Raw genomic sequence first — 144,179 nt, forward strand, 5'->3', positions numbered from 1 at the left:
TTCTGGGCTCTGCTGGGCTGAATTTCCCCTTCACTCACAGCACAGTATTAATTTGAAATTAATTATTAAAAAAAACCCTGGAGAGATCTGAAATCAGTTTTAAAAACATCTTTGAATTACCAAGTGCAAATGGGACTAACCCTGACGGAGTCTGAGATTACAGCAATCCACCCATCAGCACAAAGTTTAAAATAATAACCTGTTTCACTAATAACCTCCATTGGAATTTAACTTCTGTTGTGCAATTGCCCAATATTAGCTCAATGCAGCAGGCTCTTGAGAAGTCAGCAAAAGACTGAGAGTCAGGATTGTCTCCACTGGATTGTCAGCTTGAGCTATAAATTGAGTTTTGCCCTTAATTCAGCTCCTGCCCATACACTGATTTAAATGGTACTTTAAGCCCTTGCTAGCTGGCCTGTAAGGGAGAGAGTGGGCATGAGTGCTAATGAAACCAGAGTTAGCACTTCAGCTGTGTACACCTCATTAGCTGATAATCAAATCTCCATGGGTATCTCACACTGCTGCTTCCCAAGGTGTTCACCTTGGATATGGCTACATTGCAGTGTAAATCCAGGGTTCAAACACAGACTCAAGCCAGCCCCCTCCTAGCTACATGCAAATCCAGAGCTTGGATCTAGGGTCTCAGGAGGTGGAGGGTTTGAGTCTGAGTCAAGCTGGGACCCAGGATTCAAGCCTTATTGCTTGTATTGTAGATGCAGCCCCACTGGATTCATGCTCTAGGAGTCCACCAAAATGATCTCACAAATCCCCCAAGCCAATGTTCATAGTCTTCTAGACAGTCAAGTTTCCCCACATTGTATATTTTGGGAAGGCCCTAGGAAGTCTGGGATATGGGTTGTTGAACTTGAGCCTGATAAATTCAATGTAACCTAGGTTAGTGAGTGGGCTGCATGAGTGGCCCTTCGGCTCAGGAGGCTGCAAGATCACCGTAACCTGCGACAGGGCAGTTTTCCTAACTGTGCTTGTATATCTAGAATTTGCAGGGTGTCCTCATTGAACCACAGCAGCCTAAGTTCTGGGACTCTCTTCAGAAGCAGGGTAAAATCAACTCAAATTCAAAACCATTTTGGTGTCACCAAAGTTGTGTTTTTCTCAACAAAAAAAAATCCCAAAACCCCAACCCCAAAAAACAGTTTGGGCAGAAAAAGTTTGCCCAGCTCTAATTGTGACACGTCATTTATCAATGTCTGCACATTGCGCTGTGTTATTAATAACAATGTTTTCCTTCCTTAGCTCTGGCCAGCCCGTGTTCTCCCAGTGTTTGACAAACATGCATTATCTTGTGAGCTTGCCATTTGTTTTTGTTTTGGGACTTGTTTTTAAGATCTATTCTATATCTCTAACTAAGGGGACAAAACTGAGCAAAAGAAAATTTAAAATGACAGTCCATCAGGAAAACCATCCTAACATCAAGATCTTTGAAATCTTGGAATCATTTCCTAAAGGGAAGTGGTAAGGGAGCCCCATCAGTTGAATCATATTAATATGGACAGGATGCACAGCAAAGAATGTATGTCAGGAAGCCATTTTACACTGCACTGAGATGACTTTTGCCATCTCTATTATATCGACTTTTTGTCTAGGGCTGAATGAAGTGGCTCAAATGATATTGAACCACTCCTTTCCCCCACGTCAAACTGGAATAAATCAGGATCTTTCATGAATGAATAAAACATTTTGATGAATATTTTTCTTTTTAATTTTCATTCCTTTAATAGGTGTAGGCTTGGGTGAAACTTGTTAACCAGTCCTTGTTCTGCAAAGCTTCTCTGGGCTTCAGTGATAATTTTGCCTGAATGAAGGCTACAGATCAGTACACAATAAATAATTAGGAATAGTGGGGGAAGGAAGAATCTTCTAGGTGGGGGGCATTGCATGTGTGTGTGTGATCTCCAGTTCTATTTCCCACACTGGCCTCCTCTGTTCCCTACGTGGCTGGTGATGGATGGCTGATAATTTTTTACTGACGGTCCTAAGACAGAGAGACATAGAAAAAGAGAGATTTTAAATGTGCTACTAGAAACCAAACCAGTTGTTGGCTGCACTACATACCACAAAGAAGGTTAAAGTAAGGTTAGTGGTGATATGTTACCCCTAGGTTATTTGTCTCCAATTTGGTCATCCCAGAATAGCAGCTTTGCTTAGTTTCCAATACAAAAGCTGTCTCTGTTGCTCACATGTACGAAGCAGGAAACCAGCAGGAAAGGGGTGGGGGGAAGAGAGATTCCACAGAAATTCCGCCTCTTCCTGTATTGCTAGCAGCATAGAAACTTGCTCTGCTTAGCTCTTGTTTGGTTCCTAGGCACCAGTCCAGACTCACCCTCTGGCAAGAGACAAAATGTGCAGTTCATGGGCTGGAAATTGGGGCGCCATTCCTGAGAGACCATTTGCCTGACAGATGTGTTGGCTCCCGTGTCTTCATCATTATTTTTTTCCTTATGTTAATTTCTATCTTAGGAAGCTGCGTGACAACAATGAGAAGAAGAAAAAAACCTCACTCTGCAAGGGGAATTATTATTAAAATACTAGGGAGCTGGCTGTGCCCCCAAAAGACGCATCAGACCCTCTGGGTCTGGGAATCTGTGTGTAACAGGCCCGCTGACGAGGGAAAGGGGAGGAAAGGGAGCAGATGCCCCAGGACCCAGTGATTCAAAGGGGCCTGAGGTTTCCAGCCACCGCTACAGCTGCTAATATAGCAGTGGTGGTAGCTGAAGCCTCGGGCCCTTTAAATCGCCGCTGGAGCCCTGAAGCGGGACAAACTGCACCTTCCATGCGGTGCAGAAGGCAAGCTGCCTAAGGGCCCACCCACTCCACCTGGAGCCCCACTCCTTCCAGGAGCATAGAGCCACCCCTCCCTTCCCTTGACTGTGGGTCCGTGCAGACTGTCAGCTCTCTTTGTTTGCAATGAAAGACAAACATTCCTCAATGTCCCTTGACTCCCATATTGGTGGGAAAAGGAGGGTCAGCAGCTCAATGGCTCAAAGTATCTTCATGGCGCAAAACTGGCAAACTTGGGGCTCCACCTTGTGTGAACGAACCCTGCCACAGTTCATTGCAGGCATCCAGGCTTTAATTCCAGGACTAGCATTCACATACTATGGCAGGCCTGGGCAACAGCCTGTCAGTGGGCTGGATCTGGCCCACCTAGCTCTTTTATCTGGCCTGCACTGCAGTTCCCAGCCCTGCCCCTAACACATTTCCTCCAAGCCAGGGACACGGGAGCCCTTTTAACTGCTTCTATTTAAAGGGCTCCCGCCTCCCCGGCGGTTCCCAGCAACGTGTTAGGGTGGCTAGGAGCTGGGAGCCTTTTCAACAGCTTCCACTTATAGGGCTTGTGCCTTTCTGGGAGCTGCTAATAGAAGCAATTGAAAGGGCTCGCAGCTCCTGGTTCCGCCATGTTGCCTGAGTGCCACAGGGGAGGTGTGAGCCCTTTCACTTGTTTCTATTTAAAGGCTCCGCCCTTTTTCCAGAGGCCCCGCCTCTTCTGCCAGAGACCCTGCTCCTTCTACCTGAGGCCCTGCCCCTTCCAGGGCAGCCCGCAACCACTTCAAAAATTTTTGAAGTGGCCCCCCCTTCAAAAATTGTTGCCCACCCCTGTACTATGGTGATAAGCATGTCAGAAATACATAGAGAGATCAATGAAATATATCAAGTGAGGCATTTTGTTTCTTCAGTGGTGGAAATATCTTGAAAAGATGTGATCTCGTGTTATTTTGCCCACTTAAATGGCTCCATGAGGTAATAAACTACTAGTGCTAAAGAGGCACAAACAGAAATGCTGAGATTTTATTTCCGGAAAATCACCTTCACTCCTTCTTATAAAGCCACCCTGAGCCTCGGCAGCTCTCTATGAACTTTAAAAAACGACCATTGTCTGACATTAAACTCACAGCTTTAGGCAGGAAGGAGGCTCTCAGCCAGGAAGTTCTCAACCTCACCAAATTTTTGCCTTTTCTTTCCTCAGAATTCATATGCGCTGTATCAGTGACATGGAAGAAATGGCTCATGGGGAACATGCAATAACTCTTGAAGCTCTATTTATAAAAGAAATAAGGACTTACAGTTGTGCATTTCTTTAGAAAATAAGGCTATTCCAAGCTCCCTATTCTCCGCTTGCCAGACGGCGGGGAAAGAGCTCTGGACTTCTTCCCTGTGCAGGGTTGATGAGGCTAGGGCATTTTGCTAGATACAAATGGTGCCTGCTGAGAGCAGGGGACACAGCTGAAAGGTTCAGCCCTCACAACAGCCTGAGACAAGCCCTCTCAGACACATCTCCCCTCTTACCCTCAGTAACACCTCCCTGCAGCTCCTAGCTGTTAGCTCCATGTCCAGTGGCTGCTTTAGCTCTGTGGGGAGAGACAGCAGGAAAGCTCCCTGCAGCTCCCAGCTGTTTGCTGCTGCCTCTCCCCACAGCAGCAGCTCCCAGATTGCGGGCTCCAGAAGCTGCCCTGCATGATCATGGCCTGGTGGCACCATGTGACCGAGTAGGGTCAGCAAACCCTGGCAAAAATCTGGGGACAGACGACCCTACATGTCTCCCACACATACATTGCCTTTGGCAATGAAGAGGGACTTTTGGGGGCTCTTGAACGTCTGAAGAGTGTCGTATGTAGCATGGAGGGTCAGTAAATTTGCCACCCCACCCCCCAACCTGATAAATTGCTTGTACAGAACCCAGGAACTATGCAAAGTATTCCTGAGCAACTTCTGCTGGCACTCACTAACTCCTTAGGTATGTGCAAGCATCCCATTCATAGACGTCTCCTGTGATACAGGTCACTGTTGTGGCCTATTGGTTGGAGCCATGGGGGGAAGCTCACGTTGCCTGTTCTGTGGCTAAACTGAGGACAACACGATCCTCCCTGGTTGTCAACCCCACACTTTTTATCAGTGCTATAAATGCACTCCACTAAAGCAAGGCTAACCCTGCTACCTTTACTCTGCACAATCACAATGAAAACAGTCCCTGCAGGATATCACTAAGCTTTAGAAATGGTTACATCAAGTTTTTAGGCTTGTGGTACATATTGAGCAAGAGATAATGGCTCGGGAAACAAAGGGTGTACTTCTTCGAGATATGTTGGAGGATAGCCTGATAAGATACACAGCTCCTGAGCTGTTGTGATGATATTGAGTAAGTTCAGTACCAGGTTAAGCAAGTGCAGTTGCTCATCACTGCAAACAATGGAAACTATTTCATTGTTTAGAATAAAAAATAATCCAGGAACGTCATATCATAGCTTCTGTGAAATTGACCCTACTTTGCCTGCTTCTGTATGACTGGCTTCCCCAAGCAAGGCAGATCGACTGTGAGCCCTGCTCTGTGTAAGACAGATCGTTAAGATATTTTGAATAAAACAGCACAACCTCTTTAAGGTAAGGTCAGGTTTTTAGGTGAGATTTGTAACAGTGTTTAGGCATCACTGTACTCTGTGTTGCAACACCTAATATATTTAGGACACGTAAGAGCCTAAATCCCATCTACTGTTAGGGGGATTTGAGCCAAACACCTAAATCCCTCTTGACAATGAGATTTAAAATTCTATACCTGTTAGATTTTGTAATGCTGAGTGCAGCAGTGCCTACTGTTAAACATCTAGGCTGCTAAACTTGACTCAGGGCTAGAGTCTGTGATTTGGCTCTGGTATCTTCCCATTGAACTGAATACCTAGCATCATATGTGGTGACTTGTTTCTTAGAAGTGCAGAGCACTGGGTGCTCCCATTCCCTTTGCTGCGTGTTGTTGGTGCTCAGATTTCAGAGAGAACAAATCTTTTGAGATGGGAACTGAAATCTATCAGTCAGCAGACCATTATGAATGACCTTGGATAGGAAGTATTACAAGAGTGCTCACTGTCTGCATATATGTATAATGTGCCCTGCAAATGGTTCTCTCTGTGCAGCTGTTTACACGGAGCACATGAGTGACAGCGCTCCTAAACCTAGAGGCCAGGTGAGAAGCACCTCTCCATGGCTGCTACCATGGAAACTATTCCAGCAGACACAACTGGGGGAGGGGTATCTGTCCCCTGCCTGGGGCAGGTCTAGTTTCACTGCTTCCTGTGCTCCCCAGCCAGAGTGAGGAATGCAACAAACTGTGCACTTTCCCCTTGCTCCCTGATGAAGGGGTACACCCAGCAATGTTCCCATATGAATGGGGGAGGGGGAGCTGCAGCCCCCCAACTGCTTGAAGGGCAGCTGAAGTGTGGGAGGCTTGGGGCCTGGGCAGTCCCAGATTGGGGGAGTGTCCCCAGCCAGCCCTTTTCACCTGCGTATTGACCCTGTCTCTTTTCTGATTGGTTTTATGAGAAGCAATCCCATTCCAGGCATATCCCATTTTCCTGGCACCACCAAACCCTTACCTTGCTTTAAGTTATGGCAAGAGGAAGCTGCATACCAAATTAGCCATCCTAGCTCTTACCATTTAGGAGGCCTTCTTGAGCACACTCACAATCACACACACACACAAATTCTTGCCTTAAGTGAACATAGCACTTCATTGAAAATTACACACTCCAGCCACTGTCCCAGGGGGACTTTTAGGTTAAAAGTACTGTAGAAAGGACAATGCTTTCTCTAAGCCTTCTCTGAAGAGACACTGGTTTTAAGAAGGAATTCACCATGCCAAAGACTTAGCAATGAATTGAAAATTGTATCAGAAGGCCAGGAGACACCTGGGCACCATGCTGTATGCTCTAATCATCTCAGAGACAATGAGTGTCAATGTCTATACTACAGCAGCACAGCAATGGAGCTGTGCTGCTGTAGCCCTGAAGAGTAGATGCCTCCTACATGTCTGGAATGGGTAGGTATCCCACCTCTCCTAGAGGTTGTACTTATGATTCTATGTGGTTGGTTTCACATCCCTACCAGATTGCCTAGCAAACAGTAAGAGGCTGAGCTGAAGCCACTGCTGGTCAAAGTGAGAGACATGAGAGGCAAAGCTCCCTACATTCCCTGTCTCTCAGCAGGTCAGAACGACACTGCCAGCTTCCTGTAGACATTGTGGAGCAATGAAAGAAAACTCAGTGAGGCAGAGCTGTAAGAGCTGCCATAGAAATCATTGTCCGGCTGAGCTCGTTAAGGCCCCTTTTGCACAAGACTTGCTGTTGGGTAGAATAAAATGCAGTTGGCAAGGGAGGAAAATGGGTGGACAATCTGAGAATCGTACCCCGCCTCCACCAAGCCAAGAGTCAGACTGTTGTGTTACTCGGTTCAGAACCAAGCTTGCCAAAGCAGGAAGGAGATAGGTGATGGAAAGTGGAAAACTCCACTGGTCTCAAGCAGCGTCTGGTCTGGAACAGGGAAGTTGCTCTATTTATGACCCATCATTTAATTTTATTTTTAACAACAGCTCTTATATAGACACTGTTGTTTCTTGATTTTACAAAGGAGGGAGGAGGGGTTTCCTTGGGGCAAGGAGTCTTTGAGTCACTGAGCACAAGAACAGCCTTGGACAGGCTTTAATTCCAGGAATGCAACTTATTATAGGTTCTGATCCAGGAAATAAAGTCACATGGCTGGATTTATGCACCGAGATACACTCTGTACAACTCTGCTGACTGTAGTGGCATTAACCCTGCTACATTAGGGAGGGATATAGCTCAAGCGGCACACAGTGCTGGCATAAAGCTGGTGTAAGCATCAAATATGAAGGACGAGAGGAAATTATTTATGGCAGTTGAAGTGTTATAGCTGGGAGTAATGGGAGAATGTGCAGAGGAAAGTTTAGAATGTATATCAGGTACAATCCCCTTCCCTGGTAGTAAGACGTGTAAGTTGCAGTCTCCCAAACGAGGTGGCAAACACCCCATTTATCTATCTAATGAATTTCTATTGACTTCTCATGATATCTAAGCTGTTCCAAAGTCAATGACTGTTAACACTGACCTGGAGAACAGACTTGGGATTTCTAATTGTACGGTAATATTCCATTAACCCTTCTTAAACACCAGCTGAAGCAAAAAGCTGAAAATAGTTGGGCTTTTTTAATACGCACGAACTTGCCTGAAATGTACAATTTCCCCATGGCTGGAAGTGGTTTGCCCTGAAGAGCCAGCAACCCTGCATCCTCAGCAGGTCAGATTTGGAGGGGACAGGGAGGGAGAGAGAGCTCTGAGCTAGCAGCATGGGGCTTTGGAGAGGTTTAGCAGGTGCTAGTGATCTGCATGTTCTCTGGGAAGCTCATCTCTTCTCTTGTGACATTTTTGGGCATGTCCTCAGTGTTTACCCTGTTCAGGAGTTTGGGAAATCAGCTCCCATGAATGGCACACTTGGGCCCTATAGCCAGGTGGGCAGACTCAGGAGCTAACTCGGCACCGTGTCACTCTGATATGCACCAGTATATATTAATTGGGACCTAGTTGAACATCAGGTAGATGGTAGAGGGTATCAATTAACTGAGTAGAGCATCAGCTAAGGGGCTGCTGGAGGAAGCAGCAACTCCAGCAACTGGGGTTATATAAGCAAATGGGAAGGAAGTGCTGGGGGAGAGGGCTGGGAGTCTGAAGAAAAGCAAACGTAAGCAGGACTAGCTGTACCGTTTCCTGACCCTGCACATAGGGAAGCTGGAGACTCTCTGTAAATATAAACACAGTAGTGGTGAAGGAGACCTGGAGTGGATGTGGTCTGTGATTAAGGCCTGAAAGGACTCTCAGGGGACCAGCGCTGACAGGCCCCCTTTAGTGAATAGTGAATCGGCCAGCATGGGACTCTGATTTCCTTGCAATGTATTTGATATTTAAAATTTTTAGGCTCTGGTTTGTTTACAAGTGTGTTCAGGAATACCCTGCAGCCAGGCCCACCAATGGAGGTGAGGGGAAGAATTATGGGGAGCAGCTGCCCCAGGACATGGAGATTCAAAAGGGCTGGAGTTCCTGGCCACTGCTACTGTGGTGATTGGAGTCCTAGGCCCTTTAAATCACCACTGGAGCCCTGTGCAGAGTGCTTTGGGCAGCAGTGAGGGTTGCCTGGGGGAAGGATGTGTGTTCCAGATGGCACTCCTGGCTGTCTGGACAAGGGTAGCCCCAGCCTCAACCCTTCTGCCTGAGACCCCACCCCTCCCAGGGGCATGGAGCCGGGTTCCCCCACCCCACTTTGCTCAGGAGCCCAACGAGTCTGTAGGCCCCTCTGTCCCGCAGCCAAGTGAATGCTCCTGAATTATAAACAATAGCATGCACCCTGCCAATGAAAGCGAGCCTAACCCAGTGTATTCATCCATGACATTTCTGGGAATCCAGGTATTTATTTATTTATCTATTTGTTTATTTGTTCATTTTACTCTTTGACCAGCCCTAGTTGCATCCACTTGGGGTAGTCAGAGAGCAAGACTATTCACTGGGGTTCTGTGAGGGTTTTTGTCACTATGGGAGGATCCACCTTAGTGGAAAATAATTGGGGAGCCAAATGTTTTTCATTGCTATGCTAAATCTATGCTGCTTCTGGGAGCCAAACCTGACAGCATGAAACCTGGTGGACTTTGTAGTGAGGGCTCTTTCAAACCTTTTCCCTGTTTATGGATTAGGAATTTACATAGGTTTGCCTGTGGTTTGAAATGTCTAAGACATTCCACAGATGGATGACAGAAGTTAGTGGTGAAAAACGACTTAGTAGTACATCTAGTCCATCTCACTGGGGCTAATTCAGTATTATTCCCTATTGGATGTTACTATTGTTTGCTTAAGACAAGTTTTAAATTTCTCAGCTGTGGAGCTTATAACATTTCTTTCAAGGAGACTATTAACAACCTAATACATTACATTTTCCTGGTATTCTACTTACATTTTCCCTTTCTTAATTTCAAACCATCATTCCTTGTTATATCCTATTGGGCCATTGTAAACAGTTCTCCATTTCTGGTGTTTACACTTTCAAAGACCATTATCAGCTGCTGCTACATACTACAGAAATATGTGTATACACCCCCCCCCCCCCACACACACACAATTTACCCCCCAGCCATTTTGTTGTTCTTTTCTAGACTTCTTCCTGTTTATCATTATCTCTTTGGTAATGTGTTGCTCGGAATAGAATAGAACACAGTGCTTTTGCACCATTAACACTACCTCTATCCTCCTTCCATTGAATAAATGTACTGTGGGTTATTTGTTCTCCAGCCATATTAACTTGAATTTGTCCATATTTTTGTTACTATTTCCAATATTTTTAGCATTTGAAGATATGTCCTACAGTGGGTCTCAAGCTTGTGTTATGACACTGGAGGAAAGGAGATGTGAGCTGACATGGTGTTGCTGTTTTCTTCAGTTCCCTGTACTCTCTGTAGACTATCAATTGGCCTCTGCAGGTTTCTGTGACTCGGCCTTCTCGATGCATCATGCATCCAAATCCCTATTGGGGCACAGCATACTCAAATAGAAAAAGTCCCTTGCTTTTTTAGATTAATTATAACTAAAATGGTTTGTTACTCACCTGTAGGGTTGCACAGAACTAATTGCACAGAAATAAACACCCTTGAGGCTGTCTGGTTGTATTTGTTGGTACACAATGCATCTCTAACATGGTGTAAACTGGTATTTTCTTCAGCTCTGCTCTACTTGTTACTCAATTCCCAGTGGTCTTGCATAAAGTTTTTAGAATTCTGAGCAGTGACATCAGAAAGTGTTGGAGAATTTATAAAGTTTTCATTTCTGCCATGGAAGCACCATGGCTTACCAGCCTTTTCTTAGGATGTCTTGGGAAGCAGCGATACAGTGATAGAACACATTTTACAGAAGTCTGATCTTATTATTTAGTAACGCTAAGGTGTGTGACGATTGATAAACATGTTCAAGATTTATTTTAACCCAAGTGTATGTACATTAAGTCTGTTTAATATACTCAGAACCCACTTTGCCCATTTGTTTAGCCTCACACATTTTTATTATATATTGCCTTCAAAGCTTCTCAGACACAATTTATATCACAAATCTACAGGTTCATAAACATTTTGATAGAACTCTTATATTTAAGGTTGTTTTATATCTAGATAATGAACCTCTCTTGTAGTCCATTTTAAATGGTCAGGATTTATTAACACTCTTTGGCACTTCCAAAGCACTGTATACAATAGCAATTCCTAATCTGGCCAGGTTGCTCTGGGGCCTGGAATGGATTTTCTGTGTCACACAGTGGTATTAAAATTGGGTCAACTCTAATCTCAGAATTTATAGTCTTGACTTGCACCTTAATTTGCTTGGACAAGTCTATTCATGCACAACATACTTCAAAGTTACTGCTGCTGTTTGTGGCATCTATGGCTCTATTACTTATTTCTAATTATATTTTAAGTGAACGGAGTGCTGGAGAAAGTTGATGCTGCTGGAGATTAAATTACCTGGTCCAGAGAATTCATACAAGCCTGGGCATCTGCAATGTAAGCATTCCACACAAGCCAATATGCTTCCCCCTGGAGCAAGAGGGACCCCATCTAGGAGAAATAAAAGAATTTGGTCTTGTTGGTCTCTTCCGTCCTTGGCTTCTTTGCTATGATTGCCAACAACAGTGCTGGATAGGAGAGTGGCTTTAGTGACATGGGCACCTGCCTACTAGGAACTTGGCGCTGGATGAGAACTTGACTGTGATGTAAAAAGCTCCATATCTTGTTCCCTTGACTCATGCTCATTAGAAGTTAAATATGCACAGATCAGCTAATAGGATGGAATTACTTATGTGTTCATGCAAGAGAGAAACCCAAGTGTATTTTTGAATGCCACTTGCTTTCTGCTCTGGGAACAGCTGCCTATATGCTATGGGCATCCCTGAATACCTGCTCTGTGCATTACTGTGTGCTCACCTTCGGCCCTGGAACATTGGTGCTACTTCCTGTCTTTTTAGAGTCCCTTGGGGCTCTTTATCTTCACTCCTAGATGTGCTGCTTTCAGGGAAGTTTTGTGAAGGCAGGTGTCACATCGTCGTGCTTGTAGAACCCCAGAAATATTTATTTGACCATATTCAATCGGCATCATATACTTCAAATCCCTCTTTTGATAGCAGTGGCTCTCAGAGCACCCACCTTTCACCCAGAGCTTTATAATGAATGACTCCAGCAGGCGTTCCCCACGTCTTTTGTGACCTTACTGCTTCATATGTTTCACCACCCCATTATGGACCACCGCCCCAGCAGCCAGTGCATTTTTCATCCATTTCAGCGTGTGCTTGCAGCAAAGCATGGCTCCAGACATTCATCTGACTAACTGGTTTCATAAAAGGGAGGTCAGCATTGGGTCATTCCCATATGTGCAAACTTCCCATGCATCAAGCCTATGAAACACCACAGTGACCCAAGTATTTTTCAGCAGACAGCGTCAGTCAGCTTTATACACCTTGATATCCCAGACACCAGTTTAAGTAACCTCCCCTGTCTTCTCTTCCATTTGATGTAACATTGTCACGCAGGGTACATCTAGACTACAAGCCTCTTTCAAAAGAGATTGCCTAGACTGCCACAAGGGTTTGGAAAAAGCAATCCGCTTTTTTGAAAGCACGCACCCAGGCAATCTGGATGCTCTCTTTCGGAAAAAGCCCTGTTTGCGGTCAAGAATGCCTTTTGTCGAAAGAGCTCTTTTAAAAAAAGGCGATCTTCCTGGTAAAAGTAGGTTTACCAATTTCGAAAAAACCTGCTGCGTTCTTTTGATTTAATTTTGAAAGAACGCGATGGCCGTCTAGATGCAGGTGAAGTTTTTTAGAAAAAACTCAGTAGTCTAGACACACCCACATAGATGTAACATCATAGTACCCACCATAAACTGGACTAGACGTGAAGGCTGGACCTTTGGAAATCCAAGTTTGTCACATATTTTGGGACCCTGCCCTTCTGTCAGAGCAAATGAGCACGCTGCCTACAGAGACAACTCTGGGCCCTTTCAATTCATACTCTCAGAGGGAGGGTTGCCAAGGGACGAGACGTGTGTTGGTATTGTGCTGTTGTGCTCACTCTGATCCAGGCCAGATGACAAGGATAGGTACAGAGGTAAGTTACCCTGGGGCCCAGTGATTCTGAAAGGACCTGGGGCTCCAGACACCACTACCACTGCCATAGCCCTGGGCCCTTTAGAATCACCACTGGAGCGCTAGACAGTGCACTCCAGAGTCCCGTGCAGCTGGCTCCTGCTGGCTCTGAGGGCCAGTGGGGGAGGGGACATAGCACTGACTGGGTAGTGCTGAGGGCTGGCTGCCCCACCCCCACCTCTTCTGCCTGAGGCTCTGCCTCCCCCTGAGCCTGAGCAAACTCTCTGATGTGGGAGACAGAGCATAGCCCTAACTCGTCTCTGCAGCATGGCTAAGAAATGAACAGGCATGCAGAGGGCCAGGCCTGGGAGTGGTTAGCTTTATTTCTCACCCACCCACCCCCACTCCCAACTCTATCTCCCTCATGCCCTCTGCCTTTATTGGTCTCTGCACTCCCCGCCCTCTGGTTTGTGTCATTCCTTTAGTCTGCACATCCTTCCATTGTTCCCCTTAGGCCACGTCTACACTTACCCCGAGATCCAGACTTCAGAGATGGATCTTCCAGTATTCAATGTAGTGGGTCTAGTAAGGACTCGATAAATCAACCACTGATGGTGCCCCCATCAACCCCGGTACTTCACAGGATTGTGAGAAGTAGGGGAAGTCAATGGAAGAGTTTCTCTTGTTGACCTCCTGCAGTGGGGATGCCACAGAAATTTGACTTTAAGGACATCAATTCCAGCTATGCCATTCTTGTAGCTGGAGTTATGTATCTTAGATCAACTTTCTCGCATAGTGTTAATGTGGGGTAGTAATATCTCTGCCACCAGCCTTGTCTGCAGTCCCAGCTTCCCAGTGCACATTGCTGGATGGGTTTTAAGAAAAGTCTAATAGCGCAAATGTCCTCTTTTCCCCATGCGATTATCCCTTTCCCCACTGAAAACAAGTCTCCTTTCTTTAATTCTCACTTGACTAGAGCTGAGAGTGAGGAGGGCAGGATGCCTGAACTGACAGAGTTTCAAAAGGTGCATCTACACTGCACCATAACTCAAAATAAGATATGCAATTTGAGCTATGCAAATTGCATATCTTATTTCAATGCTTTTTCGAAATAGTTTATTTCATCATTTGGTGCTGTCCACACAGCCCCAAATTTTGAAATAAAGCTCTATTCAAAAATGTCCCTTACTTCTTGTGGAATGAGGTTTACAGGGACATCGGAATTGCGAGCCCAAAATAACAGGCTGTGAGGACACAGGATAGCTATTTCAGGATACTCCAGTATCCCAAAATAGCATTGCAGTGTAGACGTACCCAGAGACTCTTTCATCTCACTTCTTGAACAGTGAGATGCCATTAATGCCAGCACAGCTCAGATCAGCTTTGGCTGCCTATGAGATGGCTCCAGTATCCAAAGCTCTAGTATTCAAGATCACAGATAACGTGTGTGTGTGGTAGGGGACATTTCTTGTAACATATTTGCAAAAAGTGATGTTAGATGAGGGTTTGCTGATTGTTGGGAGAAACTCAAGCTTTTCTATAGACCAGGAGTAGGGAACTTAAGGCCCAAGGGCTGGATGTGGCCCTTTGCTTGCCTGGATCTGTCCACCAAGGCTCAGGGCCCTCCCAGTCAGCACTGGGGAGCCCATGCTGGCACTCCAGTCCCCCTGCCAACCACCTCCCCCACGGGGCTTGAGCACACAAAATCTTCTAGCCTGAGCTCCCTAGTGTGCGAGGGGGAGAGTGTGGGGAGTGTCTTTCTCCTTCTCAGTCAGGGGCTGCATTAATGAGGGTTTGGGGGGTTGTTTCGCTTTGGGGGGGTTGTTTTTTTTCTTCTCACTTGTGTGTGGTCCTCCAAATGATTTTTCTGTGGGTCAGTGGCTTCCAACCCCAAAAAGGTTCCCCACCCCTGCTACAAACATTTATAGTTCACATGTAAGGAAATTTTACTGCCTGGGTAAATGATTTTCCCAGGGCAGGAATGGGTCAAGGAAAGCATTCTGATTGCTTCTCAGACTATCCAGTCCTCATGAGGTTTACAAGGGGTTTCAGCAGTTTTGCAGAACACCTCTGCCCTGTTAAAAGCTGCTTTGACTAACTGTCCTGTATGCAACCTACTTTCCCAAAAGTGGCAACCTGAGGTTGCAGGCATTAGCCAGACCTTTCAATGTGAAAACTAAATAGGGCTAAATGATGTCTAATGTAACCAGGGTGAGTTAATGCAGTGTAGGGGGAGGATGGTTAATATCAATGTGATTCTGTGCCTAGGAATTCCAGTGTCACTAAGTAATTATTTGTAATAATTCAGAATAACAGTTTCCATATGGAGAAACCCAAACACAAAAACTACAAATGGGAAGATACCTTCTCAGACTACTAGGTGAAAGCAGGATTACTATCTAAATCTAAATCTGGTCTATTCCTATCCAATCCTATTCCATTCCCCATTTATCCAGCAAAGGCAAGATAATCTGAAGACAGAACTGTCAGGAGGAAGCTTTTTTCCTTACAGGTAGCTAACCCTTTGGGGATGGTGGTGGTTATGTTAGTGACAAAGGGGCTTTGACAGGTTCAGATTTTAACAGCCATTTAGATAAGCACCACAATCATTTCCAAGCCATTTGGGTCTGTTAAATGAGGCTCACAAGCTCATGTCAGCAGCCTCTCTCCAGATGTTTTGGAGCCAGTCCTGAACATGAAAGTCGAAAGGCAGAAGTGAAAAAGAAAAAAGGTTGGGGTTGGGGGCAGAGAGAAGAGGCATGAGCTTTGCCAACTATTTTAAAACTCCTCCACAAGGTTTGTGTTACCTTAATGTGGGGGTTGGTTCTTGTGATGGGATGTATAAACCAACACTGTTGGTGACAGGGCTAAGAGAACTGAAGAGCCTAATTTGGTGGCACCTGGAGGGAAGACAGGGGTTATGAAGGATCAGACCCAACTAGGAAAAGCCAGCTTGGGCGGAGACTGGTTCCTATGAAGGAAGACCAATGGGGAAGGACTAAGAGAGGAGAGGGGCAGCATGGCCCTGATGGGAAAGGCAGCAATGTGAAAGGCTTCCAGGCAGTTGCCAGGGTGGCTGGGTCCTGCCAAGAACAGGCTCCTCAGCAATAGACTGGCAAGTAGCTACACAGGGAGTCAGACTTCCCAACATTGGAGGCAGGAGATATAGCTCTGGGAAAGACACTTGTGGACAGGTGGAGATTGGGAAGCAGCCAAAGGAAGCAGAAAGAGCTTGTCAGGAGCCTGACTTAGATGTCTGAACAAAGGCCCTCGTGCTGGATCTACTTGAGAGGATGGGCCTAGGTACCCCAACTAGGCCAAGGAAGGGGGAATATGAAAGCCTTGCTGAGGAAGACAGGGCAAGGACAACAGAGCCCGCACTGGGACTGATGAGTCAATACTGGATCATGGGATGTTTGGCCAGTTGGCCTCTTGACTACCTCAGAAGGTGTATGATTATTTATGACCTGGCTAGAGGCCATGCATTGTAAGAAGAGACTACGTAAGAGACCTACCTACAAAGAGAGACGTTGTCAGAAGAGATGACGTCTCTGGCAAGGGAAACAGGGGAACTGCTACAATGCCATGCTATGCCATGAGGTGACACACTGGTCCATGAGTTAGCTCCATTATAGTTCTCCTTGAAACCATTGCTAATGAGTGTCCCTTAAGTCATTCCTTTGGCTGGCTGGCTGGAAAATACCAGTATATCAAGGGTTACAACAGACAATATTATGTAGCTAAAAGAAATCCTCTTTACTCCCCACCCAAGTGCTCTCCCCTCCCACTACCCCCCATTCTGAAGTGAGGAATAGACAGAAGTACCCTTCCTCCACAGAAACCCTTCCTCCACCCTCATCCCCCCGGCGGCACCAAGTGCCAAGCCTGTGGGTGCTGGGACACACACAAATACTCATCTGTTCTGTTGCATCCAGTAAGAACCCCCTGGCTCCAGGCCAGCTGTATTTTCTCTTTCTCGATGCCAAAGCAAATTGACTTCTGACACCTTCCCTTACGTTTCATCCTTTAAAGGGTGGAAGGCTGAAAGCTCAGCTATGCAGTATTCACTGGCAAGCTTTCTTGCCCTATCCCCACCTCGAGCCAGTACAGCAATTAGTTAGACTCCTACAGTACCTTGAGTTGCTCTCCTCAGCCAGAGCCATTTGGCTTTCCGCTTCCCCACCCAGCAATAAAAGAGGCTCTTCCAGAAAGAATTAGTGGCATGAATTACTAGCCCTTCAGGGCTTGTGCAGGCAGAAAGGGTTGTATTATTGTGTGTCAGGGATGGAGAACCTTCTTTGGGTCGGGGGCCACTGACCCACAGAAAAATCTGTCGGGGGGGCCACAACAAGTCAGAAGCAAAAAAACAAAACAAAAAAACCCTTCACTGACGTGGCCCGATTGAGAAGGAGAAAGACACTGAGCCTCGGGCCAGATCCAGGCAATCCGGGGGCCAAAGATTCCCCACCTCTGTTGTATGTGGATGTATGCATGCATGTGTATGTTTGCTCACTTGCAGGTTACACTGTGTGTGGGCTGAGAGACAGAGGACTTAATTAGAACTCAGGAGACCTGGAATCTGTTCATCTGTTCCTGGCTCTGCCGCTGGCCTGCTGGATAACTTTGGGCAGGTCAATGCACCTCTCTGTGCCTAAGTTTCCCCAATTTGTAAAAGGAAGCTAATGATTGTGACCTTTTTAAAGCACTTTGAGATCTACCAGTGAAGTCTTTCATTCAGTTTTAATTGCTTATAATTTACTTTGCTGAGAGACCTCAGCCCTCTACAGGAAGACAAAGGAGCTCAGCCAATGTTCCAAAGGAATTCATTACTTACATTGAACTGGGACAAGAATCAAATCATTCTTCCTTTTTGCTTTTAAGTAATTCTGATCCCCTTGTGTCCTCCCCCTGTATGATTCTTTGTTTAACCCTTCTCCTGTAATGTGATTGTTGTTTATCCAGCCTTATTAAATGTCAGGGTGCTTGGATCTGTGTTTTGATGCAGGCACATCCCTGAAGCATTAATTCAGTCATTCTCCCAATCAGGTAGGTAAAGGCTATACGGGGATCACTAGCCACGTGAGCTGTACAGAGATTACTAGCAGCTGTCTCACAGCATACAGCAACACTGTACATCAATGTACTTCTGGAAATGAAGAATTCTGACTTCAGCTGAAGCTGTGGTGGAAATCTTAGGTAGTCCAACTATATCTACCTGCTTTGGTGAGAACTCACTTGCAAAAAGTCATGCAAGATCTGTAATGGCCTCATGGTCTGGGCTCCACATCTCATCCAAATGACAAGAGTGAGTGTGGTGCATTGTAATAAATGCCTGCAGTCAGAAGAGCTTTTTGCCTTTGTGCCATTATGACTAGTTGGCATCTTTTCATGAACAAACTAATGACAGTTACAATTTTGCTCCTTTGCATGGCAGCCTAGGTGCCACTTCATCCTTCTCCTCCATACCACCCTTCTCCTGTAATGTGATTCAGCACCACTCAAAGTTCTAAATAAATCCAAAGGATTATTTTCATTCCTTTTGCAATTTGCCTCTGCTTCACGGGCGGAAATTGTTCTGCACGTGTGAAATAACTTTCTGAGGGGCTCTCATTCCAAGAGGTCTCCAGTCAGGATCAATGACACAGCCTGGAATTGAATTGCAGGCTGTTTAGTGTAAGAGGATCAGGAAACCCAGCCCTGTTCCAAATCTAAAAAAACCCAGCCATCATGTCACATACCTCAAACGTTAAAACATTTCCTGATGCCCCCTGATATTTAACACATTGTCTGAGTGTTTCCTTTGCTGGAGCATGAGTCAGGGGGCAAGGAAGCTTATATGCAAGCAGAAGGAATTTATAGAATCCCACCACTCACTGCCATAGGCATCTCAGGTGAACTTTGACCCTTCTTCAAAAGGGAATGGGAGTTGTGCATTCCCAACAACAGATTGTGTTTTCCAAGTGTTAGTGGAATAGCATTTCCTGATGCTCACTCAATTTGTCTTCTACTTCAGCTGCCTTAGGAATCACTGTGATAAACTAGTCTGACCAACATGTTCACACCACCACACAGAAGTTCTCTCCCACACATCTTTCCAAAAGATAGCTGATCTTGTTTTAAAGATTCCACACATTGAGTCCACCACCAACCCTGCTAAGATGTTCCAATGGTTAATTGGCATCACTGCTAGGAAACTGCACCAATAGTTCAAGGTTTAATTTGTATAACTTCAGCCTCCATCCATTGGATCTAGACAATCTTCATCTGGAAGGCTGTCTCTTTCTTATTGCCCCCCAACTCTCCTCTGTCTCTTCTGTCTGTAAGCACCTACACACAGGGATCACAGCACCTCTCAGTCTTCTCTTTGATAAGATTGAGCTCTTTAAACCTCACATCCAAAGACTTGTTCTCCATCCCTGGACCATTTTGTGAACCACCATCCTTCATCCTTTCTGAACTGTGAACACCAAAACTGGACACAGTATTCTAGTGGTGGCCTTACCATTCTGTGTACAAAAATAAGATCGCCTCTCTACTTCTACTAGACATTCCCCTTTTTACACATCTACAGTTCACATCAGCTCTTTTAGTCACAGCATTGCCCAGAGAGCTCATGCTGAGGCAGTTATCTATCTACTTTCCAAGACAATCTCCCATCCCATAGGTATAACCTTCTATAATGGGCATCTGCTCCACAGTGGCAGAGAAGGGGTTAATAGATCCCTAGGGTTGCTGTGCAAGAAGCAGCCAATAGGAGAGCAACTGTGAGGAACAAACAATCAGGGTCCAACAGGTCCATTTAAAAAAAGACACAGGGCAGAACAGGGTCAGTTGCTGCTGGGAACTCACGGAGTGAAGTCTGTTTAGAAGGCTGAGAGACCAGTGACATCTTAGACAGAGCTACACTGGCAGGGACTCAATGGTAAGAGGACCTTATGGCTCCCTGCTGAGACTGATAGTTGAATGCCCCAAGGAAGGGAGAAGGTGCTAAGGCCATGGACAACTGGGCTAAGGAGACATAGCAGTAGTGAGAGGAATTTGAGGTACAGTAGGAGGCTGTGACCCACAGAGTGTCTGGGCTGTCACCCAGAATAATGGTCAGGTCTGGATACCCCACTCACTCAGCACTGGGGAAGTGGCAGGATAATTGACTGCAGCCATCCATTGTGGAAGTAGCTGGTCTATTGAGGAGCTAACCCTCCTCTGTAAGGGAGGACACAGCCAAGGGGCTGAGCCATAAAGAGGACACTGCAGTTCCTGATGTGATGGGGGAGGGAAGGAATGCAGGTGGACTGCAGAGAAGCAGCGATGGTGTGAAAACCATGGATGCTGGTGTCCACTTTGAGCTAATCCTCAGAGGAACCTGGAGGAAGTGTCGGTCAGGCAGTAAGTGATGTGCTCCATGACACCTGCATTCTTTGTTCCCAGGAGCATAACCTCGCTCATACATTTTGTTGGGCTGTGCCCATTTTAAATGGGCAATTCAGTTCAATCTGTAACAGTAACCTGTCTTCCTCATTATTTATTGCCCCACCAATCTTTGTGTTATCTGTAATGTTTGCCAGCAAAGATTTTACATCATAGTCTAATGGAGCTCCCCAGCTACTTCCTTTAAAACTCTTGGGTGTAAATAATTCTGGCCTATCGATTTGAAAATGTTTAATTTTAGCAGATGCTGCCACCTCATGTCCTCCATTGTTGCCAGTGGCGAACTTTTTATTCCATCTACAGTAGGGGTGGGCAACAAGTGGCCCACAGTCCAGACACAGTTCTCCAGGGTTAGCTGCTGGTGAGCCACTGACACTTTATTTGGGCATAAACCCTCCAAAGATATTTCTGTTCTACATTTGGAATGAAGCAGGAGGACGTCTCCATCTCATATGATTAATGGTGGACAATAAGCCAAAGGTGGATTGCTAGGGTTAGCCTCTGGTGAACTGCTGGCACTTTATTTACCTGCACCTCTGCAGATACGGACTCTTGAAGCTCCAGTTCACCACAGATCATTGTTCTTGGCCAATGGGAGCTGTGGGAGGTGATGCAGACAGGTGTCAGGGTAATGGGATCTGGGTCAGAAGAACTCTACCCAAGTTCAAGGGTGTTCAGATCCAAGCTTCCAGATGAGACCCATTAGGGAGATGCTCTGTAACCATGAACTTCAGAACTAGATCCAGACATCCTCCCCAGGTTCAGGTTATCTCAATCCAGAGTGTCATTTTTAGACATCTCCATCCAAACTCATCTATAAAATCTTCAGAATAGGGACTGCTTTTTACTGTTTGTACAGCACCTAGCACATCAGGAACTGATTATTACCACAGTAGAAAAAAAAATCATTTCTATATTGTGAGTTTCTCTTATTCCTTCCCAACTCCCTCAGTCATTTTTATGCTTCTCCAGATTAGGCTGAATTCTGTGGCACCTCCAATTCAATTCAATTTCGCATTTTTATTCAATTACTTGATTCAGGAAATTAACAAATAATAAATAAACCAGTTCCTTTTTTTTTTTTTTTACCAAGGCTTAGAATGGGTTGTTTTTTTTCTTGAAAGCAAAATGCCCATATTCTGCTGCCACCAATCTGGAGAAGTCATAGAGGCGCCTGTCTCCAGCCCATGGTCACTCCAGCTACTGGCACCGATCAAGTTGTTGTTTGGCTGTCCTGTTTCTGTTTGCTGGAAGTCCTCTTGCCAATTTTGGCCTCATTGCCTTGTATTGTAGCTGCAAGCTGCTGGGTGATATTGCTTGGGGAATGGAAATCAGGAAGCCAGGTACTGCAAGGAAGCCAGGGTCCTCAGCTACACGCCTGAGCCCAGAATGAGGAGGGGGGGAAGAACAGAACTTGCAAAGTGTAGAACTTGCTTGTGTAGTCCAAGCCACTGGAGGGCAGGCAGCAAGGTGAAATCACATCAGGATGTGTCATTGCAATCTGATCTCACAGTGACATGGCACTGTGGGATCCGGAATCACTGAGGCACTGAGATGCCGCTAGAGTAAACAGTCTGTGGGAGGCTGTGTCCCTCGGTATGTACAGGCCCAGTAGTCTAGCTGTTAAATTGGCTGCTCAACAGCTCCTGAGCACGATCTGAGAATACCTGGGCCATGTACCAAACTGGAGCCTAGAAGAGCTGGGATGGAGAGGCTGGCAGCCCTGAGGCACATGGCTCATTCTTTCCCTGCATGCACTCCCTTGGAAGCCTCCCTGAGGAGCCTACAGGGCTTGGAACAGAATTGCCGTTTTAGTCCAGCAGCAGGCATTATCGGGACTTTGGCCTAGTGTGGTGATTACACAGTGATGGCAGCAAGCCTTGGGCGAGGCCCCACATGCCCTCTGGGAAGTTGGATCTGTAGAGTCTGCAGCCAGACCTCCTGGGTTCTCTAGCACTCCAGGCTGAGTTCTGTCGCAGCTCCCAGCAAATGAAAGAAGTGGAGGTTTTCATTGCATTCACAATGAAAATGAGCTATATAACCAGTACCCTCTTCCTTTGAGATGCAATTCAATTTATTCTATGCTGGACCAACAGTTTCAGTGTCCATAGGCATGGTGGAGTACACCCAATCCACACTGAGCCAGCAAAGGTCAATGAGGCCCTAGGGGCCCACCTGACTACACCTGCCCTCACTCTCAGATAATGAAGGGCCAATTAAAAAGGGAAGGGACTAAAGAGTAGTTAGGAAAGAAAATGGGTCTCCTGTTTTGTGAGAAAAGAACAAGCGAGAAATCCTATAGAAGCTGTTGACTGCTAGAAGGCTGGCCTGGAATGGGATAACTGAGTTTGTTTTCCTCATGGAACACTCTCTTTCTTGTATTACTGGGTGGACTGTACCAGCTGGGACAGATAGGCCTGATGGGCCTATTAAGATTGTTGCAGAGATCCTCTGCTTAGGGCAATGGTGGGCAATAAGCGGCCATTGATCTGGACGCAGTTCACCGGGGAGCTGCCAGGCACTCTGTTTACCTGTGTGTCTGTGGGTAGGGCCGCTGGCAGCTCCCACTGGCCACAGTTCACCTTTCCTGGCCAATGGGAGCTGCAGGAAGTGGTGGCCCAGCCCGCGCTACTTCCCACAGCTCCCATTGACTGGGAACAGCGAACAACAGCCACTGGGAGCTGTGAGGAGCCTTTCCTTCAGATGCCCAGATAAACAAAGCATCTTCCCAACATCCACTACCTCGCTCCTATGTTGAGCCTGTGCAGAGTGCTAGCTCAAGGTAGCATCCAGTCATGGGCAACACATTTAATGAGCCAATTCTTCTCTGGTGTAACCAACACCAAGGGTCAGCAGAGGGCCATGTGGCAAGTCTGTGGAGGAACCTGCTGTTTCTCTTTTTCACTTCAGGGAAATGATGGTCGTCTGGGGCAGATTCTGTTGAAGCTGGAAGCCAGCGGAGGAACAGTGGGTCACAATGGCAGTGTCTAGGCTCTGGGGGCAGAGCAGTATTTGGGAGTGCATGCTGGGGGTCTTCTTAGGGGCTAGCAGCTGAAGCATCTACAGTGTAGGTCTCTGCCGTGGTGCACCTGCTTTGCCACTAGTGATTATTCCTAGATGACATTTGGTGTCCCAGCACTCCTGAGCCTCCCAGAAGATCTACAGTGAGAGACAACAGCACTGTCCCAGGGAGGAGTTTAGCCCATCACACCTATCTATTGAGAAGTGAACAGCAACATTCTAAGGAGCTGACTGGATTTTGATGGGGTGCTGAGCCAGTAACATGCTGCTTGGAAAAAATGAAAAACCACTATTAAGTTATTGTCACTTAATACTGAACTTGTTTGGTTTCCACGACAACTTGCTCACAACAGTTTGACTGGCAAACAAGTGTTGTGAATCACAGCGATAAAAAGGGCCTTTGCCAAAACATTTAGATTTTCAACATCTCTAACTGCTTTTTTTTTATGTGGCTGCCTTACTACTTATGCTTTTAAAACAATGTGATTTACTATGGAAAACAAAACATAATCTTTTTTCTCTCACGTTTCACTTGTAGACATATGACAGGCCTGGGCATGACCTTTGATGTTAATGAGGTGGAGACTGGTTCCGTGGCATGCATTTCAGTCTTCAACAACTGGATTCTTCCCTTGTTTTCTTTTAACCTTGATCACTGCATCTGTGCTATTAAGGTCTCTGCACCCTTTTGGACACTAAAAATAAATATATACATAAACCAATTACCCTTGCAAATTGAGCATGCAGCTCACCTGCATTTGGTTGCTTGCAGACTTCAAAGTACCAAGCCAAAGTGAGCTCCACTGAACATGTGTCTTTTGCTTATTATGGTGGTATTACTTGGTACTGTCTACCAAATTGTAACAAATCAGAAGTGTCCCTGGCTATGTAAATTAGGGTTTTAAATCATCTACTTCTGATTAAGCTAGTCCCTTGTGTCAGTACTGTTGCTCTCATGAGCAAGACACAAGAAGTCATTCTTCCGCTCTACTCTGCACTAGTTAGCCCTCAGTTGGAGTATTGTGTCCAGTTTTGGGCACTGCATTTCAAGAAAGATGTGGAGAAATTGGAGAGGGTCCAGAGAAGAGCAACAAGAATGATTAAAGATCTAGAGAACATGACCTATGAAGGAAGGCTGAAAGAATTGGGTTTGTTTAGTTTAGAAAGGAAAAGACTGAGGGGGGACATGATAGCCGTTTTCAGGTATCTAAAAGGGTGTCATAAGGAGGAGGGAGAAAACTTGTTCATCTTGGCCTCTGAGGATAGAACAAGAAGCAATGGGCTTAAACTGCAGCAAGGGATGTTTAGGTTGGACATTAGGAAAAAGTTCCTAACTGTCACAGTAGTTAAACACTGGAATAAATTGCCCAGGGAGGTTGTGGAATCCCCAACTCTGGAGATATTTAAGAGTAGGTTAGATAAATGTCTATCAGGGATGGTCTAGACAGTATTTGATCCTGCCATGGGAGCAGGGGACTGAACTCGATGACCTCTCGAGGTCCCTTCCAGTCCTAGTATTCTATGATTCTATGGGACTAGTTATACTCGATCAGACCAAGGGCCTATCTAGCCCAATAGACCAGGGCAGACACTTTAGAGGGAAGTGCCTGGTTCGGTCTAACATAGCCTGACATGTAATGAGATGCTGCCACAATATGAGAGCTGCTTTCTGTTGCTGTCTCTTTTGGCTGAATCTGTAGGTGCAATAGTGTGTCTCTCAGGTTTCACCGTGGTGAAGGAAATGGCCATTAAAGTCAGAGGAAAGAAACTAGCAGTGGCCAGGCAAAGGGGGGTGGGGGGGTAAAAGGGATATAATCCTCTTTCACTCTGGGCCTCAAATGTCTTGTCTTCTTTAAAACAAAACATATTTAAGAGGACATCTTGGTCATCGAAGATTTGACCTTATGATAACAAGCAAAAGTCAGTGTCACGCGAATACATTTACCCTTCTTGTTAACCTGCTTTAATTGCAATCAATCCCTCTCTCCTTTGCATTGATCAGCCAGAGAAATACTGACTGGTGCATTCAGATTTTATAAAAGCTTTAACTTAAAGAATGGTCTTGCTCCTTAAAACCCTCCTTAAAACCCAATTCTCTTTATATTGATCCACCTGCTGATTGTACCATCTTGCTTGTCAAGGTCATTAAGGCTTTCTGAGTCATTAAATACATTGGACTAAACTAGCTTTATCTGCTCTCCTGTGTATGTCATGTGTCTGAATCAGACTAAACTCTGCAGCAAGGGGATGGAGCTTCTCTTTTTCTGCTCTGGGAAGTTCTGTGTCTCCTCTTCACAGTTGTCATGGTGGTCCCATCTTGCAGCCTTTCATGTGCATCATCCCATGGCTTTCAGTGGAACTACTGAGGTGAGTCTAGGCTGTGGTATCTGGCCATAAGACTAGAAAAAGTCTCCTTGCATGCAAGTTCCAGGCCTAGAGACTGGCTATGCCTTGGCTAGCTTCCACCAGGAGCTGGGAGAATGAGAATGAAGATCACATGAGCTCATGTGTGTAGCATTGTATGGAATTGTCATGTGTTGAACCTAGACAATATGTTGATAACATCAGGATTTTAGTGGTATTTGTTAGTGTTGCTCTTAATCACCTTTTTGATGATGTTGGGTGCACTGCTGCAGTTCTACTTGCTTATGTCCATGCACCCTCACGGAAGTCAGCACAATGACTCACATGAGTAAGGGTTGCCATATAACATCGCTGCTACTGTTCTCAGACATGCAAAATATGCAGCAGCTTTAACTGGATAAGGAGGGGAAAGGGCGAGGAATCAGTACAATGGATATATGGTCTCAAAGCTGGCTGAGAATTTCTGTCAACAGTTTCAGCCAACTTGTGCAGCATCCAGGATCAAGTTGACCCTCCCATCCATCGAGGGCAGCAGTCAACTGACATAACTCTATGCACACTTGACCTAAATTAACAAATCTACTAGCTCTGTCAAGCAGGGGAAACTGATGTGCATATGAGCAGCTCTAATGCCTTCTGACCTGATAGATGGCTGAGGTCCACAGATAGTCACTGTCACAAACTGCTGCAGGGTGAGGAAGAGCACCTCACCTGAGTCGTCTTCTGATTTGATTTACCATACAGTCACTCCTGGTGCCATAGTGACACCTACTTCAATCCTTCCCGCACCCACCTTCATTAGCTCACATCCATGGAAAAACAAATCAAACTTGCCTCTATGGAAGTTATGGGGAACCTAAGTTAATGAGTGGCCCTCCGCCATCTCAGTGGGCCACAAGATGGTCGTAATCAAGATGGTTTCCCAGGGTAGGGTAGATTTGTTAACTGAGCTTGCGTACCTGAGCTAGCAGGTTGTGCTGATGGAGTTCAGCACTTTGATTGGATGCAGAGGAAGTGACGGTTCTCAGTCACATATTCTTGCTTTACGTGTGTGTCACTTTAGTGTGTTCAGTTAAACACTACGCAGATGAAAACCCAGAGGTGAAAGTAAGCGGGTGCGCCATGGTGTGCAGCTCGGGCAAGAGATGGCTGAGCTGCAGCACAAGCCAGCAGGGAGCTATTTACAGAGCTGGCAGGGACCCAGGTTTGCAATAGGACAGGACCTCTAAGAAATTTTAATTTACTTTCACTTCTGTGAAAACCAGTGGAATTTGGCAACCCTGCACATGGGCCATGGTAAACCAAATGTCTCACAAGCCACACATAGAACCTAGATGGGCTGCAGGCTGCCCATCACTGATGTATAGCAAGAAAAACTTGTTCCAATCACAGCAGGTTCAGGGACTAGCAAACTAAGGCAGAGTACCACACAATGTCAGGATTTGCCATCTTCCCTTGGAACTTGGGAATCAAGCTGCTCCCAAATAGACAATGGTCTCATTGTGGTCCTGGAATCATATTCTAAACACATCTGAACTCAAACAAAAGTGGAGAGGAATATTTTCCTCATCTGCTGCATTAAAGACTCTTTTGTTATTGTTGAAGAAGAAAATCCATTGAACAATAAGACCCATGTGTCTGCTGCTGAAGGAAGCCGGGAGACAAACATGCTAGAAAAATAAATTGAGAGCAGTTCATCGTCCTTTTGATAAGATCGGTGGAGTCAGTGGACTAAACAAACATGAATAGTGTGACTTGATACTTCAAACTCTTCCCCTAAAAAATCTCAAAACACTTCGCAAGTATTGTCTGATTCTAAAAATACCCTCCAGTGAGCTAAGGGAAGGTTACTAAAGTGATCCTGTCTTACACTGCAATGGGATTTACAAATTCTCACCAGGCACCACTATGTAAGAGTAAAACATAATTCTGTATCCTCATGAAAGGGGCATGTTTGATGCACTGAATTAGGCCAAGTGGGAATTTGTACAAGACGACACTGGGCTTAACACATGCCTGCACTTGAAAAAAAAAGTACTACGCTATTTGTAGTTATAAGAAATGTTTAATGCCACAGTCTGACATCTACTAGGAAAATGGCATCTCCAGGAACATAGTACACAATAGCACCACTTTAGAACATTGTTTCAAGACTAACTCTGAGGAAATGAGTTAACTACAGAATCGCCATCTTTTCTTATAAATAGTTCTGGGGAAAGCTCCCATCCAAGTACCAGTCTAGCTCAGCTTGGATCCCAATCCAACAAATCAATGAAATCTCTAGTATGTGTAAAACTTACTCATTGTTTGTAAGCTTGAGATTTTGAGATCACATGGTGGTTTGACTATAGCATGCAACAAGGATAAATTGGTGATGGACAGCAATGAACTGAGAGGGGTGTATGTACTGGACACATGCTCTTTTGCTTACTTAGGAAGGAGTGGAAGCATGAAGGATCTTAAATACTAATAAAGTAAAACTGGATCTGAAACTGCATACTCTGAACATGAAGGAAAGTATCAGTTAAATCTGGTGTCAAAATCCTATTTGGTGTTCCCCAAGTATTAATACTAGAGTCAAAGCTCAGCTCAGCATTGTTGTCCTGTCCCACAGCAGGTAAATGCATAAACATTCATTCAGCCCTTTCTCAGCATGCTCTTAGCAGCAATAACAAGCACAGGAAAAGGACTGCACCTGCTAAAATATTGTTCAAAGGTGACCGAATGAGAGGCCCCAAGCCAGAGGCAGAAAGGAACAGCATTCTTAGAAAAACTGAATGCTGCTGGGACATCTGCTTGCCCAGAGCACACCCTGTAAATGAGTTTTTAGTTTGTTTGTCTTTGTTGCCTCAGAGTCCAGATTCTACATGTGGGTTTTTTTTAAAATCAGTACTTTATCCCTTTTTGCTGACTGAGTTATTCTCAAGGTAACACAAGGAACTGCTTTTCAACAGAGGTTTTTAAACTGACTTGAGAAGGCCAGAGAAACTCATGTGGTCACACAAATTGCAGTCACATATAAGATCCCAAAGGGAAAACCTTAATAGGGCCGGATATAGGGTTCAATTCTGATAGTGATCAGAACATTAGAGACACCCCGTGACAAGTATCTGGATTGTGATTTGGATTCCAGTATTTCCAGAATTTAATGGAGTTTGCTTCATATCCATCTCTAAACCAAACCTATGTGAAAGAACTGGAGTCTGAAGAACTGGGGTGAGAATACTATAAGAACCAGATGAGTCAACAGCATGATGCTATTGCAAAAAAAGCAAACATGATTCTGGGATGCATTAACAGGTGTGTTGTTAGCAAGACACGAGAAGTCATTCTTCCACTCTACTCTGCGCTGGTTAAGCCTCAGTTGGAGTATTGTGTCCAGTTTTGGGCACCACATTTCACGAAAGATGTGAAGAAATTGGAGAGGGTCCAGAGAAGAGCAACAAGATTAAAGGTCTAGAGAACATGACCTATGAAGGAAGGCTGAAAGACCTGGGTTTGTTTAGTTTAGAAAAGAGAAGACTGAGGGGGGACATGCTAGCCGTTTTCAGGTATCTAAAAGGGTGTCATAAGGAGGAGGGAGAAAACTTGTTCATCTTGGCCTCTGAGGATAGAACAAGAAGCAATGGGCTTAAACTGCAGCAAGGGAGGTTTAGGTTGGACATTAGGAAAAAGTTCCTAACTGTCAAGGTAGTTAAACACTGGAATAAATTGCCCAGGGAGGTTGTGGAATCCCCAACTCTGGAGATATTTAAGAGTAGGTTAGATAAATATCTATGAGGGATGGTCTAGACAGTACTTAGCCATGAGGGCAGGTGACTGGACTCTATGACCTCTCGAGGTCCCTTCCAGTCCTAGTATTCTATGATTCTATGATCTGTCATGAGTCCTAATATTTACTCCTTTTCACGAGGCAGGAAATCCCATCGGAATACTTTTTGTAGAATTTTCTGTGTACAAGGTGAGAACTTGGAGATAGATAGATAGATAGATAGATAGATAGATAGCTTTAAAATAATGGAAATGTCACAGTAGGATAATTTTCCAGACTAATTCAATTACATTGTGAGGGATGGGGATGCATGGAAGTTATACAATGCTCTCCTAGGAACTTTTACTTAAAATACATTTTTGTATGGGAAAACTGGAAACATCCCAAAATTGGGAAGGGAGGGGACTGACGAAAAAATTATGAGTCTGTAATACTATTGCAGTGCTTCATGGGAGTTGTAGTTCAGAGGCCTCACACCCCCATTTTCTTCTCTGTATAAGGATTGGTATGTGGATTACATATCCTATGATGCAGCTCAGTAAGCACAGTGAAATGGAGCATCATGAGAGTAGTAGTCCAGGTAGGACATCTGACCCATAGAGGACAATGAGGGAACAAGGCCCCTGAACTACAACTCCCATGGGACAAAATGGCACTATTTACAAATCAAACATTTCTTGTAAAAAAGGGTTATTGGATGAAATCTGAGGCATTTTTAGTCTTAAAAAGTTGATTTTCAATATTTCTTCCTCTCCTTCCCCCACTCCAGTTTTATAGATTACACAGGCTCATGTTATTAATTTAATATTGAATTACCAAATGATCTGTGTAGATATCTACAGACCTGCATGCTACAGCAGAATTTCCCTTTGTCCTGTGTCCTCACACAAACTTGGTTGCATCTCAAAGTTTTGCCTTCATTAGGAATTTGGGACTTCAGCTTTATTTTCTGAACAGAGTTATTTCAAAATAATTTTAAAAAACAGGCTTCTTACTCCAACTTCTTTAGCCCACATTTCATGAGGAGTATGGGGAGTTGAAGAAAGAGTGTTCTTCCTTTAGCTTCCTGCAGTGTAGACGGCGCCAAAAGCTGAGTTAAGGTACTTCGACTTCAGCTACACAATTAACATAGCTGAAGTTGCGTATCTTAATTTGACGTTAGCCTGCAGTGTAGATGTACTCTAAGAGCCTGTGTCAAAGCCCCTTGAAATCTGTGGAAAGACTTTAATTTGACAGCTATAGGACTAGCTTAGTTCTTGAGACAGACACACTCCTACGCATTACTTTGTGTATGTATTTCTGCCCATGAGAACAAAATAAAAGATTATCCCTGCAGTTACCCAAATGCTTCCTGCATGGTCGGTCTGTCTTTGTTGATGCACGTGTGCCCCAGCAGGCAGCTAGAGATAGAGATTAATCTGTCCATTTCAGCCTGCAGGGTAATCTGGAGCAACAACAAATATTCTTTTTTTTTTTGTTCCACATGTTTGCATCCATTTACACACACACACCCTTCCATCCTGGTCTCAGTGCAGCTGCTCCAGAAGGTGCACTTGTGAAAGGTATTTGGGGAGAAGAGTATTTAGTTCCTCCTGCCACAGAAGATAATCCCAAATGTCTTCCATAGATTAGAATAGCCAAGGGTGTCCCAGGAATCAGAATCTACAATACTTGGAGGTATACATCTGTCCCCAGCAACACCTTTGCCAGACAGCTATCAAATGGACTAGAATTTCAATCTATTAAGTAGAGGACAGTGAACAATTCCCAGGGAGAGAAGTGTCCTGAGTGTGGGACATAGACCACTTAGTATAAGCAGCCTGTGGAGATTCTCTGTTGGCTCCCATGCCCATGAGAGGGGTATGTGATTTTTAGAGCTGTAGGATGTGAGTCTTATTCTTACTGTGGCTGTCGAGTACTAAGAAGCCCATGGGTGCAGCACAGTGACAGAAATGGAATGGATAAGTCATTGGAGCAAGGTCAACTAATGCCAGCTGGGGATCTGGCCCACGGCATTAAAACACAAATAGTGTCTCTGGTGCAGACACTGTCCCTCCAGGTATTTCAGTGTGTTCAGAGTGTTCCTATTTATCAAGCAGGGCTATAGGGGAGAGTGATTGTTCGTTATGTGTGTAGAGTAGTGCCTAGGAGCCTGTCATGGAGCAGAAGCTGACTGTGCAGAGCGCTGTTCAAAAGCAGTCCAAGTTCCCGTTTGGGATTAAGCCTTTGACATGACAGGATGTCGGCAGTCACGTCAGTGAGTTGCGTCTCTGGGTTTCATGGCTGTTCTTGTGTGCAGTGAGCTGTTGGGCATTTCCAGGGAATAGCTTTGAGAATCTCTGTAGCCTTCAACTCATTACAAATCATTCCTACTTCCTTGTGACCCGGTCCCTGTCTCAGGACATAGACAGCTCAAAAGGGTGTTAATGGGCGGGAAATAATAGGGATGCCACGTTTGTCTGTTAAACCCATCTCTGGGTGAAGCTTTGCTGTATGCATTTTGTATTCATTGGTTTCATACAGTTTCAGCTGTTCCAACTTCAGACCTGATTTTATTCCATTTCTCCTGCCACCTCAAGGCTCAGAAAGGATCTGTAAACAAACAGGAGACTAAGGAAAGAAGATTTCATTCCTTCTTACTTCAGCTGGGCATGAATCCCTTGCAAAATATCAAACAAAACAAAGAGGAGAGGAGGGTGTCTTGCCCTCGAGATTATTCCCCTTCTTCAGTCCATCTTCATTGTTCTACAATATGCTTCAGAGAGGGGCAAAGGGGAGGGGGATTCGGGGTCATGTGCCTTGGGTGGGAGGGACTGGCCAGTAGCCAGCAGGGCGACTAGAGGGAGCAGTCCTGGCACCTACGGCAGGGGTCCAGCTCCCCTGCATTCACCAGTAGCAGCAGGGAAAGCAAAATAAGGAGGCCCCAGCTTGCTCTGATCTTCCAGACATTGCTTTGGGGGAGGGGGCAGGATTGCCCCCACACTCCCCAGAGGGAGCAGAGCAATGTGGCCAAAGGAACAGAGCAAGCTGGAACATGTTGCTCTGTTTCCTCCCCTCCCCCCTCCCGCTGGTGAGCGGGAGGAGCAGTCAGACTGCTGCTGCCGTCATCGGATCCCCAGCCCACTAGACCCCCCAGACCACTCCAGTTGGGGGAAATAAGTGGGGCTGGTGAGGAGCAAGGATGAGGAAGAGGCAGGGAAGGGGCAGAGCAAAGGTGGAGAGAGGCAGGGCTTGAGGCAGAACAGAGTTGTCCCCACCCTTCCCTAGGCTCTCATGGCCGATGGACCTTCAGGTTCCCCCTCGCTAGTTGCCTCTGGCTTCAAGGGAGCAGACATTGTATTAAAAGTCATGAGACGTGGGTTCTATCCAACGTCTGGTCACTGACCTTGTGTGAGACCTTGGGCAAACCACTACAACTGTGCATGTTTCTCTTTCCCTCACCACCCTCCCTTTACCTAGCCAATCTAATCTGTATGCTCTTGGGAACAGGGGTGGTCTCTCACTGTGTTTGTACAGCATCTAGCACAATGGGGCTCCATTCTTGGTTGAGGCCCGTAGCCACTGCTATCATCTAAATAATGACATCTTCTGGATTTGGGACCAATATTAGGGGAAATAACTTAGCTAGCAATAGATCTTCGCTGGTTATAAGGGAAGAGCTGTTTTGACACAGCTGTCCTAGAACTGTTCAAAGAAAGTTATAGGAAACGCCAATGGAAATCTCTTATAGTTACTGGTGTCGGTAGTTATGCTTCCTAACAAAAGTTTAGGTAAAGAGTGTGTATTGTGAGACTTGCTTTTTAGTGCAGAAAGACAATTTACTTAAGAAAATGTGTAGTATCACACGGATCCGAGAGTGTCTGTACCTAGGGATGGTGTGTCCTATTATGATGATCTGAGAGCGTCAGACTATTGGGGTGGGGTGTGTTCCATTGTAATGATCTGAGAACAATTTGCTGCAGAACAGCTTTCATCCCAAAGTATATGCTTTAGAAAGGATATTCTAGGTCAGATCCTCAGTGGTGTAGATTTCTGTAGTGCTGTTGACAATCAGCAAAGGATCCAGCCCTCCACTGCAATTTGGTGGCCTCTGTGAAATGAATTGGTGGACTGGGATCAGTTCAGTCACCACAGTCAGTGCTCACTGCCTCGCTTGGCCTTTATGGTAAGTGACCAGTGTTGGGTGGTCCATGGTGTGAACTCCTCACCTTCGTATATGGTCACGCCTGTCCCATAGAACAGGTAGTTGTCAGGAGGTCCTGGGTGACTGGGAGAAACTTCTCTTGCTGCTGCCTGTACTATGCCTGCCTGGAGATAAAGAGAAGGAATTCTCTAACTTTCAATCTGCAGGCCCCTGGCAAGGTAGCTATACCTTACCAACACCTCAGTTCCATTCTCAGAATGTTTCATTCTCTGGAGGAGCACAGAAGTCTGGTCCCACAGTATGGAAATCAAAAGACTTGTTTGGCGGGTCTATCAATGGAGCACCCCTCTGCAGGATGACATCCACTCAACGTGTTGTTGTAACATGAACATGGGAGATGGGTGGCACTTACCATGACTGTATGGACAGTCCTTAAGGGTACTCGAGAGAAGTCTGGGGAGTATGTCAACACAAATGAAATTTGGAGAAAACTGAATGTTTGTGTTAAGTTTCTCAGCGCTTTATTATTTTTGTACTTTTTACACCTAAAAATTTCATCACCCGCCTAGCTATGTTTAAGTTATTTAAACAAATGTGTTGCAATGGTAGAAAAAAATGTTGTGTGTCTGAAAACTGTAGGTACTAGGAGTACATATAAAAAAATTTTGAAAAAGGAGTACTTTAAAAAAGGTTGAGAAACACTGCTCTAGAGTGGGAGGACTATGTATATGAGTAGGAGATGGGGTGTGTGTGCAAAAGGCAGGAGGGTTGTGTGAGGGAAAACACATGTATTTGTGAAAGGGGAGGATGGGAGAGGGTGAAGGGGAAGAGTGGGAGAGGGTGCTTGCGCCATGCTGACTAATGGGATACCCCACCCCATTCTGTATCGTCTAGCTGAGAGCTTTGGGTTACACTATTATTTAGCAGTTAACAGTGCACATGAACTTGGCTTCATCCTCTTAAACAGAAAAATCATTTTTGCTCCAGGCGAGGGCGGGTGACAAGAGTTCAGCCAGCACTGACTTTCCCTTCAAACAAATAAACACTGCATCTATGGAAAGCTTTAGAGAGGTTGCAGAGCTATAGAGCTGCTGCAGTGTCTGGTGGTCTGAGGAGCATTAAAAGAAAATAAAAATATAAATCTGCCAGCTTGTGTATCTCTTCAATGTAAAAGGATTTATCAAATTCTTTCATGATTTCCTGTTTATCACAGAGAAAACAACATTTCCTGCATCATCATAGCATGACACTGGCCATTCTTTTCCATATCACTTTAACCCTTTGTGGTTCTGTGCTTCTCCTCCCTCTGATTCTAAAGAACATTGAGTTGAATCAGAAATGGGCCCAAGTTGCACAGATCCAAACTTCCCCAAAGCTTTCAGGGTGTTAAAACCTGGGCTTTTGGATTGGATCCATCTCTAATATCAGGTTCTTTCTTGCCAGGCTTGAAGTGAGGCATAAAAATGGTAGTAGACGGAATGCAATTAGAATGAAGAGAGAGAAATCTTAGGCCTGATGTGAGTTATTCATCTTCTGTCATACTTTGTCCTCCTAACAAAGTATTCCATTGATTTCTTCCCCCTGCATAGGGCTCCTCACCAAAATGTAGGTGGGCAGTAGAGTCTTCCATTAATTTCAATAGTGGTAGAAATGTAGCCGTGTTAGTCTGGTGCAGCTGAAACAAAAAACAGGACTGCGTAGCACTTTAAAGACTAACAAGATGGTTTAATAGGTGATGAGCTTTTGTGGGCCAGACCCACTTCCTCGGATGAAATAGTGGAAGAAAATTGTCAATTGACAATTTTCTTCCACTATTTGATCCAAGAAAGTGGGTCTGGCCCACAAAAGCTCATCACCTATTAAACCATCTTGTTAGTCTTTAAAGTGCTACACAGTCCTGTTTTTTATTAATTTCAATGTGTGTTATGGATGCTGAGTCCTGCTACAACTTAAACCCCAGTGATCTGACACTCCATCTTGGAAGACACTGAATCTGATTTGTGTGCCCAGCTGTTACAATTCTGATTACGAAAGATGAGTTTTTCCTTCCTGTGGTGGATTCTAATGATTCTATTTGATTCTCAGGATCAAATAATAGAAAAAAATGTCAAAACAATGTGTTCAAAAGCCTTGACTATTTTGCATCCATTTGTTGCACAGTTCAGGAATGCTGACAAGACGCGGGTTATGTACAACAGCCCATGCTCTCTAAAATAATGTTAACCAGTTGACACATTTTGGCCTGTCAGCCTATAACATGATATTCAATGTAGTGGCCTTGTGCAGAAAACTGTGTGATGTGTGTCACCAGATTCCCCTCACAAGAGTGCAACAGCAGCAGTAGTGCAGTTGAGGCAAGGTAAATGTGAATAAATTGAGTTTACCCTCTTCTGTGGGAACTATGTAGGTTAAGCTTATGCCTCCTTTTTCACCACTACACTGCTGATCACTAGTTTTCACCTCCCTTACTCTGGGTCAAATTCTTCCTGGTGTAAGGAATCACAACTTCTCTAAACTCTGTAGAGTTGCAATTCTGCTCATAACAGCTGAGTTTGTCCCATTTTATTTGTTAGAGCTGCATCATTCCTTTTACACCAATTTTTTGGCATCTCTTCAGAGTAAATCAGTACAATGACTGTTGCTTCAGGACTTTTGTAATAGCAGTAATTGCAGAGTTGTACAGGAGGAGTTCTGGGCAGGTCATTGGAAGAAATCTCATTTTTCATCTCTTCCTCTTACAGGGTATGTCTACACTGCATCCCTAGTTCGAACTAGGGATGCAAATGGAGACAATCGAAGTAGTTAATGAAGCGGGGATTTAAATATCCTGCACTCCATTAACATGATCTCGCCGGCGCGCTAGTTCGAATCACAGCTGATTCGAACCAGGAAGTGCGCGCCGGGACGCGTTAGTTCGGACTAAAGCCCTTAGTCCAAACTAATGTTACTCCTCATTTTTTGTTTAATAAAATATATCTGGTGTAAAAGGATAATGTGCAATCTTGAATGAGAATCCCAGTATGCCAGTTATAGCAGGTTTATGGATGCACTACCTCAGATCTGAAACATGATTCCCATTAAAAATAGAGGCCCATTTAAAACACACATTCTGATAAGGGTTGTTTATGTACATACTGGCCCCAATTCTGACTCAGTCACCCTGGGAAGGTTTGGTGTCCCAGAGCAGTCTTAGCAGCCAGCTATGGGAAACCTGGGTACATGAGTGCAGCTGGAACTTTGACTAATAGTGAAGGATTTCTCATATGTTTCAGCGCAGTCCCAGCAAGAATGTAATTGTGGGATGTTTGTATTGCAAGTCGGTATCCCTGGCAGAGGAATTATGGATCTGAAGCTGTCATAGATTCAGGAGTGAGATTGCTGAGGCTCTCAGGAGGCACCCGGCTTCTCTTTTCCTAGAAGTGGCCAGCCAGTCTGGTTAGTTATTTTAACGTTTGTGTGCATTTGAGTTCTTCGTCTGTGCCAGGGCAGAGACTTATTGCCTCTCTGACCTCTGTAACCTGAAGGACAGCACAGACCTGCACTCACACACACATTCCCTCCCATCCGACCCACCCTTGGTGCAACAATGAGCCTTTCTTGGATTGGGAAATGGTTGTTTTTGTGCCAGCCAGTCCAGCATGCAGATTTCCTTTCCCCAATGGAAGTGGCTAATTCTGCCCACAGTTCCTGAAGTGCTTACTAAGCTGGTCTTGCTAAGCAAAAGTCAAACGTTCACATAGGCAAGTAGCCAGATTAGATTAGACTGGGCAGGAAGACAGGCTAGACCCTGACATACAGATGAGGAAGAGAGAACATCCCAACCAAGGGGACGAGATCCAAAAGGCAAGAAAACATGAGTGTGCGCTAACAAAATAAACAATGCAAGAAAATCACAGCTCCTCTAGAACGCAGGTGAGCTGGGAATACAACTTCCCTCCTTCCCAGAACAAGAGGTGTCAGGAATCAAGGTTGTGCATCATGTATTATTCACTCTGTTTCATTAGAAATATGTCGGAGCCTTCACTGCAGAGTCATGAAAGGAGAAGGAAGCTCTCCTGAGTCACACAGGATCTAGGAAACCATCACTGCCACCAATGAGCTGTCTGCCAAGCCTGTGTCTGTTGCTCTCTCACGCAAATGTTCTTTTAGGCAAAGCCATTCCCGTGCTGTCTGCAGGGAAGGCCCGATATAGCATGAGGAAGGAAAATGTTGGGCTATTTTCAGTTTGTTTCACAACTAGATAAACTTTTTCACATACAATTGTGCTTTTGGGAGGAAGGTGAGGTGGGGCCTGGATCTCAGGCCACCAATACAACTTGAGACATCAGTTCCCCTTTGGGTCATGGCTTCTGCTGCTCTCCCATTCTGCTGCCATTTCATGGTTCTGTCTAAGCCACCCTCACTTTCCTTGGCCCACCCCGTGTGACTCTTACCCTATGTTCCTAGTATTGCATGCTCCACTACAAATTCCTGAAGCTAGACATTTGTGCCGCCAAATGGTGACTAGTCTGGAGTTCTGCCCACAGCAGTATCAGAAACAAATAGATCATGAAATGAAATGGAGTTTTCTCCTTTAAGACATCTCAGATGGAAATGGCCTTTCCTACCAATATTTTTGTATAGTATTAGAGGGGCATCCACAGATCCTAGGGTCTTATTACGCCCTGTTGACATGGTAAGTGGTATACTGTCCTCTCAAGGACACCCGTGAAAGTTGTGGTCCTGACCCTAAATCCCTGATTTCAAACACATCCCCCCTCAACTTTGAAAAGTTGAAATCCAAACCTGGATTCTTATTTCACAGACAATCTCACTCACTGTAATGGCTGATCAAAAGCCAAGTACACCCAACATTGAGGTTTAAAATCCAGCAAAGAGTGCACCCATCTTCAAATGAACACTGGAACAGCTGTAGGGAAGGATGAACCTAGAAAGATTCAGTGCTCAGCAGAACCCAGATGTACAGATAATTAATAGAAACTTATTGAGCCTGCAAATTCAACTGGATATATTGAAAGGCTATCATGGGTTTATTTTTGGCAGTTCTGTCTCCTATCCTGGACAGCATCTGGAACTGTATGAAAATGACCAGCCAGGGGTAGGGGGATGTTCAGAATCACAGGAGAGTGTGATCCTAGAAATTGATAAAGGTTTGAAGGATGAAGGGGATTCGTGATTTTTCTGACCATCCATCATTCCTATGGCAAGTGGGTGATAAAACCTAAGTATTCTGATCTGATGGCATTTTTAGACTCACTCAGAACAGATGTAAATAATGACACAAGATGCAAGAAACCTGAGCCAATTTCTTTCTGTTTAATAATAATACTTAGTTCTTAGATAGCATTTTTTGTCAGGAAATCTCAAAAGAGGTAAGCATTATTATACCATTTTACAGATAGGAAAGCCATTCACGTCTGGAATATAATGAGCGTACAAACTTGATCACATAGCTCCCACATAATGTTTTCTAATTCTGTTTGCCTAGCTAACAGTGTAGCTTAATCTATTCAGGCTTGTCTAAATGGGGAAGTTAATGCACAGTAAGCTCTACTGCTGTGGTTCTCAACTGGTGGTCCATGGTGACTTTTTCGGTGGTCCACAGGAACATTGTCCAAAGTCACACGGCGTGATCAGGCACTGTTAGGCTGTTTTTCGCTGTGTTCGCAAGCACGCGGCGCATCATCCATAGCGTCACCTAGGACGCAACCACGTTGTGTTGCCAGTAACTTCCATCTGAGGCTCTGAGCGTCAGTGTAGCTGCCACCTTAGTGCTGAGCGGTTGCTGTGTCATTCGTCCCGTGCTACATGTGCTGGAGGTGGTCCATGAAAATGTTTTGATTGGCCTGGTGGTCCGTGGACTGAAATGAGTTGAGAACCACTGCTCTACTGTGAATTGAAAGCACACTAGCTCCTCCATGCTACTGAGAGATTTTTCCCCATGTAGACAAGTTTTTAGTGTTTACATCGTGAACAGCACATACCACTAACTGAGATAAGGCAGGGCTGTTATGTTTTGCTTTCTCTGATTTTTATTTGTGGTTGTTGTTTTACATGTATAGTTTGAATGCTGTATTCATTGTGGAGGGGTTGTTTGCAGGAGTGGTTGCATATAATATTGAAAATATACTTTTTCCTCGTATGACAGTGGTACAGGAACATTTTTAAAAGTGGGGGTGCTGAGCTTTCTTACCCTTGTCCATCCCTACCCCCAACTGAGGCTGGGAGCAAAGCTCCCACATGCAGGACTGACAGCTGGGACTCTGGGCATGGGACCAGTAGCAGAGGCCTCCAGCATACAGAGCTCAAACAAGGACCCGAGTACACAGGGCTCGCAGCAGATGACCCTGGTGCACACGGCTTGAACCAGAACCCCACCACGCTGGCTTGGCAGCAGTGCCCCAGCACATAGGGCAGCAGCAAGGAACACAGTGCCTGGGCTGGCAGCAGAGCCTCTGGTGCATGGGAAAGGCAGTTGGGACCCAGGGTGCTAGGTCAGGAGCTTGGGGGTGCTGCAGCAACTCCTGCCCCTCTAGCTTGTGCACCTATGGCCTGTGTTGGCCAGTGACTATCTGTGTAAACCTCTATGGTGTTCTTTGGTATGGTACCAGGGAAGCAGTGAGCAAAAATATTGCTATGTGTGTTTTGATTCTTTTTGTGTTTACCAGCTTGTCTGCAACAAGTCCTGTGTGTGTTTAGCACCCTGCTCACTGGTCTTTGCAGGACAGGTGGGGCCATCTACTCACCTGTCAGTCACAGTATTTTGTCACTCCTTGGGTCTGATACTCATATTATGCCCATATTGTACTGCAGAACCTCAGCTGCATCCCCACTATCTTACATGTGTTAGTTGGATCTGCCGGGATAGATAAGGACATAAGAACGGTCATACTGGATCAGACCAAAGGTCCATTCAGCCCAGTATCCTGTCTGCCAATAGTGGCCAATACAGATGCCCCAGAAGGAGGGAACACAACAGGTAAGCATCTCGTGATCCCTCTCCTGTCATCCATTTCCAGACAAGAGGCCAGGGACACCATTCCTACCCATCCTGGCTAATAGCCATTGATGGACCTAACCTCCGTGAATCTATCTAGCTCTTTTTTGAACCCTCTTAAAGTCCTAGTCTTCACAATATCCTCTGGCAAGGAGTTCCACAGGTTGACTGTGTGCTGAGTGAAGAAAAACTTCCTTTTGTTTGTTTTAAACCCGCTGCCTATTAATTTCATTTGCTGACCCCTAGTTCTTATGTTGTGGGAATAAGTAAATAACTTTTCCTTATTCACTTTTTCCATACCAGTCATGATTTTATAGATCTCTATCATATCCCCCCCTTAGTCTCCTCTTTTCTAAGCTGAAAAGTCCAAGTCTTTTTAATCTCTCTTTATATGGAAACCATTCCAAGCCCCTAGTAATTTTTGTTGCCTTTTCCTGAACTTTTCCAATGCCAATATATCTTTTTTGAGATGAAGTGACCACATCTGCAGGCAGTATTCAAGGGTATGTCTACACTACCTAATCCGAACTATCTAGTTCGTGCCGCGTGTAGCCGCGGGCACGGAGTCCGCACTAGCGGACATTTAAAAATGGCGGCGCCCGGCAACATGCAAATGAAGCACAGGAAATTCAAATCCCGGGCTTCATTTGCAAGTTCGTATGACTACATTAACCACCCTAGTTCGAACTAGGGTGGTAGTGTAGACATACCCCCAGATGTGGGCATACCATGGTTTTATATAAAGGCAATAAGATATTTTCTGTCTTATTCTCTTTCCCTTTTTTAATGATTCCTAACATTCTGCTTGCTTTTTTGACTGTCGCTGCTCACTGAGTGGATGTTTTCAGAGAACTATCCACAATGACTCCAAGATCTCTCTCTTGAGTAGTTGTAGCTAAATTAGTCCTCACCATATTGTATGTATAGTTGGGATTATTTTTTCCAATGTACATTATTTTACATTTATCAACATTACATTTCATTTGCTATTTTGTTGTCCAATCACTTAGTTTGGTGAGATCTTTTGGAAGCTCTTCACAGTTCGCTTTGGTCTTAACTATCTTGAACAGTTTGGAATCATCTGCAAATTTTGTCATCTCACTGTTTACCCCTTTCTCTAGATATTTATAATATAGTGAAGATGTGCTAAATCGAACTTAGATGGCATCCCCCTCCTTCGCATCAGTGCCAGTACTCCTGCTCGCCATGAGGAGTAAGAAAGCCAATGGAAGTTTTTGTTCCCATCGACCTCCCACTGCGTGGACGATTTAAGATACATCAACTCCAATTTATGTAGCTGGAGTTGCGTATCTTAAGGTGACCTTCTACTCCAGTGTAGACCAGGCCACAGGGAGTGAAGCCTTCTGAATGACAACACAAGAACCTGGCTGCATGTGTGTACTGTCACAGACCCACATACATGTGCCTACACACATACCCCCATACACAAGGCAAAATACATGCATACATACATACCTTACAAGTGCACAACAAACCTCTTGTATGGCAGCATGTTCATCTCTGTGACAATATAGTTGGAGGTCAGAGATAAAGGCTAAGAGAAATCAAATACTGAAAACTTCCTGGGAAATATGTAAATGGAGTGATGGTTCAGCGATTACAGATTCTAAAGGAAAAACTGGCACCAAACAGGCGCTTTGGCGGGAGGAAGGAAAGCAAAGCGACTGTTAGCTATATGGAAAGATACTGCCTTGTGATCACTTTAGTGACCTTACAAGATGTTAGACTCAAATAAATCCCTATAGACTTTGGCCCTGAGTACAGCTGCCTCAGACAACAACCAGGCAAACAGGATGCTAGTGTGTTGTCCTGGAGGAAGTGTGATATAAATCAAGTAGATTGTACAATGCATATAGGATGTATTATTTCTGTAGCAGAAACTGACTGGACATTTAGATAGAAAATCAGATTCAGCCCCAGCCATCAGGTCTCTATATTGTATAACAGTTGTCTTCAATCTTTTCAACCACAAGATCACATTTTCTATTTAAGTACAATGTAAGATCTGTCTCAAACCCAAATACCCCTCTTCCTTCCTGCCCTTCTTTGAGGCCCTGCCTTTGCTCCACCCCTTCTCTGAGGCCTCACCCTGCTCACTCCATCCCACTTCCTTTCCATCCTCACTCACTTCACCAGGCTGGGGTAGGGGGTTAGGCTGCAGGCTCGGTCTTGGGCCAAGATTTTTGGAGTGTGGGAGGGGCTCCAGGCTTAGCCCTGGGCAGGGGATTGGGGTCCAGGAGGGTTTTCAGGGTGCAACCTCTGAGGAGTTTCAGTGAGGGGGGATCTCTCAGGGTCTCTTCCAGTTCTAGTGTTCTATAATTCTATGATTCACATCTGGGGCAGGAGGTTGGGTGCAGGAGGAGGTTCAAGGCTGCAACAGGTGTTCCGGATGCAGGTTCTGGGTGGGTACCAGTTAACTGAGATGGCTTCCAGGTAGTGGAGCAGTGGGGTTAAGGCAGGCTTACTCCTGCCCTGGCCCTGTACCACTACAAAGCAGTTGGCATGTCCAGCAATGGCTACGTGGCACTATGTGCTGCCCCTCATCTACCGGCACTGACCCCACAAGCTTCTACTTGTCACAGTTCCCCATTACTGATCATTGGGAGCCACAGGAGTAGTGTCTGCAGGCAAGGACAGCATGTAGAGTCACCCCGCCCACTGTTCTGCCTTTCTCAGGGGCTGCAGGGACATGCCAGGCATTTCCAAGAGCAGCATTTACCGTAGGGATAATTACTCCAGGCACGACAGGTTAAGCATTTTAGAGCTCACTACTCAAAGAATTAAATTTAAGCGTAAGAGAGAAATGAAAATTATGAAATGCACAGACCAGTCATAAAGCAAACATAACCCACTTTGCAAGCAGTAAAAGTAGTAACAAGAAACGCCCCCCATATCCCACCATGTTTGTGTTGGGTCGGGAGATGAGAGCGAAGGACGGTATGTGTTTATGAGAATGACAGAGACACATACAAAAGACAGGACTATGCAGCACTCTAGAGGACCGCATAGTCCTGTCTTTTGTTTCAGCTAGACCAGACTAACACGGCTACATCTCTATTACTATAGAGACACGTACAGTGTGTGAGAGTGACAGATTTGCATTGCCAAGCTCCCTCCATCCCCTTCTCTCTGTGTGGAGTTAGTGTACACTCAAACCATCAGCCCTCCCTCTTCTTCCCCCCACACCCTGCACAACAAGCAAGAAGCTCCCATGGGGGCAGTTCCAAGGCAGAGGGCAGGTGCAGCATGACAGTGGGTGGTGGGGCAACTGAAGTTCCAGCACTTGATAGCTTCCTGGCCAAACCCCAGTCAAGATCACCTGTCAGAGGCTCTAAGATCTACTAGTAAATCCCGATCTACTGGTTGGTGACCACTGTTCTGTAAGCATCATTGTCCAGGAAGGATGCAGTATGGTGAGCCTCCAGGTATGAAAGATCAGATCCAGCATAATGGATGGATCTGATCTTTCACTCCTGGAGGCTCACAATAAAGCAAAATGGCAAATGCAATTATTAGTCTTAATGCCTTCCAATAAGACCATAGCTGCAGTAGTTGACTCATTAGCACAGCAGGGACCCTAATGAAATTGGTCAAATTATCATTTGCATTAGTACAACTGATGGAAATACATTCTTCAAGCAGGTAAATAATGATGACAACACAACTTAATTCATGAAAGTGGAAGTGGAAGGCAGCTTGGACAAAAGAGATCATGAAACAGTAGAGTTCACGATCCTAAGGAAAGTTAGGAAGAAGAGAAGCAAAATAAGGACAACGGATTTCAAGAAGGCAGATGTTAGCAAACTCAGGGAGTTAGTAGGTAAGATCCTATGGGAAGCAAGTCTAAGAGAAAAAACAATTGAAAACAGCTGGCAGTTTTTCAAAGAAACATTATTAAGGGCACAAGCGCAAACTATTCCACTGCATAGGAAAGATAGGAAGTATGTCAAGAGACCACTCTGGCTGAACCAGGAAATCTTCAGTGATCTAAAAATAAAAAAGAGTCCTACAAAAAGTGGAAACTATGTCAAATTACAAAAGATGAAAACAAACAAATAACACAAGTATGTAGTGGCAAAATTAGAAAGGACAAGGAACAAAACAAGCTCAAACTAGTTAGAGATATAAAGGGTAGTAAGAAAACATTCAACAAATAAATTAGAAACAAGAGGAAAACCAACAGAAGGGTAAGCCTGACACTTAGGCTACGTCTACACTACAAGTTTTTTCAGCAGAAAATATGCTAATGAGGAACTCATTAGCATAAGCTTTGACATCATTAGCATATTTTCTGCAGTTTCTCTTTGCACAAGACAGGCATAAGGATCTTGTGCAAAACAGGGTTTTTGCGCAAAACGGAAGTGGCTACACTTCTTCTTTTTGCACAAAAACTCCTTGCACAAAAAAACCCAGCAGAAAATATGCTAATGATGTTGCAACTTATGCTAATGAGTCCCTGGTTAGCATATTTTCTGCCAAAAAAACTTGTAGAGTAGGCGTAACCTTAATGAAGAGGGAAAAACAATAACAGAAAATGTAGAAAAGGCAGGGGTACTTAATGACTTCTTTCTTTTGGTTTTCATCAAGGGGGTTGGTAGTGATTGGACACTTATGAAAATGGGGTTGGATCAAAAGCTAATGGAAAAAGAAAAAGTTAAAAATTACGTAAACAAGTTATGTGACTTTAAGTCACCAGGACCTGATGAAATGTACACTAGATATACTCAAGGAGCAGACTAAGGAGATATCTGAGCCATTAGCTATTATCTTTGAAAAGTCATGAAAGACGAGAGATTCCAGAAGACTGAAAAGGGCAAATATAGTGACCATCTATTAAAAGGGAAATAAGGACAACTCAGGGAATTACAACCCAGTCATCTTAAATTCTGTACCAGGAAAGATTATGGAGCAATTAATTAAGGAATCCATCTGCAAACATCTAGAAGATAAGGAGATAAATAATAGCATGGATTTGTCAAGAATGAATTGTGTCCAACCAATCTGATAGCTTTCTTTGACAGAGTAACAAGCCTTGGAAATGGGGGGAAGCAGTGGATGTGGCATATCTAGACTTTAGTATTGCTTTTGATACAGTCCCACATGACCTTCTCATTTACAAATGAGCTACTACTGTATAAGATGGATGCATAACTGGTTGAATAACCCATTTCCAGAGAGTAGTTATCCAAGGTTCAATCATGCTGGAAGGACATGAGTGGGGTTTTGCAGGGACCAGTTCTGGGTCTGGTTCTGTTAAATTTCTTCATAAATGATTTAGATAATGGCATAGAGAATACACTTATAAAGTTTTTGGATGATAGCAAGCTGGGAGAGGTTACAAGTACTTTGGAGAACAGGACCATAATTCAAAATTATCTGGACAAACTGGAAAAATGATCTGAAGTAAATAGGATGAAATTAAATGAGGACAAATACAAAATACTCCGCTTAGGCTATGTCTACACTGCAAAGAAAAGTCGGAAAAAGATACGCAAATTACAAATTGGAATTTAAGTACCTTTTTTTGCTTTTCTTTCGGAAGAGGCTTTTCTGAAATTTGGCCCATGTACACAGGGCTTTATTTTTCGAAAGATCAGCGTCTAGACTGGCGCTTTTCTCCGACAAAGCTCCGTGCCGAAAAAAAGCGGCAGCCATTTTTATGCTAATGAAGCGTGGGAGATTTAAATCCCCGTTTCATTAGCAATTGCGATATGTCTAATTTACATCCCTTTTCCGAAAAAGGAATGTAGTCTAGACGTAGCCTGTGTGTTTTTAGAATAGACATTGTCAGACAATGAGAGAGAAAGTGAAATGATTTCTAAGTCATTTTTGTAGGACTCTGTAAAAACAAGTGTGGAGAGATGCAATTTGAGTGAATTGGTTTCAAGCTTTCACAAACAGTCTGTTTCAACTGAACCCTGACATTTAGTGCCCCTTTGAAAGACACCAGGGGCCTGGAGCCCATAGATGCTGTCAGCTTTCCAAGACTGAAATTCCTCTTTGTAATAACCAGGCTTGAAGCCAATATGGCTGGCTTGGAACACTCCAAGCTTTAAAAAAAATGCTTTTTAAGTGTTCATATTTCGGGAGAACACAGCATGAAAAACATCGTGGAGTGATTCAGAAAGACAGGCAGATGATGGACTGCGTCAACAAAGTCACGAGCAAAGACAATCCAGGCAGAAATGACCTTCTTAAATTCCATGGCACCAGTTCTACTCTGAAGCAACAGGGTCCCAGCCTTTGTACTTGGCCCTTCACATGATTCATCTGTTTCCTTTCCTCATAGTTAATTCTAAATGCAGCTGCTTTGACACTATAAAACTTCTCTGAGAAAAATGCTGTTCCATTTCTGAATCCTCTGTGATGAGGATCAACCTGGATATGTAAACCCATAATTTGTGAGCTTTTCTACGAGACCTTCTGCATCTTTGGGTGGATATTTATGAGAACAGGAAGCCCAGGGAGCAGCTACTCTTCCATTAATCTGCAAGACACTGGTAAATCTGATACTGCAATCCTCATAAAATGATATCAGGTAACATAGTAAAGATCTGAACTCCACAGAACTAATATTGGGGTGTAGTAAATATGTAGACTCTATGGCTACGTCTACACTGGCATGATTTTCCGAAAATGCTTTTAACGGAAAAGTTTTCAGTTAAAAGCATATTCGGAAAAGCATGTCTAGATTGGCAGGATGCTTTTCCGCAAAAGCACTTTTTACGGAAAAGTGTCCGTGGCCAATCTAGACACGGTTTTCCGCAAAAAAGCCCTGATCGCCATTTTCGCGATCGGGGCTTTTTTGCGGAAAACACTACTGTGCTGTTTACACTGGCCCTTTTGCGTAAAAGTCTTTTGGAAAAAGACTTTTGCCCAAACGGGAGCAGCATAGTATTTCCGGAAAAGCACTGACAATCTTACATGAGATCGTCAGTGCTTTTCTGGAAATTCAAGCAGCCAGTGTAGACAGCTGGCAAGTTTTTCCGCAAAATCGCATGATTTTGCGGAAAAACTTACCAGTCTAGACACAGCCTTTGGCTTTTGGGTCCAGATGTTCAGAGATGTTTAGGTGCTTAACTCCTGTTGATTTCAATGAGAGTTAGGTGGCTAAATACCTTTGAGATTCTGGGGATTGATAATTAATATAAAAGTTGTTAAACTTTGGTAGCTTGAGGAACTTGATCTTAGGAAAAAAGCATCCTCTGCCCATGAGGCTTCAAGAGAGGAAGCATTTCAGGAAGGAGATCTGGATTTTATCTGGAGAATTCTCTGGGAGTTGTAGAGTCACTTTATTCACAAAACTTGTTTCTATTATTATTAAAATTGTAGTAGTGTTCAGAGGTTGGACTGGAACCCCCCAGGCAAGAGGTGCTAGTTAGGCCTGAGATAACATAGAAACAGAACTGAAAGTGAGTGACATGGGCAGAAACAGACAGCAGCAGAAGATCTGCAAAGACGGAGGGCAGTGGCAAAGCCCCTGGCTATGTCTACACTGGCATGATTTTGCGCAAATACTTTTAACGCAAGAGTTTTTGCATTAGAGAGTGTCTATATTGGTCCGGGACGCATCATAAGACCAATGTGCTTTTGCGCAAAAGCGCGTCTACACTGGCGGGACGCTTTTGTGCAAAAGCAGAATCCTGGAACCATTTTGAAGGGGGCAAAAGGGCACCAGCCCTTTCCGGGGGGGAGGGGAGCTGGAGCTCCTTTGAGACACGTGCTTAAAGGGATCTCCCCAGACAGCCGTTTCTCTCCTGCTGCGTGCTATAGGACCTCTTGCAGGGACTGACAGCTGTAGCAGTTCTATTTGTGGTTGCCCTCTGCCTTCTTGGACACCACGGCCTTGTGCCTTTTAGTGCCTTTGGCTGATTTTTTTTTTATCTCAGCTTGTTTCTTGTGCCATGGAGCCAGGGGTGGCTTGTGCCTGCTCTGGCCCCTTCCGGACATTTTGGAGTGACTGCAGTTGCTGCTCCAGGCTGCTGCACTCCTCCACCAGGACCTGGAGGCGCAGGTCGCTCTGTACTCCCTCACCCTGTGCCATCCCCACCCCACCGTGGAAAGGTCCTTGTGGAGACTGGACACCAGTACCGACTGGTGGGACTGGCTGGTCCTGGGGTATTGGGACGACCAACAATGGCTCCGGAACTTCCGCATGCGAAAGCAGACATTCCTGGAGCTATGTGCCTGGCTCGCCCCTGCGCTCCAGAGAAGCACCACCCGGCTGTGGGCACCCATCCCAGTCAAGAAGAGGGTCACCATCGCACTATGAAAGCTGGCCACCCCGGACAGCTACTGATCAGTGGCACACCAGTTTGGGGTGGGCAGATCCACCGTCGATGCCGTCGTCATGCAGGTAAGTCCCAGGGAAAGTAGGGGTGGGGGAGGATGCTGCACTCCATGCCCAGGGGCAGGCAAGACTCCAGGCTGGGTCACCCCGGAGTTTGGGCCGTCCCTCCCTTGCACAGGTCTGCTGGTGGGGGATGAGCGCCATGGGGCGAGGGGGCCCTGGTGCGTGTGTGTGTGTGTATGAGGACAGAGGGCATCATGGGGGGGACGGACCCAAGGGAGCACACACTCACCCTGCCTTATGTGATGTGTTCCCCTGTGTTTCTCTGCACCCTTCTGCAGGTCGTTCGTGCCATCAATGACGTCCTGTTCCAGAGAGTCATCTGCCTGCGCGACGTGGACGCTACGCTGGCCGGCTTCACTGCCCTCGGGTTCCCCAACTGTGGGGGAGCCCTGGATGCAACCCACATCCCCATCCGTGCCCCGGAGCATCGAGCGGCCCATTTCATAAACAGAAAGGGGTACTTCTCCATCATACTCCAGGCCCTCGTGGACCACCGTGGCCGCTTCCTGGACATTTATGCAGGCTGGTCTGGCAGGGCACACGACACCCACATTCTAAGAAACTCCAGCCTGCTTGAGAGGCTGGAGGCGAGCACTTACTTTCCCCAGCGGGGATTTACTGTCGGGGATGTGCCAATGCCCATGTATATTGTGGGGGATGTGGCCTACCCCCTGCTGCCCTGGCTAATGCGGCCCTACACGGGGCGGCTGGACCACAACCAGGCCTGGTTCAACGACCGCCTCAACCGGGCCCACAACCAAGTGGAGTGCACCTTCGGGCCTCTGAAAGCCCAGTTCCGGTGTTTGCTCACCCGTCTGGAGATGGGTGAGCAGAATGTCCTGGAGGTAGTGGCCACGTGCTGCGTGCTCCACAATCTCGTGGAGCAGAGGGGGGAGGCCTTCCTCCCCGCATGGATGGCAGGCGAGGACCAGGCCTTCGAACAGCCCCGCACAGCTGCCATCCGCCAGGCGCACCACGATGGGGTGCGCATCCGGGAGGCACTGACGGAGATGGTCTCCCAGGCCCCATAGTAGGGTTGCCTCTGTCTCCCTTGACATCTCCTTCCCATCCCCAACCCTTCCCTCCTCCCCTCCCCTTACCTCCCAATAAACAACACCACAGGTTTTTTTGGAACACAACCTTTGAACTTTTTATTTACAATGGGAAGGAGGGAGATGTAGGGTGAGGGGGGAGGCTCTTAACTGGGAGGAGGAGGAGGCTCTTAACTGGGAGGAGGGAGCTACTGCTGGGAGGGGTGGCCCCTGCGATTGCTTCTGCGGGGGCGGACCTGCACATGGGGGTCAGGCTGCGTCGGGGCAGGCAGCATGGAGATGTGGGCAGGAGGGGCTGGAGCAGGAGGGGGCACAGGCATTGCTATGGGAGGGATGGCGGGTGCATGGGGCAATACCATGCCATAGTGAATGGCATGGCCAACGTGCACGGTGAGGGTGGAGATGGCATCTGCCATGCGCACACACTGGGCCTCGAAGGGGCCCCAGGCCTGCAGGCACCACTGCAGGTCCACCTCCACCCGGCATGTGATGGCTGCCTCCTCCCGTTCGACAGCCTGCATGTGCCGCCGAAGCAGCTAGTCCCACTGCCGGACCCACCGGCTTGGTGCTTGGGTGGCCGGGGATGCTGCCGCTGCCGCAGGGCTGGAGGGTCCCCCACTCCTGCTTGGTCCCGCTGCAGGGAACAGAAGAAAGGACGGGTCAGTCAGGCAGCCCGGCCACTGTCCCTACACCCCATGCCCTCCACCCCTGAGCCCAGGTGACACCACAATAGTGTGGCTTGGGACCACTCGGTTACCTTCCTCCCCCCGTGTTGCATGTTTGCATACAGGACCGCCCTGGAGTAGGGTCCTCCTCCATGTATTGTAACCACCGGTCTGTGTCCTGGCCCCTTGGGGGGGGTGGGAGGGCGCTTGTGTTGTGTTAACCTGTGGAACTCTCTGCCGGTGGAGGCTGTGAGGCTTTGGGCTAATCAATGGTGTTTGACAGGGAGCGAGATGAATCCCCACACAGTGCCTGGGAGCACATCTGGCAGACGTGGTCTGGGGCTCTCAGTTCCCCATCACGTGAGATGTCTCCTGGATGGAACCAGGAGAGTGACTGGGGAGTGTCCCATCCTTGCAGCAAAACTCAGGTGGCCCTAGGGCCAGCCCGAGCACTTCCCTCCTCCCCCTCCCCCTATCCCTCACACATGGTAGCCCAGGGGCATGTGTGGCCGCAGTGGGGACTTCCCTGGGGGGGCCAGCCAAGGCACCGGGAGCAGGCGAGGGGCTCAGTGGGGGCCACTCACACAGGGCTGTGACGCTGCGGTTTCCCCAGGAGCAGCTGGCTGTGCCTCACAGCCAGGCATGGGATAGTGTTGCCGTTCTGTGTGCTGCACCCTTGTGGAGGTGCGGGCTCTGGGCTGAGTCCCTGGGGCCCTGGCTGGTTCCAGCCAGCATCCACCCTTCCCCCCTGGTCCCGCCGGATGTGTGTGAGCAGCACGGTCCCAGGCGTGCCCTGGAGCTGCCACGTGCCGCTCGGTCACCAGGCTGCATGTGGTTGCATATGCCACATACTGCTAATGCTACACAGCATGCAGCTCACACAGCCTGAGTGAAGTGCTCTCCCCCTCCCCTCTCTGGGCGCCTGGCTTCCCCCCCACCCTTGTGAGTGCAAAGTGCAACACTCACTGGTGGATCCTTCCCCGGCCTCCGAGGATGCACGGGAGACGTCGGGGCTGCCGGAAAGGGCCTCCGCCTGGAGGGTCCCGCTGCTCCCCTGGTCCGCCTCATCCTCTGACCCACTGGGCAGCTGTGCTTCCTCCTCCACCTCACTGGGCCTAGTGACGGGGGGCGCTTGCAGGTGTCCACCAGCACCGAGGGTCCGTGGGGTGCCTGGCCCAGGATGGCGTAGAGCCGTTGTTAGTGGGGGCAGGTGTCGGCTCCTGCGCCCTGGCCCTCACTGGCCCAGACATAGCCCAGGCGTAGCTCTTTGATCTTAGCCCGGACCTGTTCTAGGGTCCAGCTGGATGACCCTGGTCAGAGAGCACCTGGGCCATGCGGCGGAATATGTCCATGATGCGCCGACGAGACCATGGGTCATGGAGTGCCTCTTCCTCAGTCTAGAAGTCCAGGAGGGCGTTGAGCTCTCCTGCGGACCAGGAAGGGGCACGGCGCTTTGTGCCCCTTGGTGCCTCCTGCGCTGGGGGTGCAGGTGGCTGTTTCCCCCCTGGAGCAGCCATCCTCGGTGGTTTGGTGGCTACAGAGCCGCATGGAAGAGCTCTGGGCAGAGCAGCAGAAAGGCTTCTGCCTCGTGGCCTCTGCAAGCTGCGTCTGCTTTTAAGGGGGCTCAGGGTACCAGGAAGTCTGGAGCTGCCTGCAGATACGGAGCGTCCAAGCGGCCACTAGGGCTTTTTTCCATTTGGACTGCTTTTGCGCAAAATGTCTTGGCTGCCTGTCTACACTGGCCTCTTGCACAAGAACACTTGTACAAGACGGCGTCTTCCTGAGCGGGAGCGTCAAGAGTATTTGCGCAAGAAGCACTGATTTCATACATTAGAATGTCAGTGTTCTTGCGCAAAAACTCTGCGCCAGTGTAGACAGGCAGGAAGTTTTTGTGCAAAAGCAAATGCTTTTGCGCAAAATCTTGCCTATGTAGACACAGCCCCTATGTTCTACATGGAATAAGGAGGCATAAGAGGAAGAGTGCCTGGAGGCCCCTACTGGTCTTGGGGATGTATTGCATACCCAATGTGTCATGTACCAAAGTGTCATTAATTCATGTCATAATAGTCAACTCTGTCATTGTCTTGGAGCCTAAATGCATCTGTCCCGTTTTGCCTGTTTTCCTTATTGCGACTACTGCCTAGAATTTAATATTCATAAATACTGTCCAACAATTAAATATTAAAATTAGAGGAAATTGAAATATTATGATTTTGTTTTTTATTTTCAGCTTTCCATTATTTTGGGGGGAAATGGGATAGTTTTGCTTTATCTGTCTTATGAAAAACTGAACCAAAATCTGTGGGAAAAAGCTTTTTCCTGATTTCACAAAACTCTTTTTTGAGGGGCACGAATATGGGGGATTTACTGAAAAGATTTCAAGCAAAATGGAAATTGTTTTCCTTAAAGAAAAAGGAAACTTTGCTCCCATGTAGGACTTAATGAGGCTACATATTGCAATACAAATATTGATGATAATAACCAATGTTGCTAACTCTTGAGGTCGTATTACAAGTCTCATTATATTTGATATTCTTCTTAATGCCTCAGTTCCTGGGGATAAATGAGGGAACCCCATAACAGTCTTCAAATCTGATAAGGGCTGTTATAATGAGGACTGTGATCAATTGTTTTCTGTGTCCATTGAAGGCAGGACAAGAAGTAAAGGGATTAATCTGCAGCAATGGAGATTTAGGTCTAATTATAATGGAAGATTAAAGCACTGGAATAGTCTACAAGGAAGGTTGTAAAATCACCGTCACTGAAGGATGTCTAAATAAACACGTGTCAGGGATGGCCCTGCCTCAATGCATGGGGGGATGGACTAAATGACATTTTGCGGTTCCTTTCAGCCCTTCATTTTTATAATAATATGTTTATGTGAGACTCTCAACTTTCTAGTTTCTAGTTCCCGAGATTTGGGACAAAAGCTTGAAAACATGACCAGGATTTACCAGAAGGGAAATAAAAAGCACTCAAATTTACTATTTTTTAAATCTCATGTTTGGGGAAGGGATGACCCATGATTTTTGAATGATTGAGGTTGGAAGTTATCTGAGTATATTATATTATTTCAAGTTCTAGTCTATCTTCAAACACAGGTTACTTTCAGTCTACCTCTAGACCAGTGGTGGGCAACCTGCAGCCTATCCAGGCAATCTGATTGCGGGCTACAAGACATTTTCTGACATTGACCGTCTGCAGGCACTGCCCCTGCAGCTCCCAGTGGCTGTGGTTCTCTATTCCCAGACAATGGGAGTTTTGGGAAGTGGAGGATTGCATGTTTCTGAGGCCCTTTCACCTACAGGCAGCATCCCCGCAGCTAGGGGGAGCTGCAGGAAGCAGTGCATGCAAACAATCAATCTTTTGAAAACCGAACCTCCTATATTATGGTACGACTAATGAATAATCACTTCATGACAATACCCACAAACACAGTTGACATTAACTGGCTTCCTTATTGGCCTCTTTTGGATCCTGCCGAGGACTGAATAGGCCAAGGTGACTGAATGACCCTCTCCCTTACAGAGATGATCCTTCCACTCCAGGGTTCAGTCCCTGTGGCTGTCTAGCTTGCACCTTTCACCAGCACAGGGTTCACTGTTTTTGGTTTTGGTTTTTAAAGAAAGGTGGAAAAAAGTGGTGAGTTACTCAAGTGACACAATGTTCCTGTCAAATATCCAGTTGTAGAAAAGAGTGGCTATGCGAGGGAACAATACTGGCTTTGCCAGTGTGTCTTGGCATCGAAACAGGTTGGAAAGACATTGGTCTGGCAAAGACTGGTGCCGAGCCCCAGCTTCCCAAGAATATTTGCCTAATAAAAACAAAGGAACAATGCAATAGAACACCCAGAGAGACCTTTCCAAAAGCAAGAATTTGCATTACTTAATACACTCATCCTCCCATTAATCTGCTCTTTAAGGTCCACGGGCTGTGTCTAGACTGGTAAGTTTTTCTGCAAAAGCAGCTGCTTTTGCGGAAGAACTTGCCGGCTGTCTACACTGTCCGCTTGAATTTCCGCAAGAACACTGAAGATCTCATGTAAGATTGTCAGTGTTCTTGCGGAAATACTGTGCTGCTCCCATTCGGGCAAAAGCCATCTTGCACAAATGCTTTTGCGCAAGAGGGTCAGTGTAGACAACGCGGTATTGTTTTGCTTAAAAAAGCCCCGATCGCCATTTTTGCGCAAAACCGCATCTAGATTGGCACGGACGCTTTTCCGCAAAAAGTGCTTTTGCGGAAAAGCGGCTGTGCCAATCTAGACGCTCTTTTCTGCAAATGCTTTTAACGGAAAAACTTTTCCGTTAAAAGCATTTGCGGAAAATCATGCCAGTCTAGACGTAGCCACTGTGTTTATCATCCATTGATTGTATCTCCCAGTGTTGCAAATAAAATGCATATCTTTGCTTAAACTCAAGGAGAAGATCAGTGTGATCAACGTAAGTGTGCGCAGCACATTTCATTAGTGTGTGCACCCAAAGAATTTTTTAAAAATGTACGCTTTGACCCCCATTAGCCACGCCTCTGGAGGTAATACTTTTGGGGCAATATGGACACACGACCAGAAATAAAAGGTGTCATATGACCCCCCCCCCCAGGACTTTTCCCACCATCCTCTTACCAATAGGGATTAGTATGGCCCTCACCAACCCTCCCTCAAGCAACTATCCTGCAATTGCATTAACCCAATTTGTGTGACATTAACTCGGAGGGGGGGGGGGTGGAGAGGCTGGGGGAAGTGTCCCTCTAAGAGTTTTCTCCCTTGAGCACAATAAATGTTGTGTTATGCACCAGTACTAAGTTTGTGCCTTGTTTGGATGTACCACTGTGGCACCCAAGTTATTAACAAGTATCTTATAAACCTCTACCTCTCCCCTCTGTTACCCTGTCTCCGCCCCTTGCTCCATCAGCTCCCCTGGTGCCTGCTGCCCCCCAACCCCTCACCTACCTCTGCTGTCCTGACTCCTGCCCTTTTCATTGCCCTCAGCCTTCCTGAGACCTGCCCCCTCCACCAGCCCTTCTCTCCCCCCCATGCCCACTCCTCGAGTAGCCCCACTCTGTTCATGTGAGCTACCTCTCCTCATCCCCTCTCCTAACACCTCGCTCTACACACCTGCCCTGCCTCTCTCCTCTGGTGCTGGTCCCTCCCCTGCAGGTGTCTGCCCTTCTGCTTCATCCCCAGAATCCCCTGGCACCTGCACCTTCCCTTACCCCTGCATCCTCCTGGTGCTTCCCCCTTCCTTCACTGCCCCTGCCCCCTTTGCCCTCTTTTTCCCTGATGCCCACCTCTTCACCACTCTCTGCCCCCATTTCCCTCATGTCCCTGTGCCCTCACACATCCCTGCCTTCCTCATGCCCACCCCTTCATTCAAGCCTTCTCCCAGTACCTCCCCTTCTCCCCTCTAACCCCCAAAGCCCTTCCCCTCTCCTCTCCTAGCATCATCCTGTCCCCCCTCTCACTGACACTTCCCCTCCTGCCCTTTTTCTCATTGTCTCCACTTGGCCCCCTGGCATTTGTCGCTCTCCTCCACCCTGTCCCTTGGTGCCTTCTCTTTTCTTCTCCTGACCTGCCCCCCTTCCCTCAGCACAAGCCCCTTTCTCTCTGACCCTTTCCCCCTATTTTTCCCTCCTTCTCCAGCAGCCACCAGCTGTTCTGTAACAGAATTCTAGGGTCGCCCTGACTGTCACCCTTCTGGTGCTCCCCCTACTCTGTCTTTCTTAGGTTTCTCAGCCCCCTTTTGGGCCACAAACCCCCACCCCGCAGTCTGTGGGTCCCAAAGTTCTGGCAGTCTCCCCATCAGTTGGTGCCTGCACTGGGTCTGACTGGTAGTGTTGCCAGGTGTCCAGTTTTCTACCAGACAGTCCAGTTTTTGGGCCCTCTGTCTGGTAAAAAAAAAATCCAGAAAATACCCGACATGTGCAATGTCTGGTATTTCCTGGTTTTCCAGCGGGGCGCCAGACTGAAGCCTGGTGGCGGTGGGGGAAATGACTGGAAGGTGGGGCGCAATCGGCACTGGGAGCCTCTGGTTGAGTCTGACGTCTTGAGGAGGAGGAGAAGCCCTGTCCCTGAGCATGTTGTGGAGCTGCAGCTGGGTTACCAGGTAGACCACCCCCAAAAAAACCGGATACACTTGATCATGGACAGGGCAGAGGGACTAGATGGGGGCGGGGGCTGGCCAGGAGGAAGGGGGGGGTGGGAAGCAGAGCTGGTGGGGGGTCAGAGGCTGCAGGGCTGGCCGGGAGGAAGGTGGGTCCAGAAGGAAGGAGGTGCAGGAAGCAGAGCTGAGGGCAGGGGTCGAGGAATGCGGGGTTGGCCAGGAGGAAGATGGGGGCTGGGAGGAAGAGGGGATGGGAAGCAGCTCTGGGGGGTGGGGGCCAGCCGCACTGCCCCCGACCCTGGGTCCCCCCGACCCCAGCCCAGCCGCGCTGCTTCCTCCCCAGGCCCCCCTCCCCGGGCCGGGTTGGGTCGGGTCGGGTCAGGCCAGACCGAGCCAACCGCGCTGTGCCCAACCCTGGGCCCCGCCCTCCCCAGGCCAGCCACACTGTCCCCAACCCCGACCCCAATCCCGGCCTCCCCCTCCCCAGGCCAACTGCGCTGCCCCCCGACCCCGGGCCAGCCACATTGTCCCTGACCCAGGGCAAGCCGTGCTGCTCCTGACTCACCCCCCCCCCACACACACACACACACCAGCTGCGCTGCTTCCAAGCCGAGCTGAGCTGAGCCAATGCCTGGGCTAGCCACGCTGCTCCTGATCCCCTGCCCGGGGCACATCCCCCGCCCAGGGTTTAAACTTACCTCACTTGCCAGGGAGGCGGGGAGACGATGCTGCTCCCTGCCTTCTGTTTCCCGGGGGACCTAACACCTGCCGGTTTTGGCTGCACTTGCATGGCAAACCCTGCGCAGCATCTGTTCCCCAGCGCACCAGGGCAGCCTTTTGAAACATTAGGGTGTGCCTGGGCACACCCAGCACACCCTGTGCACATGCCTGTGGTGATCAGTATGATTTTTATTGATGTCAGGGGGACACAGTTATGGAAATAGTCCCAGGGAGGAATATGTGTCATCACTGCATGGATTTATGCTCTCAAAATAATTACTGTAGGGCTCCTACCGTTATGGAATGAATGTGTGGCCAACATACTTCCATGCATATCTATCTATCTATCTATCTATCTATCTATCTATCTATCTATCTATCTATCTATCTGAATGTCTATACAGTATTGTGGCAGAACCTAGAGGCTGCAATTAGGAATGAGATTACACTGTACTAGGTGCTGCATAAATGTAGAGGAAGATATGGTACCTTGTCCAAAGAGCTTGCAATGTAATTTGAGAGAAAACTCAACAAATACATGTGACAAGCAAAAGTGAACTTAGTGTTGATGGTGACTGGAGTCCTGTGTCCCAGAATAGGAACAGTATGGACAGTAGCTGGGAAGTTTTTCTCATGCCACCATGCTTCCTCTCAGGCTTGGAGGGTCCACTTCTCAGAGTGGGAGCTTTGTTCGTTATCTTTGGCCCATTCCATCCCAGGCCTTACTGTTGAGTATGCTCAGAAAAGGTACCACCAACAACACTGGGGAGATGTGAATAGCCACCCACTTGCTGCTAGGTCTAGTCCTAGACACCCCTTGTCACTAAGGGTACGTCTAGACTACAGGGTTTTGTCGACGGAAGTTTTGTCGACAGATACTGTCGACAAAACTTCTGTCGACATAGAGCGTCTAGACACATTCAGTTCTGTCGCCAAAGCAAGCTGCTTTGTCGACAAAACCCTGTAGTCTAGACGCAACCCTACAGGCAATAACACCTTCTGTCGACAGAACTCTGTCGACAGAAGGTGTTATGCCTCGTAAAATGAGGTTTACCAGCGTCGACAAAACTGCTGAGTTCTGTCGACGTTATGTTGACAGAACTCAGTGGTAGTGTAGACACAGGTATAGTTTTGTCAACTAAAGTCCACTTTTGTCGACAAAACTCAGTCTAGACACACCCTAAGGGTCCAAATTCTGACTCTGTGAATTTTTATTCTGCAAAACAAGTTTCTGTGCTATGGGGCAAGAATTTGTCAATAGCATGATTTTGCCACTAATGCTTTAAAGTGTGTTTTTGTCAAAGCAAGATCTGTGGAGTTAATACTCTGGAACCAATGGCAGATTTTACCCTGTGTGGAAATATCCATATTCAACAGAAATTCTGCTTTTTCTCCCAGTAAACCACCTTCCTTTTTTAGTTTTACTTTTTTGCCACATGGAGAAAAATGTGAGGTGAAAACATTAAATTTGTTTGTCTTACACTCTCAGCCCTGCAACGTGACATTCCTCCTAGTTTCATCAGTGGTGAGAATTTTTCCACTCTGCTTACACATCTTGACTTTATCTGGAAAGAATACAGAATGGGAAATGCCTGGCTGATTTGCTAGGGGAAGGGTTTGCTGTTCTAATAAAGTCCAGGTTGCTTCCTAATATCTGGAATGTGCAGAAGGATTCAGCAGGCAAAAAAGAAACATTGCTTGAGCCTTCCCAAACCTCCTCAAATTTTGAGGAGTTTGTAAAACTTTGAGTTCATACAGGCCTGATCCAAAGCCCATTTGAGCCAGCAGGAGTTTTTCTATTTTCTTTGGTAGGCTTTGGATTAGGCCCTAAGTAAAATATAAGGCATAATTCAAACCATTGCTATTCAGGGCCGATGGAATAACAAACATGTATTTTTTTTAAGTCTCTGAGAGCCTGTGCTATGAAAACAAGAAAACTTTCTGTTTGAAAGTCATTCTTGCCAGTCTCTGCCATGATCAAGGCAGTGCAGTGTTTCTTTAAAAAAATAAATTTAAAAAACACACCAAGAAGCAGCCCAGAACTGTATTTTGTCAGAACCAAAACCTCAGAAGTGTTGTGTTCTCTTGTGAATCGATAGCATGCAGCCCTCACGAGGCTTTGCTTTGGCAAAGCAAAGACACCTGTCCCTCATTTCGAGAATGAAGAATCCCCTTGTGATCTAGTTCAGGTTCCCTTCTATGCTCACTTTGTGCAGCATTTCAGTCAAAGAGCCAGAATACTTTTAGCAGTACATGCTTTCAGAACGGGGCACCGTGTAACCTACAGTGAGTCAATGTCCTTATTTAGGCAGTGCAAGGAGGAGCAAGTTAGCTGGATCCCCTCTCAGCTGATCAGGAAAAGCTAACAAGCAATGTTACTTGCTCCAGTCACTCGCTCCTGTGTGCTGGGGCTGGACGCGCCTAACGGAATCCAAGGATTATCTGATTGATACTCCAACAATTGGGACTTATAAAATCGACCCAGTAACAACTCCCCTCCCTCCCCCAACTTTGGGATTTTCCCCCTCTCCCTTCTGACCGTGTCAAGAGACAAACATGTGAGGTTGAGAAAAAATCATGTTCTCAGAAGAAGGACCAACACCCAGCCAGGAGGATGACTCCTCAGCAGAAGGCTAATCTGCCCAAGGGGCAGAGCAAAGAAGACCCAAGAGTGTGGATGCAGGAGTGGGGGAAGGCAAGTACATGGCTGGCATGTTAAAGGGGAGATAATAGCACCACTGAGCTGTGTTTGGGGCTCAGGCATGCGCTTTAATTTGTCTGCAGAAACTGTGTGTTTCCATGCTAGGAACCAGTAATCAAATTCCTTGGTCTTTTTCACATTCCTTCTACCCACTTCAGTTTTTTTCTTTATTTGCTTAACTTTCCAGCACTTCTGTTTACTAAAGCTATGTTTATTCCCACTTCGAATCTATCTGAAAACTGCATTCTTTTTTTTGGAATGTGTACAAGTTCCAGTGTCTCCATCTAAAGTGTTATGTGTTATTGTGTCTCACATTGTAGGTTTAACTTCCCAAGCCATTCAGCTGGCCTGTTACCTGAATAACCTGCCTGTCATTCTCTCCATTAGAAAGCTGCAACAGGAGGTCTTATATATAATCTCCTTTCTCCATCTCACTGTACACTAACATTCAGCAATGCATCTCCATCCACCCTTAGGATATTTTATGTGAGCTATCCCTAAAATCTGGAAAGGAGAAAGTGTCATTTTGGTTGGGTTACACTGATTTGAGTGGTTTATTTCTATACAAGTGATGGCAAGATATCATTTAATCAGGACTATGTAATAGAAACAATCCAGTATTTAAAGTCAAAGGGAGAAGCATAGATACCACGAGATTCAGAATAACATCAACAATGTTTGAAATGCTTACCTCACCACTCAATGCTTTTCACTTGGGATTTTTGGTATAGATATTAACTCTGGTCTTCTGAGAACTAAAAATCTGCCTTGGGTTATAACGAATCCAAATCCCCTCTGTAGGTTCACTTAATACAGATATCTTCTTCTGTTCTGAAACTGTTCTGTGGTGTTCTGTTTTATTGTGACACAACTGATGTGTTCCACTCCAGAGGTAGCTGCATTTCAGTGGTGGGCCAAGTGTTTCCCATGTGAACAATGTTTGGGGTCTTTTGGGAAATAAAGTACTAGATAAATATCACATGATTAAGTTTCAAATGCTGGTCAGTTCAGATCTCCATCCATGAATAGCAGGCTAAGTTTCACACCTAGGCTGTGTCTAGACTGGCCACTTTTTCCGGAAAAGCAGCCACTTTTCTGGAAAAACTTGCCAGATGTCTACACTGGCCACTTGAATTTCCGCAAAAGCACTGATGATCTCATGTAAGAGTGTCAGTGCTTTTGCGGAAATACTATGCTGCTCCCATTCGGGCAAAAGTCTTTTTCTGAAAAACTTTTGCGCAAAAGGGCCAGTGTAGACAGCAGAGATTTGTTTTCCGCAAAAAAGCCCCGATTGCGAAAATGACGATTGGGGCTTTTTTGCGGAAAAGCGCGTCTAGATTGGCCATGGACACTTTTCCGCAAAAAGTGCTTTTGCGGAAAAGCGTCCTGCCAATCTAGACGCACATTTCCGAAAATGCTTTTAACAGAAAACTTTTCCGTTAAAAGCATTTCCGGAAAATCATGCCAGTGTAGACGTAGCCCTGGGGTATTCCTACACTACAGGATAAGATCAATTAAGCTACACAACTTCAGCTATATTAATTGCGTACCTGAAGTCGAAGTACCTTAACTCAGCTTTTGGTACTGTCCAGACTGCAGGAAGTGAAAGGGAGATCACTCTTCCTTCGACTTCCCTTACTCCTCGTGGAAGCAGGAAGCTCTTCTCAGTTCGAATTAATGTGTCTTCACTAGACCCGCTAATTGAATCTTGGAAGATTGACAGTGGCAGCTTCAATCTTCTCTGTAGTGCAGACACACTCCTGTTGGGCTAAGCAGGCCAGCTGCAGTGGGCCAAGAAGAGCTATTTGTGCTAGCAACTGCGGAGGATGGGATTGTGTCCTCTACCATACCTCTTAACATTGAAAAAATAACAAACTTTTTTTTTTTGAGTGGGGGAGAGGAAAGAGATTTCAATGCAAAAAAGTAGCTGCCCTAATCTAAACCTGTTATGAACTCTGAGCTAAGAGGGGGGGTGTCAGAGCTGTGCAATGCAGTCCTAGTGATAGAGATGTGTTTTCAGTGGCCTAATTATCAGTTTTGTCCCACGTGGCTGGGAGCTTAAAATCAAGGCACTGAGATTTGGCAGCTTTGCAGAACTAAAATCAGTATTCATCATTGCTGCACTGCCTGGATATCCACACAGCATGGATGAGACCTCCAAAGTTCTGTTCCACTGATGGGCAAACATGAGGGGCGGGGGAGTCAGCATCAGAACAAAAGTTCAACTTCTAGTCTCCTTTTCTCTATGTCCAGGCCAGAACTGATCTTTTCTCCTATCCTTTCATGTTGGGGCATCACTACCTTTTCATCCTTTCTAGCAGAATCTTTCCTCTGTCATTCTGATAGGAAATCCAGCCAGCAAAGCAAAGTAGGAATGACTATTAGTGGATGTGTCTCCTTGCCCCTGGAATTTAGGGAGTAGGGATAGGCAAATGGATTCAATCAAAATAACTGTCCAGAACCTTTGTTCGAAACACGAATCTTTTCTAAGACCAAAAGAAAAGCCGGGTAATTTTGTAATGTATTTTAAAATTTTGAAATCATACATAATAATCTGGAATGTGGCCAAGAAAAATAAACTATAAAGAAAATCAAAGGCTGGTCTGATACACCACCTCACCTCCCAACACTGTCATGTAATGTGGGCCCTACATCATGTTTTCGTTGGCTTGCCTGGGTATATATTGCCGGCAGTGTCCCTGCAAATAATAAAGGATTCACTCAGAGAGACACTAAGGCAGTGAGGTGCATCACTAACAGCATGCACAGCTTCTCAAAAGAACTATATCCTGACTCACAATACACATTTCTGCAAGATCTAATTGTCTATACAATCCATGAAATAGATCTTGAAAGAGTATTTGTAATAGCATCTTTTAGTGACTCCCAATAATTTACACATACATGCTCCTTATAGAAGAAAAGAATAAATCTATTGAGTTTATTCTTAAAAAAAGGACTTCTTTAATTTGCAAAAAATCAACTTTTATAGGGTATCTTTCAGTCATGTTATTCAAATGCAAATTACACACCAAATGTTTGGAAATGAAATCTGTTGTAATTAGAACACGGCTAGCATGGAAGATATAGTGACTGGCAGTGTCTTCTGGCTCTTCTATGGATTCTTGCAACTAAATATGAGTTATTGTCAGTGTTCTCGTGGTGAACAAAATTGTGCATGGCTTATCTTTTTCTTCAAATTATTTTTGAGCATCTCTGTAGTCTGAGTTCTTGCTGGAACCACAGCCAGAAGTATAGAAAATATCAGGTTCCCCTGAAATTTCCAGTTGTATGAAGTTGGGGTCTAATTAGACAAGAGAGGCTGAGTCCCATCATTCATAGTCTATGTAAAATTCTGACTTTTTTTTTTTAAATATACTTTAAAAAAACCTAGCATACTAGACCTTTTCCACCCCATATTCCTTAGCGGAAGCATTAGATCTAGCCTCTGATTGTTGTGATGCATGTAGAATAATTTACTTCTATACAAACTGCATCTTGGTATGAGAAATAAGGAAGGAAACTGCTTAACTGTTTTGCTGTTCTCAGCCAGCTCTGTACATTACAGCATTCACGCCTAGACACAGCCAGGAGAGTATCTGACACCAGCACACCTATCTGACATCCTCCTCCATAGCCACCTAGCTTTCATCTGTACATCAGACACCTATGTGACACCAGTTCACATGTACACTCCTAAATGCCTACATTCCACCATTACACCACTACTCGGACTAATATTACGCTCTCCTTCACTGATACCTATGCTACCATTCCAGAAACCCCCATGATGATATTACACTACTTAATCTACATACACATTCAAATCTGTACCCTTCTGTAGTAAGCCATAAATCCACTCCTATTTACAGCCATATAATACAAGCACATATTTACACACATTCACACAGCCTCCAGTCTTACACTCATTCACTCAGGGTATGTCTACACATCAAAGTTAATTCAAAATAACAGCCGTTATTTCGAATTAACTTTACTAGCATCTACACAGCCAAACTGCTATTTTGAAATAAATTCAAAATAGCGGAGCACTTATTTTGAATTTGGTAAACCTCATTCTACACGGAATAATGCCAAATTTGAAATAGCTAATTCAAAATAAGTGCTGTGTAGACACTTATTTCGAAATAGGGGGCCTCCAGCCTTCCCAGGGTGTCCTGGTGGCCACTCCAACCTCAAACAAGAACACTCCTTTCCCTCCCCTCCCTCCCCGGAGCCCTTAAAGGGTTTGACTCTGGCCACAGTGCCTGTACCAGCTCCTAGCCTGCCAGCCCAGAGCCAGCAGTCACTGGCCCTGACCCAGTGGCCCCAAAACATGAGCCAGCAAGCCACTGGCAGCCAGCCCTCCACCACTCCCCAGGAGCAGTCTGCCAGCTCCCAGGAGCCTGCCAGGGCCTAGAGAAGGTGGGTGGCTTCCTGGTCCAGGGTGGAGATCAGGGTGGACCTTACTTAGGTTTGGAGGGGATGCCCCCAACGTCCATGATCTCCGCACTAGACAAAGGAATGCGGTCATCTATGGCAGGATAGCTGCCAGCCTGGCCACCAAAGGCCACATGCAAATCCAGGAGCAGGTTCTCATGAAAATCAAGTTGGTCTGGCAAGACCCACAACCCTGAGCCCTGAGCTTCCCCTCCCCCTTCTTCCCCTTGCTTCCCCCTTCCACCTCCCTCCTCCCAGGCTTCCTCCTCCCCTCTCTCACCTTCTTTCCTCCCCTCTCCCACCTCCTTTCTCCAGTCTCACCAGTTTCACCTCCTCCCGCTCCCCCAGTTTTGTTAAATAAAGAGAGTTTGTGTTCATGAAAATACGTGTATTTTATTTGACATCAGGAAGGGGGGGCTTGGAGAGTAAGTGGAATGATGTGGGGGAGGATTGAAGCACAAGCCCCCAGCGGGGCAGACCAGGGAGGATCTTGGTGCTCCTCAGGGTGGAAGCTCTCCCGCAGGGCCTCCTGGATACTGACAGCCCCCTGATGGACCTCCTGGATGGCAACCTGCAGAAAGTGCAGCCAGGCTCGCATCAACTTGTTCACGAGAAGCACCAGAGTGCCCAGGGGCAGCTCTGGCTCCATGCTGCAGAGTGCTGTGGTGTCCCGAGTGAGGGCAACCAGAGCACACAGAGACACAAATGCTTTCCTGTCCCTCAGCGAGGTAGGCAAGCAAGCAGGAAAAGCTGAGAACCAGCTGCCCAAGGTGGGGGTCCCTTTAAGCACAAGCCTCAGATAGCCTCAGGAAGCAGCTACACAAAAATACTCCTGACCTGATGCCCTGCTGGACCTGGTTCCAGCCGGCCTTCAATGCAATTCAGTGTCCATTCAGAGTGGACACACTATTTCAAAATAGAAAAACGCTATTTCTAAATGCATTTTGTGTGTAGATGTGTTATTTCAAAATAAGCTATTTTGAATTAACTATTTCGAAATAAGATATTTTGAAATAACACTGTAGTGTAGACATACCCTCACTTCTGTGCTACACTCACTAGCAGTCATCACACTCACTGTGCACCAGTACTTCCTCCAGAAGTACCATCTCCTTACGACAATAGTATTGTGCCATCCAGCCAGTGTTTCTATCAGTAGGCATCATTCCAGTGGTTGGCAACTAAATTGTAGGTGTAGGTTCCCAGAGATGGCTCCTAAAAAAGCCTGATCTGCACGTCATTGCTCACGGATGAAAGACGGAGATTTGCAGGTTGCTAAATCCCCATCCTTCTGTGGGTGCTCCTGGTTAGAGCTCTGTCATATACACAAGTTCTCAGGGATACTCGCTTCATTATGGCACCAGAAGGTATCAGACAATCATAGAAAATTAGGGTTGGAAGAGATCTCAGACGGTCATATAGTCCAACCTCCTACTCAAGGCAGGGCCAACGTCAACTAAATCACCCAGGGCTTTGTCAAGCCAGGACTTAAACATCTCTGAGGATGGAGATTCCACCAGCATTGCAGTGCTTTACCACCTTCCCAGTGAAATAGTTTTTCCTAATATCCAAACTACACTTTTCCCCACTGCAACTTGAGACCATTTCTCCTTGTTTTAGCATGTGCCACCATACTGAACAGCCTAGCTCCACTCATAACACAAGAACTAGGGGTCACCAAACAAAATTGATAGACAGCAGGTTTAAAACAAACAAAGTATTTCTTCACACAATACCCAGTCAACCTGTGGAACTCCTTGCCAGAGGATGTTGTGAAGACCAGGAATTTAACAGGGTGCAGAAAGAACTAGATACATTCATGGAGGATAGGTCCATCAATCCTTATTAGCTAGGATGAGTAGGAATTGTGTCCCTAGCCTGTTTGTCAGCAACTGGGAATGGGTGACAGAGAGGGATCATTTGATGATTACCTGTTCTGTTCATTCCCTCTGGGGTACTTGGCATTGGCCAATGTCAGAGGATAGGATACTGGACTAGATGGATTCTTGGTGTGACCCAGTATGACTGTTCTTGTATTCTTATGATCTCTTTGAAACCCCCCTTTAGCTAACTGAAGGCTGACGTCAAATCCCCATTTGTGCTTCTCTTCTGTAACCATTCCCTCAGCCTCTTCTTAGAAGTCGCATGCCCCAGATCCCTAATCATTTCATTGCCCTCTGCAGGACTCTTTCCAATTTTTCATATTGTTTCTGTAGTGGGGGAACCAAAACTGGAGGCAGCACTCCAGATGTGACTTCACCAGTGCTTAATAGAGGGAAATAATCACTTCCCTCATTCGGCTGGCAAGGCTCCTCCTAATGCAGCCCAATATGTCATTAGCCTCCTTGGCAGTAAGAGCACATATTGACTCATACCCAGCTTCTCATCTGCTTTAATCCCTAGGTCCTGTCCTTCAGAGCTGCTGCTTAGCCAGTTGGTCCCCAGCCTGTAGCACTGCAGGGGATTCTTCTGCACTAATTGCAGGACTCTTGCACTTGTCCTTGTTGAACCTCATCAGATTTCTGTTAGATCAATTTGTATAGGTCATCTGGACCCTCTTTCTTCCCTCCGGCACCTCTTCCTCTCCCCTCATTTTAGTGTCATCCGCAAACTTGCTGAGGGTGCTGTCCATCCCATCATCCAGATCAGTAATGAAGATGTTGAACAAAATTGGCCCCAAGTTCAACCCCTCAGATACTCCACTTGATACTGGCTGCCAACAAGACCTTGAACCGCTGAGCCTGATGATCTATCCAGTTTTCTATTCACTTTATAATCCATCCATCCAACCCCCACTTCTTTAATTTGTTGAGGAGAATACGGTGGGAAATCATTTCAAAAGCTTAGCTAAAATCAAGGTATATCACTTCCATCATTTCTCCCTTACCCACAGACCCAGCTATCCCATCATAAAAGGCAATCAGGTTGGTCAGACATGACTTGCCAAAGTGAATCCATGCTGACCATTCCTGGCCATCTTCCTCTCCTTCAAATGCTTCAGCATGGATTCCTTGAGGACTGCTCCATGATTTTTTCAGGGACAGAGGTGAGGCTGACAAGTCTGTAGTTCCCCATGTTTTCGGTCTTCCCTTTTTAAAAGATGGGCACTATATTTGCCTTTCTACAACGCTCCCACACTACCCCTGATTGCCACAAGTTTTCAAAGATAACAACTAGTAGCTCTGCAATCACATCAGTCAACTCCCTCAGCACCTTCAGATGCATTCAATCCAGCTATGCTCTTATGCATGTCCAGCTTTTCTAAATAGTCCTGTTCTTTCACCATGGAGGGCTGTTCACCTCCCCCCCATACTGTGCTGACCAATAAGCAGTCTGGGAACTGACCTTCCTGGTGAAGACTGAAGAAAAAAGAAAAAGCATTGAGTGCTTCAGCTTTTTCCACATCTGTCACTCGGTTGCCTCCCCCATTCAGTAAGGGTCCCTAACTTTCCCAGATGTTCTTGCTGCTAACATGCCTGTAGAAAAAAAATGGAAACCGGTGGCATTTTAAAAAAGAAGTGAGTTGTAGCTCATGAAAGCTTATGCCCTAATTTATTTGTAAGTCTTTAAAGTGCCACTGGACTCCTTGTTGTTTTTATTTTTTTAAATAGGCTAACACAACTACCCTTCTGATGCCTATAGAAGCCATTCTTGTTACCATTCACATCCTTAGAATCATAGAATCATTGAAAACCGCTATCATGTCCCCCCCCCCAGACTTCTCTTTTCTAAACTAAACAAGCCCAATTCTTTCAGTCTTACCTCATAGCTCATGTTTTCTAGAACTTTAATCATTTTTGTTGCTTTTCTCTGGACCCTTCTCCAATTTCTCCACATCTTTCTTGAAATGTGGTGCCCAGCACTGGACACAATACTCCAAGGGTATGTCTACACTACCCCGCTAGTTCGAACTAGCGGGGTAATGTAGGCATACCGCACTTGCAAATGAAGCCCGGGATTTGAATTTCCCGGGCTTCATTTGCATAAGCCGGGCGCCGCCATTTTAAAATCCCGGCTGGTTCGAACCCCGTGCCGTGCGTCTACACGCGGCACGAACTAGGTAGTTCGGACTAGGCGTCCTAGTTCGAACTACCGTTACTCCTCATTCCACGAACTAGGAAGCCTAGTCCGAACTACCTAGTTCGTGCCGCGTGTAGCCGCGCGGCACGGGGTTCGAACCAGCCGGGATTTAAAATGGCGGCGCCCGGCTTATGCAAATGAAGCCCGGGAAATTCAAATCCCGGGCTTCATTTGCAACTGCGGTATGCCTACATTACCCCGCTAGTTCGAACTAGCGGGGTAGTGTAGACATACCCCAAGTGAGGCCTAATCAGCACAGAGTGGAGCAGAAGAATGACTTCTCGTGTCTTGCTCACAACGCTCCTATTAATGCATCCCAAAATCTTGTTTGCTTTTTTTGCAACAGAGTCACACTGTTGACTCATGTTTAGCTTGTGGCCTTGCTAACTGGATCTCCAATTGCGCTTTGGCCTTTCTGGTTACACCCCTGCATGCTCGAGTGATACATTTATACTGCTCCCTAGTCATCTGTCCAAGTTCATCATCAGCCTCATTACACAGGCCCTGGCCTATCAAGTGTGTTTTAGCCAGAATATATATGATTCTCCCCATTACTGCCAGGGGCCCAGATATACCAGTAAATGTTGGTCAGGGGAATCAGAAAATAATGCCATTGCTCATTTTCCAATGTTCCCTCTCTGAGCAAAGGTGCAAGTAGGTGCTCCAGTAGGAGCCGGATGGCGTGCTTTCCTGCAAGTAGAGGCATGCAGTGTGGCTTGCAGGGCGCTCTCCTAGCTGGGCTCCCACAAGGATCCTGCTGCGGGCTGATTTAGTGACCCAGCATGCCACAAGCAGTAGGCCCCCAGGTGGGGCAGATAGATGTGTAGGGGAGGCACGCACACCCCCAGCTGGGCTCCTGGTGGGGCATTGGCGCCTGACCAGCTGTCCTGCCTCCCTCCAGGTGGATGCCAGGCTGTGTACATGCAGTCCCTGCAGCATGCATCACTGCCAGCAGCCCGAGAAGAAACCTGAGGAAGGCAGTTGCAAGCCAGTGGGGTCTCATATCACCACCACCTGTATGCCTGCAGCAGTGCCTCCACACAGCCCGCTCACAGCTCCCTTGGCACTGAGAGCAAACTGGAGCAGCGGGGTAGGGACCCATCCACCAACCAAGTAAGGTAACACAGCAGAGACTGAACTGCTGCAGTCCTGAGGTCTCCCCCCAGCCATGCTCCTGCCAGCACACACACATCACTTCCTGTACCCCTCCCCCATACACACACTCTTAGTCCTCTGCACCCTCAGCCCCCTGCCCTGGTTCCTGATCACCACACCCCGCCTCTTGTCCTGAGCCCCCCAACACTCTATCCCAATTTTAAATGTCTTCAGGTACTGTGGTATCCTAACCCACCCCCAGCCCTCTGCCCTGCGACATTCCACCTCTGGTGGGACTGCAATAGACAGTATCTGTAAGAAATGTAAGTAACTTTCACCCCTGAAAAAGTGGAGGGGATGGAGAGCTATTCTCTCTCACCCCATTCACTTCCTCTTTTACACTTCTCATCCCCCACCCGATAGTAAACAAACAGGCTGTTCAGATAAGGATTGGAAAAGTGACTGAGAAAGTTTCCAAAACCCATAATCTGTCCCTCTGAAAAACAGGCAGGGTGGAGTGTAGCCTATAGTTAGAGAGAAAATCTGAAAGAAAACAGGATGTTTTTGTGATAACTTATTTTTCATATTTCTCATTGAAACGTTTGTTTCATTCTGGTTTTGGACTTGCCTGCAGTCTGTGTTGGAAATGTGACAAGCCCCAAACCTTTGAGAGTGTGTGGGGGTGTACGTAGGGGGGAGATACTGCTAGGTAGACAAAAGGTAGAGTAATTTAATGACCATTAACATATCCCAGAGCATAGTCCCTCTTTCTGTGTCTGGTGCAAATGCACATTGGACACCGTATTCAATACTGAGAACCTCAATATCTGACAGATTTTGACAAATTGCGAAGAATTCAGAGAAACGCAACAAAAATGCTCCAGGCACTGGAGGGACTGATGAAAGAATAAAGGTGTGTAGAACTGTGGGGGTAGTAAGAGACTTCTGTAGGGTTTGTTCCCATCATTCTGGGGCTTTCTGTCCTGTATAATGTGCCACAACTCTATGCCTGACTCTTTTCACAAAAATGCCCCTAGAGAGCAAACAAAACAAACTAAACAGGAAAAGAGACAGAAAATAATGTCTGAAAAAGCAGAATCATCTTAAAATAACGCATTTCTCAAAGTTTTCCATTGCCCATTGGCAGTTCCTTACTGCTGCACAAGAAATAGAGCCACAGGAACTGACAGATTAAAACAGCCTGATAGCCCACAGTCTGGTATCTCAAGCTGCTAACTTGAGTTGCCCTGTCTTCACTGCTGCTTTAACTTAATATAGCTAACATCAGTTCAGAACTAGGTTTTTGTTCCAGTGTAGACACACATTGAGAGAGGCCTGTTGTGAGTGCTTCTAGAAAGTGCCAGCTTCCCCTTCACAATGGCACATTTTTATGCAAGTCCATCCCATGGATCAAAATGCCTTCCTAACCTCAGCCTATTAATTCTCCTACTATATAATGGAAGATGTTACTCCCATTAATATGTAGGGAGTTTTGTCATTGACTTTGAGGAGGCAAGATCTCATCCCTAATCTTTTCTTCACCTTTACTAAAATGAGCTTCTGTAAGAGCCTGCAGCAGTCAGTTCACGGGATAATTATTACAGTCTCTTGTAAGGTCTTTATCAAGAATCCATTGCAAATCAAAAGAATCTGTATCCAATTCTTGTTCCTCAACCCCTATTCTGCAATGTCTTTCAAAGAATTGTAATAGGCTAAGTAAGCAAAATTCACTTTCATGTTGGTTTGTAGTGGACGTTCCTTGGTATAAGCAATCCTTTTAAAATTAGGCAATATATATTCTTTCCTTGCTGGCCTAAATGGCCCCTGTTCATTCACTCCCATCCTTTGATTTCTGGGCTACATATTCTCTGATCTTTGTTCCATTCTAATTTCTCCACCACTATCTCCTAGGGCAGCTCTTCCTTGCCCTCACTGTCTGTTTTCTTCTCCCACTGTCTGTTCTCTGCTCTCTCACTGCTCTTCTACTCCCTGTTCCCACCATGAATTCAAGTAATAGCTTTATACTGATCACTCCCACACTTTTCTCTCCACTCCAATCTTTTAAAGCCTCCAGCTCCTCTTACAGTCCACCCATCTCTTGACCTCTCAAACACAGGTCAAAAGGGGCATTTCTTTGGCCAAATCCTCTTTGTATTTACACTGGTGGTGAAAAATCCAGAGTAACGCCCCTGAAGTTTATGAAGTTTGGATCCAGGTTTTGGCTCTGGAATGCTGCCTTCCAAAGTTTGGGAGGTGCTTGAATTTTTTGTGATCCTATCTCAAGTTTTAAGAAGGCACTGGAAGATGTGTTTTACTTGGAGGAATTCAAGCTGTCCCCATTCCAGTTGGCAGGTGCTCGATGGTGTGTGCATTTTAAGGGTCACTGCTGATTAGCCTGGTTTTCCACCAGCCAATTCTGAGAATGCCATTTTGCAAATCCAGAACTGTATAACACTAACGTGATGCTTATAAGGCATAAAGGGATTAATGTTCAACTGTAATGAAATCCAGATGCTCACAGCTGCCTCTTTTCCAGCTCTCTTCCACTGCCAAGCTGCAAATGAAATGGTTTAATCAATATAAATACACAGGATGCACCAGTCTCAGAATAGCTGTAATATCTACTACATATTTACACCCAAAGGTACCACAGCCATTGGGTTTCTGTTGACAGCTCATGTAGTAGAGAAGTTATCCACTAACCAACATCATTTGCAAAGAATTCAGTCATGAGATAAACTTTGTAACCTTTTGCAAAGAGCCATGATGCAGTAGAGCTGGGGAAACCTAGCAGAGGAATAAAGTTTCTTGTATTAATCAAAGAAAACAAAGGTCTGTGTAATTAATTGGTGGGTCTCAGCCCCGTTCCTAATTGATACGTGTCCCCATCACTAAAACCATTTGTGAAAATAGCAGTAGCTGGTCTCTTTGATGATTGTCTCTTCTGAGGATATGTCTACAGTGCAATAAAAACCCACAGCTGGCCCTTACCAGCTGACCCAGGCTTGCAGAGCTCAGGCTAAGGGGCTTTTTAATTTCAGCATAGACATCTGGGCTCTGTGAAATGAAAAGGTCCCAGGACTTGGACTTCAGCTCAAGCCTGAACAGCTACACTGCATTTAAACAGCTTCTTAGTGGCCCCTGCAGACAGAACTTCCTGCTCACCCCTCGGGACACTTGCTGCTGCAGTGGAAGGGAATGAGCCGTCTGGGAAGCCCTTTGGGAAGCAGCAATGGAGTTGGAGTATGATATATGCCCCAGCTCATGAAGTATTGCTGCTTTACACTGTGTTTATTGGTAGCCTTCTCTTTCTCTCTCTTGCATGATTATATTTTCCTTTTTCTTACCCCTAGCATGGTGTATGGTCAGGCCTCAGCCCCTGCCTGGCAAAGGAGAAAGGAACAAGCTTAACTCTCAGACTCAGGTTCCCTGTGGATAGCAGCATAAAATAATCCCCTTTGCCCACCCACCCATCCATACATTTGTATGTTTAATATGGAAGCAGCGGAGAGAATTGTGCTAGAATGGAAAACAGTGGGGCTTTTTAAAAGGCACAAAGGCATGTGTTACATTCTTCCATTCCTCGGGTTTGGCCACTCCACAACATTTTCGTTAGGCAAAATCTTGGTTCAGTGAAGAATTTATTTGCATTAAAAAAAAAACTCAGTTCATAATTTACATTGGCCTCATTGATGAATTTTTATACACAGAAATCCAATAAGTTCCCTCCCATTATTTATACATCCGAGTTCACAGTATGGGCTTCTATTCCAAAATCCCAGCCTTCATTAAATGGTTTTAAAGGCATTTTAAAGTCTGTCTGCATTGGTTTCCCATGCAGGGCTTCTTGGTTGTTGCTTTGGAATTGTTTAAGGGCATATTCATTACTGGAAATCATCCAGGCCTGATGGTAAAAATAATAAATATGTGAAAAGTGACAGAGAGACTCTTTCACAACTCCAGAAGCAAGAAACCATTTGTAAGAAAGAACTTTCCTAGGTAACTGGCACATGCCTTCAACCCTTGGGAAAAGAATAAGGAATGAAAGTAGAGACACTGTACTGTCTAGAGATTGTGTCCTGATCCTTTTGGGAATGGGAGAGGAATGTTAACATTTTAAAAAATAGACTACCTGGAATGTTTGAACAGAACTTCTCCCTATGAGGGTACTTAGATGCTGTTGTGGCAGGTCTGACAATAGAACCTCAGAAGAACAAAACCTTCCTTTGTAGAGAGAATGTAACAAATATTTCAGATATTAATATCTGTAGATCAGAAATGGGTCTCAATTTGGATAGGATAAGAACTGTTCAAAGCTTGAATCAAAGCCTCTGGGAGCTTTATGCAGGTTAAAAAATGTTCAGCTAAATTTACATACTAAAGTTTTACTTTTTCTGTTGCCTATGGCCTTCTTAATTAGGGCTTGAGGGGAAGCCAATGAACTCCCATCCCAGAAACAAGAAGTGTATGGCTCTTGTAAGATGTCTTCACTTACCAATTTCCTTAGTGCCTGCCAGCTTGTGATTTCGTTGTTTAGATGCACACTGGAAAGATGTGAAAAGTTTGATCTTGTGAGGATTCTCGGTCCCATTTTTTTCTGGCAGATGGGGATGTGGAAAGCATCTGAATTTCTGGGTGCTTCTTTGAATTGAAACTCAAATGTTCAAGGCCTAATCTTGTTGACGTCAACAGCAAGACCTGGCAGAACAAGAGCAAGTGCTGAGTGGTTCATCTGCCACAAGAATAAATAACCTGGAACATAAACCCCTGAATAAATTACACGTACAGGAAAAGCAAAACAAAAAAAAATGATCAAGTACTCAAGCTGCCTCTTGTTAGGGAGAAGGCAACTTATTTTGTGCATGTACCATGCTCTAATCCTAATTGCAGTCTCTAGGTTCTATCACAATGCACATAACAACAACACAGTGTGCACAGCAGTATATGGCCCAGAGGATTGCTAGGGAACATTACATATTTCCAGCTGCACCCTAAATCAGTTGGTTGGTTCATTGGGGTAAACGCATACAACAAAATGAAATATCCCTGTTAGAGAGAGACACACAAACAAGGCTCTAAAAACTGGATAAAAAAGCATTAAATCTTAGGAATAAGGCTGCATTCGTTACTTGTTAGACAGTTCTAAAACGGCGTTTAACTGTTAGAATCATCAACTCCTTAACTGGCCATTGTATCTCCCCATCTGATCTTTTATTTTCTGTACAGGATGGTCCTTTATTCTGATGAGATGTCTCCATAAACAGATCAACAGACACATTCTGGTGCTGAACTTTAGATTTATAGAGAAAAGAGGAGAGGTCAATGTTTGCAGCAGTACAGGCTCTCCTAAATTATCAGAGAATCTTTCCATCACCACTAGGTCCAAAAATTTAGTGCCATTGGGTCCTACTCCGTGACTGGGATTCTTAAGCACTACTGCAGTAAATAGTAACAGTGTATAGTATAAATAATATAAATAGTAACATCTGTTCTTGTCCTGCTCAGAGCATGGGATTCCTTTCTAAGGCCCTTTAACCTAATTAGGCTTAAGTGCTTTTCACCTGTCTCTGGACTACAGGTCATTTTGTTCTCACAGGACTATTCTGCAGCCTGAACAGCAATTAAGAGGCCTGGGTGTGTTTTAGGATTCTAATCTCAACAGTACAACAATGCAGCCTCCTAATAGAAAACAGCACATATCTGCTGGTGCATCAGTAAGGATGGTTTTATAGCAATGCTGCATTGGAAAAATTAGCCTTAGAGCATGGAGTCTCTTGGGAGAAACCTAGCATAAAGGTGTCTCAAACTTCCAAAGCTTTTACACTGTCAAGCTGTGTTTAGTAGCCACTGGCCCAGAACCAAACTTTGCCAAGTTGGAGTCAGTTCTGAACCATGATGTTTGCATTGGTAACTGACCCTTTTCAAAGTTGCCCTGGGCAGAGTTCTCTCCAGCAGAATGTCTATTTGCTGGAGCTTTGCTTACATCAGCAACAGCTTTTGTCCTTTTGAGGGCATCATTTTTGCCATTCATTTTATGTTGTTCCAGGGGTCCTGAGCATAACCCTGCAGGTATAAATAAATCATGGGACTGAAATGACCCACACTGTACTGTGCCAAACTATTCCCCAGTCACATCTCCTGGAAAAACCACTTGGCTGTTGGCAGATGAGTTCCGCCCCTTCCTGGCCTCTTGATTTGGGACATTTTAAAATAAATTGGTAGAATTCCGCTTCTTGGAAGGAAATGAAGCTATTTTCAAAGCACGTCCTTCTTATGTGATTTAGCACCACTGTGCTCTGCATATTTTAAGAAATGTTTGGGTTTGGCTTTTTTTTCTTTTTGAGAAAACAATGTAAGAAATAAGAACTATTAGTAAAATGCCAAGTGAAAATGAGTTTGTGTAAAACAGATCAGATAAATATATACAACCAATCTTCTTAGCTCTCAGTTCACTTTAAGCCTGGCTTTTTCTCAGAGGGGGTTGTGGCATGCTGTGGCCACCTGTGTTATTTATGTTTCCTCCTTTTACTAGCTGGTATTTGTTGCTCCAAGAAGAGGTGGAAGGGTTAAAGACATCTGCCTGGTGTTTTTAGGGAAAAGTTAATGCTTTACCATATGCCTTGGCTGGAAAAATCCATCCCAACAACTAATGAAATGGCTGCTTTCCACTCCCGCCTCTTCTGAGTATGGAAGCCTTCCCATTTTAAAAGAAATAATATGGAATACTAAAATGTCCTTACCTGACATGAAGCAATATGGCACAGCTAGGCTAGTCAGTTTTTAACTTGTGATAATAGTTAGTAAAGTATGAAAGCACGGTGGAGGTGTGACTAGCAACAATACAGACAATAGTTACGGGACAATTATATGAATTGGATAGTAAGCATGTAAGCCACTGCCTTCTGCTGGATATTTCAGAACTCTTAACTCTGTGTCATAGGCCTTATACTGTTTGTTAATGGAGATTCTCCTTCAGCTGAAGTGGCAAGGACACAAGGTAATCTGAGTTCAGTCCTTGCAGTGGTGCCAGGAATTCCCTAGTGGCCATAGATTAGTTACAATATTGTATAAAGTTAATCTCTGACTGTCTGCTCCCATTCTCCCACTCATTCCTTACACTATTAGGCTACAGCTACACTGTAGCCTTCTCCCGGAAAAGCTTATGCAAATAAAGCATAGCGTGGAATATCGCCACACTTCATTTGCATAATTAATTAGCAGCCGCTTTTGTGAGGTTTTGTGCAAAAAGGAGCCAGCTACACAGCTCCTTTTTGCGCAAAAACCTCTTGTGCAAAAGCAGCTGCTAATTAATTACATAAATGAAGCATGGCGATATTCCACGCTGCGCTTCATTTGCCTAAGCTTTTCTGGCAACTTCATGTAGTGTCTCTCCGGATTAGTATATAAAGTCTTGGTGCAGGAATTGGACTTCATGTGTGGTTGTTTGCAATTAATTAGTTGTAGCAATAATTTTGGAGTGATTAGAAGAAGGGATTGGAGTGAAGCAACCTGGATTCTATTTTTAGCTCAGCTACTGCCTTTCTTAGCTACATTGTGATGGTTACTTAAACCTTTTTGAGCCTCCATTTACCCATGTTTAAAGGGGGTACTCTAATGCCCATCTCTCCTGTACAAAGCAAGGATGCTGTGAAGCTTAATTGATTCATGTCTGTAAAGCACTTTAAGCTATTAAAATAAAAAACAATGGCACCTTTGCTGAGACTGGTCAGCATCCCACCACTTGCAATGATGGAAACGCAATCATGAACATATAAAGCTGTGCCAGTTTGGGTGCTGGTCCACAAGCAGGTCGTATATTAAAAGGAAGCTCTTAAAAACAAGTCATCCTTTTTCTCAAGACTGTGTTTGCTTCTCTATTATTAATCTGTTCTGCCCCTACTTACATACACACCAATGCTCCTGGAATAAAGGTTATAGTCTTGTTTGATACAAACACCCCAACGAGGCATTCATTCCTGGGACTGGTGTAGCTAAGGAAAGAAAAAAAATCAGAGTTCAATGCAAGTAGTGACTCTTCCAGTCACTCAAATGTTATTGTCCCTGAAATGGAAAAACCTGCCAGATTAACATCATGAGTTTAGTCCATTTCATTTTCTCCTGGGGATTCAGAGCACTGGGAAGAGGCCCACCCCCATGCTGTGGGATGGAATATCTGACACACAGGTGATGTTTGCTGGCCAACAGAGGTAGAGAGAGCAGAGTTGCAGAGGTTGCAAATAATAGAGCCAGAACTAGCATTCTGGGCACCCAAAAAAGGCAGAAGGAAACTCTTTTTTCCCACTCTTAGTTCATGAGTTAAAGTAGAACAGGACAAAGGTGCAGCCAGTGGCCAGATGTGCCCCACTGAGACCAGAGGCTAAAGTCATGTGACTACAGCTTCCAAGAGTTCAGAGCCAACAACTCTGAACCTGAAAATTTCTCAGACTTATCGCAGGGTCTCAGCATGATGCACAACATTTAATTATGTGGGCCTCGGGGAGTCCTGTGTGGCAGGGAAGGAGATTATTGGCCCCATTTTACAGATGGGAAAGTGAGGCAATGTAAGTTGTCCATAGTCAACAAAGGATAGATTGTGTCACATAGACAGAACCCTGACTTGGGGGTGAGCTGAAATAGCAGTGCCCAGAGGGAGTACCAGAGATGTGGTGCCTGCTTAGGGCCAAGTACTTTCCAGTGCAGGGGTCAGCAACCTTTCAGAAGTGGCGTGCCCCAGAGTACTGGGAGGAGGAAAGGGGCTCTCTCCATCACATGCCCTGCTTGATCTCCTGCCCTGGGCTCCCAGGCAGGGGGAGATCATGCAGCTCCTATGTCCCACCTCTCCAGAGCACGGGGGAAGGTCAGGTGGATAAGGCAGCACACGCCTTGCTATAGGGAGGGGAGAAGCAATGCACATGTGCTTCTCCGCAAGCTGGATCGTGCACAGAGCCTCGGGGCTTTCCCCCCCACAGCTCCGCAGGAAGCCGGTGCTGGCTCCAATCTTACGGGCGGCGCAATGCTGGATCAACAGCACGGGCTCCCCGTTGCAGGTGGCAGGGGGGAGGAGAAGCCCGTTCATTGCACATGCCACTGAAAATCATCTTGCAGACCACTTACGGCACACGTGCGGTATGTTGCCCACCACTGTTCCAGTGTATTCTTGTGTGCAGGGGAGCACCCTTCTTTCAAGGGTGCAGCATATTCCTCTTAAAATAAGGAATAAGGCATCTTTTGGAAAAGGCATTATTTTCCGAAAGATCTGTGTCTAGACTGGCGCTTTTTTCCGGCAAAGCTCCGAGCTGGAAAAAAGCGGCAGCCATTTTTATGCAAATGAAGCGGCGGGGATTTAAATCCCCACTTCATTTGCAATTGCGATGTGTCTAATCGGCATCCCTTTTACGGAAAGGGGATGCAGTCTAGACACAGCCTTAAGGTCCAGCCAGCATGGAGCCCGGTGGTGGGCAGCCTGTAGCCCATTGGGGTTCTATGTGCAGCCCACAAGACATTTTGTTTACTGTTGCCCATGCACAGGGTTGTCAGAGGCCTCCGGTTTCCATCCACTTAGTTTTCTTCCTGCCAGTATTACTAAAGTACCATGCCCAAAAAGCAAGGGCATGTGAAGGGAGGTGCACTCCGATTGCACACAACATTGACTGAGAGCCGTGTGCTCCCTCTGCATCCAGTCAAAGTACTGCCACAGTTCAACTGGCACATCAGAGCTATCCTTACCCATACACAGAATATGCAGTTGTGTATTTGGGGCACCACTGGGTCTTAATGTCCATCTGCCTCTTCCTGTCCCTTCTCTGCTTCCTCTGAAGAGGCTCTAAGTGAAAAAGTCTCCAAAGCAGACATTGAATAGTGAAAGAGCCATTCAAGTGGCTCAAGCCATTCAAGCCATTAAGGTCTACAGGACCTTAATTTACAATTTGCTTTACAATCACGTCTCTAAAAATCATCGTCTCCCCCTTAGCTGCCATCAGGCATAAGGGCACCAGTTTAATGGTACTGTGTAGGGCCCCATAAATCCTAAGCATGGCCCTTGGGCCACTCAGCAAATTCTAGGGATGCAGGCCCAGTAACTCTATGTTGGTTGTGACAATCTTATGGCCCACTGAGATGAAGGAAGGCCACTCATGCCAACCACCCACTAGCCAAGGTTGCCCATTGCTGGTCTAGTCTAAAGTGGGTCAGTGCGGAGTAGGGAGTAAAAAGCATGATCCTGATTACCCATCACTTGCCTTAACCACCAGAGGAACCTGCTCTGCTATGGAGGATGGCCAAAGAGCAGACAGCCTCAGGCTGTGTCTAGACTACATGCCTCTGTCGGCAGAGGCATGTAGATTAGACAGATCAGCAAAGGCAAATGAAGCCGCGATTTAAATGATCGCGGCTTCATTTACATTTACATGGCTGCCGCGCTGAGCCGACAAACAGCTGATCAGCTGTTTGTCGGCTCGCCGCTAGTCTGGACATTCCCCCTGTCGACATCAAAGCCCTTTGTCGGCAGCCCCGTTATTCCTCGTGGAATGAGGTTTACCGGGGCTGCCGACAAAGGACTTTGATGTCGACAGGGGGAACGTCCAGACTAGCGACGAGCCGACAAACATCTGATCAGCTGTTTGTCGGCTCAGCGCGGCAGCCATGTAAATGTAAATGAAACCGCGATCATTTAAATCGCGGCTTCATTTACCTTTGCTGAACAAACAAATCTACACGCCTCTGCCGACAGAGGCATGTAGTGTAGACGTACCCTCAGGGACACTGTGCATGGGAATGTAACACTCAGAAATATAAAGCATGCCCCCCTCCAGTCCCTTTCCTTCAACACATAGAGGGTCACAAGGCACAACCCTTACTCTTCACTTCTGTGGTACTACTCATATGAGTCAGCGCTCCCCAATGTGTGGCCCTCCTGAGTATTATTGCTCAGGTACATGACGGAATTTCCCTGAGCTACTCATTTGCCTTAGTGGGGTTTTTTGTCTTGTCATGGCCATGATCTCTAGCGGCAAAAAGACCAAATAACCACTCCACCAAGCACCAAAATCTGTCTGAAAAATATAGGCACAGGTCCGCACTGGCAGAAGAATGGAGCTGAGCCACTCAAATGTGACTATGGGAGGCAGTGCATTTCTAGTAGAGACCATGCCTTCTGAAGGATCTCACGGTATGTCTACACTACAGCACTAATTCGAACTAACTTAATTCAAATTAGTTAATTCGAACTAAGCTAATTCGAACTAGTGCATCTAGACCTAAAAACTAATTCGAATTACCGTTTTGCTAATTCAAAATAGCATGTCCACATTGAGTGGACCCTGAACCGAAGTTAAGGCTGGCCGGAACCAGTGCCGTCCAGATGATGGGCTGAGTTCATGGTTCCCTTGGTCTTTGTCTCTCCTTAACCCTTTGGGGACGGAGAGGATGCTAGCCCAGACTGCTGTTGTGGCAGGCCCTTGGGGAGGGGGAGGGAGAAGATTTCAAGGGCAGTCACTTGTTTAAATGTCTGTATTTTAGGGACCTGACTCTTCCCTGCCTTACACCTTGTTCTGTCACCTCCCTCCTTTTAGAGATTAGGTAGAGCTGCATACTGGTGTTTTGCACACACTTCGGACCCATGCAAAGGAGGGCTCATCGGGCCTTGTACATCTGCACCTGCAAGTGATGGTTGCCCCCAGATTGCACACTCAGATACGAGCAGGGGCAAATTGTAGACTGTTCTTGCCACTTTTGACGGTGCGGCCTGTACAATCAAGGCACTGAAATATCCTGGCAAAAGGGGCAAAAACTACTGAACATTTCTTGGTACTGACGATCAACTTCACTTTCCCATCTGAGCGTAAGTATCCCAGTGCTGGAGCTAGGATAACACAGGAACTGCCAAGGCAGCAGTGCAATTCAAAGCTTCTCTCTCCAAAGGTTTTGCCATTATGTACCCTTAGGAAACAGGAAGAATGTTCTGACCTAGGGGTGAATTAAAAGTTCCCCCTGGGAAGCCACTTGTTTCAGGCTGGCTCCTTGGCTGAGGTAAACTGGCGCAAGGCAATTGACTTCAAAGGAGCTAAATATCAATGACCCCAGCTCAGGATCTGCTCCATTGTCCTTTGTTTTGTGAAGGAGATCCACTTGGGATTTAACTCTGAGATGTTTGATGAAATGTTCATCTCTACTTTCAGCCATCTCCCACTCAGCTGTTACTCACTCATTATGGAGCAAATATCAAAAGTTTGGGGGAAATTTTCAGACTCTCCACTTTGAGCCAACCTCACCCTCAGCCCCTGGGTCTCAGGGAAGCCTTCCCTATGATCAGTGGCATTTAGTGAGAGAAGCCAGGAAGGATGTGAGCTGCGTGCAAGCAGGCTGGTTCAGGAAGCAGCTGTTGGTGTCAGGAACCAGTTCATACAAAACACATTTTTCCAGACAGTTTAATTGAAATCCGCGCCTGGCCAGGCTTTGTCACCAGAGGGCTTACGTGGATCGTTCTGTTGCTGACAAACACAAGGAAATGAACTAACAATTCACCATCATCACCATCATAACATACACGTTCTGATCATAGCTTCTTTCAGCCAGTGAGAGCCCAGAGACAGACATAGGGGAACTCATTTGGAAAAGGCCATCCTTTGTCCTGCTCCAGACCCAGACTCACAATAAATCTATTTGAAGGGATATGTTTGGGTAAAAATTTGGGGGCCTTTTCTTCTTCTACATAGCAGCTCACTGAGGAGACTAAAGCTGAGAAACTTCTTTTCTACCACCAAGGGGGCTGGTGGTATGACAGGAATGAGGCATGTGGCCATCTGTGTAGGTTGGTCTGCACTGAGTTAACAGCTTTTCACGTGAATGCTTTGAACGGTGAGGGAGTTGCTACCCCCATTTTACAGACAGGTCAAATAACTTCCCAAAGCTCATGCAGTGACCATTCCAGTTAGGACTAGAATCAGAATTTCCATGCTCACAGTTCCCCTATGCTAACCAATACTCCATACTGCATTTAAATAGCAGGACTTCATTCCCTGGGGAATTTAAGCCAGCACCTTTCCCTAGCCCTAAAAAGAAGCTGCCTGGACATAACTCATCTTAAAATGACCTATCATTATTTTCCAGGTGATCTAATTCCATATTCTCATTCACACAAAGCCTTTACCTCATTCATTGTCTCCCTCTTTTTGGGTTCTCAAAATCAATAGGACATGTAAAAGCACTTTGTGAGATCATCCTCTGTTCTCATAAACAGAAGAGGCACTGGAGCAGATGGCAGAAGAGTCTCACTCCAAAAGACTTTTGGTGGAATGCTGTTGGTAACACAAAGACATTATTAACTGGAAGGGAAGCAGCAATTGTTCTCATATGGATGGATCTGAGCCCAAGCTCTTAGTTAATGGTTCCTCTGTTTTTAATTGATTCTTAAATAAAACCCCTTCTGACATTTCCTAAAAGCTAAATAATTATGTTATATTTGCACAATGACTTTACAGTGTACGGATTAATCACACAATCCATCAGTATGATACAGCCACCTCTGGAGTGCCAGTCTTTGGTTAATTAACATTGTTCTACAATTCAGGACAGAAAATACTCTGCATGTGAAACTTCAGGGAACATTTTGGTAGGCAGTAAGCACATAAGAAAAATCCATTTGTGATACTATCATCATCCCTACTCTAATCCAAAGTGCTTGATAATGTAAAGTTATGATACACAAACGCCAGGACCTTGGTTTTGTGTTTCTTCTAAAAGGCAGTGCCTTTGGCAGCATGGTGCTTCCTAACTGGAGGGGGTACGGTATTTATAATGGAATGTGGAACTACTCAAAGTTCACATTTCTTCAGAAACCTAAAAATTAAAAAACCTTGCTTCAGCACATTAATTATTTTAAGAAAAGAGGATCTATTTTCCCATTGAAAAATAGACCAGTTGTTTTAAGGGAAAAAATGAACATCAGCAGATTTGATTTGTAAACTAACTCATCTCGCCTAAAATTTGGCAAAAAGTGGGGTGGATGATATTCACGTCAAATATAAATTGTGAATGTGCACACCTCCACTGCTACCATCTCGCAGGGACACTGGTCCTCTTTTCTCTCTATCTACCTTATAAATTATTGATAATATAATGTTGCTTCTATCCAGAGTATCCAAGAACTGATTCAGAGACGGCAGTGCCCTCTTCTCTACAGTATTGCTTCCTGCAACACTTGAATTCACAAATAGTGCCCAGGCCTGACCCTTTGGCTTGTGAGGCCTGTGGACATCCCAGTGCAGTGAGAGTGTACAGGGCAAGTGGGGGATGTTTCACCACCTCACAAATAGATCCTTCCCTCAACAGTCAGCATGAGTGAGAAGGTGATGGCTTTCTGACTTCCACCCCTCACCACTAGAGCCAGGCTAAAAACAGTCACTCGCTGTCATTTTGTGTGTATGCTGTAGTGGAAGTCGGGGGAGGGAGTGGGAGAGGATTTTTGGTTTGCACTGTAGAAATGAAGTTCTGTACACATCATCATCCTCCCCACTTACCTAGCCTAGGAAAATGAATGCTTAAAATCTGCTGGCTGCACAGCTGGAGCACATGAGCTCTGTTAGCAGCTCCCACTAAAGCCATTGCTGTCAGAGGAGGAAGCCTTAGGCTGTTCCTGTGGGCCGGAATTTTGTTTTCCAGAGGTGCTTCTAGCTTCTTTCCTTTTTGGAGCTGAAGGAGGCATCTGCATTTGGAATATTATTTCCTTTCTAGATTCTGTATTATGCCAATGGTCCCCCCATCTCTGGACAGAGATACATCTATCTCTTGAGTCCCTCCAGAGCCAGCCAGTGGGCTCACTAGAATGAGAGCAGGTGTTCACTTCCTCCTCCCGTGTGTTGCCTCTACCATGCACCGCGGGCATTAATGGATGCCATAGATGCTGAAACTAGGTATGTTAGGGATACTGCCACGCCTCCTGGCTTGAAATGGTTTCCAGTTTAGTTCAATGGCTGTCAGCACCCCCACTACACAAATGGTTCCAATACCCCACCATCCGTCTTGAACTACATCGCTTCTGTCAACTTTCCTAGTCTGCCTCACTTCCAACATCTGGGAAGTAGATTTCAGGTGAGAAGTGAACAACCAGGATGTGAAGAGCTCATGATGAACATCAATATGTAGGAAGCGGAAATGAGCTTGTATAGAACTAAGCCTCCTCCCTTTCGTTCCCTGAAGAATGGGGGAAGTTTGAATCGGGTGCCAGGTATGAAATTTAAATTTCTAGAATGATCCAGCTCCAACTTCCTCAAGATTCACAATGGTGGACACAGATGCTCTGAACAAACAGACATGCAGACCATAAGAAAACATGTTGGATCTGAATCCAGAACTCAGCTGGGCCCTATCTGTACAGCTGGGCCCAACCCCCACATCCAAGCCTCCCTGAACTCTGGAGAAGCTCAGGTCTGGAGTCACATCTGAACTCTGAAGTTTCTATGGTCTCTAGTAGCTGAGTGACATGAGACAGATCCATGGTGTCTGTGCACAGTGCTTCTTTCCTGAAGGGCAGATAGAGAAAGTCCGTAACACAACAGGGAATGCATTAAAATGGGCACACTGAGTATTTCTTGCTTGATGTCTGTTCTGTCCATAAAATGTCAGAAGGAAAATCAACCCTGTGCTCAGCAGGTGTATTTATCTTCTGTTTCATCCCAAGTTAATGGTCTGGATAATAACACTTGAGCACAAGGGTCAATAGAGGAGTAAAAAAAAACAAACCTTGGTTTGCAATGGCAGGCTGACTTGATATTGTAGGCCATACATGGGTTTGGAATGAGGGATATTAGACTCACAACTGTTATCAGTGCCAAGAAATACACAGCTAAAATTGGCAGCTCTGGGATGAGTAATGTACAAACACAGCCTGGCGTGTTGCAAGTGTTCAAGCACTTTGGAAGTATGTTGAGTAAACGTGAACCTGTTGCTATGGCAACAAAGCAGAGGGGCAATCATGCTGCCTCTTCTATGACAGCTTTCAAATTCAAGTGCCTGGTTAACTGGAACTGTGCTAACTTCAGACTGGAACAGATGCTCAGCACGATGCCAGGTGGCGAAGGAGAGAGGTCCCCTCCACGTCTTCAAACAATGATTGTGGAACAAATCCAGGAACATCTCTGGGACCGGTTGGAACACAGTGGGGGTAAAACTCAGATCCTCTTGCTTCAAAGAAAACAAGCCTCTGCCAGTTGAGCTGAAAAAGAGTGGCTGTTAGTTGTTAGAAGCATGGGTCTGTGACATATAGCTGGGTGATGCTGGTTCTATAAAGTAAGGACATCCATATACTATAGTTCAGCCCAACTCAGAACTAGCACTTCTATTGTAAAAGGAGTGAGCTGCATGCAAGATGTCAACAGATAAGTAAATAGTTAATAGAAAAGGTGCCAGTAGATGGCACTGATGGATACACAGCATGGTTGGGGACTTCTGTAGAACCAATAAACATTGTTATAGGCAGGAAAAGACTTATTGTGCCCAGCTCTTAATATCCATAGCACAACACCCAAGAAACTCCAATTACACCATTAACTAATGAATGCTCACCACAGCTGTGTGAGGCAGGTAAAGATATTGCCCCTATCTGTAACTAGAGAAAGAAAGTGACTTGACCACAGCCACTTAGTGTCAGAGCCAGGAAGGAGCCCAGTCCCATAGCCCTGTACTCCACTGGGCCACAGTGAAATAGCAAATCTGAGAATTACCATAAGGAGAGCCAGTTAGAATAAAATAACTATCAGTAACTTCACCCAAACGGTCAATGGTGTGATACAAGTGAGATTAACTTGCTTTGGTTGGGCTACATTTAATTCACATGCTGCCACTGCACTCTTCATTTCAGCAGAAAGGCAGTAGCTCCGGGGTGCTATTGGAGATGCCGTCCTGTGCTATTTCCAGTTCTGATGAAGACAGAGTATACTCAGAACTCTCTTCGTATTCATCCAGAAATTCAAACAAGCCTGGGATTATTCCAGGAGTTGCCTGTGAACTAGACACAGAGCTGAACCAAAACACTGGAGCTTTGACTGTTTACGTACGTTTTAATTTAATTTGGAATACAGTGAAGAGAAGGTCACTTTCCAGAGAGGAACCAGTTCTTGTGCTGTATGTATCCCAAAGCATAGACATCCTCATGGTTTTACATGACACCTAGCACTTTCAGGGACAGGTCTCTGAGAGGGTTCAGTGAGTTCTCTGTAGCAGAGCTGTAGTCCAGTTGCATGTCTTGAATAAAGCTTATTACTGAAGCTTAGCATGCTTATGAGCTAGAACAGGACAGAGCCCTTATGCATGCTGTACAATATCCTTGTTCTATAAGTAACACAAATTATCATATATATAGTAGCCCAATGTCTGTGACTCTGTAACGCTGTAGCATTACGTGTTGGCTCGGGGGGACACTGTTGCCTCCCGCCGTGGCACTCGGCTGACTTCTGCACCGCTGCCACGGGGGAGCAAGTGGAACAAGCAGCCATTTAGGCACCATGGTCCCCATGCCCCATGGGGAACGTGGGGCCCAAACGGCTGCTTACGCTGCTTGCTCCCCTGTGGCGGCCCAGCTGAGTGGCACAGAGGTCATCCAAGTGCCACAGCAGGAGGCGAAGAGGGGCAGGGCAATGATGTGTGGTGTGACAGCGGCTCCAGGCCCCTCCCCCTGGCCGTGAACCGACCCTGGCCGGAGGGAGGGTGGGGGAATGCGGAGGAGAGGGGAGGTGGAAGACAACTGGGAGGCTGCAGGATCAGTGCTGGGGTGAAGGAAAAAGGTGCAGGGGGGCAGCTGGAGGTCATAGGCAGCCACTCAGCTGGGCTGCCACGTGGGAGCAAGCGGTGCAAACAGCCGTTTCGGCTCCACGCTCCCCATGCAGAAAGACGAGGAGAAGAGAAAGAGAGAGGGAGAGGCAGGAGGAGGAGGAGAATAGAGAATGAGAGGCAGGAGGAGGAGGAGAAGAGAAAGAGAGACGGAGAGAGAGGCAGGAGATGGAGGAGAGCTGGGGGGGAGGAGGCAGTAGGAAGTGGGGAGAGAGAGAGAGAGAGAGAGAGAGAGAGAGAGAGAGAGAGAGAGAGACCGGAGGCTCAGGAGAGAAGACTGAGAAAGAAAGGGAATAGGATGTGGAGGAGAGACCTGAAATACTATTTTATGATGGGCTAATTGGCTATTTATACAATAACATTGCTGGGAAATGAAATGTTCACAGGAAAATGGTGCTACTCGGAGATCTCAGACTTGCTATTTTAAATCTTGAACCGGTGCCAAAATATCACTCCCAGTTGAGTGAGCAATGAGTGCCTGATGACCCATGTCAATACCCCCTATCTTTGACTAGAAATCAATGTTAGATTCTATAACTAATTGGAAAATAACAAATGTTTTCCAGATTTTTTTTCCTGGTTTTTCAGTGAAAAACCAAGGATCAAACATTTTTTCACAAATACTGCTATAAAATCAGAAATATTTTTAAAACCTCAAAATGTTAATGAAAATCATGTTTTTCAGTTTTTCATTGAAAATGGAACATTTCAAAGGCAATGAATTTTGAATTTACAATAACAATATGCATTTTCATTAGGAAAAGGGTTTATTGAAAAATTTTGACCTGCTCTACTGAACACCATGGGCAAGATCCCAGCACCTCCCTGACCCAGGGAATTGTGCTGGCACAGGAGAAGCAGTCGGGAGTCCAGTGGGGTCTTGGCTTATTCTCAGAATCTAGCATCGGGTCAAGTCTCTGCCACTTGGAAGTCTGATCTCTGCAGGGCTAGGTTGCACAGCATTTCAAAGCCTCCTTTAGTCTTTTGGAGAAGGGGCGGGGGGGCATTTATCAGATTGCTGGAGTCTCAGCTCCCAGTTACTCAAAGCTCCAAACTAAAACTAATCTTAGTTTCTTTGTCTCAGAGTTAAGGCTGACCCCGTATCACTGGCCCAGCAAACAGCCTGTCTATACCATGCCCGTAGAGAAGCCCGTCATTGGCCTCATCGGGAGTTTCTAGTCCATTCTGTTCCCACTTGCATTCCAAGCATGCTGGTAAATGGAGCTGGAGGGCTCTGTTGTAGTCCAGAGGGTAGGATGTCCTAGAGGCTCAGTCCAGAGTTCCAAAAGTTGACAAAGTCCAGATGAGAATTGCATAATGATCTCCAGACACGAGCAGCATCCGGAGCACTTGTGGCACATGGCAGTGCATCACTGGAAGAACATTCAAGGAGTTATGAGACCTATTTCCATGTCTGATTGATAGCTTTATGAATACTGCCTTTCCCTTCTAAGCAAGAAATAGTCAAAACATGGCTATAGTTGATGCATCTTAAAATGGGATGCTTAGCCAGGTTCTCCATGGAAAGATCAGAAAAGCTGAACAATTGTAGGCTTATAGTATATTTCTATGGAACAGTGATTTCTTTCACTCTACCTACGCAGAGTCCACGTATAAATATTTTCAAAGTTATGCCAGTGAGGCCCATGCCCTGTGCCCTTGGCAGAATGCCAGTTGTATCAACTTATTGCAGAGTTTGAGTATTGCTACTAGAAGTAGAACAGGTGATTGACTAGGGCAACAAAATAATTTGTCACTCTTGTATAGGGTTGAGAGAGATTTTTTTCTAGTTTGCGAAGAGCCAGTACTTTATCCCAAACGGATTTCTGGCCCAGGCTGCTTTTTATTAATTAAATTAGAGACTGACACACATAAAACAACCTCTGGAGAGAAAAAGGATTTTGCTTGGAGTCAGTAAGCAAGAAGCATACCTCTTGTAGCCACACCTCAGATTATGCCTGGCCAGCACATAGGTATGAGACCTCCACAGGTAACCTAGTTGCTGCTGGAAGTTTGGTTGACGAATTAGTTGGTCATGTTCTTCCTGCTACATCAATATGGATCTGGTACTTCTCAGACTGCAGTGCTGCTGTAGCTGCCAGCATTCAAATAAGCCATAAAGCCATTTGTGGTTATTCCACACCCCACAATGCTATTCCCAAGAGTTCTGGCCACACTCCACTTTGCGTAATTACATTCAGGCTGTCTTTGGAGTAAGACATCCTTCCACATTGCGTACCCTGTGTGGTGTTGATATGCACGGCTAAACAGCTGCCATAATCTACCATGGATGAGACTCCACTTCAGTGGCAGATGATTCCATCACATACAAGAGACTTATAATGTGCTTTGAAATTTTGGGTGTGATAAAAGGTGCCAGATGCCTTTAAGAGATTACTATAACACTTCTTTGGGTGCTACATTAGTCTCCCGGTCCCCAAAGTGTTGGCTATATGCATCCACTCTTCCCAGATACTCTACTGCATTAACTCTACCTGAAGACTGCAGGAGTCCATCTCTAACCCTGGTCCTCCTTCCCTAAGATGTTGCACGACTGCTGCTTTACTGTATCATGTTTTGTAAGAACATTTTATCCCACCGGGGTGTCTCTGAAAGCCAGATGTTCCCTCTCAGTATGGCCTCTTCTTTTTTTAAATAAATATTTTTGAGCTGGTGTTATTTTTATTCAGTTCCCTCTGTGAAACTCCTTAGGACAGAAATGGCTCTTTGCTTAGGAGAGTCACATGAGGGGGAAGGGGGAGGTAATATATATACTTTTAAGTGTTTGACTTTTCAGCCTTAATAATGATCTATATATACACTTGAAAGTTAGGAAATGCCTGAATTAAGTTTGTCTGGGCAACCTTACTTTAGCCCCCTTGTGCAGATGCATTATGATCCACTCTTTAGTTACATGATCACACACTATTTTTTTTCCACCAGATCCCTGCTTTATTCAGTGTGCAGGATGTACCTGCTCTGATGGTGAATCAGGGTTGTGAAGTAAAGGACACTGTCATCTGTGGGATCTCCTACCCCATTTGTTGTATGTGAGGGAAGGTGTGTGCCGAATGAGGCAGAGCATGGGACTAATTACCATGGTGATGAGCATAGTTTAGAGACCAAATTGATAATAAAAGGTGTGTTATTGAAGAAGAAAGTACAGATTATTCAAATTGTATTTAAATTGCTACCTCTTTGGATCAGGAACCTTGTCTTCCTATGTGACTGCAAAACAGCTCACAAACTTTTGGCTCAATATAAATAAATATGCTTTTATTATACTACTACTACTACTACTACTACTACTACTACTACTAAAATAATTAATTAATACAAAACAAGGAGAGTAGAAACTCACTTTCCCCCTTCATTCAGGAAAAGAAAGCAAGTGTTTCAGTGAGCTTAGAAGTCTTGTCCCCTGAGAACCAGTTTATTCCTGGCTGACCTTATGGATGGTGGGGATATCAAAAGACAGGACTATGCAGCACTTTAAAGACTAACAAGATGGTTTATTAGGTGATGAGCTTTCATGGGCCAGACCCACTTCCTCAGATCAAATTGTGGAAGAAAGGATATCAGTGATCCTTCTGGTAAAATGTTCCATTAGAGAAGGAATACTCCCTCTCTAATCAAACATCCTACCCATGCCAATGTCCCCTGATCTATAATTCTCAACATACACTCTGATATTGGATGTTTAAAACTGGAGAGAAGGGTGCTGAGCTGTTTAGGGTAACTTTTTCTGCCTCTCTCAGTTCTAGCGATTTCAGGATTTGTCATCAGGCTGTAAATATGGCATTTTTCCTAGCACAAAATTTACTGGAAAAACAAAAGACCTGTGCCCAACCTACACCCCTATATTCACTGGAAGCCTTACTCTTCAAACTGACAAGGATCATCATTCTAGTCACTTCATTCACAAGGCAGATAGGATTTCTGTGGTTCAGACAATTACAAATGATGAATGTTCCAAAAAGCGACATGAGCTTAGGGGTGTTAATAATAGGCTGTATACTAAATCCATGAATCATAGAAATTAGCAGAGATCTATTAGGTAATGTCATCCAACCCTCCAGCCAATAAATGATTGCTTCCTATATATTCTCCATGGCTTTGTCCAGTTTAGTTTTAAATGGGGTTTCCATCATTTCTCTTCCTAGACTGTTCCACTAGACATGAATGTTAGGTGGTTTTTCCTGATATTCAGCCTAAATTCTCTTCTACTCTGTTTCAGCCCATTACTCTTACTCACTTTTATTTTTGGCTGTGAAAAGTGGATATATTTCCAGTTAGGAAAATCTTGAATCTCTTGAGTAAATGAGAAAGCTGTTGAGTGTTTGAATACCAAGGAAACAAAATGTAACTTCAGTGGACACGCAATTCATGTTGCTTTCTATGTTTAGAGTCAGTGAGGGTGCATGTACACATCACTGTCACTCAAAATAAGATATGCAATTTGAGCTACGCAAATTGCATATCTTATTTTGATGCTATTTCAAAATAGCTTATTTCATCATTTGGCGCTGTCTACACAGCACCAAATTTTGAAATAAAGCGCTATTCCAAAATGTCCCTTACTCCTCGTAGAATGAGTATTTACAGGGATTTCGGAATAATGAGCCCGAAATAACGATCTTGCTGTGAAGATGAGAGATAGCTATTTTGGGATACTCCAGTATCCGGAAATAGTGTTGCAATGTAGATGTACCTTGAGTGATAACTAGAGAAAAAAAATTGCATATAAAAAAATAGAAGGCAATAAACAGAATTGAAGTGGTAAACTGAGTGCAGAGAGAGTGCTGGTTATACTAACTGGACTATATCTTTCTCCCACAGACGATGAAGCCCACAGTCCAAAGGAGACGCTCGACCCCTTCTGCCATTAGTAAAGCTCTCAGCAAGTCCAAATCCCTTTCCAGGTAAGGAAACATCTCTTCAATATCCCCATGCATCTTTAAGCCCCCCTATTACAAATAAAAAAAAATAAAATAAATTTTCTAATACATGTCTTAGTTCAGCTGCCAATACCAACGGCCATTCGTGTCTGGACAGACCTCCCATCTGAAAGGGTTCCAGTTTCTTTTTTGGAACACATTTTAATAATGTGATGCAGAAAACATGTAGTGCCAGACTGTGATCTCACTTGTGCAGATGTCAATCCGGAGAGTAACTCAATTGCCCTCAGTGGAATCACTCAGGATTTACACTGGTGTAAGTCAGGTCAGGATCTAGGCTTTACTGTATGGAAAAGCAGCCAACATTAAGGTGAAGTTTGTATGCCAGCAGCCAAGCCACATATGATAAATATTTGGTTAGTCATAGCAGCCTGACTGTATTCTATCTGGAAGCCAAACAACAGATGGCCAATGATGCCCTTAAAAGAAATCAGGAATTTTTACTTTTTCAGTTTTTCTTTTAAAAAACCAAGAAAGAACAGAAATTCCAATCCTCCGTTTCACTTTCTCACCTGGTTCTACATGAGACAAACCCTCTCTCGGGTTCTCTAATTCCACTTGGGCAATCAGTGAGTGCTTGTTTGCCTGATGGATTCATTGCTGTTTAGTCTGCCCTTTAACCAGCTGAAACAATGATGCTCTAAGAAACTAAGTTACTGATGTAATGGAAAGGTGAGAGAGAAGCAAAATTTGGAAATACAAGCTACCCAGAGCAGATCTTCACTTGAAGGACTCCTCTGTCTTTGGTTATTGGTGCCAGTGATGTGCTGCTATCCTGAAAACAGCATTGGCAAGTGTCAAAACAGATTCTCTTTGCATAGAGATGCTCTTAAGGGCAGGGCTTGCTCTTGCTGAAGTCAGTTTAGATCAGGGTCAGGGCCCATACAGGACTTTCACTACAAACACAGGCAACAGTTCATGTCTGGAAAGTCTTGGTCAAACCCAGACTCAGACTGTTGCCTGTGATTGTGGTGACTTTCCAGACTCAAACTTGGTCAAAATGGCATCCAGATGAGAGGAACACAGAAACAATCATTCAAATCATCCAAGAGGGGAGTATGGACAGCAACACCAAAGATGAAAGCTTTGGAAGTGAATGCAGGGGGGAAATGAGTTATCCTCAGAGCAGGTGCAGTGAGGGGAAAGGCAGCAAGAGCTTCTGTACTATCCCACCAATGTGCCTCCATGCCCAGCCCATGCTAGAGGCAAGATGGAAATTCAGTGTTAGTGACCCATTCTTGCCTTGCTTTCTTGCCCGCTGCGTCTACCAACATGATGGTTGGTCTAGAGCTCTGGATACATTTCCATTAAGAACCGGACAGAGTCTTCTAGATTAATTTCATACAAGTCACTTTTGAGATGGTAACAACTGATTGGTAACTGGTGACATCACGTGAAAAGCTCCCTTTCCCATTTATGTGCTCCGGAGCCATCCTGTGCCCTATTGAATTTAGTTTCTTCAGATATAAAGCACCAAGACTTCCACTGTTTATAGTCAAGTATGAACACACTGACCTTCCAACTGTTTTGCTGAGGAGTAGCCAAGCCTCACAACACTCTGATGGAAGAATAACCATCTTAGCGTTTAAGTCGTTTCTCCCCACCCTGCACAGTGTAACAATTAGACAACAGATAAAGGAGTGTCATGCTCTTTCTCTGTTTGGTTCTGATAAAACATCCTCATAAATAACATCGCTGCAGTGATTTGTTTAGTTATAACATAAATATTTGTTTAAAAGATAAAAACTCAAGTGATTTATATTTTGCACTAAGCAACCTTTTCCAAGAGCAGCAGTTTCCTTTCACACTGTATTTAACTGCTTGGGAGTAAGTCCGGCTTTTGTGAAATGTTCAGACAGAAGCCAATGTTTTAGGGTGGTTTAAAATAAATGGCAGAATTCACGTCATCTGTGTCCCCTGCCCAAGTAATGTCTCAGAAATGCTTTTACTTCTCTCCCTCAAATATCTCCCCTCCCCCCAAGATCACACTGGTTCAAAAAAACAGAACCAAATTCTTGACTTTATTTGGCTGGAGAACATCTTTGCAAGGGAGGGAAGCTCTAAACATTTCTCAGGGTGTATTGCCTCAGAGGCAGCTGGTACAATGCCATCTTTACTTGGGCCACCAGAGCACTGGTGATTTTTTTTTTTTTTTTTTTTTTTTTTGCTACTTGTCTGTTCTGTTTACCAAACCTTGTAACTTCTCCAGCATTAAGAAACCATGGCTGAGGTCACTTGCTGTTCCTGTCTCCAGTGCTCCACTGACCCACAGGCAACACTTTCATGGGCATGCCTTAAAGTGAACTTATCTTTCACTTGTAGAGGCAACAGGCTTATAAACCAAGAATGTGCTTGTTTGTGAGCAGGAGTGCCAGGCTCGGGCAAGGCAGAGTCTCTGACTTGCAAGATTACAAGTGTTTGGGGACTTTAGGGGAGATTTTCGAAAGCAGTGAGTGTTGGCTTAACCTCAGCCTGTTTCCACTAGAGCCAGTGAGTGGCTTTACTCTTTATTGCTGGCAGTAGAGTTAGGCCAATAACTTAATAGGGCCAATCTGAGTAGGCATTTCTCAACAGAGTAAAAGTGGTAGAGTCTGTCCTGTTTTGCCCATCTCCCTGAAAACTGCTGTATATGTATATACTGTATCCTTTATATTTGCAGCCATTTCTATGGGACTAATAAATCCAACTAAAATTGATTGTACGCTCACACCACCAACGGTGTTTTGAGACAGTCTGGACAGAACATCTGTGTGACTTTATACTAGTAAAGTCAGCAGCAGAGAATGAAGATCTGTCCCACCTCATTGTGCTATTGCTGCATTTAAATGTTAATAGAGGAGAGAGCCTATGAATTCATATTTGAGAACAGGAGAGGGAGTTTTGCGATGGGAAGGGAAAAGAATAATAAGACGGTGAAGTTATTACTTTTTGCCAGTTTGCAGAGTAAAGAATCAAGTTTAATCCCAGCAACTGCTTTCTGAATGCAATAGAGATATAGTAGCCATAGTTTCTTAGGCAAACTATTGCATCCAAATCAGCCTAAAGTAGCAACAAAAATAGTTGGATTACTATAGAAATAATACCTAGCTTTTATATAATGCTTTCAATCAGTAGATTTCAAAGTTTATAAAATTATAGCCAGATTCCTGAATAAGATGGGTGGAACTAGGCTAGTATACAAAGTAAATATTCATCAAGCTGTGGTCCATACATGGACAAGCAATTTGGTATGGATGGAACTACCAATGATAAAAACAGAACTGATCCAACAACATTGCAAATTTGCCTGCACTCCCTTCTGATAAGTGACCTCATGCGTGGATCTCAGCTCCCTTTCCACTTATAGGATCACAATGTGAGGTCTTTTCTCAGATAATAATATTCATGCCTGAGTAGAAAACCTCAGGATTTCCTCCACGTTCAGTATATAATATACAGATAGCTTACATTAAGCTGAGTCTGAGCCTGTGTGAGAGGAAACAACCTAGCCACCTGTCTATTTGGCTTATTAATGAAGTCTGTAAGAGTTCCAGTGATTACACAATTCATGTGATGATTTTTTCCAGGGAAATTACTCTTTCCTCATCGCATCCAGAAAATGGGCTACCAACTGGGATCTTCAGTAGCCCAAATTCAGGTTTCCTCTTGGATGAGAGGGTACAACTTACCATGGGACTGCAGACCCAGGAGAGACACTTGTTCCTCTTCAGTGACACGCTGATTATTGCCAAATCCAAGTAAGAGAATGCATTGTAGCTAAACAGCTACAGGGTTATGTCTACACACCTACTAGTGGTGTAAGCCAAGATCAAGGGCATGTGTGGATCAGGGTACCAGCGAAGACACATTTTTAAAGGGGCTTCTAACACTTTGCAACTTCCCCATTCTGCCCATAGAAATGTATTGGTCATGCTTGGGAATGTCTATCGTTAATTTATCACTGAGTTTTCATAAAGCAGCATGATCTGAACTAAGTAAGTTTGCCCTTTGCTTCATGAGACGCCTTGAAAAAGTGACATGGCATTCTGCCAGTGCTGAGGAAATAGAGTGAAAGAGGATCCATGCAGAAGACAGAAAATGAACTCACCTTTTGGCTAGCTCTCTTCAGTTCCTACTTAACAAATAGGTAAATAGCTTAGTTGATCTCAACGATGCATACTTGTTTGTGGGTAGTAATTTGTCTGAATCATGAACCTACCAGGGTATGGCACATAGTTTGGTAAGATGGAAGGAGACGCAAAACTGGAATACTTGAGATGTCATTTCATATGCATCAATAGAGACAGACTAGGAAGTCTATACGTGTACTATGCCTCTCTCTAGCCAGCCTCATTAGCCTAAGCAATCACTGGTTTGAATTCCAGGTCTTCCTCCAGCTTGAAGCTGAAGAAGCAGGTGCGCCTGAGTGAAGTCTGGACTGGTTCCTGTCTCAACGAAGTGTCAGAGAAAAAGACGAGCCCAGAAAATTCATTTGTCATAGGCTGGCCTACCACCAACTATGTTGTCTCCTTCAGGTATCACAGCAGAGTAACAAACCCATTCAATTGTAGTCACATTGCTGTCACTATGCTGCATGTTTAGAACTAAATGATGACAGAGAGGCTAGAACTCTGAGCCCCGTTCCAAAAATACAGACCCTCCTCAAGCGAGCAAAAGAATTCTGTTAACTATTGGCAACACAGGGAGAGTGAAGAAGGATAGTTCAGGCCCTGGTTCTGCCATAGGTTTCAACTGCGACGTAAAGGAAGTGATTTGGGGTTTGGGTGCATAGCCCTTAGCAATGAGTCTCCATCTCAGCCTGGGCCAACAGATTTGGGTTAGCGCTCGAAAGCAGCAGTGTAGACAGTGCTGTGAAGTGGTGTCCCAGGCTGAAGCTCAGACTCTGAAGCTTAGGAGGGGCAAGGCGAGTTTCAGAGCTTGGCTCCAGCTGCAACTTCAAAGCCCTGTCTACACATCAGTTTTGGAGTGATAGCACGGGTCCCGCTACCCACGTCTGTCATCTCGTGCTGGGAGGCACACTGCCACAGGCTGCGACATGGCTCTAGATTCTCTGGGCCTTGGGTTCTCCTAAAGGTGCTTCACAGGGATGTTGTGAGGGAAAATGCACTGAAGACTGCAAATTGCTCCAATACATGGTAATGGTGGCTGGGTGAGTACCTTAGATCAAGTAGGGTTTTGGCACACAACTGAGTGACTCTGATTCCACTCAAGATAGGCCACTGCTGCATATGTATACTAACCAGTGTCAGTGCAGATTTCTGGGCCCTCAACAGTGCAATGAATTCTTCCCCTGTCCCTCCTCCTCCCTCAAGAGTTCTTTCAACCAACACTTATTTTACTGGTGCATTAAAAACATCCAATCCATTCTCAAATAAAACGTTCAAGGGGTAAGTACTCATAGAGCAAATATTCATATATTAAGATCATCTTGACTAACCTGACAGCATATGAAAACAGGGCACATATGGAGTTTTCTGAAAATAATTTAGTTGTTCAGAGAGAATGGCCTTTTCATCTTTGGGCATGCCCCTTCGGGCTCATTTTCTGTCCAAACTCTGTGTGTGTGTTTGTGTGTTATATATTATATATATCCACACTGGGCAAAATATGGGAAGCTACAATGCAAACTTCCTTCACACATTTTTATTCATCAGTGTGTCCCAATCATACAGGTATAGCAGAGTATTTCTGTCTCTATGGACCATTTAATCCAGGGTCTTTTGGCTCATAGCAAACAAGTGCTAGTCAGTGCTAACAATGCTGCTGATGTTTGTGCTTTGGAAACTGGCTTGATAGTGAAGGAACTAGGATCCACCATCTCATTTCACACTTGCTATTCCATCCAGCTCCGTAACTGGGTATTTTTGTGCCTGGGGCAAAATATTAATTATGTGCCCCCTCTCCTTAGGTTAGCACGCAGCACGCTTTTTACTCTTGCAGCTTATTATTTTTACTTATTGTGACTTTGCGTCCCTGCTTATAATGCACCTGAGGCGAGCGCCCCGCTTGCCTCTCCTTGTTATAGCCCTGATTCCATCCCCTCTGAACAGTGTGGATGCTGCTTTGCACTTTATTATGCCCTGTGCATTCCATTGCTGCACTGTGTTTGCAGGTGTCTTGTTCCCTGGATAGCTTTTTTTTTTTTAATTTAAAACATAGCAATGAGACATTAGTGAGTGACAGTGCCACTGAAGGCTTCTAGGAATTGGAAGCATAGGAAAGGAAATGGTAGTAGAAACAAAATATCAATTAAAGTTCATTAAAAAAATAAAGAAACACATCACTTGTTAACTCCGTCACTGAAAGATATTTGTTCCTTATCTGAACACCCCTCACGTTGGCCAGGAAATCTAGTTCAGCTAGGCTGCTCTTGGGGTTTTATTATTATTTCTTTTTGTTAAAATAGAACAGAACCAGGAAAGGACTGCACTTTTGTTCTAGGGCTTCCAGGAAGGAACTGAGATTAATGACTAAATATAAGCTAAGCCTGGTAGAGCCTCCAAACTCGATTAGTCATTTAGCCATTATTTAATACTTTGCCTCCTTTTTTCCTTCTCAGCTCATCTGAAGAGAAAGAGCGATGGCTTTCAACATTACTGTGGTAAGAGATGCATCCTTCTCTTGCTGTGCTGTCATTTCATAAACCTTTATAAACAGATGTGGGGGGAGAGTTTAGATGCTAGAGCCCCAACTCCCGTTGCTTTTCATTGGGTTCCTCATTGCTAGTTCGAATACTTTGATGAAAGCAGAGAGGTTTTTAAAAGCCCAGGACAAATTCCACTAAATAGAAGCTAACGTCTTTGGGAAATGTTCTTTCTTTCTCACAGGATTTTGTTTCACTGCAATGAAAATGGCCACAATAATAATGATGCTTCAGATGGGGTCTGCATTGATATTTCATGACTGTCATTTGGAGGTTGAAATCATTTTTTGCAAAGACAGTGTTTAATATGTTGTTTCCAGTAACTCCTAGGTTCATGGAGGTTACAGAGAGGGCCCCTCCTCTAAACTGGGGAGAACACAGATGATCTGAAATACAATGTTAGAATGAGTTATAAGCAGGTTCACCTGGGCCAAAATCATGAACACCTGGGATTTCCCTTGCTGGCAGCCTTTGCTTTCATGTGATTTGTGAAAGATAAAGGGGTGTGTAAGAGAACCTGAGTCACAATGTGAGCTTCAGCTTGGCCTTTAGCTATTAAATGAGATTCATAGGGGGCAGGTGACAAAAGGGGTGACCAAGTGAGGGTATGAAAAATTACAGCAAGGTTATAGGACTAACAAGAGGAAATTCATGGGGCAATCTGCCCAACATCTTTCCGTATTTTCCGGCGTATAAGGCGACTGGGCGTATAAGACGACCCCCTAATTTATTAGTTAAAAGATAGGTTTTCGTCTTATACTCGCCCCCCCTTAAGAGGCCAACCGGCAGCGCCCCAGCGCCCCTCCACCTCCCCAGCTTTGCTCCCGGTGTCCCTGGTCTGCTGGAGACGGTCCCCAGCAGACCAGGGGCACCGGGAGCAAAGCCGAAGTGGCGGCGGGGTGCCGTGCTTCTGAGGCTTTGCTCTGGCAAAGCCTCAGAGGCGCGGGACCCCGCCGCTGCTGCGGCTTTGCTCCCGGTGCCTCTGGTCTTTGCAAAGCCTCGGGGGAAGCTGGCAGCGGGGCAGCCCAGGCGCGCCAGAGCCCCTCCGCGGCTTTGCTCCGCGTCTTCCTGGTCTGCAGACCAGGGAGACGTGGAGCAGCTTTTCTCGCCCCGGAGTACAGGGGCGGCGGGACCGCGAGGTCCCGCAGTCCGTGTCCTCTGGGGCGAGAAAAGCCCCGTTCGTACCTGCAAGTCGGGGACTGCCTGTATACCCGGCGTATAAGATGACCCCCGATTTTTGGGGGATGTTTTTTAGCATAAAAAGTCGTCTTATACGCCGGAATATACGGTAGATGTCTATACACAAATGCAAGGAATATGGGGAATAAACAGAAAGTGCTAGGAGGGTTAGCACATAAAATAAATTATTACTTCACTAGCATCACAAAGACTTGGCAAGATAAATCTCATGATTGGAATATTGGTATAGAGGAATATAGCTTGTATAGCTAGGACAGGCAGGGAAAAAAGGGAAGAGGTATACCAATATACATCCAGAATATGTATACTTATTCAGACATCTAGAAAGACATGAGAGACAGACTAGTCAAAAGTGTCTGGATAAAGATTAAAAAGGGAAAAACAGAGTGATATCATGGTAGGAGTCTACTATAAATCACCAAATAAGGAAGAGATTAATGAGTTATTTATAGAAGAAATAACATAAACATCCAAAACACATGATCTGGTACTAACGGGACACATCTGTTGGAAAAGTCATATGGTAAAACATAAAATTTCTAATAAATGCAGTGGGACAGTCTTTTGTTTCAGAAAGGGTCCAAAATAATTTGAAGGCCAGCCTTTTTAGAATTAATTCATTATACATTCCATGATTCAAAAGAAAGAAGTGAGAGCATCACAATAAGGACATCTGTATTTAAAAATAGGAGAACTGATATAAGGTCCCATGGGAAGAAAAGCTAATGTATTGAGAGTTCAGGAGAAGTGGCAGGTTTTCAAGGAGACCATATTAAATGCATAACCACCAACTAACTATTCCAGTGTGAAAAATGAAGCATAGTAAGAGGTCTATCAGAAGGTGACTTGAAAATTGAAAATGAATCCTACAAAAAGTGGAAACATGGACAAATTGCTGATGAAGCATACAAAAAAATACCACGAGCATATAGGGACAAAATCAGAAAAATTAAGGCACAGAATTAATTACACCTAGCAAGAGACGTAACAGACAATAAGAAGGGGTTATTTAAATACATTAGGAACACAAGAAAAACAAAGGAAAATATAGGTCCTCTACTTAAAAGGGAATAAGTGCTAATAACTGACATCAACAAGGCAGAGATGTTTAATGCCTATTTTGCTTTAGACTTCACTAAAAAAAATGTAATAGTGACCAAGTACTCAACATAATTCATATGATAAACAAGAGGGAAGCAAAACAAGCCAAAATATGGAAAGAATATTTAGACATATGTTAAGAATATTTAGAAATATTCCAGCTGGCAGGCCTGATGGAATTCATCCTACAGTTCTTAGGGAATGAGCTGACACCATCTTGGAGTCATTAGCAATTATCTTCAAGAACCTATGGAGGATGTGTGAGGTCTCAGACAACTGGAGAAATGCACACATAGTATCTATCTTCAAAAAAGGGAACAAAGAGGACCCAAGGAATTATAGACCAGCCACTTAACTTTCGTTGGAACAAAGAAAACAGTCAGTTTGTAAACACGTAAGGGACAAGGAGGTTATAATAGCCAGCAAGGATTTGTGAAGAAGAAATTATGCCAAAACACCCCAATTTCTTTCTTTGACAGGGTAACTGACCCAGGGGTTGTGGAGGAGCAGTGGACGATATATCTTGATGTTACTCAGGCTTTGACACAGTCTCACATGGCATTCTTAAACGCAAACTAGGAAAATAAGTGGCGCACAACTAGTTGAAAGCCTAGATTCAAAGAGTAGTTAACAACTGGGAGGATGTGTCAAAAGGGGTCCTGCAGGGAATCAGTCCTGGTATTAATCAGTATTTTCATTAATGGAGTGAAGATGATGCTTATAAAATTTGCAGATGACACCAAGCTGGGAAGCGTTGAAAGCACTTTGGAGGGCAGGTTTAGCACTAAAGACAATCTTGATAAATAGGAGAGTTGGTCTGAAATCAAGAAGTTCTTTACTAGACGAGAGCAAGGTACTTCACTTAGGAAGGAAAAATCACAAGATAAACTTCAAAATGGGAAATAACTGGCTAGGTAATAATAAAAGGAATCTGGGATGACCGTAGATCAAACTGAATATGAGTCAACAATGTGACGCAGCTGTGGAAAAGGCTAATATTGTTCTGGGGCATATTGGCAATAATGTTGTATGTAAGACACAAGATAATTGTCCCACTCTAGTTGGCACTGCTGAGCCCTCAAGCAGCCGTACTGGGTTCAGTTCTGGGCACCACATCTTAGAAATGGTGCGGACAAACCAAAGCGAGTCCGGAGAAATGCAACAAGAAAGGGCAAAAAACTGGTCATGTTTGTTCTTGCGAACAAATGACCGTTATCAAGAAGACAGTAATCAAATGTTTTCCTTGCCCACTGACAGTAGAACAAGAGGTAATGGGCTTAATCTATGGCAAGGGAGCTTAAGGTTAGATATTAGGAAAATCTTTTGAACCAGAAAGTTATTCTAGCTCTGGCATATGCTTCCAAGGGAAGTTGTGGTGTCCCCATCACCAGACAGACACGTGTCAGGGATGGTCTAGCTTTACTTGGTCTTATCTCAGCACAGAAGGTGGGACTTGTTGACTGTTCAAGATTCCGTCCAGCCCATCACTTCTATGAATCCATGATTACATAGCAAAAGGCCCATAAACACAGATAGGGGAGTGAATGGGTGGGTAAAATGGGTCTTCCAGGATTGAACAGATCTTCTAAATCAATTTGTCTCAGCACAAGAGGCCTTGTTTCCTCTCAATTCCTTGCTCATAGGCACTGACTTTCCAAGCAGAAGGCTGGGATCGCCTCTCCAGTAGCATGGGCACCACTGCTGCATCTATTGACAGCAGAGTTTAGCCCAGATAGTCCAATCTCCCCAACTGACCTGGGGCCAGTTGATACTCTCAGATCACCTCTCCTCTCCAAACAATTCCACAGTGCATTCTGATTTTTGTCATTGCCAATCCTTGCTCTATGAGGTTAGCATCCATCAGGGTCTCCTGTTTTTGGGACTAATCAACACCTCCAACTTGAAGAGATCACTTTTTTGATAGTTGCCTCCTTGGCTGTTAAGCTGCATTTGTGTTCTCAGACTCTGTTATGATGTGATTGTTTCTGTTTCTTCTCCCCCTTGATTTTCAGGCAAATCAATGAGATGAAACAGAATGAATATCCGAAAAACATAACAGTCCAAATCTTCATTCTGGATGCTGACAGCTGTACTTCTGTGAGTAAAACTGAGAACCCACTCATCAGACCAACACAACATGGAGATCTGGGGGCTCGGGGAGGCTGTTATGTTGCTAATGTATCCAGCATTCTTTCTTGAAACTTACTTGAGCGGTTGATGAAAGAGGACTCAAAATCTATCCTCTGGGAGCTTCCCTTGGCAGCCCCTCTCAGAGACCTGTCAATCCAGGAAATTAGGAGGTTTTATTTTAGGCATAACCAGCCTTGTGAAAAAAACTAGTTCTGGAGATTATTTTTAGCCACCTGCTTTAATTTCTTTTCCTGGTGTTGCCCCTCATCACGAGTGATGACTTTTGCTTTAGTGGCTACTACTAGAGCAATGCCCCATAATACTTGCTATTGGTGCAACAGATTATTTTGTGCTTGGTAGATTCATTGGTAGCATCTCAGTTTATCTATGATAGCATATTCTTGCCTTTTCACATTCCTGTCACTAAGTTCTCAGCCTCGTGCCTGGTTCACCTTCCATTAAAAAAGGACTAATGTCACAGTGCTTGGGTTCTGCAACTGTGTTTCACTCCTGTGCTAAAAGTGCAACTATCAGTCTGGGGCTATGTCTAGACTGCAGAGTTTTTCTGGGATACCGCTAAAGCTCTGCCATGTCCAGGGAACACGTCCACTTTTATGGAACAGTTTCCAAAAAAATGGGTGCGTTCTTTCGGCATCCATGAATTCCTCTCAGTGAGAGGAATAAGGGATGTTCCAGAAGAATTTGCATATCTTTCTCCAATAAAACTCGGCAGACTAGACGTAGTCTGGGTTCCATCTCTGGTACATGATGTTAGAGTCCCACTGAGATTCTGTATTTTACATTTCTGTTGTGTTACCTTGGTGCACTCTGGGAGAAAAGTGATTGAAAAAAGGTGATGAGCACTTCTGTTCCATTGTAATATCATTGTGCTTAGGAATGATCCTGCTGTGCTCCCAGGTTTGTTCAACTCTTCCACAGCCATTGAAATAGAGTGTGTTAATCAAGCTAACACATTAGTGGTAAAACCCTAACCTTCATGGTGTTACCATTGCTTCATGTTTGCAATGTCAGACACTGTCCTGCCTAAACAGGGGACCCGAAAATAGCATCTTGACTTGATTACAAGCCATGTGATGATGTTTCCAAACCTCAACCCTTGCGACTCCCAACCCCGTTAACTTTCTAAGTGTTCTTTGTCTTCCTTGCCTAGACCACTACAGTAAATGTGTCCAACACAGAAACAGCAGACAATGTGATCAAGAAGACAGCTAATCAGCTTGGACTTCCTGTAAGTATCCACTGCACATCCTGCTAGATCTATTGTTGGGAAGTTGGAAACTTCTGTTTTACAGTATAATACAGATACAGGAGATTCTGGTAAAAATGTATAATGACTGGCTATAACCATTAGAACACTAGTATTCTCCAAACTACAGTGAATATGTTTCTGCATATACAACGATTTATAAAAGCACACACCCATTTAATAGCTCGAATTCAGGGCCTGTGTGAATAGATGCAACACCATTGATTTGCAGAGGCTTATATCCACTTCAGCTATGTCTACACCACAGAGTTTTTCCAGGATACCTCCAGAAAAACTCTTCCACGTCCAGGGAACACGTCCGCTTTTTCGGAACATTTTCTGAAAAAGTGGGCACGTTCTTTCGGAAGCCCTGTATTCCTCATTTTATGAAGAAACTGACCAGCAGTGGCTGAATCAGGACGCCTGGGGCAGAGCAGCTGGGGTGCTGCCGGGTTGGTCCAGTAGCGCCCAGAGTGCCGCTACGGGACCAACCGGCAGCGCCCCAGCTGCTGTACCACAGGCGTCCGGAGCAAAGCCGTGGAGCATGGGGGCAGCAGGACAGCCCAGATGCGCCGTGGCTGTCCTGCTGCCCTCGGGCTCCGTGGCTTTGCTCTGCTTTGCTCCCCGTCCCCCTGGTCTGTAGACCAGGGGGACGGGGAGCAAAGCAGAGCAAAGCCGCGGAGCACGCGGGCAGCGGACAGCCCTGTCCGCTGCCCGCGTGTTCCGCCGCTTTGCTTCCTCTCCCTGGTCTGCTGGAGACCAGGGAGACGGGCCCCGTTCGTAACTGCAGATCCGACATAAGTCGAATCCGCGTAACTCGGGGACTGCCTGTACATTTATGTGAAACCTCATTGAAGACACTCACTTATATTGTGTCATACATTAATGTGCAACTTTACATACTCACAGATAGGCATGTTCCTTGCCTTACAGTGCTTGCAACAGAAGGGAGACATTAATAGTTCATCCCTTTCTTCAACTTGCATAATGGGTGAACATAAAATCTAATGCAAGCATACTTGTACCTCATTAGACATGCCAAAGGGACACAAGAATATTTGTGTCAGTGGATAGCAAATATTTGTTACCTGACATGTCAGTCAAGGCAAAAAGTAGAAGCCTTCTGAACTTGAAGCTAATGCTGAGTGTTGCACACACCTTTTTGTAGCCAGCAAATGCCACTGGTCCTGAGGGAACTTGGAATAGAGTGATGATGTCTGATCAATATTTCAGGAGACTGCCTGAATCTGAGCTTCCTAGGTGGATGTTGGGGAAAGCTTAATTTGTTTTCATCCTTGTGATTACCTTTCTCTCCCTCTCCTGAACCTTTCACCTTCCGCTACTTGTCAAACAAACAGATTCTAAGAGCTTGTCACTCCTAACCATGCTGTTTGCCAGATGTTTGCAGCTTTCATTTCCTGCTCCATTGTTAACTCTTTTAGTTGTTTTGTGTGCTATGTCCAGCTTCTCCAGTCGCCTCTCGCAGGGCTTGGCCCCCTTTTATAATTTTCCCTTCTCTTCTTCAATTCACAGGGTAGACCAAGTGACTACCACCTCTGGGTGATATCAGGAAAGGATGACCCTGCTTATCCCCTTATTGGTAAGAGCTCTTTCATTTTTCCTTTAGGTATGCCAGCACTGAGATGCTGATATAACATGATGGTGGTGGTGGACATTGGTTATGTGAGGTATCTCTGCCTCTGCAAAATCCATCTCAAACAGCATGCTAGCACTTTAAAGATCTGGTGTTGCATACCCAATCATTGTTAAGAAATCTTGTGTGCCCCTGGGAGCTAGCTTTTGGCATCTATCCCCCTCAGTTTGCTGTTCCACACACACAAAGGACTTGCCAGATTTGGCTCTATCAATCAAGGCTGAGAGCATCTCCCATTGGATCGTGAGTGCTTTCAGCTATTACTGGGAAGCAAATTACACCCTAACTCCTAAAGAATCACAAGGAGCTACATGCAACAACATTGCTTATCAATGGCTTCCAATCTTACAGAAGAAACATAATCCCAAAGGCAGGTCTTGGTAGATAGGCAAGTGAAGGAAGTGTGTTAAAACATATTTGCTGGTACCATTTAAGCCTGCTATCCAGAAAGCAAAGTATTAATCTTTTTGTTTGGTATTTATTTTTCAAAACATTGACACTCAGATTCAAAGAAATTGTTTTTCAGGAAAGAGGTCATAGCCTATTAAGTAGATGTTTCATTTCACGAGGTTTTGTATGCTGCTTTCGTCTGAGTAACCACTCTAATCTGAAATGGATCTTGCAAGGAGACATTGGGGAAATGTCCTTTGCAAAATGTTTATTTGAAAAGTTTCCTTTTTTATTTTTTTATTTTTATTTTTTTACAATTTCTGTTTAGTTTATAGTAACTTTGGGATGTTGGAAGGAAAATAAATGTGCATATTAGGGTTTCAGAGCCAGAGTGCCATCAGAGTTCTATGTGAGAGGATACAGAAACACACCACCACCAAATAAAACATGGTATTCTGTCTTATTAATGCCAGACATTAATCTTAGAAAGTATCAAAGCTATAGTTTGCAAAAAAATATTTGTTTCATATTTGCATCATTGGCAAAAACAAGACAGTGAAGTAAGATTAAATGTACAATTAAAATTAGACAGGGTATTTACTTTGGCAAAGCATGTGTAACAAATCTTTCCAATCTTTCCCATAGCAATTCATAACAAATTCTATTATTGTGTATGACGCGCTGATAGAATCATATTTAGGGAAGGGCTATTTAGATAAAATAAGAATCAAACCCAACTGACACTTTTTCTGAAGTTAAAAAAACTTTGGTTATTTTTTTAAGTTTTTTTTTTTAATATAAATTCAGATGTTTACCGTTTCCTTTCAGAAATCAGAATCACCAAAATACCAGGAGGTACACTGTCCTGGCACTTTTAACATGACCAGAGCTATGAAGTACTGATCTTTTTGAAAGAGACAAGCAGTTCTTGTGCTACTCTCATAAACACAATCTGAATTCTATATGTGATCGAGCAATGGGGAGGGATCAAAGAATAACTCTCTGTTGTTATACAATGCCTAGATCAAAGCTGCTCTCAAGCATCTAAACTGTGGGTTGTACATCTAAACAGAACTTTTTAAGCTCCAAGCATCACTCCTAATATTTTGACCAATACCCTGAGGGCTGAACTGATGATCAGCTACCTGGACTAAATCTTTTGAAGGTCAGCCATAACCTGTAATGGTTCAAGTGATATCCCAATGGACAAGTTTTGGTCTTAGATTCACAGTCAGCTTCCGGTAATATATTGGTCCCAGATTATTAGGGAGACAAGGTGGGTGAGGTGATATCTTTTATTGGACCAATTTCTAATAAACTTTCAAGCTACAGAGAGCTCTTCTTCATTTTCCAGACCTGAAGAAGAGCTTTGGATATGTTTGAAAGCTTGTCTTTCTCTCACTACCAGAATCTGGCCCAGAAAAAGATATTACCTCCCCCATCTTCTCTAAAATGTATTTTGTCATTTTAAAAGATATTTACTTTCCTACTGTTGTTGAAATTGAGATGTGGTTTGCTTTCTGGATTAATTCTCCTGTAAGGTTTGAACCCACTGGTTTGTTATTGTAGATATGCTCTTAAGAGCTTGTTGTCATAATAAGATTGTTATTGTAGGGTTGTGTATGAGCACTTAGCACAGGTTTGTGATTGTTGGTGTCTCTCACAAGTGCTGGCTGAACATGCTTATTTGTTGTGCTCATTAGTGCAGGGAAGCATCTGCTTGATTTTCATTGTTGGGTAGCGTGAACAGGATGTTAGGTTAGGCCAGTGTTTCTCAAAGTGGTTCACAAAACCACTCTCAGGGTATGTCTACACTGCCATCCTAGTTCGAACTAGGGAGGCTAATGTAGGCATTCGAAGTTGCAAATGAAGCCCGGGATTTAAATATCCCGGGCTTCGTTTGCATCTTGCCGGGCGCTGCCATTTTTAAATCCCCCTTAGTGCGGACTCCGTGCCCGCGGCTACATGCAGCCCGGAGTAGGTAGTTCGAATTAGGCTCTCTAATCCGAACTACCGGTACACCTCGTTCCACGAACTAGGGTGGCAGTGTAGACAGACCCTCAGAAACCTGCTAAGTGGCTGCTCCAGTGTGTTTATTTACCAGCTCTACAGCCATGGAGCTTTGCAGCTCCCATTGGCTCCAGTTCACCGTTTGCAGCCAAGGGGAGCCACAGGAAGTGGCGTGGACCAGGCTGCTGCTTCCCGCAGCTCCCTTTGGCTACAAATAGGAAACTGGAGCCAATGGGAGCAGTGAGGTTCCATGGCTGTGGAGCTGGTAAATAAGCACACCGGGGCAGCCAGTTAGCATATTTCTCAGAGTGGTTTTGCAGACTACTTTAAGAAACACTGGTCTAGGCGTATGTGCATGAGGTCATTCGTTGTGGAATACTTTGTGAGCACAGGAATGCACACACTCGATTGCTATTGTAGGGTAGTATTGAGGGGCTCATACTGGTTTGTTACACAGAAGTGTGCACATTGCCTGTTATATTGGGTGGCTAATCAATCTTGACGTACATCCCTTTGGTATGTGTTTAAGGAATGCAAAATACTATTGTCTTTCCAAATGAGAGGGCAGTCACAACTGATAATGTGAAATTTATTAAGGAAACAATTCTCCCCACCCTTCAGTGCATCCGTACCCGTGTGCACGCACACGCAGTGAGAACTCTGCTTCCACCCTTCAGGAACCCTTTTCATATCTGCAAAGGCCAGTATTATAATGGGTGACCAAACAGAGGAAGTTCTTAAAGTAAACTTTCCACTTTCCACAGCCACTATGAATAAACAAGCTCAGAATGTGTGTATCTCAGAGATGGGGCGTGGTTAGTAAATAGTGCACTGGTCCGAGATTCAGGACAAAAAAACAGTCTATTCCCAGCTCTGACACTGGCCAGCTGCATGACCTTGATCAAGTCTCTTTACCTCTCTGTTTTCCTTCCAGCCTCGTCCATCTTATTCGACTCAAAGCTATTCATAGCAGGGATCATTTCTCACTGTGCATTTTGTGCTTCGCCTAACCCTAATGGGGCCCAGTCCCAATTGGGGCCTCTAAACACTACTGTAACTCAAACATAATAATGATGTGTTCCTCTGTGCTCAGATTTGGGGCGATTGAAGCATGCATGCCTAGTGGACCATCCAGCCTATCCTTCCAAAATAGAAATTTAAATGTAAGAGTTGCTGCATTGATCTTTAAACGCCTGTCAGTGTTCTTCAAGTCAACGTCTCACATCTGAAAACACAAACTGAGCCTGCACTTTTTTATCTTTTTCCTTTTTCTCCTTCAGTTTCATTTTCCCTAGTGAGTGTAGCACACACAAGCTTTCTAGGCTGAAAGCCTCTTCAATCAAACTTTTCTCCCCGAACACATGCAACATTGAAATGGCACAGCAGGTTTCTCCCGAGCCTTTGCCACTCAGCCACTAAAGGAAAGCACATGCAGTGCAATTGCAGGGCTTAGTCTCCATGGTCCATTCATTCCTTGGGCTCTCTGATGAGGTTGCCACAGCTGACTAGAAGTTGTGAGATGTGAATGTCTGGCCACTGCAAACCCAGTCCCCTCATTGCTTTCCCAGAATGAAATTCATGAGTTCTGTGTCCTCACCTAGTCATTCTGGGTCTCTTATCACCACAGGGCATGAGCATCCTTTCAGCATCATACTGAGCTGCCTCCGAGACGCTGTGGACCACCACCAAGGAACCAACAACAACACGCTCCTAGCGGATGGGACGGAGGCTTCCCTCCTGGATCAGCTTCCCAAGGACAGGCAGTGTCAGTTCATCCTGAAACCCAGGCCCCATGCTCCAATGCAGCTGAGGAGAGGTGAGGACCGGGATGATACTGTGTGTCCCTTCAAAGAACCCGGCAGCTTTCCCTGCGCAGTTGCTGACTTCCTTTTGTGTTGTGGTTTTATCTGAGAGAGATACTCAGAGCTCGGATGTATCTGCACTGGAAAGAGGCTTGATTTTTGTCCCTTCATAAAACAAGGCCTGTTCCTGCATCCACTGAACATACATTGATTTCAGTGGTAGCAGGACTTCACCCTTAACCATGACTTTGGCTCTTATTACCAACTACAAGGTGCTTGATTAGCATTCAACAGCAAGTTACGATACCCTTGGATGAATTGCTGTGTTACACACACATAGTCACCAATCAAACCGTATTTAGCTCTTTTATTAGATCCTCCCAAGAAGCATAGGAGATGTTGTCTCTGAGATCTTTCTTTATGGACTGGCTAATGGTTTACTGATGCCTTGAACTCAACAGGTAATAATATCCATGCTAGAGCCATTCAGATGATACAAGAATTATCCAAGACAAATGTATTTGCCATTTGACAAAAAAATAAAAAGCACCAGTAATATTTGACCTCCTTTAAAGCTGACACAAAATCAAAAAGATGGTTCACAAATAATGTATTCACGGACAAGAGATAGAAGAAGTTAATGACTCAGGCTATGTCTACACTGCAGAGTTTTTGCAGAAAAATAGCTGTTTTTGTGCAAACACTCACGGAGCGTCCACACCTCAAACGCATTTTTGCATAAGAAAATTTACAGTGAATTGTATGGCATGTTTGTGAACTATTTGCCCTGTGGGTTTTCACTGGGTGACTGACCTTACTCTGCCCATTGGATTTAAGAGACTTCTCCCAGTGAAGACTCCCATATATTTCCAATCCCCGAAATAGGAATTTTGACATTATATTTCACTGGAAAAGAAATAAAGCCATCTGCATGACTCTGACTCCCTTCCCACGGGTCTAATGCACAAGCCTTGCAAGAGGGGCACATTGTAAATCCAGCGGCTTTGGGCTCTTTCAGAATCCTTGCAGAAACATACGAAGAGGAAGAAATCCTTGATTGACTGGGCTTTGCGCCGGACTACCAGCACCCCCACAGGCAGCCCTGCATCACATTCTCCCCCCACCCCACGGAAACTTTTCGGCCTGTCTTTGTCCTCTGTGTGTCCTGATGGAATGCTCCCCAAGCCTATTATGGTAAGATGGGGTTTATAAATATATCATCTATCCATCCACCTCTGTATCAGCCATCTGTGGTATCTCTGAGGTTCCTGTCACCCATGTCTGGGAGGAGGAGTAAGAAGATTAGTGCTCTCTTATACTATACTGTACTTTGATTCAGTACCAGTTCAAACTCATGAAGGAAAGTGTCCCCTACAGAGTCACCCATATCACCTCCTGTACCCTTCAGGTTTCCTGAAGAATCTCCTACTGATGCTGACCATCCTTAACCCTACTTAGCTTGTGAGGCATGACACAGTATGGGTTCAGATGCTAAACTCGTCTAAACCTATGTCGGGGCTCGGCTTTCTCCTAGGATATGCTGCTTCTGCTGTACCACGAAGGTCCCTCCACAAGAGGCATTTTCAGGCGCTCAGCCAATGCCAAGATCTGCAAGGAACTGAAAGAGAAATTGAACTCTGGAGATGATGTCCAGGTGGATGGCGAGTCAGTCTTTGTGGCTGCAGCAGTCATCACTGTAAGTCACACCAGAGTGGTACTGCCCTAGAACAACACTTTGCATTCAGTGAGGAGATATCAAGGTCTTGCCTGGGAAAAGCATTTTAAATGGGGCACATTCAGCCTACTCCACCTCCAGGTCCTGGCTGGGAATGTGTCAGAGAGCAGCCATGCCCTTGCATGAATGAAAATCTGCCGCTTTAACAGTCTTCAACATGCAGAAATGAATATTGGCTCTCAGGCCAGTATCCCTTTTTGTACCTTCTAATGTAAAACTACAGCAGACCCTCAGGTAGCAAGGGGTTAAACAGACTAGGGCAGTATCTGCCCTGCCATGTTAACTTGAATTATCTGCACTCGCTTTACACTTGTCAAGTTAGCCTACCTCAAGTGGCAGCAGCCGCAGTGCGATATAATGCCCAACCTGCTGTGTACTCACCGGTGCATGTTGCTAGGACTTTGGGGATTCTTAGAGCTGGGGGAAGCTGAGCTGCTCTGGGGACTGTGGAAGAATTTGTGGGAAGGTACTGGTGAATTCGTAGCCCTTGAGTGAAGTTTGCCTCTGTCCACTTTACGGACTGGCACCGTTAGCAGCTTGAGTATTAACTCAAGCTTTAGCCTCTGCTCCTTGATGGGCCAGCCAACTAGAGTGAAAAGCACCACTGCACTTGAGTTAAGGATCAATGAGTGTGGAAGGGATTTTAGCTAGGGGTAATGCTGAATTTATAACTTAACTCTCCAGTGAAAACTAGCCATAGTATTGTCCTGACATGTAAATGAAATGAGAACAGTTCAGGTCTTCACTTAAAATATATTCCCAATTTTCCTCTTATTGGCCAGACTACCTCTTAGATATCTTCACAATTCACTGTTTGCTTGAATTTGGATTGATTCAACACAAGATATATAGTAGGCTGTGGAATAGTATCCCAGGAGAAGTAGTACAAACCCCATTGTTTGGACATTTAAATCTTGACTGAACAAAGCCCTGGCCAATATACAATTCTATAGAGAATAATCCAGCTCTGGCCAAAAGTTGGATTAGATGGAGCTTTTCCTTCTGTGACACACAGACATCTGTTTGCCATGCTGCATGCCATGGGGAGCAGGGAGGCCTTATGAGAAATGCTTTGTGTCACATTTTATCTTATGTTTAATCTAAATGAACATATATGCATCATGAAACAAACTATTCAAAACTGACCAGACTGCTCTGCATATATATATTTAATTCAGGATTTTCTACGAAATATACCTGACAGTGTTCTATCCTCAGACATGCACGGGCTGTGGATGGAAGCCGTGGACACAGAAAATCGAGCGCATAAGATTGAAGCCATCAAAAGGTATGTCTGTGCCCCACTTTGTCTCTCTTGAGGAGGCTTGTGTTATTTCCATCCACACAGCACAGTTACCATGTGCTAAGAGATTCCTCATGTTGCTCTAGGCCAGCTCACTGCTCTCAATCCACTGGCTGATGTTGAGTGTGAAGGCTAGGTGTTAACCGAATTGGTCAGAACATTTTCATCTATGTATTTTTTAGTGAAAGAAAATGATATTTTTGACAAAATTGTTCATGATGTTTTTCTGTTTTGTTTTCTTTACCAAACCTCCACCCTGCCCCTCCCCAAAAATATCTTTTTGGATGACCAGCTGTAATTACTAGAATTCAAATAAAGAAAGGACAGTAATTTGGACTTCAGTGGTACCATTGGGTATAAATGGAATTAATTAGATGCTTAACTATGGTGGTTCTCCCTTGCACAAAGTTAAACTGATAGCCACATCAGTGTGATAGTCAGGAAGGAGTAGCCTGCCAGTCATAGTATCAAGGCCTGAAGAGTTTATCTACTTTCCTGAGACTGGCACCTTGAGCAGGATTTGTCCATTAGCATCACATGGACATAACCCATAAGACAAATTTCTTTTAAATGATAACAGTTTGGCTGGTCCTCCTTCCCCTCAAATCTCTGTACCATAGGTCACAGCAAAGTACGTCACTGTCCATGCTGCCAGCACAGGTCTGTACATGTGTCTTCCAGGCATTCTAGCATCTCCTGATGGAACTGTGGAGTATAGTCCACATTTTCCCAGAGTGCATTGGGTAGCATGGTAGATGTGAATGCACAAACATGACAGCAAGATAACTGTGTGATGAATGTAACTCAATCCTATTTGTTGTAGAGAGGCCAGATGAGAATGTCACAATCTAGTTACAAAATCATGATTGTACCAGTAGTGTAGCCAGGGCTTTTAGAAGTCAATTGTCATTTTGGAGAGCCAGGTTTTACAAGCTCCTTATTTTGTTTTGTTTCTTTCCCCTGGGCAGTTTGGTGAAGCAGCTCCCAGAAGCCAACCTCATTTTACTCAGACACCTGTTTGGAGTCCTGCATCAGATTGAGCAGAATTCAGGGGAGAATCAGATGAATGCATTTAACTTGGCTCTTTGCATAGCTCCCAACATGTTGTGGCTTCCTAGTCCCACTGGGCCTGAAGAAGAAAGCAAGTCTACAAAAAAGGTAAATACTACTGGTGCGGTTCTGCCCACATGATTTTTCCCCCTCCTCCCACCTCCTATGACTTGTTCCTCTGCAGTCTACAAAGGAAATATAGAGTTGAAGTGCTTTAGGTCAGTAACAATTTTAGCTTCACCCCTCCTCCCCTGGCCACCCATTCAGATTGTTATGGGGTAACTTGACCACTTTAGAGATGGAAGCATTAAAAGAAGGCATGATCTGCTCTAACAAATGGACTTTCTTGCTGGACACAATTGTCCAGGGAGTGGGTAAGAGGGCACTTAGTAACCCATTAAAAGGAAGAAAACTGTCTCCCCATCTGAAACATCTAATAATGGTGGCACCAACCTGCAGAGAGGAACAAATCTACCATCATGACACTCCTCCTCGGAGGCAGAATATTGCTGAGACTTGTGAGATTATGACAATAATAATTAAGACTACAGGGTTTGCAGTATCAACTCACACTACTGTTCCAGTTAGCCCAGCTTCTTGCTTTCAGCTATGACTAATGCACAAGCATCCAGCCTAAGAGATGCTTCCTAGCTTTCTGGGCCAAAGGGAATCTTCAGGATTAAGTGTTACATTTGTGCAGAGAAAGGCATCGTCACACTGTCTCTCTAGGCTAATTTGTCTTGGAGGATAATAGAGCCAGGTATATGTTCCCTAAACTGACACCAGTGTTTCCTCTTCCTTGGCAGGTGGCCATGTTAGTACAGTTCCTGATTGAAAACTCAGCAGACATTTTTGGAGGTGACATCACTTCACTGTTTCAAAGGCCAGACAAAGAAAAGTCAAAAAACTCTGAGGATTTCCTGGGTAAGTTTGTAGCATTGTATTTTCCTGGCACCTTCTCAGGAGATGCCTGGTCAGTCAGAACTGCTGTCAAATGCCTTGTACACAAAGACTACAATAAACACTACCCATCCACAGGAATGTAGAAGAGGGGACTTGTTCTGAGCCAGTCCTTTCCCCTAACTTCCTGACTATGTTTTGATAAGGGCATTGGAGAATGCAATTACAGCACCTCACATATGGACCCCTGTTTGGCTGGTTTACCCCCTTCTTCATTATCCTGCTATAGTTCCTAGCTGCTGCAGTTTGTCAGACAATTTACCTCAGAATTCGTGCATCAAGCAGCATATTCCAACAGACTTGTTTTTTTTTTAAAGTGGAGCAGTTTAAACTGATTTTCTAAAATTTGACTTGAGAAGTCAGAATTTAAAGAGATCCATGTGTCCCTGCTGAATATATGACAGACTGTGATCTAATCATGAGCACCTGAGACTTGTGAGACAAGAAACAGTAGGGTTCCATTTCTATTTCTGCCACAGACTTGAAATGTGTCCTTGATAAAAGTCATTCCCCAATCTGTGCCTCAGTTTCTCCAACTTGTAAAATGCAGTGGAAAAATCTCCTTTGCCTCGCACAAGTCTTATGAGAATTAATTAATTAATTGATATTCACAAAGCATTTGTTGCTCTTCAAAGGAAGGCACTCTGTTGTTTCAGTTGTAGTAGTAAACATTTAAAGTATGGCTACACTTCGAGCTGGGGGGGGTGAGAATCGGAGGTGCTGGACGCACATTCAGGACAATTAGCCTTTCCTGCCACTTGCACCGCCACTGCTAAACACTTTGTTTGGTGCACTACTTGATCAGAGCTAGCCCAGTTTTTGTCTCCTCAAGCTGAGACTCACACTCGTAGCTCGAAGTGTCCTTTGGGACCTAGACACATACCACTGTGACAGGTAGAAAGGAACACAGATAATTATATGCTTTTCTGTTGCATTTTTACAAGGTAATTGGCATTCCCCCTGCATGTCTTCCCCAGGTATTGGCAGGGCTCAGCAAAACGATTCCTCTGATGAAATGGAGTTTGCTGCCTGTGACCAGGAAAGACCAAAGCAGCATCCCTCTGGTGGTTTGTTATTTGAAGAGGAGCAGGAAGATTGGGATCTGTTTAGTGAGATCACTGCCTGCTACCAAAGCAAAACCAGGAAGAATGCCAGCGCAGACAGCTATGAGCTCCTCGACGAAGAAGGCTCCTTCTGCTCCATTGGCTCGATACGTTCACTGAGTCCTGCAAGGGATCGGTGCTCTTCTGAACCCAGTGTCTGCCTCAGCTCTCAGCTCCCCTCCCAGTGCCATGAGCCAGTGGCCCGCCAGTCCAGCTGTGATGCCACCATCATGCACAGCCACACTGATTACATCCACAGGCTCAAGCAGCTGCAGTTGGAGAGCCAGAAGCTGATTGATGAAGGCCTGAGCCCTGGGCTGAATAAGACGAGGCAGAATTTCTGGCAATCTCCTGAGACCAGCTCTAGGGTGAAGAAGCTTCAGAAAACCAACCTGTCCAACAGGTCCAGCTTCTCCAGCCTGTCCTCTACCACCACTTCCCCTTCTGCCTCCTCACTAAGCTCCTTAGACAGTGCTTTCTCCTACTGCTCCGAGTCCTCAGCCTTCAGCCCCAGTGACGTCTCCTCCCTGCCTTTCATGTTTGGCACTTCCACCCGACTCCATGCCTTGTCTCCAAAGATAGCAAAGAGGTCCCTGAAAGAATGGACCAAGCCCTTGACATCTCTTTTGCCTTTGAACCCTTGTGACTTGGACTCATGCAGCAAGCCTGAGCAAAGGGACCGGGGGAGGAGTCACAGCACTGGGGAAATGAAGGGTTTTGTGCCCATCAATGGCGCTGCCATGGGAAGCCTCTTAAATGAGAGTGACTGGGAGGAAGAGGAAAGGCAAGTGAGATGTGTCAGGGGCTCTGGACATGCTCTCGGACGCCAGTGTTATTTCAAAGAGTCTGAATGTAAAACAGACCCCCCCACTCACATCCCAGCCACTGAGAGCTCATCAGCCATTGGCCAGCAAGGGCCCAGGGAAAAGTCAGTTAAGCACATTGAGATAAAAGGCCCAGAGGTTTCCCCTCCCAGACAGGAAAGCCTGAAGCGCACCAAGATAACCTTTTACATGGCCCCAAATAAAGGAAGTCCACAGGGATCTCCAAGGGAACAGGAGGATGGAGGGTTCTCAGTGAGCATCTGTAGCCCCAAATCAAACAGCAGCAGTGGCCAAAGTACTTCCAAGAGCCAACCAACAGTAAGTGTCCATATACCCCAGACAGTGTTCTATGGTCAGAACACCCCTTTGGTGCTGCACTCTGTCTCCAGGAGATACCATCAAGAAGCAACGAGCCAGCAGCTGCAAACGGAGTGCAAAGAGACTCCCCAAAGCATTCCCCAGGCAGAGGGGCTGACGGACAATGCTCAGCAAGCAGCACCTGCCAAAACCCACGGCAAAAGCATCAACGCTTTCAGCCACACCATCCGCATCATTCTCCCAGCCTCCATCCGCAACACCGTCAGGGAATACTTCAAACACGATGAGGCCAAGAACTGCCATGCAGCGGATGCAGAAGCTGTGGAGAATGAACTCATCCGGAGCAGGGTGGAGTGGCTCAAGAGCCAACCACACACGGATGCCTCTCCAGAGGAGTGCAAACCAGTGGCATTTACAGAAGAGACATTTGTCTAGGAGTAGAGAGTGGGAAGCGTGCTGGGGGAAATGTTCTGTAAGATACGACTGAGGTGTGAAGAATCTAACAGGCTGTGTGGGTCAATAAGTATAAAGTGATGCTAATGTGTAATTAATGTGGGGGCTTGGGGTATTTTTATTCTCTGCTACCTTTTTTTCTACAAAAGGTACTTTACTGACCAGTGCCCAATGGGCTCAATCCTTCCCTACATTTTAAATTAGCTGAGTTGTACAGAGACTTTTATCTGAATTTCAAGCTCTCCTGATTGTTTTGCCTCAAGTCACAGGTATGTGTGTTGGTAAGCAAAAGCACTTGGGCAGCAAACTTGTATTGCATTTCATAAAAAAAAGTCACGGTGGATCCTTGACAATGGAGCAAAGCTTTGAATCACCCTGCAGTTTTTTTAAGTTTGTACAAAACTCCACAGTGTTGTTAATTTTTTGTCACCAATGTTTATTGAAATCCAAAGTATGACGCTTTACCACTAACTCAAAACACACAGCTATCTCTTCCCTCCTAACCTTCTTTGTCCCTCACTTGAGTTTGTTGACTGAGGCTGGGATTTCAAAGGCACCTACAGGAGACAGTTGCTCGTGATTGCCATTAAAGGCTTTGGCACCTTGAAAGTTGCAGTGTTAATGTTAGGATGCATTTACCCAGCAGGGCTTAACTTGAAATAAGCTATGCAAATTGAGCTACGTCAATTGCGTAACTTATTTTGAAATCGCTTATTTCAAAATTGGGAGCGTCTACACAGCACTTATTTCAAAATAGAGCGCTCTTCCTCTGACTTCCCTTACTCCTCGTACAATGAGGGTTGGAGTAAGAAGTCCTCCAGCTTGACAGTATTTCAACATTATTTCAAAATAACGGCCTGCTGTGTAGACGCGGACTAAGTTATTTCGAAATAACTATTGCTGTGTAGATGTACCCTTATAGTGCGTTCACTTTCTCTTCTCCTGGCTCCCCGCAAAAAGTATTTGGTGCAGATCCTCAGCTTTTGTAAATGGTCATGGCTCATCTGTCTTAAATGGAACTACAGTAGAACCTCAGGTAAAAACACAATGGGAACAGAGGTTGTTCAGAACTCTGAATTGTTCATCACTATGAACAAAATGTTATCATTGTTTCCCAAAAACTTACAACTGACCTTTGGCTTACTACAGCTTTGAAACTTTACTGTGCAGAAGAAAAATGCTCTTTTTAACCATCTTAATTTCAATGAAACAAGTGTAGAAAGTTTCCTGACCTTGTCAAATCTTCTTAAACTTTCTCTCTTTTTTTAGTAGTTGATGATTAATACAGTGCTGTACTGTATTTGTTGCTTTTTTCCCCCTGCTGCCTAATTGGGGATGTGTGGTTCCACTGGTGAGTTTATAACTAGTGTTCATAACTCTGAAGTTCTGCTGTATGACAATTTACACATGCTGGGAGTCTGCTCCTTGGTTCTCTGAAAGTGGTTCATCCTATATAAGTCTACTGAAGGAAATAATTATTTCCTGGGGACCTTAACTGATGGTGAAATTTCAAGCACTCCTTTCTCAGGTACAAAAGCAGTGACTCTGGGGATCCTACCTGTGAAGAGTTGAGTATGGTTTGGTTTTGGTATGATGTTCACGGCGTGGTGGAAGTAGTTGAGATGTGCTGCCGAGTGGATACTGAAGTAAGGTCCATTCAGACCAAAAAGCTGCCAAGCAGTTCAAGAACTGGACTACATAAAGCTGAGAGAACAGCAGCTGCTAGACAGATACAGCTTCCCTTGAGTAGGGATTGATTCTACTGAGTGAAACACATGCATCAATGTGTCAACTGGCTGCAGAAGGCCTAGATTTGGGGATAAGTCCAAATTATGTGAGTTTTAGAGAGTATTTAATAATCAAGCTGCCACTGACAGGACAGAAAAGTTGGAAACAGTCTCAGAGTTCTGAACTTCTGCGTTCAATGAGACTGTCCTGAAATCCTCAGCTGGCTTTGATCTATTCAAACTTGTTTAGAAGTTCATGATGCTTCAGTTCACTTCCAAAGAGACAGCTGCTGTAGTTTGATGGAGGTTAAGAATTGTGGGTTTGTAGAGATGGGAAAAGTCACTAAAGTTAAAGAGTTTGGATGGTTTGTTTGAATGTTTTGCAAGGCTGGTCCCCATGCTGCCACACCTCGAGTGTTAAAGTAAAAATAGGGAGGATGGAGAAGAGAAAAGCAGAGCCCAAGGAATTCATACATCTCTATTCACTGTTGTAGGGCCTGATCCTCCACAGTGCAAGTTGTTCCTGCAAGTGGCTGAGCACTTTCCTTTCCCATTACTTGATTGCTCAGCACCCCACCAGACTGAACTTTAATCAGTACAAATCACCATCCCTGACGTGATCCAAGTGCCTGGAAATCACCAGGGAAGAAACTTGTCTGGTGCTCTTTGCTAAAATACATGTCATCAGAGGAGAAGGGAGCACACTGGCCCTTTTTCCAAGGTGCACAGGGTTCAGTTGGGTACATGTAGCTTTTGACATGGTCTGTGGCTCCTTTTATTCCTGGCTCTCCTTGATGTTGCTTGCCTGATGAGAGATGTATACAATTGTATTACAAATGCCCAAAAGCATTTCTCTCACATGCTCACTGAAGAGATGTTCACCTTCTTCCCCAAGCTATGGTTGTAATTATTTCAATAAAAGACACACCGCTTTGTTTGTCATTTAATGCATGGCACATGTCAAGAGTTTCCTTGTCTTTCATTCTACAATATTTAGTGCTGGTTATATACAAGCATAAGAATGGCCATACTGCGTCAAACCAACGGTCCATCTATCCCAGTGTCCTGTCTTCTGAGACTGGCCAATGCCAAGAGGGAATGAAAAGAGCAAGTAATCATCAAGAGATTCATCTTGTTGCCTATTCCCAGCTTCCAGCAACCAGAGGCTAGGGACATCATCTCTGCCCACCCAGGCTAATAGTCACTAATGGACTGATCCTCCATGAACTCATCTAATTCTTTTTTTGACCCTTATTATAGTCTTGGTCTTCACAATATTCTCTGGGTAGAGGGTGGATTGACAGCCCTGGGGTTGATGTCATCACTTGCTCCAGAGTTCATACATGGTTTGGGCAGACAGTGATCTCAACCAGCTGGAAGGTTCCTCCTCTTGAAGTAATGTTGATCCTCATGCCCATTCTAACGATCCATTTACTTCTATAGCTTTTAGCACTATAATACCTGAGTTCCAATCAGTGGAATGGACAGACTGAAGAAAGAGCCACACGTCATGTCAAAGTTTCAGAAAGAGGTGACACATGTCTATGTGACATCTGTTTGTGACCTTGCTCCTTGCAGCTAGCCACAAGAAAAGACACTGGCTGCTGTGATGTCATTGCTGGGTATGACATACAATCTGATCTGCTTTCTACTGAGAATGCATTTATCCTCACACTCTACCTGGGACAGAGGGAGGTTCAATTAGCTCCATTTGACAGAAGGGAAATAGAAAGTAAATGACATGCCCAAAGTCACTGACTATCCCTCCTGTCTTTGCCTCTGTGTTAAGAGAGGTGTCCATTGCTTGTTTGTGCTGTGATATTTGCTCACTAGAATCTGGACTAAGACCTCTCATCTCGTTTCAAAGAGGTCACTGACCCACTAGCAGATGACCGTAACTTTAGGTCAACTTCAGGGTAGATTTCAGTCAGTCAGCTACACATGCAATGAGCTCTAACGAGCTCTCTAGCCCACTCTTCTGAACCACCCAGTATGCTTCAGATTTATTTTGTAACTGTCACTGGCCCAGATTCATCCCTTTCAACAGTGCTGTTACATCAGGAAAGAATTTGGCCATTTTGATTGCTGTGAAGTTGTCATGGCCACTCTCACAAATTACTTTTCATTGACTTGAGAAAGAAGTCAGAAGTATTCAGCTTGTCTGACTAGCATTTGACTTTAATCAGCATAGACAATCTGTTTGTTCTTTTTTGTTAAGGCTGCACTTTAAGCCCAAGTGCTATTGATAATGGCCAGCTTGGGGCCCTGACCTAACACAATTTTGGCAGCAGTAGTTTATTTCCACTGTTAATGACTGAGGAAAACAGTTCCTCTTGGCACATACCCTGGGAGGTGTAGGGAATATCTTACTGGATGGAAAAAAAATTAGCAGAACAAGTGTATTATTGCTATACACTAACAGCATTTCTATAAGAAGAACTGTGAATTTGTGGCAGATATTGAGGAACTTGCAAAAGCTACAGTGAAATGAGTCAGCCCTTGTCAAAGTGTCTTAAGTTCTCCTTCCAGGGCAGGTGAAAAGGGTTTGAGAGACTTAAATTTTTGAGAGAAAAGTTAATCTGCACTTGGAGTAACAGATGGGGTACGTCTACACTACATGCCTCTGTCGGCAGAGGCATGTAGATTTGTTTATTCAGCAAAGGTAAATGAAGCCGCGATTTAAATGATCGCGGCTTCATTTACATGTACATGGCTGCCGCGCTGAGCCGACAAACAGCTGATCAGCTGTTTGTCGGCTCACCGCTAGTCTGGACGTTCCCCCTGTCGACATCAAAGCCCTTTGTCGGCAGCCCCGGTAAACCTCATTCCACGAGGAATAACGGGGCTGCCGACAAAGGGCTTTGATGTCGACAGGGGGAACGTCCAGACTAGCGGCGAGCCGACAAACAGCTGATCAGCTGTTTGTCGGCTCAGCGCGGCAGCCATGTAAATGTAAATGAAGCCGCGATCATTTAAATCGCGGCTTCATTTACCTTTGCCTACAACCCTAATCTACATGCCTCTGCCGACAGAGGCATGTAGTCTAGACACAGCCATGTTGATCTGTACTCTAAATAGCTTAATGGCTCGTAAACAGGCGTAGGGGTCTCAGTCCAAAGAAGGAGGTTGGCAGCCCCCCATCCCCCTCAAATCAAGCCAACAAAAGCCTTTCCCTCACAGAAAAAAATCCAACACAGCAAGTCAGGTAAAGCCACTAAGAATAATTTGGAAAAAAAAACCCACATCCACAAGTTTGAAGAACTAGGTTCACACTCAGGAAGTGCAAAATATGCCCTTTGCTCCACTGACCTAAGAATGGCCAATATGCGTGGGTCTCCCTGTGTCCATATGTAGCCTACCAGAGAACAACATAAGCAGCCCTATACTGCAAACAACCTGCTAATGCCAATGTGTGATGCCCTGCGTGTGTAAGAGTTGTATAATTACACACCTGCATGTGCAGTCCTAGCACCCATGAGCAACCCTACAATAACAATGCTGTGTGTTTGTGTGTGTGCGTATAAATCTTTCACATGAGTGGATCCCTCTGGGAGCAGTGAAAGAGGAACAATGGGAGAGGTTTGTGGGTGGGGGAGGATTTCCTCCTTTTTGCAGGTGGCCCTTAACCTTGAAGTTTTTAACATATTTTCAGTAGTGAAGAGCACAGCCACTTGTGGTCTGGGGACCGAATGCCCAGAACCATGGCAGGGACATGGTAGGAGATGGAGCGTATGGCATGGGCCAAGTACCCTTTCTTCCCCTGAGCTATGGGCTGAATCAGCAGAGCTATGGGGATGGCAGTGGCATGGAGTGCCTTGTCTCTCCCATTCCTGGCCCCTTTATAACTGACTTTTGAAAGGGTGAGCTGGTCACTCTTTGGAAGTGTCTCATTTCTCCTCTCTGGGCTACCTTTAAGGAAACAAATGCTTTTCATGTAAACACCCCTGCGGGCGTTTCCCTTTTCCATCCTACACAAACAATTCTATATTTTCTGCTTAGCCAAAAATGACCCACACTGAGGGTGTGTCTAAACTACATGGCTCCATCGATGGAGCCATGTAGATTAGGCTGATCGGCAAAGGGAAATGAAGCCGCGATTTAAATTATCGTGGCTTCATTTAAAGTTACATGGCTGCTGCGCTGAGCCAACAAACAGCTGATCAGCTGTTTGTCGGCTCAGCGCGCTAGTCTGGACACTCCCGTGCCGACCTGAAAGCCCTTTATCGACCTCCCCGTTATGCCTCGTAGGATGAGGTTTACCAGGGAAGTCGATAAAGGGCTTTCATGTCGGCAGGGGAGCGTCCAGACTAGCGCGTTAAGCCGACAAACAGCTAATCAGCTGTTTGTCGGCTCAGCGCGGCAGCCATCTACATTTAAATGAATCCGCGATTATTTAAATCGCGGCTTCATTTCCCTTTGCCAAACAAACAAATCTACGTGGCTCCGTCGACGGAGCCATGTAGTTTAGACGTAACCTGAGTTAAGGCAACCAACGCTCTCACCAAGGACACCCTTTGGTGGGGGAGGGGGACCTAGGGAAATTTGTAGCTCCTCCTGAGGTTTGAGCCACTGGATGTCATACTTGAGTTCTGCTTAAAGCCATGGTCACCAACAGGTCGATCGCAATTGACTGGTCGATCGCAAGGCCTCAACCAGTCGATCGCAAGGTGTCCTGTCCACCCCGCCCTCATTTCCCTCCGAACTCTGAGAAGCCCCACTACCCGGGATGGACAGAAGTCCCGCAGCTTAGCGCCACTTCCGGCGATTCCGGAAGTGTGTTAGCTGCTCTGCTGGGTGTACTGTAGAGGGAGCACAGCAGGGGTGAGTCATCCCCGGGGGAGGCGCGTGCGCGGGGTTTCCCTGCGCTTGGGGGGGGTTGGTCCTGGGGCAGGCGCGCGCGTGGGGCTTCCCTGAGTGGGGGGTTGGCCCCTGGGCAGGCGTGCGCGGGGTTTCCCTGTGCCGGGGGGTGGGGTCGGCTCTGGGGCAGGTGCGCACAGGGTTTCCCTGCACTGGAGGGGTCGGCCCTGGGGCAGGCGCACGTGGGGCTTCCCTGCGTGGGAGGGAGGGAGGGAGGGAAGGGTAGGCCACGGGGTAGGCGCGCGCGGGGTTTCCCTGTGCCGGGGATCAGGGGGGTCAGGCCCGGAAGAGGCACACGCTGGCTTCCCTTGGGGGAGGGAGAATCCTGGGAGGAGGCAGATGCAGGGGACTCTCTGCCTCCACTGGCACCCCGTCTCCTGTCCACACTCCCCACTCCCCTGTCCCCAGCCACAGAACTCTGTCCCTATTCCCGTCCCCACTCTCTGAACTCTGTCCCCACTAGCACCCTGTCCCCAGCTGCAGAAACCTGTCCCCACTGGCACTCTGTCCCCTGCTGCAGAACCCTGTCCTCTGCCCTCCCAGCACCCTGTTCCCTCTCCCCTGCCCCTAGCCGCAGAACTCTGTCCCCACAAAATGTATAATTATAAATGCTCCATTTTAGATTTAAATAGCATGAATAAAAAACAGACCATTTATTTCATAACTATAAACACATGATTTTAATTGTATATATTGCATAATTTAAAAATAAACTGTTTATCAGAGTGTGTAAGTAAGGGCTGGGGATAGTAAGTGATGACAGGAAGAGAATAGAGAGGGCGGGGCTTCAATGAAGGGGCGAGGCTCCAAGGAAGGGGCGGGGCGGTAGATCTTCACCTGTTCTGAGATTTAAAAAAGTGATCTTGGGTGTAGAAAGGTTGGAGACCACTAGCTTAAAGCATATGCCTGCGTTCCAGAGGCAGCTCTTAACTGCAACAGAGCTAGTGCAGTTTCCAGCTTTGCCTTTGGGGCAGGGAGTGAATTTTTAAGGAGAGGGAGGTGGGATGATTAAGATAACAAAAGACCGATCATTCAGATAATTGAAGGATCATTAGATGATCATGAAAACATTGCCAGGTACTCCACTTAAAAGATGGGGGGAAAGTGTACAAATAAATAGTGGTTTGCTGCACGGGTATGCATTTGGACCAGTGCTGTTCAACTTACTCATAAATGATCCTGAAAAGGGACAAGGAGTGAGGTGGCAAAATGTGCGAAGGATACAAAATTTTCTCAAAAAAGTGAAATTCAAAGGTGACTGCAAAGTTACAAAGGAATCTCACAAAACTGGGTGATTGGGTAACACAAGAGCAGTATTGATAAATGAAAAGTAAATGCTCAGTGGTTTGAGCATTGGCCTGATAAACCCCAGGCTGTGAGCTCAATCCTTGAGGCGGCCATTTAGGGATCTGGAGCAAATCTGTCAGGGATGATACTTGGTCCTGCCGTGAAGGCAGGGGACTGGACTCGATGACCTCTCAAGGTCCCTTCCAGTTCTATGAGATAGGTATATGTATATCTCTATATAATCCCAACTATACATACAAAAATGATGGGATCTAAAATAGCTGTTACCATTCAAAAGAGAGATCTTGGCATCATTGTGGATAGTTCCCTGAAAACAGCTGCTCAATGTGCAGTGGCTAACAGAATATTGGGAATCATTAGGAAAGGGATAAGACAGAAAATATCATATTGCCTTTTTATAAAGTCATGGTCTGCCCACATCTTGAATACTGCATGCATATCTGGTTGCCTTGTCTAAAAAAATATGTTGGATTTGGAAAAGGTACAGAAAGGGCAACAGAAATGTTTAGGGGTAAGGAACAGCTTCCATATGAGGAGAGATTAAAAAGACTGGGATTTTTCAGGTTGGAAAAGAGATAACTACAGGGTGGGGGATACATTAGAGGTCTAGAAAATCATGAATAGTATAGAAAAATAGAATAAGAAAATGTTATTTACTTCATCACTAACTTAACACAAGAACATTACCCAATGAAATTTATAGTCTGCAGATTTAAAACAAACAAAAGAAATTATTTCTTCATGGTCAGCCTGTGGATCTCTTTGCCAAAGAATGGTGGAAAGGCCCAAACTATAAGAGGGTTCCAATAAGAACAAAATAAGTTCAAGGAGGATAGTCCATCAATGGCTACTAACCAAGACGGACAGGGATAGTATCCCTAGTCTCTGTTAGCCAGAAGCTAAAAATGGGTGACAGGAGATGGATCATTGTCTCTTTTGTTCATGCCTTCTGAAGTACCTGGCATTTGCCACTATTGGAAGACAAGGTCCTGGCTAGATGGACCTTTGGTCTGATCCAGTATGTCCAGTCTGATGTTCTTATATAGAACCCACATGTATCTGCCCATTGCTGTAACTTACTAAACTCCACTCCTCTCCCAGAGCTGAAATAGAGCCCAGGAGTCCTGATAGTGTGTCTCTCTCTACGCAGAGTTAGTAAGGAAGTAAGAATATACATTAAAATAAAAAACGAGAAGTCCTGTGGCACCTTATAGACTTAAGATTTATTGGAGCATAAGCTTTCGTGGGCAAAGACCCACTTCGTCAGATGCATGTAGTGGAAATTCCAGAGGCAGATATAAATATGCAGGCATATGAAAAGAGTACCAAACAAGAGTAAACCTAAAAAAAACGAGGTCAATTCAGTCAGGGAGGATGAGGCCCACTTCTAACAGCTGATGTGGAGGTGTGAACACCAAGAGAGGAGAAATTGCTTTTGTAGTTGGCCAGCCATTCACAGTCTTTGTTTAATCCTAAACTGATAGTGTCAAATTTGCAAATGAATCGTAGCTCTGCAGTTTCTCTTTGAAGTCTGTTTTTGAAGTTTTTTTTGTTGCAGGATGGCCTATGATAGTGTCTAACAGGACCTAACCACATCAGCCACACCATCACAGGCTCTTTCACCTGCACATCTACCATGTAATATACGCCATCATGTGCCAGCAATGCCACTCTGCCATATACATCGGTCAAACTGGACAGTCCCTATGTAAAAGCATAAACAGACACAAATCAGATATTAGGAATGGTAACATACAAAAACCTGTAGGAGAACACTTCAATCTCCCAGGACACACAGTTGCAGATTTAAAAGTAACCATCCATCAGTCCTAAAGCACTGGCTGAACTGGATTTACATAACCACGCCCAGGACTCCTTTCCCCTTTCAGCTGGCTGCATTGGAAGCAGTGGTTCAGACCCTGCTTATGCTTAGTTTCCAAGTGCCTTAGTGGGTTCTGGAATGAGGTGATGTGTGTGAAAGAGGCGGGTCGATGGGATTGATCCCCCACCCTCAGATTTGCTGCTTGACTTGTACTGAGCATACTCAGTAACACTGCTGAAGCCACTGTCCTCAGTCTGCCCCTGCATGCGCCCCACTCTGACCCCCCATTGTGGCGAGTTACCCACCCATCAGACTCTGAAATGGTGCCCCTGCCTCTCGCCTCCCCTGTCTTCCACCTCAGCCCCACCACACGTCAGCCTCTGCCACTTTAACAAGTTTGAACAAAGTCAGAGGCAGCTCAGAGGTCAAGTGGCCACTAAAGCTCCACTTTAGGGTGGATTGCCCAGCCCCCGCCTTTGCTGCTTAGTCGACATCAGCCTTTTAGTGGATTTCCCTCTTGCTGGGGAAAAAACCGTTTGTGGTCACCCACAGCTGCTGAGAGGCACGCTTGAAAGGAGGGAACGTGCTGACCCACAGCAATGACTCATATTTGCACTAACTCCGAGGGCTAACAAGAGCAGGGTGATAACAGCAGCCCTTCCACACACACCCTTCCGCTGCTGGTCAGCAGCTCAGATTAGTGATCACTTTGCAACACACTCACTTTGCCAGGCCACCGGGGACCAAACGCTCCCGGCCAGGCTTGCAACACTTGCCCTTCTTTTAGGTCGCCAGGGCTCCGGTTTTCAGTCAGAACATCTGGAGGAAAAGGGCCCCTGGCAGCTGCAGTCAGCACAGCTGAGCAGGCCAATAAAGTCTCCTTGGCCACCATGGGGGGGTAAGGCAGGCTCAGTGCCCAGCTCCGAGGAAGCTATTCCTTGTCCAGTTCCTAGGCAGGGAGAGGGCACAGCTGTGGCCAATGAGAGCTGTGAAGCTGGTGCTCGGGGTGGTGCCTGCAGGCAGGGGTCACCCAGAAAGCCCCCATGGTCGCCCCTCCACCAGGAATTGGACATGCCACTGCTTCTCAAGAGCGGTGCGTCCCTCTTGCATCCCTGGAAAATGCAGGGGCAGCGTTGGTACAACTGCTCTTTAAGAGGTTCCCTGAAGCCAGCCCCTCTCAGAGACTCTGGAACCGCATCAGCCAGAGCCTCTCGGAGCCAATGTTCTGAACCCCCTCCTGCATCACAATACCCTGCCTCAGCCCCAAGTCCCCTCCCACACTCCAAACCCCTCAGCCTCACCCTCAGCTTGGAGCACCCGCCTGCATGCCAAACCCCAGATCCCCAGCCCAGAGCCCTCACACACCCACACCCACACTGCTTGCCCCCGCCCAGAGCCCCCTCCTGAATGATGAATCCCTCCACCACAATCTGGACCCCTTTCCTGCACTTTGACCCCTAGCCCTGCATTCCAAACCCTTATCCAGGGCCTCCGCACCCTAACCCCCATCCCAACCCAGACACAATTTCTGCACCCTGAACCCCTTGTTTCTTGCTCCACCCCAGAGACCCGTGACCAGAGCCCGTACCCCCTCCTACAGCCCAACTTCCTTCCCCAACACGGAGCGCCCCTTCAACCCCACCCCATCTGCAACCCCCCTGCACTCCAAACACCTCATTCCTAGTCCCAGTCGAGAGCCCTCATCTCCTCCATACATACCCCAAGCCTCTACCCTGCATCCCTAATTCCCTTCCATGGCCACAAGCACCCCCCTGCTTTGCCTAGCAAGTGCCTCAGTTAGGTGACCCTGCTCCCCACAAGTGGCCAACGGCTGCTTGGGTAAGAGGAATAAGGTGGAGATGCTCCAGATTTGTGGGTCCCTTCTCCAGCAGTCCCCATCCTGTAGCCTCTTCTTCAGGTCCCACTTAGGTATGTCTGCATTCCAATTAAACACCCTACTGGCCTGGCTCAGCAGACTGGGGCTGTAGCATTACTGTGCAGACACAGATATTTGGATTCCCTTGGTCCCTCCCCTCTCGGGCTCTCAGAGCTTGGGGTTCAGCTCCCCCAAACACAGCCCCACCAGGAACCCCAGTCAACAGCCAGGGGGCAGCCTGCTAATTGCTGTGTAAACACACACACACACACACACCCCTCCCAGCCAGAGGGCATTGCAGCTGCTAGCCTAGGTGGTTGTGCTGACCAGTCCCTCCTTGCAGCAGGTGCATATAGGATAGCACGGTTTTGGGATGCCTCTGTCAATGCATCCAGGGGCAGTGCGCTGAGGCTGGTCTAACAGGAGTGGCCATTGCAACCTATTCAGTCAGCGGGGCACATCAGAGCTATGCCCGCAGCCAGACATCACTGTATGCAAAGCCCGGCACATCACGTTGGTGGGTGCCCGGTGAAGTCTGCAAAAAGCAAGTGAGTCATATGGTCTGATGGTGCCCACACCTTTAAATCCCTTCCAGAGCCCCTGCGGTGCTATGCGGTGCTGTCCGGGAGGCGCTGAGGACTGACTGCCCCTAGCCTCGCCCATCTGCTCAAGGCACCACCCCTTCTGGGGGGACCCAGAGCCAAGTCCCCTCACATTGTCCAGGTTCCGGTGATATCTGTCACCAGCCCGAGCTGCAGCAGTACTGGATCCCCTTACCAGGAGAGTTAGGGGAAGGTAAGAAAAAAATCAGGCTCCTGGCAGAGTGTCTTTAGTCTCACTCATTGAGAATGAATAGGACTGTTTGGGGGGGCTGGAAATTAGTTTTACAAGAGTCTCTCGCTAGTGAGAAGGGCATTTGAAACACACATTCCACCTCCCACATTCCAGTTGTCACAGTACCCAGGCTTCTCTTGGGCCTGCCGTGGCAATGAGTGAGTGGCATAGGGAGGGGGTGTGGCGTGAGTGTGGGGAGGGGCCACAGGGAAGCGGTGGGGAGAGAGAGCCTTTTGTGAATCCAGCAAATCACATGTGTTGGGGGATGGGCATACCAATCCATCTCACTGCACTGGGAGAGTTTCTTCATAGAGGTCCAAATCCAAAGCCCAGTGAAGTTAGTGGAAGTCTTTCCATTGGCTCCCATGGGAATTGGATCAAGCCCAGGCCAAACACATGTAGCAAATTTGTAGTTTTGTAAGTGACTGTGTGGTAAAGCCACCAACACGTATTTGACTCCCAGTCCCTGCTGCCACTGGGTTGATACCCCAAAAAAAGCCACTTCTAATCTCAGGCACATAAGCCAGCAGCTAGGAATTGACAGTTGGAGGGGTTCAAAATATCAATTCTAATGTCATTCTAATGAGACCAATTCTCATCTGTCAGTCCCTGATAAGGCTGCATTAGGCAATAGGCTACCCTGGCATCCGGTGCCTTGATTCGGTCAGCATGCCACACAAGTCACGCGCTACAGATAGTATTAGCTCCTATCATTGCAAAAATAGTGTATGGGTGGGGGGAATTGCATGGCAGCTGACAAATCGAGATTAGGATGAAGGAAAAGCTTGCTGGAACCAAATTTTCAGGCTGAATCAAAATATTATTATACCCTACATTTCTGTCTGGGAGAATGACTTCCTTGATGGAGATTTAGTAAATATGTTGTCTTTGCGGTAACTGCCCCAGCATTGATATTTTCCAGATGAGATAAGTTTCATAACACTCAGTACTTATGGAGGCTTTTCACCTTCCCAGTCCTTTACAGACACTAGCTAATGAATCCTTGAGGAGAGTATCCCTGCTATTATAGCTCCATATTTACAGCTAGGGAAACTAAGGCAGAAAGGTGAAATGAGTTGCTCAAGGCCTCAGAAAAAGGGATTGTCAAAGTTGAGATTAGAACTCAGGAGCTCCAAGCATCCTGGCCTAGGCCCAGCTCATTAGAACAAACTATGTAGAAAAGGTCCTGAAAACTCAGCAAGTGAGAGCTCCCTCTTTTAGTCTCATTGAAGTGGAGCAACATGTGCTCTGGTGCCCAGTCTAGGCGGCTGTGGCTCCATGCACACAGTGAGTCGGGCCTCATGACTTTGCTCTGGCACAGCTGGGCTGCCCAGTGGCAGGTAGAATTCTACACCCAGCCATTGCTGCCATTGCCTGGCTAGCACTCTCTCTAGGAATGTGAGGGCTGGCTGCTTGTCTCAGCTATCACACCTTCCTGGCTGTGTCATTGCTGTTTAATTCATAATGCAACTATCACATAGTGGTAGCTGTAGCTACTACGTTTGCTGGAGAGCTCCCAGAAATAAACCAAACCTCTCAAACATGGGGCCATATTCTCAATTGGCATAAATCAGCTTCATGCTGTTGAAGTCAGTGGAGCAGTGTTCATTTACACTAGCAGCAGATCTGGCCTGTGACATCTTAGGAGCATTTTTTTCTGAGCCTTGTACCACTTGGGTGCAAAAGAACCAGTAAGTATTGATAGCGCTAAGCTGTGCTGTGATCTGATGATCCAAGGAACTACTTAAAGGAGTAACCCAGTCAATTTCTGTGATGCTCCCCAGCTTATGGATCACTCAAAAAGAGGGGATGCAAATATAGAGAGGCCTGGCTCCTCCCACAAGAAAAGACCATGGTTTCCTTCAACATGATACAGGTGGTTTTCTCCCCTGGGTATGTCTACACTGGAGTGGAAGGTGTTACCCACTGACGGAGCAAGTGTGCAGTGTAACCCACTGGCATGAGCTAGCTGCCCCAGGTAAGTAGTAGCCTATCAGAGACCCCAGGTATCTACTTGGTTGGTTTGCTTCTCCCACTGCCCATGCTTGAGTAAGCCTAGGGTGGGTATAGATACTTGAGCTGGAAATTACACTTGCTGGCTCTTGCATAGACATTCCTTCTGGGGCCACCCTTCTGCAATTAGAACAGGGGATGGCTACTGGGCTGACCCGTATCAAAAGGCTGGATGCTAAGCCATGAAGGGACACCAAAAAGACACTAGTGACAGTCACGCAGGAAGGGGAGTTGTGTAGCTGTCACCCATGGAACAACATTGCTCTGTGCCCTGGTCTGATCCACACTTACAGCACAACCAGACCAGACCAGCTCAATTGCCTTGGCGAGGAAGTGACTGACATGCCTCAGAGTTATTTTGTTCAGACTTCAAGTGCACGTTTTGCTCCTTCACCCTCTAGCCTGACTGGGACCGTTCTAGTGTCAGGGTTAGCTATAGCTTTGCCTCTCTGCTTCCACCTCTGACCTTGCACCAAACCCAGGAGATCAGCTCTCCCAGGATGTCTCTATAGAGGATCTTCTCCCAGCAGCCTTTGTTTCCCAAGCAGCCTTTTGGGTGATGGGCTCATTTCTGTGCCACCAGCGAGGGCGTACGTGTGCTAATGGGGACGGGACAGAGGCTTATTTTTACTACACACACATCAAAGGAAACAGACTTCTCACCCTCAGACCCTTTTCCAGGAAAGGCAGCCATATTCTGAATAACAATGTGACAGTCACTCCATTCTGTCAGCCAGCAGCTAATCGCTCAGTTTGTCACCTGCTGGGTATGTGGCCTCAAGCCTGGGCCCAGGGAAGGAGTGCAGACAGCTTTCAGCAGCAGCTCGTGGTCCAGCTTTGAAGTTTAAGTAGGAGAGTATGGAGGGTGATGCTGCAGTGAGCCAGACTTGTTGGCGCCAACATAGGAAAGTCATGGAATGAGGAGGTGGGAGTTGAAAGTGGTGTTATAGAAGAAATAACCGTGAGTATTGGGGCATTTGCCAGGACTCTGGTGTACTGGCTATTTTATTTACCCCCATCTGAGGTGTGACGCTATGGTTCCAACTCCCCTAATGTACTCAAAGGACTCATGGACCAAGAGGGTAATTACACAGTAAGGCTACTGACTCCTTCTCTTGCAGCCTCCACCAAATTTACAGCTTCAAGAGCAAGAAGCCAAGACAGGGACTCGAATATGAATCATTTCAAATGAAGGCACAATTACAAGCTGCATTGCATTTGCCATGTGAGATGGAAGCCTTATTCTACAGTGTCAGGACTCACTTCTGCATATGAGATAAAGATAGAAATATTCATGCTGCACAATTTAGCACTAGATTTCATAGTCACCAGCCACCACAAAGCAGGACCATCCTTGCTCTGTAGTGACCTGGCCCTCTACCAGTGCGCAAGGTGATACACACTAGGACAGTGTTTCTCAACCTTTTTTTATAAAGTATCCCCTTAAAAAAAATTGTAAGTACCCCCAGTACCTACAGTTTTCAGGCACACAAAATATTTTTCTACCATTGCAACACATTTGTTTAAACAACTTAATTTTAGCCAGGTGGGAGATAAAATTTTTGGGTGTAAAAAGTACAAAAATATTAAAACGCTGTAAAACTTAAAACAAAAATTCAGTTTTCTCCAAATTTCAGTTGTACTGATGTACCACCCCAGACTTCACTGGTTGAGAAACACTGCACTAGGATACACCACTATCCCACTGCCAGGGGAGAGCAGCAGGACTTGGGACAAAGGACAGAAGATGATTAGGGTAACATGTTCTCTCTCTTTGTCCTTCACCAATGTTCCCTCTAAATGTTTTCCATCCACGGATAAACACGATACATTTTATGAGCACTGAGGTATGTGTGGATGTGCACCACCAGTATAAACACACGTTGCCAGTGGTGAGTGCTGTGGGCAGTCTGCTACTCAGCTGGGTGGCATTTGAATGTCTCATGAGTGGTAGCCTAAGCACTCAGCTTTCAGGGGACACTGTTCTTCACCCTTTTCTGCCTGTTTGAGTGCAACAGAACCCACGGAGACAAAGACAGACAACTGGGAAAAGTTTGACACTGTGTAAGGGGCTACATCGCATACCTAAATGGTGGATGCTCATCAGAGCGACTCTGAAGCCCTGATGCTGCATTATGCTCTAGTGATCCTAAAACAAACTTGGGAACCTCCATTTGTCCTGCTGGGAAATTGAATCTGACCTACTGGTGCTGGGCTGAGTGGGGTAGAAAAGACTTGTGCAGGAGAGTATCTCTATAAACCCTCCCCCAATCTCCACTTCACTGCACTTTCTTTCAGTGATGCTATCCTAAGGGGGAAGCAGCAGAAATCAAAAGCCTACAGTGGATTTTTAGAAGGGGTCTATATACTATCCTCTGTTACATATTACCTAAAGGCTCTGGAGCGATCTTCCAGCAATCAGAGAGGGCTGGGTGGGACTCACGTCAGCATTTCTTTAGGCTCAGCCAAAGGCATCCCTGCTCCCTGAAGGCTCTCTGACATTTTGAGCTCTGGGATGTGCTCCAAACTAGAGAGAAGAATATGAGAAGGGGAAAGAACAGTGGAGGGGGGGAGGAGCAGGTGTCCTAAAAAGGACTGAAGTTGAATTCCCCATCCTGTTTTATTATCTTTATTTAAAGAGCTGGTGATGCTGCTGTACAGAGAGTGCCACCTTGTGTCCAGTTGAAATCTACAGGAAAGACTCCTCTGAGTAGAGCCATCAGAATAAATCTCTTTTTTCAAGAACTGTATCCAGTGGTCCCCAACCTTCTGGGGCTGCTGGGCGCCGTGCACCCGGAGGCAGCACCGCGCATGCGCTGTGCACCTGGAGCAGGAGCTGCACATGTGCCGGGAGCCCGGGGCACAAGAGTGGCTCGGGCCAGCCCTGATCACTAGGCAGGTGCACATAAATGCCCCGGCGAGCACCATGGCGCCCATGGGTACCGTGTTGGGGACCACTGGTATAGATTATTGTCAGCAGTGCTGCTCTAGCAATTCAATCCTTACATTTAATAACCCTAGTTTAATAACCCTGGCTACAGCTCTGTGATGAAAAGGGTACTTTTGTTCTAGATTTACTAAACGTCATCAGCAAGGGCAAAGCAAAAACACAAAATCAAGGCTGGTTTGAACCCAGATTGGCCCCTGAAGCCAAAACTCAGAGTTTGGAGGTTCAAATAAATAATTATTAATCTAAATTTGATCATGTGAAACCTGCTTTTGAAGTATCTATTCTATCTTACACTTGAATTGTTAAAGTCCCTGTGTTCTAATTCATCTAATTTATGCATCTTTCTATTCATAGAATCATAGGACTGGAAGGGACCTCGAGAGGTCATCGAGTCTAGCCCCCCACCCTCAAGGCAGGACCAAGCTCCGTCTACACCATCCCTGACAGATGTCTATCTAACCTGTTCTTAAATATCTCCAGAGAGGGAGATTCCACCACCTCCCTTGGCAATTTATTCAAAGATTTGACCATCCTGACAGTTAGGAATTTTTTCCTAATGTCCAATCTAAACATATTGTGCTATGTATTATTAGAAAATTATTACAGTGGACTCTAGCTCCTGGAGGGGTTGTGCTTTAATAGATTGTGCATTAAACATTTGGAGTTCTGAAAAGTTCAGCATTCAGGAATGTTAGTCACCAGGGTTCTAGAATGAAAATCATCTTAGTCCCATTATACTAAGGGTCTGGAATAAAATGCATGATAAAATCAAGGTAATTCAACCCACAAGCAGAAATTGCCTCCTTAACTCATCCTACCGTGTTTGCTATAGCATACTGTACAATAGTACTCATGTACAAACTCACTTTCAGGAGTATATCGGTCTGGTGTGCCATGTTGCTTGAACCTCTGTGATGGCTTGGGGTGCTGCTTAACATTGCTGACATGTAGATTCATTTTCCTGAGGAGTGTTTTGTGAGTGAAGGAAAGACTTTGTTATCAAGCCTTTATTAGTGGTGTGTTACTTCCAACAACCCAAAGAATCCACTTAAACTAAAGAACAGCGCAGAAAAAAAGCCCCAAGCCTATAACACCATAATATTTGAATAAGTCTCTGATTAATACATGTTAGGGAATAAATAAAGAACTAGCAGCACCTCTGCTGTTGCTGCTGTCACTCCCGAGTCCTCAATTGGGGTGATGCAATGCAAAGATGGGCTTTCTTCAGGCAAATTCCAAGTGCAGAAGGAGGGGCCAGTCTCTTGCTTTCTTCTCAATAGGCCCCAGTTCTGCTAGAACACAGTTATCTTGCTGCGTTCAGTTACCAGATCATTCCTGCTCTGCTCCGAGTGGTTCTTCAGACCAGCTCCGTTTGGGTTCTTTTTTACTGGCTTGCTTTTGGGACAGTCCAGGGCAGAGCTTTTCAAAGCCACGTAGACTGAATGACAGGGATAATCCCATCTAGAGTGTGGTGACCAAATTAGGCAGTAGGTCCAGGAAACTGTTAGTAAAACCACACTAGCTACACGTGTCTCATTCTTGAGACGTCACCAGAAGCCCCAACAGTTCTGAAAGTCATTCTGCTTCAGTTTTGGTGCCTAACATGAAGGCCTAAGCAAAGGATTAGTGGTTTGAGACAGGGGTGGATATAGGGCAGGCCGAGCAGGGCGGCCGCCCCAGCCCCAGTGCTTCAAGAAGCCCTGCGCATGCGCCATGTCAAAGGGGGGGCCCCGCGAAATTGTGCTGCCCTGGGCCCCACAAAATCATCATCTGCCCCTGGTTTCGGGCATCTGACTTAATTTTCAGAGGGTGCTGAGCACCCATTCTCTGAAAATGAGGGCCCTTTAGCAGGCCTCTGCTTGGGCTTTCAGAAACTGAGGCACACAAATGGACTAGAAAAACTGGGCTTCTAAAAAGAAAAAAAAATCCTCTGCATGCTTCAGGTTCCCCTTCTGTACCATAGGGATGATAACACTGCCCTAATAGACCGGCACCATATTGTGAGGCAATGTGCATTGAGAATGCCAGACGGGATTTTAAAGCCCCATTATTTATTATTAATGGAGTTTAACTTGCTTCAGAGCCTAAAGAAGTCATGAGCATCAGTGTCATTCTGGTGAAGCAGAAGGAGTTTCATGAACATTTTTGTTCCGTTTCTCACGTAAGTGCTGCTGGTTCTCCAGTCTGGGCTGTGCCAAATCATTGCGAGAAAGGCATTTTGCATTTTATTGCCAGCTCTTTCAGGAGCAGGAAGCACTGGAAATCTCACCAAAGAGCCTGTTGTCACATGCTTCTGGGCTTTAAATGGCTCACATTAGCATCAAGCACTCAGTACACTTATCCCAGCCAAGCCTGTTCAGGTGTTTGAAATCAGCCATGTGGGATTGGATTGCACGTGCAGAGAAGCAAATTTATGGTAGCTGTCAGGCTCCAGATGATTTGAAGGAAGAAGGAAGAAACTCCATAGTAAGCAACTGAGGAAAAAGCTGCCCCGAAGATTGGCTTAAGCCCCAAAGCACGACATTTTATCTCCCTTGTTAGCATCAGCTATAACAACTCTGGACGTTCTTGTTATCCCAATAACTATCCAGTCCTCTTTGAATCTTGCTAAATGCTTGGCCTCAATGACATCTAGTGGCAATCAGTTCTACAGTATAATAAAGTCTGGTGTGGAAAAGTATTCCCTTGTATCGTTGAAACATACTGCACACGTATCCAAGGGTCTGCGCTACTGGTACAGAGTTTAGCATTAGGGAATTGTTTTTGATTGCTCAGTAAATACATTGTGCATTCTCAACCCAAACTCTACTCAGCTTCAGTGAAAAGTTTAAGAAATGTCACTCAAGCATACATGGGTGTGTTTACACTGCAATCAGAGAGGTGACTACTGCATGAGTCCACATACCAGAGCTAGCTTTGATCTAGCTTGCTTGAATCCAAGTATCAGGGAAGCCAAAGCAGCACAGGCTAACTGTTTGAGTACACACTTAGGCTGTATCTAGACTAGCAAGTTTTTCCGAAAAATCATCTGCTTTTGCGGAAAAACTTGCCAGCTGTCTACACTGGCTGCTTGAATTTCCGCAAAAGCACTGACGATCTCGTGTAAGATTGTCAGTGCTTTTGCGGAAATACTATGCTGCTCCCGTTCGGGCAAAAGTCTTTTTCCAAAAGACTTCTGCGCAAAAGGGCCAGTGTAGACAGCAGAGATTTCTTTTCCGCACAAAAGCCCCGATCGCCATTTTCGCGATCGGGGCTTTTTTGCGGAAAAGCGCATCTAGAGTGGCCATGGACGCTTTTCCGCAAAAAGTGCTTTTGCAGAAAAGCGCCCTGCCAATCTAGATGCGCTTTTCCAAAAATGCTATTAACAGAAAACTTTTCCATTAAAAGCATTTCCGGAAAATCATGCCAGTGTAGACGTAGCCTTAGGGTGTGTCCAGCCTACCTCTACTAGTGAGTCTTCCAGACCAGATCTAAAGACTGGTCAGCTTGAGCCTGTCTTTCTTTTTTCTCTTCAGCATCTGAGGAAGCGAGCTGTAGCTCACAAATCTTGTACTCTAATACCGTGCTAAATTTGTTAGTCTTTAAAGTGCCACCAGACTCCTTGTTGTTTTTGCTGAAATAGACTAACATGGCTACTACCTCTCTGAGACTTGTGCGAGTGCTCTAAGAAGAGCTGAGTAGATTTTGCAGCTCAGACTTCCAAGTTAAGGCCAGATCTACACTAGACCTAGTAGCTCAGCTCAAGGTACGCAACTCTAGCTACGTAGAATCTGTGTCAGTACTGAAGGCCAGTGGGGGCACCCTCTCAGTTCAATTTAGCAAGACTTAACTAGACTCACTAAATCAAACTCAGGAAATTCAACTGCAGCAGTGTTGATCTTCCACAGAGTGAAGACACGCCCAAAGGGGGAGTGAAGAAGGTAGGCAGGGTCATACAGTCTGTGTAGCCATAGTTTCACTGCTAATGTTGTTTGAGCTGGATCAAAGTGATCCTAAGTATGACATTACAGTCTGCAGTCACACCTCTAACTGCAGCTTAGTCGTGCCCATCAATAGAGAATCCGGGAGGGAAAATACATCTTTTAAAACAGACACCAAGTTCACGCCCCAAGCCTCTATTCCACTCACCAACCACTTCAGGAAAGCAAATTTAATTGGTCTAGAAACCCAGTGATTAGCCTTTTATTTTTTAGATAGAAAGTGATACAGTAATGGGGAAAGGAGCCAATATTGGGAGAAATTACAACGTTGTGCACTTTGGCGCAAAAAGTTCATATTTGTGAAAAAATAATTCCATTTGTGTATAAAATGGCAGCATCCTGAAGGTTCTCAATCCATTGCTATTTATCAAGCTAACTTGGCCTATTTCATCAAGCTGATGCATGCAGTTATGATTTTAGGGCTCAGTGTCAAAATGGAAAGTCTCTCTACCATTAAGTAGCCAGATCCAGCAACATTCCCAACAGTTACTGTGAATGGCATGACCTTAACTTCAAAGAAGAGAGAGACCTCCTGTGGTTACTATGGCCCCAGTTTAGCAGAGCATTTAATTTTAAGCAAAACACTGGAGTGTTTTGTTGAACACCAGTAGACTTAAGTAGATTCTGCATTCTAAACATGTGCTTAAGTCGTTCAAGTTTAGCACATGCTTAGATAAGAGCTTTCCTGAATAGGGAGGACCTATATGTTCTAATGCAAACTGGTCACAATGCTCAATGGAAACAACAAAACATAACATACTTAAAAAACGTGCCTAAATCAAAGGGAAGGCTTTGTGCAGGTGCCAATCCCGCTTACTAAGATTATTATTTGTATATTATTTACTTTGCTTTCCCACTTCCAGCCCTTTCCTCAGGTCAGCAACTTCCATGGGGACCTGGACAGTCAGACCATCCATCGCCTTCTTAACACACACCTGGCAGCCGAGGCGTGATCTGAAAAGCAGACAACAGACTGAGTTTCGTACATTTTAAGGCAAAAGAAAGAGCCCTGTAGCACCCCCCAGAGATGCCCACACCATTCTGTTTGCCCTCCGAATTCATAACAGCCCAGCTGTCAAAGGGCAGAGCTACACTTTCCCCACAGGAAAGAGATTCTTAAGACACTTTCGCAATTGAAAATAAAACAGCCCCCCCCCCCTTAGTAACTGGTGCCTTATAAACACTGAGAGATTGGACTGTGGTGGACAAGAAAGAACATTCCCAGCCCATAAGTTGGTGTGTCTCAAGGTGCCAATCAGTGTTCTCTCTATTTTTTTCCATCCAGATGCAGAATAAATGTTGTTACATGCACTGAGGCACATGCCGATATGCAAACAGGCAGAAATGCTTACGTATCAGTGAGCCCATATGCCAAATCCAGCATGTCCATCTCCTCGTCTGTGATGGCATCCAGCTTTTGGAAGACGTTCTCCTCAAAGATGAGGTGACACGTAGAGCAAGCCAATGTCCCTTCACAGGCACCTGCAGGGCATGGGAGGGGTCAGCTCAGGGCATCAGAGAGCAGCAAGGAGATGGGGGGAGATAGTCTCAATGACCTGGGAGAAGAAGAGGTGCTGCCTATACCTAAAATACATCAGGAGAATTCGGTGGGAATCAAGGAGCCACCCTTGCTACGAACACATTTTCTGACAGCCACATAGCTCTGATCCAAAAGGATCCCAAAGCCCAGTGAATACATAGTTGAAATATGGATATTTGATACATCTAGATAACTAACTAACAACATGAATATGGCCCATTGGGTACCAGCAATAACAGGAGTTACACAGGCATTGCCATTCCGGCCCTTTAAATGAGCTAGAAGTGTGAACCCCTATTCCCCAACATACACATACTCACTAAGGACTGCACGAGAGAGAGAGAGAGGTGGCTAACACACACACAGGTCTGTAAATGCCCCACAGGCCCTCAGTTCAACAATCCAAGTTTGACCCACTTGCAGAACCAATTAGAAGCAGACCAGCGAGTGAAGTCGCCAAACTACTGCAGTCTCGCAATTGATTATTTTACATTTCTGTTTGACCCTGGGGGCTTTCCTGTTACACTTACCAAAGCCATCAATGCTCAGGTTTTGATTAACCACCACTTCCAGCAAACTCTCCCCTTCTTTGGCTGTGGTTGTGAGTGTCTCTCCGTCCCGGTTTATAAAATGCACCGTCACTCTGTCCGCAGAGCTGAAAAACAAGTTACAGGAGGTCAGTCCAGGCTGGACCACTGCAACCTGTGAACCAACCGCCAGTTGAGCAGGAGAATGAAGTACTGATCCCATGAAGAATTTACATGAGGACCCAGCTTCTTGAAGAGCTACAATGCAGCATCATGAAAGTACAGGCAGTCCCCGACTTACGCGGATCTGACTTACGTCGGATCTGCACTTACGAACGGGGCTCTCTCACCCCGGAGCTCGCAGGCAGCGGTCTGCCACCTCGACCTCTGGGGCGAGAAAAGCTGCTCCCGGTGCCCCTGGTCTGCTGGGGACCGTCTCCAGCAGACCAGGGACACCGGGAGCAAAGCCGCAGCCGCGGCGTGTACCCGCGCTTCTGAGGCTTTGCTCTGGCAAAGCCTCAGAAGCGCGGGACCCTGCCGCGGCTGCGGCTTTGCTCCCGGTGCCCCTGATCTTCTGGGGACCGTTTCCAGCAGACCAGGGGCACCGGGAGCAAAGCCGCAGCAGCAGCGGGTCCCGCGCCAGAGCAAAGCCTCAGAGGCGCGGCACCCCGCCGCTGCGGCTTTGCTCCCCGTGTCCCTGGTCTGCTGGGGGGGGGCGCAGCTAGTGTGCCCCCCCCAGCAGACCAGGTTTTTGTTGTGGACCCTGGGGCAGAGCATCTGGGGCGCTGCTGGTTGGTCCTGCAGCGCCGCTCTGGGCACTACTGGACCCACCCGGCAGCACCCCAGCTGCTCTGCCCCAGGCGTCCCCAAATCAGCTGCTGCTGAAACTGACCAGCGCTGACTACAGGAAGCCCAAGGCACAGCTGCTCTGCCCCAGGCTTCCTGGAATCAGCCGCTGATCAGTTTCAGCAGCAGCTGACTTGGGGAAGCTTGGGGTTCTTAAGTTGAATCTGTATGTAAGTCAGAACTGGCGGTCAGTTTCAGCAGCGGCTGAATCTGGACGCCAGTTCCGACTTACATACAGATTCAACTTAAGAACAAACCTACAGTCCCTATCTTGTACGTAACCTGGGGACTGCCTGTTCCTACACTCGATATCTTCACATGGTCCTTGGCATTCACTCCTCAGGGAAGGGCAACCAAGGGCCATTCAAATTTGAACAGACTCAAACTTAATCCCTTCATCAAAAATTTCTAAGAACAGAAATTTGACGAAGAGTGAATGAGCGCACCTGCAGCCTACGTATGGACAAGAGTGGGAGACTGTTGATTTAAACCCAAAGAGCTGGCTGAACATTGCTATTGCTGGGCGGGAGTGGGGGGTTGCTCTCTGTTGGCTAACCCAGTATGGAAGGAAGTAAGGTTACTGCACAGTAAAGCTGTTCAGGATCCGATTTAAATTATGCAACAAGGACTTGCTTTTTTTTCCCTCCTCAGGAGGATTATTTGCTAAATGCTCCATTTCCATTCTGTTAGTTCAACCCCTGATGCTGATACTGGGAATCTTGATATAATACATTAAGAGCTAAATTCATCCTCATCATAAGGAGGATGCAGTTTACAGTGTATGAATGGAAGTCACACCCATTTTCACCAGGACTAGATTTGGTCCTAAAACTCGACGTGAAGGTGAAGGCCCAGGGACTTTGCTGAATAGATCCATTCTGACTGGAAGTCTGCATAAAACTCACCACCCACTTCTGCAGGGATGTCTACAACAGATCATCCCAGATATGTTGCCTGTAATATTGCTGTAATGCCATAGTTATAACAGTAGATCAGAATATGCACACTCAGTAAGCACTGCATAAAACCTGCCTCTACTTAGGTTATTCTGAAGTGCTGCTCAAAAGATGGAGAAAGATTTTCTCTGAGTATTAAATAATTCCACCTCTTTACCGTTCTTTGCATGAGTGCAATCTAACCTGATTCCTGTAGACTAGAGAAAAGAAGTAGGGATATATGGGGAGTGCATTCAGAGGGCTATTACAAGAAGGGAATTACAACAGAGGCTATCAATTAAACACATATGTACACCCTTCCC

At 45.5% G+C, this 144,179-nt stretch overlaps 2 protein-coding genes and 1 long non-coding RNA gene across 3 annotated transcripts in view; 1 reads left to right on the top strand and 2 right to left on the bottom strand.

Moving 5' to 3' along the window:
- Nucleotides 1-1,736: 1,736 nt before the first annotated feature.
- LOC112543566 (uncharacterized) lies at nucleotides 1,737-61,109 on the bottom strand. The gene is made up of 4 exons (XR_012906887.1): nucleotides 60,994-61,109; nucleotides 23,941-24,110; nucleotides 11,354-11,446; nucleotides 1,737-1,993 (listed from the first exon to the last, which is right to left on the bottom strand). It is a non-coding gene; the product is annotated as an uncharacterized LOC112543566 (long non-coding RNA).
- Nucleotides 59,954-121,324, top strand: ARHGAP20 (Rho GTPase activating protein 20). The gene is made up of 15 exons (XM_006136139.4): nucleotides 59,954-60,296; nucleotides 92,580-92,662; nucleotides 96,265-96,435; nucleotides 97,063-97,212; nucleotides 99,258-99,299; nucleotides 103,655-103,739; nucleotides 104,944-105,021; nucleotides 106,573-106,639; nucleotides 110,721-110,909; nucleotides 111,914-112,089; nucleotides 112,430-112,591; nucleotides 113,809-113,918; nucleotides 114,902-115,091; nucleotides 115,790-115,907; nucleotides 116,921-121,324. Exons 1-15 carry the CDS (start codon nucleotides 60,216-60,218, stop codon nucleotides 118,621-118,623), a joined length of 3,405 nt encoding a protein of 1,134 aa, XP_006136201.2. The 5' UTR covers nucleotides 59,954-60,215; the 3' UTR covers nucleotides 118,624-121,324.
- An 18,870-nt stretch (nucleotides 121,325-140,194) lies between these two features.
- The window catches only part of FDX1 (ferredoxin 1), a 15,467-nt gene continuing 11,482 nt past the window's right edge, over nucleotides 140,195-144,179 (bottom strand). Inside the window, exons 2-4 of the mRNA XM_006136140.4 lie at nucleotides 142,079-142,203; nucleotides 141,361-141,490; nucleotides 140,195-140,962 (exon numbers count right to left, since the gene is read on the bottom strand). Coding sequence (XP_006136202.3) covers nucleotides 140,845-140,962; nucleotides 141,361-141,490; nucleotides 142,079-142,203 — 373 coding nt within the window. The 3' untranslated portion in view covers nucleotides 140,195-140,844. The remainder of the gene's footprint in view (nucleotides 140,963-141,360; nucleotides 141,491-142,078; nucleotides 142,204-144,179) is intronic.

This window comes from Pelodiscus sinensis, chromosome 13, assembly GCF_049634645.1.
Source record: "Pelodiscus sinensis isolate JC-2024 chromosome 13, ASM4963464v1, whole genome shotgun sequence".
In the NCBI taxonomy this organism is placed as follows: domain Eukaryota; kingdom Metazoa; phylum Chordata; order Testudines; family Trionychidae; genus Pelodiscus; species Pelodiscus sinensis.

Excerpts from the sequence above, each read along its gene's own strand:
- ARHGAP20 (XM_006136139.4), top strand. The coding sequence starts at position 60,216 with ATGACTCCTCAGCAGAAGGCTAATCTGCCCAAGGGGCAGAGCAAAGAA. Across the intron at positions 105,022-106,572 it reads CTAATCAGCTTGGACTTCCT|GGTAGACCAAGTGACTACCA; the intron begins GTAAGTATCCAC and ends TTCAATTCACAG. Across the intron at positions 115,092-115,789 it reads AAAGCAAGTCTACAAAAAAG|GTGGCCATGTTAGTACAGTT; the intron begins GTAAATACTACT and ends CTTCCTTGGCAG.